At 42.8% G+C, this 122,297-nt stretch overlaps 8 protein-coding genes and 1 pseudogene across 17 annotated transcripts; 6 read left to right on the forward strand and 3 right to left on the reverse strand.

Annotated features, from left to right (window-relative positions):
• Window positions 1-3,776: 3,776 nt before the first annotated feature.
• Window positions 3,777-30,061, forward strand: LOC139409117 (tropomyosin alpha-4 chain). Of its 4 annotated transcripts, none has more exons than XM_071153844.1 (9): window positions 3,777-4,307; window positions 8,531-8,656; window positions 24,402-24,535; window positions 24,881-24,998; window positions 25,161-25,231; window positions 25,528-25,603; window positions 26,304-26,366; window positions 26,479-26,548; window positions 27,834-28,103. In XM_071153844.1, the coding sequence occupies exons 1-9, from the start codon at window positions 4,194-4,196 to the stop codon at window positions 27,914-27,916; spliced, it is 855 nt and encodes a 284-aa protein (XP_071009945.1). In that variant the 5' UTR covers window positions 3,777-4,193; the 3' UTR covers window positions 27,917-28,103. The 4 variants fall into 4 exon arrangements, with proteins under 4 accessions (XP_071009945.1, XP_071009946.1, XP_071009947.1 ...); XM_071153845.1 differs by lacking the exon at window positions 27,834-28,103 and adding an exon at window positions 28,719-30,061 and having other exon boundaries at window positions 3,854-4,307; XM_071153846.1 differs by lacking the exons at window positions 3,777-4,307; window positions 8,531-8,656; window positions 27,834-28,103 and adding exons at window positions 12,176-12,700; window positions 28,719-30,061.
• Window positions 29,911-33,621, reverse strand: LOC139409119 (small ribosomal subunit protein eS27-like). Of its 2 annotated transcripts, XM_071153849.1 has the most exons (4): window positions 33,450-33,621; window positions 32,662-32,770; window positions 30,563-30,673; window positions 29,911-30,438 (listed from the first exon to the last, which is right to left on the reverse strand). In XM_071153849.1, the coding sequence occupies exons 1-4, from the start codon at window positions 33,453-33,455 to the stop codon at window positions 30,410-30,412; spliced, it is 255 nt and encodes an 84-aa protein (XP_071009950.1). In that variant the 5' UTR covers window positions 33,456-33,621; the 3' UTR covers window positions 29,911-30,409. The 2 variants fall into 2 exon arrangements, with proteins under 2 accessions (XP_071009950.1, XP_071009949.1); XM_071153848.1 differs by lacking the exon at window positions 29,911-30,438 and having other exon boundaries at window positions 30,513-30,673.
• Window positions 33,622-33,808: 187 nt separating this feature from the next.
• Window positions 33,809-42,237, forward strand: LOC139409122 (ras-related protein Rab-8A). Its single transcript, XM_071153855.1, has 8 exons — window positions 33,809-33,971; window positions 35,973-36,033; window positions 36,185-36,245; window positions 36,617-36,694; window positions 36,812-36,901; window positions 37,164-37,229; window positions 38,913-38,963; window positions 39,053-42,237. Exons 1-8 carry the CDS (start codon window positions 33,848-33,850, stop codon window positions 39,140-39,142), a joined length of 621 nt encoding a protein of 206 aa, XP_071009956.1. The 5' UTR covers window positions 33,809-33,847; the 3' UTR covers window positions 39,143-42,237.
• A 381-nt stretch (window positions 42,238-42,618) lies between these two features.
• LOC139409121 (hematopoietic SH2 domain-containing protein homolog) lies at window positions 42,619-45,825 on the forward strand. 2 transcript variants are annotated; one of them, XM_071153853.1, is made up of 6 exons: window positions 42,619-42,661; window positions 43,398-43,536; window positions 43,698-43,787; window positions 44,022-44,187; window positions 44,414-44,707; window positions 44,956-45,825. In XM_071153853.1, the coding sequence occupies exons 2-6, from the start codon at window positions 43,415-43,417 to the stop codon at window positions 45,508-45,510; spliced, it is 1,227 nt and encodes a 408-aa protein (XP_071009954.1). In that variant the 5' UTR covers window positions 42,619-42,661; window positions 43,398-43,414; the 3' UTR covers window positions 45,511-45,825. The 2 variants fall into 2 exon arrangements, with proteins under 2 accessions (XP_071009954.1, XP_071009955.1); XM_071153854.1 differs by having other exon boundaries at window positions 42,661-42,711.
• A 15,875-nt stretch (window positions 45,826-61,700) lies between these two features.
• LOC139409126 (tax1-binding protein 3-like) lies at window positions 61,701-66,906 on the forward strand. The gene is made up of 4 exons (XM_071153861.1): window positions 61,701-61,933; window positions 63,952-64,071; window positions 64,394-64,471; window positions 65,030-66,906. Exons 1-4 carry the CDS (start codon window positions 61,895-61,897, stop codon window positions 65,162-65,164), a joined length of 372 nt encoding a protein of 123 aa, XP_071009962.1. The 5' UTR covers window positions 61,701-61,894; the 3' UTR covers window positions 65,165-66,906.
• Window positions 66,907-70,431: 3,525 nt separating this feature from the next.
• On the forward strand, window positions 70,432-88,254 carry LOC139409120 (excitatory amino acid transporter 1-like). 2 transcript variants are annotated; one of them, XM_071153851.1, is made up of 12 exons: window positions 70,432-70,525; window positions 70,750-70,855; window positions 74,206-74,469; window positions 74,733-74,870; window positions 75,121-75,328; window positions 75,450-75,492; window positions 75,652-75,780; window positions 75,885-76,069; window positions 76,241-76,474; window positions 76,655-76,849; window positions 83,390-83,524; window positions 84,080-87,732. In XM_071153851.1, the coding sequence occupies exons 3-12, from the start codon at window positions 74,250-74,252 to the stop codon at window positions 84,276-84,278; spliced, it is 1,686 nt and encodes a 561-aa protein (XP_071009952.1). In that variant the 5' UTR covers window positions 70,432-70,525; window positions 70,750-70,855; window positions 74,206-74,249; the 3' UTR covers window positions 84,279-87,732. The 2 variants fall into 2 exon arrangements, with proteins under 2 accessions (XP_071009952.1, XP_071009951.1); XM_071153850.1 differs by lacking the exons at window positions 70,432-70,525; window positions 70,750-70,855 and adding an exon at window positions 71,504-71,595 and having other exon boundaries at window positions 84,080-88,254.
• A 772-nt stretch (window positions 88,255-89,026) lies between these two features.
• Window positions 89,027-91,372, reverse strand: LOC139409124 (C-C motif chemokine 17-like). Of its 4 annotated transcripts, none has more exons than XM_071153858.1 (5): window positions 91,195-91,285; window positions 90,375-90,504; window positions 89,911-90,058; window positions 89,576-89,654; window positions 89,027-89,417 (listed from the first exon to the last, which is right to left on the reverse strand). In XM_071153858.1, the coding sequence occupies exons 1-4, from the start codon at window positions 91,256-91,258 to the stop codon at window positions 89,616-89,618; spliced, it is 381 nt and encodes a 126-aa protein (XP_071009959.1). In that variant the 5' UTR covers window positions 91,259-91,285; the 3' UTR covers window positions 89,027-89,417; window positions 89,576-89,615. The 4 variants fall into 4 exon arrangements, with proteins under 4 accessions (XP_071009959.1, XP_071009960.1, XP_071009961.1 ...); XM_071153859.1 differs by having other exon boundaries at window positions 89,030-89,417; window positions 89,609-89,654; window positions 91,195-91,372; XM_071153860.1 differs by having other exon boundaries at window positions 89,030-89,417; window positions 89,614-89,654; window positions 91,195-91,303.
• Window positions 91,373-99,875: 8,503 nt separating this feature from the next.
• On the reverse strand, window positions 99,876-104,936 carry LOC139409123 (DNA polymerase epsilon subunit 4-like). Its single transcript, XM_071153856.1, has 4 exons — window positions 104,631-104,936; window positions 100,707-100,791; window positions 100,364-100,405; window positions 99,876-100,165 (listed from the first exon to the last, which is right to left on the reverse strand). The coding sequence occupies exons 1-4, from the start codon at window positions 104,934-104,936 to the stop codon at window positions 100,149-100,151; spliced, it is 450 nt and encodes a 149-aa protein (XP_071009957.1). The 3' UTR covers window positions 99,876-100,148.
• Window positions 104,937-109,693: 4,757 nt separating this feature from the next.
• Window positions 109,694-115,003, forward strand: LOC139409730 (serine/threonine-protein kinase NIM1-like; annotated as a pseudogene).
• The last annotated feature ends 7,294 nt before the right edge of the window (window positions 115,004-122,297 follow it).

Here is a 122,297-nt window from a genome sequence, read left to right on the forward strand (position 1 = left end):
ACGGAAGTGTGCATTGTGAGGCAGTATAATGTGATGGTGATGTACTGATATGGGATCCCACAGGCGTCACATGGTGACATGCACAGGGACAGGCTTTGCCACCGAATAACTGAGAGGTGAGCAAAGGTTGAGTCACACAGGTGTGTGTGTCTGTATACGAGTGAGCGTCAGTGTTAATGTGTATGCGTGTACGCGTCCATGTACTGTCTCTGTTATTCTGCAAGCGTACCATGGTACAAAACGTGGTCCTCATGCCCTAGTGCTCAAGGGGAAGTTCATAGGTGAGCTCACGTCTGATTGGCTAAATGTGATCCAAACATCTGTGCATGGCCGGGGGGGTTGCATGACGTCATGCATTCAACAGGCACGAAGGCAGCAATGATAATCAGGGGAACATGTGCCCTTCTCACACAGGTGAGTGTTTGTGTGAGCGTGTTTGTGTGTGTTACAGAGGAGGAGGAGAACGTCATCATCACAGCTGGTAACAGAGACCAGGTGGTGCAGTGTCTAGGATGAGTCATAGTCAGAGAGTCTGAGATGGATTACAAGGTGATGAATGGAGCTGGAGGTGTACTTCAGGCCTGATTTAATTTCTTTGACTGGGAAAGAGTGAAAGTCATGACTACATGCTTTTGTATTCACCGTAGTGATAAGGAATCAAATTGAAAACGAATGACTGTTTGAACAATTGAGAGAAGTGTAACTACATTGTAATTCATGGTCGAAGCCATTAATAGTGGTGATTAACATGTTCATATAGATTTACCACTCATAAAATATAATAGGTATGGTAGGAATAGGATTCCTTTCCTCTTAAGAGAGAAGAAGATCAGCAGATAAAACATATTTTAAAAAGGACGTTTAAGAGTTGTTGAGTCTGTGCAGATTCCTAATCCATGCCAGAATTAATATCCATCAATTCCATTATAACTCTCCCCTTTCCTTACCCCTCTCATATGTTCCGCCTTACATACTTCAGACCAGTATAATTCATGGTTATAAATCAAAACTGTACACTTATACTAGCCATTCAAACTCCGTTAGCAGCATATTTAATATTGGTCAAACTTATTTTGAAGCATTTCTGTGGCTTCTTTTCTGAAATAGAATGTGGGCCTGGAAATGTGGGAGAGAATATTAAAAGCACTAAATTATGCTCCATAGTTTCTGTCTCAGAAGCTGAGAATGGGAACATGCGGAAATATTCAAAAGTATTTCTGATCTCTGGATCCAGAGTGTTGAGGCCCCATCAACCTATGTGGTGCCAACTCCATAGAGTCCACCAAGTTGCCTGTCTGAATTCAGGCCTATTCCTAAAGAGGAGACATTTAGCAGATGCTCTGATCCAGAGGAACTTGGGTTAAGTGCATTGCTCAAGGGCACATCGGCATATGTTTTATCTAGTTGGCTCGGGGATTTGAACCAGCAACCCGTTGGTTACTGGCCCAATGTTCTTAACCACTAGGCTACCTGCTGTCCCAAAGACAGACATTGAAGGGACAGAGGAAGCCAATTGTAACACATATTTAAATAAGTATCCTATGTGATCCTTCTGGTTCTCAACCCACATTCAGAAATGGGCTCCGTATTTGGGAAATTCCAGTGGGATCGTGTCTCATTCCTTAGTGGATGAGATTTGTTATAATAAGACCCTCTAACTATCTTAGGGGGATACCTTTAACCACACTGGCTTACAGTTCTTACATGCAATACAAATGTGTTGTTCTCCTTAAAGCCATATTATCATCATCTTAACCTATCATCAAATGATCTTTGCCATGTATCAAGTGCTTATGGACTTAGCAGGCTTATGGCCCTACGATAAAGCTGTTAGCCTGGGTTAACGGGTGGGCTGGATGGTACATTGTGTGACATTTTTCCTCTAGTGAGCTTTTTCTGGCCAACTCCCTTGGCACCGCTTAAGTGGGAAATATGTATGATGGGCAGGGTTGCAAAATGACGGGAACTTTCAATACATTCCCTGGTTTTCCCGAAATCCCCGTTGGAGGATGATAGGACCCTAAACGATAGGACTATGGCAGCTTTGCACTTCAGTGTCACCTAAGTCATAGCAGCTGATGTGTCTGTGAACAATGCTGTTCCATGAATCAGGTGAGTCGGGGCAGATGGGATGCCTTCGCCACTGACAACCAGAACATCTAACAGTGAAAGCACAGTGTTTACAAATCAGATCAGGATCCTCGCTGGATACTACGTGTAGGGCCAATCAATAAAGGTCGCAAAGAGGCCTCTTCCGACCCCTCTAAAAACATTTACTATTGTGTAACATCCAACCAGTTGGAATCTTTGTTTTTTTCTTCCTAATCTTTAGGAATTATTAATTTACAGCTATGCTGTCTATACACAAGTAGTGTGTATGGAAGAGACTGATCCCAGATATATTTTGTCTATGTGTTTTGCTTTGGATAAACATGCCAAGGAGAATTGACACAGTGTTAACACTGCTATTATCTTCAAAATAACATTGTAATTAGTTGCGTAGGCTGTTGTTGTAGTGGTTTACCACAGCTAGACAGTTGTAGTGCAGCTGCTATGCTACTAAGCTGTGAACAGACAAACAGGCTACAGGTCCAGGTTTAGGGGGGTTACACCCCTACCCCCTGCACATCTCTCCACATACACCCCTATGAGAGAGAAGCTCTCCACAGTTCTACCATTGTTCACAATGCCCTGGCTCTCTATGAATTTTCACCCCTCACTCATCAAACTCAAATATCAGGTTTACAGAAATCTGGGCAAAACTGTATCTATCAGAGGTTGGTGTTTGGTAGCAAAATGCAGAATTTTGCCTTCTATTTAATACTATAGTAGATGTATGTCAAACCTTAATTAGAATTGTGTTTATCTTCCTGTTTTGATGGCAGCCATTATTCTCCATCAGGGTTGGGGAGTAACTGATTACATGTACTTTTTGGATTACTTTTAAATTCAGAAAGAATGAAAAAATACAATATGACACCTTTCTGTTTTCTCAATGACATTTAATTCAGAATTGAAAAAAGGCACAGGATTAAGTTTGTTCCACCTGAGCGAGTCTGACCACAAGTCAGAGACCACATGATGACACACCAAATGTGTTTGATGGATCCTTTTTGTCTTCTAATGGAAAGTAATCTAACAGTAACTGAAAGTAATACGATTACATTACTGAGTTTTGGTCATCCAAATGTTACGTTACTGATTACATTTTTGGACAGGAAACTAGTAAATGTAATGGATTACATTTAGAAGGTAACCTATCCAACCCTGTACTCCATTCTCTCCCATCAACAGGACATCTGATCCCCTCATCCAAACCTCAAAACCCTGCCATTCCCACTAATATCAGCTTGGTGAGGGGAAACTACGTCAATGCAACCTCATTAGATCTGTCCTTTGATGTATCTGGAGCTGCTAAGCATCCTGTATTAGTGGCTTGGATGGCCCGTCCAACAATAGCCTACAGACATCTTCACTAAGCAATCACAACTTGATAACTCTCTCTTTTTCTTTCGTTCTCTTTCTCTCAATCTCTCTCGCTCTGGCTCACTCATAACAGAGCCTAAACCTATTCTTGAGCAGGACAAGAAGTGTGTTAACCCTTGTACTGTATGTCAACACTTCCATCCACAAGGTTAAATGTGGAAACAGGCCTTGTGTTTCTCTCTCCTGTCTGATCGGTCTTTTTTTTCAGTGAAAACATAGCAACCCAAATAAGGAGATTGGCTGAAGGCTGCTGTGTGAGTGAGTGTGTACAGCGGGCCAAGACATTCTTTAGAAAGGCCTTGTATGAGTGTTTTGATTGGGTGGAGTGGGGGGGGGGGGGTGTCTGGTGAGGTGAGGGGGACAGTGTGGTGAGTGCAGGGTGGGAGGGATGGAGGAGAGGAGAGGAGAGGGGGTCATCGGAGATTACACTCAGGTTTAGTTGGGCGTTTAAAGTATTGACGGCAGCCCTAGGCTTGAGTCTGCATCCCTCTGTGCTGCGCGTGCTCCCTCGCTCTCTCTCACTCCCTCGCTCTCCCTCGTTTCTACCTCTGTTTGTCTCTCTATCCCTCTGACTCTTGTGGATGCAGGTTCCAGTGGAGGTTGCTCCAGTACTGAACAGGACAGACTCTGTCTCAAACTACAGGGGTGACATCTCAACTTTCTCAGCTGCATTTCTCATCTCAGTGAGCACACTCTAACCAAGCACCATGGAGGCCATCAAGAAGAAGATGCAGATGCTGAAGCTGGACAAGGAGAACGCCATCGACCGCGCAGAGCAGGCCGAGACCGATAAGAAGGCAGCGGAGGACAAGTGCAAACAGGTGAGTTCAGAATGATGGAGAGAAGGATCTATGGACCATACACTAGACACAGTAAAATTGCACACTCTTAAAAAAAAAGGGTTCCGAAAGTTTCTGTGCCTGTCCTCATATGAGACCCCATTTTTAGTTCCAGGTAGAACTCTTTTGGGTTCCATGTCAAAAGGGTTTTACACGGAAGCCGAATCGGTTCTACCTGGAACCAAAGGGGTTCTGCAAAGGGTTCTCCTACGGGGACAGCCGAAAAACCCTTTTATGTTGTACGGAGTTGGATGATGATGATGCTCAAACTCAAGCCATGTACAGGCTCTGATGTTATGTCTCATACTGCCCAGACTCTGTAAGCCAACCTCAGCATTTATTCCATACCAGACATATTTCTGAGGAAATGAGGCGTAAACACATCACACAGTTTATTTAATTAATCCCAGGCATTATGTTTGATTAAAGTATGGACCTAAATCAAAGATTGACATTGTTAGCAATTTATTGTTAGCGAATTTTAAAAGAAGATGTAAGACCAAGTGAATCAAAGTTGATGAAAATGTATGAAATAATCACATTTTATTAAGCAAAATGAAAGCATATTGAAGATTATGCTTCATGGAGTGAGAGTGTACAGTATGCCTACAATGGTTTGAGCTGACAGAGCAAAGCCTGGTTTGAAAGTGTGAATGTCGGCATAAATCAACAAACGACTCATGGACGCTATGAAACCTGAGGACGCTGACCTCTGAGGCAAGTTTCCTTCCCAACAGCCCACAGCAGCCTTGGGAGGGAAAGAGGACAGGATGACATCTCCTTCAATGGACCACACACATTACCACTTGGACTTGACAAGAGGAATAAAACAGAGATACAGTTGAAGTCGGAAGTTTAAATACACTTAGGTTGGAGTCATTAAAACTTGTTTTTCAACCACTCCACAAATTACTTGTTAACAAACTATAGTTTTGGCAAGTCGGTTAGGACATCTACTTTGTGCGTGATACAAGTAATTTTTCCAACAATTGTTTACAGACAGATTATTTCACTTAAATTTCACTGTATCACAATTCCAGTGGGTCAGAAGTTTACATACACTAAGTTGACTGTGCCTTTAAACAGCTTGGAAAAGTCCAGAAAATTATGTCATGGCTTTAGAAGCTTCTGATAGTCTAATTGACATCATTTGAGTCAATTGGAGGTATACCTCTTGATGTATTTCAAGGCCTACCTTCAAACGCAGTGTCTCTTTGCTTGACATCGTTGGAAAATCAGAAGAAATCAGCCAAGACCTCAGAAAAAAATTGTAGACCTCCACAAGTCTGGTTCATCCTTGGGAGCAATTTCCAAACGCCTGAAGGTACCACGTTCATCTGTACAAACAATAGTACGCAAGTATAAACACCATTGGATCATGCAGCCGTCATACCGCTCAGGAAGGAGACGCGTTCTGTCTCCTAGAGATGAACGTACTTTGGTGCAAAAAGTGCAAATCAATCCAAGAAGAGCAGCAAATGACCTTGTGATGATGCTGAAGGAAACAGGTACAAAAGTATCTATGTCCACAGTAAAATGAGTCCTATATTGACAAAACCTGAAAGGCCGCTCAGCAAGGAAGAAGCCACTGCTCCAAAATCGCCATAAAAAATCCAGACTACAGTTTGCAACTGCACATGGGGACAAAGATCGTACTTTTTGGAGAAATATCCTCTGGTCTGATGAAACAAAAATATAACTGTTTGGCCATAGTGACCATCGTTATGTGTCGAGGAAAAAGGGGGACGCTTGCAAGCCAAAGAACACCATCCCAAACGTGAAGCACGGGGTGTCAGCATCATGTTGTGGGGGTGCTTTGCTGCAGGAGGGACTGGTGCACTTCACAAAATAGATGGCATCATGAGGATGGAAAATTATGTGGATATATTGAAGCAACATCTCAAGACATCAGTCAGGAAGTTAAAGCTTCGTCACAAATGGGTCTTCCAAATGGACAATGACCCCAAGCACACGTCCAAAGTTGTGGCAAAATGGCTTAAGGACAACAAAGTCAAGGCATTGGAGTGGCCATCACAAAGCACTGAACTCAATCCCAGAGAAAATGTATGGGCAGAACTGAAAAAGCGTGTGTGAGCAAGGAAGCTTACAAACATCAGTCAGTTACACCAGCTCTGTCAGCAGGAATGGGCCAAAATTCACCCAACTTATTGTGGGAAGCTTGTGGAAGGCTTCCCGAAACGTTTGACCGAGGGTTAAACAATTTTAAGGCAATGCTACCAAATACTAATTGAGTGTATGTAAACTTCTGACCGACTGGGAATGTGATGAAAGAAATAAAAGTTGAAGTAAATCATTCTCTCTACTATTATTTTGACGTTTCACATTCTTAAAATAAAGTGGTGATCCTAACTGACCTAAGACAGAGAATTTTTACTAGGATTAAATGTATTTGGCTAAGGTGTATGTAAACTTCCGAATTCAACTGTACATCAGCTGCTGCCTATATAACCCATCAGTTTAGCTTTAGTTTGCATCTAACAGAATTCAGCACATCATATAAAGATTTGTATTTCTATTATTATTTGTATTATATTCAGCGTTGTTGGGAAGGGCCGTAAGTAAGCATTTCACTGTTAGTCTACACCTGTTGTTTACGACGCATGTGACAATAACATTTGATTTGATTCATGGTGATCTGAGTACTACACCCCCCCCCCCCCCCCCCCCCCCCCCCACCCCCCCGCTTGGACTAAAGTGATGCCAACTGAAAAAAGGACAAATAGGGGCTGAATGCAGCGTTACTGGGATGTGTCTTGATTGACGGTCTGTTTTCAGCAAGGCTCGCCCCAAAATCAAGATATTTGGTCCAACAATCCCAACCTCTACAGCCACGGAGACCCAGGTGCCAGAGCCTATTCACACTGAGAATAGAGCTTTGTGATGGGGCTCTGGCTGGGGTCCACTGGTAGACCAAGGGCATCTGTATGGTCGTCCATCCAAATGCCTGACAGGTGTCTCCACCTGGATAGCAGCTGTATTTTTAGACAGAGGAGAGATAGGCTGTGTGGAATCCAGTGGGATTATCAGGAGGCTGTGCATGCCAACGCTCTTGTTATTACTGACTAAAAATAAACTCAGCTTTCAACACCCCGAAGGAAGTCATCATGCACTTTATAGACTTATCATCTCATCACTCTTACTTTGAGCAGATGATCAATCTATCAGCAGAATTGTTATAATTTTAAAGGCATTAATTTTCCTCTGTAACATTTTACCATACCATGATAGAGGGGTGTAATAATGGCACCCATGATAGGTTTCTGCTAAATAGGTCCCTGAATAACAAGATGGATTGGTCCTGTAAAGTTCACTGAACGCAAACATCTAACGAAGTCATTTATTAAATTGAACCTTTATTTATCTTGGCAAGTCAGTTAAGAACAAATTGTTATTCACAATGACGGCCTACGCTGGGCCAATAGGACTCCCAATCACAGCCGGTTGTGATACAGCCTGGATTCAAACCAGGGTGTCTGTAGTGACACCTCTAGCAGTGAGATGCAGTGCCTTAGATCGCCGTGCCACTCGGGAGCCCTGGTAAATGAAAACACACACCCTTTTATTTGCGGCTCTGGGGAATTTGACGTAGCTAGATGTGTAGCTGAGACACAATGCTGTGCAAAGCAGACACACTCCCGCCCATACCAAAATATTTTCTTATAGAAAGTGAAAAACCTTTCCAATTCAACCACTTAAATGGATTTTATTCATTCATAAAAGAGAATACACAAAAACGATAAGACACAAAGGAAACTTGATACTAAAAACCTTGAGTTGACCTCAAACCATAAAAGCCTGGAGGAATTTGAAGAATTCTTCAAGAGACTTTCTTGTTTAACTTTGATAGGGCTGTAATTTAAGAAGAGTAAAATATGTTATTATAATACTGAAAGAAGAAAGACACCAAAATAAAATGTGTGTGTTTTTGTGCCTGTGTGTGTGAGAGAGAGCTAACGTGTGTGTGTGTGTGTGTGTGTGTGTATGTGTGTGTGTGTGAGAGAGAGAGAGAGAGAGAGAGAGAGAGAGAGAGATAGAGAGAGATAGAGAGAGAGGGAGATAGAGAGAGAGAGAGAGGGGGGGGGGGAGCGAGAGAGGGAGGGAGAGGGAGGGAGAGAGAAAGAAAGAGGGGTGGGGGTGAGTTAACTGTGTGTACTTTTAACTAACAAACACCTGTCCTACTCTAGCTGGAAGACGAGCTGCTGAGCCTGCAGAAGAATTTGAAGGGGACTGAAGATGAGTTGGACAAATACTCTGAGGCCCTCAAAGATGCCCAGGAGAAACTGGAACAGTCTGAGAAGACCGCCGCAGACGTGAGTAGGCACCATAGCCTCTGGGTAGAGCCCCTATAACACGCCCACTGGGTAGTGATTGGAGGGAGGGGACTAGGAGGAGGTTGGAGGTATGGGTTAAGTATGTTTGGGGCACACCTGAGTCAATACCCTCATTAACCAAGCCACAGGCCCCCCAGTTCCTGTCATATGTTTAGGTTTGTTTAGAAAATGTAGAAACTAAGAATAATGGCTAAGAATAATGGGCTAATATTGCTTATTTGGGGAACGGTAATGTAATGTAATAGTCCATCTATAACACAGGTTCTCTGTTATGAACAGTCCCTATTACCAAGGCTTTATTATTTAGTTAGATCATTGTTACAGTATTGAGCATTAGTGGAATGGCTCCCACCTGTTGGGACTGAGCCTTCACCCAGTCCCTTCACTGTCACTAAGGGCTCGAATACACCAATAGCGTTTGCCTACCGAGAGTACTTGTGAATCGAGTGGAGACCAATGTCAACAGCATGGTGAGCGATCGGTAGGCGGAAGGGAGATCCACATTCCTGTGCAACTTGTGTGACCCTTAAGAGGCCTTAACACCAAAACCAAATATGGCCACTGTTGTACCAGCACAGATCATTATTTTGAATGGGAATATCCATTCTACATATTCTAGTTCTATAGCTGGCCAGTTGCCCCAGTGCCAGTGCCAGCTGTGAGTGTGCTTTGATCAGGCCTATCTGCTGGGGAGGAGATCAGAGAGTGTGTTCACATTCCTGTGCACCCAGTCCTGAAAGATGAGCTCACTAACATCCCATACACACTCACACTCAGTCCATCTGTTCCACCTAAACACAGTAGCACTGGTTAACAGACAGTAATGCTGATAATCCCTGCATAGTAATTATTGCATGGCTGGTCAGCTGCTGTAAAGGGGGTATCCCTACACCTTCTCTGACTGTACTGCACTGTCCAGCTGTATTTACAGGCTTAGGCTTCATTTCAAAGTTTCATATAGAATTAAGGGTGTATTTGTCATACTTAGCCACAATCTTATTTTAATCTATAGCCATTCAAATATACAAAATGTACAGATTTTCATCAGAAGATTTTGACACAAGCAGCTGTCAGAGAGGACGACACTGTCTGTTTTGCCTGTGGCTAAATGATGTTATCCTGCTTTCGTCCTCAGATATTATCACTCACACCAAACACAGCAGGCCTGGTGCCTGGGATCTGCAAGCAGACAGACAGAACGAATTACCATAAATATTTATACAATAAACAATATAAGCTAACCAACATAATGATTAACATCAGGATTTTGGGGAGGGGGAAGCTGATCCTAGATCAGTGCCTAGGGGGAACTCCAACCTGAAGCGTGTGGTATGTCCTACACTCTTAGAAAAATAGGTGCTATCTAGAGCCTAAAAGGGGTTCCTCGGCTGTCTCCATAGGAGAACCCTTTAAAGAACCCTTTTGGGTTCCAGGTAGAACCATTTTGGGTTCCATGTAGAACCCTTTCCACAGAGATTTCTATATGGAACCGAAAAAGGTTCTAACTGGATCCCAAAATGGTTCTACGTGGAACCAAAAAGGGTTCTCCTATGGGACAGCCGAAGAACCCTGTTGGAACACTTTTTCTAAGAGTGTAGGTCTGTGTCTTTGGGGCATGCTACATTATGAGGGAGTGGGCTGTAGTGAATAGGGGGCTGGTGGTAGTTCATTGCAGGCCTGTTACTGATAAGGGCTGTGGAGCAGCAGGGGAGAGCAGGCTCCAATAGCTGAGTAGCAGTCCCAGAATGTCAGGAATGCAGCTAAAGCAAACAGAAAGGCCCACACAGTCCTGTGTCTAATGAAATCAATGCTCCAAGCTTTTCTGGTGGGCAAATCACACTGGCATTTACAGAGCTGGAGCTGTATCGACCACATTTCCACAACAGACACTCACTCAAGACACCATAAATCAAAACCTGCTTATTCTATCTGCTGGTTGGAGTATATACAGACAACTGAATCATAAGTATTGCTTTGTGTATTGGCACCCACACACATATGAGATATTTAACAATAAAGTTACAGTAGCCAATACAAACAGGCATCTCCAGAACTGCACTAACACACCACAACATACAGTATAGCGTGTTGTCAGGAAAACAACCTCTCATGCAACGTCAACAAAACAAAGGAGATGATCGTGGACTTCAGGAAACAGCAGAGGGGACAGTAGTGGAGAAGGTGGAAACTTTTAAGTTCCTCGGCGTACACATCACTGACAAACTGAAATGGTCCACCCACACAGATAGTGTGGTGAAGAAGGCGCAACAGCGCCTCTTCAACCTCGGGAGGCTGAAGAAATGTGGCTTGTCACCTAATACCCTCACAAACCTTTACAGATGCACAATTGAAAGCATCCTGTCGGGCTGTATCACCGCCTGGTACAGCAACTGCTTCCTCCTCAACCGCAAGGCTCTCCAGAGGGTGGTGCAGTCTGCACAACGCATCACCGGGGGCGAACTACCTGCCCTCCAGGACACCTACAGCACCCGATGTCACAGGAAGGTCAAAAGATCATCAAGGACAACAACCACCCGAGCCACTGCCTGTTCACCCCGCTACCATCCAGAAGGCGAGGTCAGTGCAGGTGCATCAAAGCTGGGATCGAGAGACTAAAAAACAGCTTTTATCTCAAGGCCATCAGATTGTTAAACAGCCATCACTAGCACAGAGAGGCTGCTGCCTACATACAGACTCGATTAATTGGCCACTTTAATAAATGGATCACTGGTCGCTTTAAATAATTCCACTTGAATAATGTTTACATATCTTACATTACTCATCTCATACATATATACTGTATTTTATACCATCTATTGCATCTTGCCTATGCCGCTCGGTCATCGCTCATCCATATATTTATATGTACATATTCTTATTCCATCCCTTTAGATTTGTGTGTATTAGGTAGTTGTTGTGGAATGTTAGATTACTTGTTGGATATTACTACACTCTCGGAACTAGAAGCACAAGCATTTTGCTACACTCACATTAACATCTGCTAACCATGTATATGTGACCAATTCAATTGGATTTGATTATAGGCTAAAAATCTAACACTTTGGACTTTAATCTGGACAACTGTTGATAAAACCTGGATTTTTTGGTACACTGTAACATATACTATATAGCATCATAAGAATTAAGTGTTCAGTTTAATCTCTTTAAGGTCAAGGATCTTTTCCCTGTCAGAGAGGGGAGCTATTTTTTAGGCAGTTAAAAGTGTTACATTTAGCCTTATGTTTGCTGTACTGGATTTCCCCTGTAACGTTACTCCTTGTTCTTTTGTTACTGAACTGAAGCCCTGCATTTGAAGAACATTCGTTGAACAACTGTTGACTTACATACGGCTTTATAGGCTATGCACTGTGTTGATGTCTCATCATTTAAGCTGTTCATTGAATTTTCATTGAAAGTTCCCTTCGCCTACACCCCCCTCAAGCATCACGCAACCAGGACCGGCACGCCCTGCCACCCTGGAACCGTGACCTCATCTGAATCACACTTCTCTGGGTTGGAGGAGTGCACATTAACTTTCCTCATCACTCCTGCCATTTTATCTGGCTTTCAAAACTGGAACGCTGCGCTTCGCTAATGCGTTCATCCATATTACATTCCAAATTAGATATTTTAATACTTTTGTGAAGCCATTCTTAGGCTGAAGCTGAACTAAAGAAACATTTCGGGAAACACCTGGATAGCCTACTGCTTTGGTTTATACAACTTTAATTTTTCCACTTGAGATTTCTATTCGGCTCTTTCGGGTCCATTCCAAAGACTTTGAATACTATTTGTAGCCTATATCCTGTTTCGAATAGACTAAAGCAGCTTTTACCACAATATTTTATTTTTCTATACCAAAAGTTTTCTTTTTAACCAAATAGTACGACAATGGCAGGTTTGAATTCTTTGGAAGCTGTGAAGAGAAAGATCCAGTGTTTGCAACAGCAAGCCGACGACGCAGAAGACCGGACCCAGGTTTTACAGCGAGAACTGGATGGGGAACGAGAACTTCGGGAGAAAGTGAGACAATAGAATACTTCCCTTTTCCCTCTCTCTGTCTATTCCCTTTGGAAACGTCTTTTACCTGTCCTTCCCCCCCCTGACCAAGTCTGCCATGTTCACTACGACAGAACAGTGTTACGTTCAGTGATAGTGTGGTAAAGCCACGTTAATTAATTGATCTGCCGGTAGTGATGAAGACATACAATGCATGGCGTTGGTCCCCCCCCCCCCCCCCCCCCCCAAAAAAAAATAGCAGGATAATCATTCTCAGAGGTGTTATAAAAGTAGGAATCATCCATCTTTGTCTTAGAAAGTCCTCTTTTGACATATTTCATAGCATGAATATATGATCTTCTTCTCGTTTTGGACATCGTCACGTGTACTTTTCGTTATAAAGGGAGTAAGCTGTAAGTAGGCTACTTCATTAGTATTACATCTTAATAAGGCCTAATTTTGGTTTGTATAAGTGCAATGCTACTAAGTGTTAGTAGCCTATAGGTAAACCAGGGTACTTCTGGAGGGCCAGTTCAAACTTAGCTGGATGGTTTAAAAAGTATTTCACACACGGTTCCTTTTTAAATGTGCCTAGGGGATCTGAATCATCAAACATAATATGATGATATTTCCAATATAAGTATTAAATGGCTTGTTGCATTATGTGATATTAGATTTTGACTGAGAGTGAATGAGGGAGGGAGGGAGAGAGAGAGATTGGCGAAAGAATGAGAGCGAGAAAGGGAGAGAGAGTTGTGGAGTTACTGCTCAGTAGTATGGGAGGCAGTCTTGACATGTTGTGTATGGTAAAATACTTGATTATGTATGTAGAGAGCGTATGTAGGCTACCATTTGCATACTTGTAGGAGGCCCGGATGAGAGAATTAGAGAGAAAAAGCTCAGGTCTTTCCTGGAAAGGCAGCAGAGGTGAGGTAATGAGAGGATCTGGCTAAAGGAAGTGTGTCCCCTTCATTTCAGAGGAATCTATTGCATGGAGCAAAGAAAGAGAGATGTGAAATGGATGGAATTGTCCTCCATGAGAAGCCCAGGATGTCAATGTCCCAGACCACTGGCATCTTGGGAGTTGTTGTCAGCTATAGGCCTTGTGGGGAGGCAGCTTTCACTGATATATGGTGATAAACAAAGAAGAGAGAACCTCAAAGCTCACTGATGACAGAATACTGACTTATTATCATTGTACCATCTAAACGCTGTGACATATCTTTTCAATAACCAAAAAATATTGTATTTTCAGCTGTTTGAAGCTGGTGTACAAAACCGAAAGTAATACACGCACAAACGAAACATAAAAATGGGAATCCAAGAAAGAGCGCACCGCTTCCTAGACTTGCTTTCAATGAGAATGACAGATCTATAGCTCATAGTTCTATGTGAATTTGGTCAGGTCGCTCAAAAAGTTACATATTGCATCCCTTGAATTAACCCCAAGCCCCCAAACTGGTTGCGATTGAGATCTGCCATTCATTCACACTTTACTCAGACACAGACTGTCTTAACATCATTTCAGTCTTCTCAGCTTCAAAGCATATGAACACGTACCTCTTAAACTCAAGCTATTTGTCTGTGTTCAAGGATGAAAAGACTTGAAGTGGTTGACTGAGCACTTGTGTAGCAACCTTGTGGGAGTATGGGCCCATGTGTGAGTAATTGGCGCAGAGCAGGATGATTTCTTGGCACAACAAACCCTTTCATTGAAACATGGTGCACAAAAGAGGGAACATTGGTGTGTCTTTGAGGTAATGAATCGTCTTTTGAATAGTTAAAGCAGGGAGACTCTTTTGGCATCAAACAAATTCCTTGACGTTAATTTGGTGTGAAGTGGTATTCTTGTCTTTCAAGGCGTTACTTTACTTCACACAACACCCTCAGCTTTTGTTGAATCACCATTGAAAGATTCAATTAAGGAAAGTGTGAGGAGCAGGGTGTGCACCGTTTACATTCTTCTGGACATTCAGTTCAACAGTTCTCACGGTTTAGTTTAGAGATTATTTGAGGTAAGATCTATTTTCCATTCATGTCGATGAGAAGGATGGTTGCCACCCACTGGGCACAGACACCAATTCACATCTATTCCACATTGGTTAAACGTAATTTATTTGAAATAATGTGGAAACAACTTTGATTCAACCAGTGTGTGGCCAGTGAGTAGATATAGCCCAGGCTCTGCTAACTCCATTCCCAGCCGAGCCAAGCCTCTTCCTGGAGGGAATACCTCTGGCTCGATAGAGACCTTTTTGCGCCAAACCACAGATCTAGGATCAGATTACCCTACCCCCAGTCCTAGTCTTAACCATTAGAGGGATGAAACAGTATCTGACCCAATATCAGTGGTTAGAGACGCAGCTTCTCTACTCCCTGCCCCTGAGGAACATGCCCAGGATACTGCCTGTCTGCCAGCTCCACTCCGACACTTCCTGTGCTTCAGCCCAGATCAGCAGGAAGATAAGCAGATGCTGGACATTTCTCCCAGGCTTGGGCTCCATGATACAGACACATCCTGATGATGCGAAGGGTCAAGACAACCCAGTTGCTATTTGAAGATGGCCACTGTTGCTGAAAGTATTTCTCACCGATACTTTTTTTTTCTTTGAAATACCCCCAACTAATCCCTTCTTATACGAGTCTTGTTGTCTGTCCCTCTCACCAAGCTTTAAATTACATTTGTTTGCTTAGATCCGTATGCTTTTGACAGCCACGTAAACATACAGCAGCCTACAGTGAATGCCAAATAGGCCTAGATCTGTTGACTGGCCTGTCTGGTAATTGGCTAGTGGTTTCCTGCCCCTAATAGCACCAGGATGAATTGCATGCTATGGAAAGAATTACTTCCTTGTTCCACTGGATTCTTTTTTTTCTCTTTGGACTTTCTCTATGGGAATATCACGACTTTCCTAATTTAACTTCAACAGTCATGCATTTTGGCATTAATTGAAGTTCCACGGGGCACTCCCATGAGCCTTTCGAAGTACAGTATTTGAGGGAGTGGATCAGGGATGCAGTGGCGGGTAAACGCACGTAAACTTTTACGCCGTTTACGCACTTTTTGTTGTTGTTGTGAAATAGCGTTTACTCACCTTTTTATTTTGTTAATTATCGTTTGCCTACTTCTTATTGTGTTCCCAGCGTTGATCAATACTCAGAACACAAATATTCTATATGGGGTCCCCTGAAATGTACATGGAGTCCACTGAGAGAGTCTGTAACCTTATCAAACTTGTGTCTCTTCAAATGGGTATAGAGTACATTTTAGAGGCAAACTAAGGGCCTTTTACACTGGTGCACTTAAGCAGTTTACAATACAGAATTGCAGTGCTGCTCACATGAGATACTAATAACATGAACATGATTTTTTTAAAACACCACATTTCAATTTAAACATCTCCACATCCTATTTTTCTTTACTTTTCTAGCGTCCAAATTGACTATTTTGGGAGGGATTATCTTATGTGCATTATGTGGAATTTTTACCACTGAAAATGACATTAGGCTTCCCCTATAGACATGCATGAAAATTCAATCAAACAATACAGTTCTAAAAATGTAATATGTTTTGGTTTATATCGGTGGTTGTTCGTCTTATCTCGATCACCCACTGGAGTTTATATTTTACCACTACATCTCTGGAGTGGATGTTGTCTTATACTTACTTACAGTGTTGACCAGGGGTCCCACTGGCTGCCATGCGTAGTGACAGGCCTAAGCTTGTACACTGCTTTAGAGTTGTGGGAGGGGGGTCACCATGATATATAGACCAGTAATTAGTTTTACTAGCGGAATGTTTACTTGACCTGATGGCACTTAACTCTCTGGTCTCTGCTGTCAGCAAGGCTCAAAGATTTAAGACCCAATTAAACTCTTGCATCCTTATTTGCATGCATACCCACACTACTGTGGACCCTACTGAAGCTCAGGCCTTTGGTTTTACCCATGTTCTAAGACTCATATATGAATCAGTTAGCAGTGAGCAGTGAGCAGTCTCCACTATAAAGCTGGCTTAAGTCTGGATGAAGAATGGGGCAGGGTCTGAATGTGGCTGAAATAGGATGGAGTTGTCCACTCTATTGATTCAGCATCCTATTTGCATTGAAAAGACGTGAGGAGCTGCACTAGAAGCATGTGCCTGATGTTTAATAGCCTCTCTTTACATATCTCATTCTCCTCCTGACATGCCTGCTTATATGAGGCTGTCTTTGCATGTCAAGTCTCTGCTAACAGATGGGATCTCACCAGGACTGGATCAGCATATAACATAGCGCCTGCCTGGAACACTTCCATAGAAACCCAAGCCTTATGCTCTTCATTACCCCACCATCCTCAAATTAAGCAATTATTACATTCCTGATGTCTCACTTCCTTGTGCTGTAGCCCTCCTTCCCTCTCAATGCCTATGACTCAACAGGATGAGTGCAACAACAGGAATGTATTTCCTAATGAATGGCATGTCTCACCTCCTTGGTCCTTTGTGGCTCAGTTCAAGTACCCCTCGCTGCGGCAGATAGAACGGGGTGGGGTCGGCTGTGGGGCTGACCCCATCCACAACACATTGTTATTGGTGGAGGCGCATTCGCATTCCACCGCGTTCGAGACGTTTGTTCAGCAACACAATCTAGCCTGCGTGGTTATACGTCAGCACGTACATGCAGCTACTGATCAGCCAGCTTTCCACTCTAGCTCTAGCTAGCTGGATAGCATTATAACTAGGTTTACAGAGTCAGTCACAACTGTCAAATCACATGTTTACAGAGTCCATCACAATAAAAAAACATTTGTTTCTAAAACATTTTGGGTAATAATTTTGGTTGGCTGTAAACACTTTTTTATGCATGTTTATGGTGCTATAGCAATTCACTTTTCACACTTCGAAAATGTTTGTTTACCCCATTGCTATGGTCACCATTGGCTGTTGTCCTCTGTGTGTGTGCCCTAACCCTAACCTTAACGGTCATGTATAGTCAAAATCATTTTTTTTTCTTCATGAAATTGGATGATATTTGGATGAAACCAGTTCAAAGTATGATGACCAAAGTATAACAAAGTACTGGTGCTTCTACAATGGTAAGGTTTGATCAGAAGGATACTGGTCCCTTCCCCCATGTCAAACACTTGGATTCAGGATTCAGGATTATTACGGGGATGGGGGTTACTCTTATTTTAATACACCAATGGTAACATGATATTCTCTTACCTAATTGAAATAATTACAGCCTTGTGACCAACATTGGAGAAGGTGTGTTTTGCAGAGGGACCTCCACCCTACCTGACACCCTAGACCCACTCCAATTTGCTTACCGCCCAAATAGGTCCACAGACGATGCAATCTCAACCACACTGCACACTGCCCTAACCCATCTGGACAAGAGGAATACCTATGTGAGAATGCTGTTCATCGACTACAGCTCGGCATTCAACACCATAGTACCCTCCAAGCTCGTCATCAAGCTCGAGACCCTGGGTCTCGACCCCGCCCTGTGCAACTGGGTACTGGACTTCCTGACGGGCCGCCCCCAGGTGGTGAGGGTAGGCAACAACATCTCCTCCCCGCTGATCCTCAACACTGGGGCCCCACAAGGTTGCGTTCTGAGCCCTCTCCTGTACTCCCTGTTCACCCACGACTGCGTGGCCACGCACGCCTCCAACTCAATCATCAAGTTTGCGGACGACACAACAGTGGTAGGCTTGATTACCAACAACGATGAGACGGCCTACAGGGAGGAGGTGAGGGCCCTCGGAGTGTGGTGTCAGGAAAACAACTTCACACTCAACGTCAACAAAACTAAGGAGATGATTGTGGAAGGAGATCTACCATCTACTGTATCTTGCCTATGCTGCTCTGTACCATCACTCATTCATATATCCTTATGTACATATTCTTTATCCCCTTACACTGTGTACAAGACAGTAGTTTGGAATTGTTAGTTAGATTACTTGTTATTACTGCATTGTCGGAACTAGAAGCACAAGCATTTCGCTACACTCGCATTAACATCTGCTAACCATGTGTATGTGACAAATAAAATTTGATTTTGATTTGGTTAATATAGCTAGATAGCTACTCAACTGCTGCCAAAATTTGACTGTAGGCTGTCAGGAAATATAATTAGAAGTTTACACTATTCATCTATGGCAAAGATACTTATATGTTTCCCATTTCATGTGTCTGGTGTTAGCTACTTAATGGCTAGCTAGGTCTTCAGCCACCATGGAACAAAAGGGAGGAGGGTTGTTCAAAACTCTGATGCAGTTGTCATGCCAACACATCCATCAGTGCTGCTGTGAACCGCATCACAAGAAATACGCCAAATTTCAATGTTGTTTCAGTTCCTTTGTGTTTCACCAAATTTGCTTGAGATGATTTTAGTGCAACACTGTTCACTGCATCCAAGTTTCTTGACATAGGCGTTTCAAATAGCTGTCAGTCAAGGCGAGCTCATGATTATAACCCCCCCAAATCAGCCTCTTTTTAAAAAACTTCCTGGTCGTAAGCCATGAGAAAAATACATTTTTCTCAAAATTTGAGCATTTCAATCCCCCCCTAAAAAATATTCTAGGTGATATTTTAATCACCCAAAAGGGTATTTTACACGGAATCAGAATGACTGATCGGGACCTTTGACCCTTACCAGAACCATTTTACATTTCATCTTCAATAGGTCAGAGTCGGGAAGTCCAAAGGATTCTGGATAGCACGGACCAAGGCACTAGCCGCTTTGACAAGAGGGACAAGCGCGTACCAGAGCCATGTATTTAGATTAATAAATGCATGCCTCTGGTGGGTACCAGGCATACCCAACTCCACTCATCGCTTGTATGTATGGAAAGAACTCTTAAGCAAAGATGGTTTAGTTTGAAAACTCTGGCATAAGTATGAATATGGTAGTAGTAGTCTTGGTCCTGGTTGAATAGCACAGAGCGTCTGCTCTTTTCATAAAGTATGGTCATTTGCCTCCACAAATAAAAATGTGTGGTGTGCTGGTTCGGGCCCGCCCGGTTCCATGAGCCACAGTGGGTGGTAAGAGCGTGACGCTAGAGACGCCAGGGTTTGGGTTCGATTTCCGCTGGGGCCATCAATGCGAAAATGTATTTAGGCACTGTATAAGTCGCTTTGGCAAAAAGAAAGTGCGAAATTATATAGCCAATCCCTGTCTATTGCTCGGAATTGACTTAATTGTGGCCATTGAAAAGGCTCTGGTGTTGATATAAAGTATCTTGAAGTTATATTGGCAGCATAAAGAAAGCCAGTCGCGTGGCCAAAAAGAGGGAGATACCACTGTGTGCAGAGCGGGGGACAAAGGGAGTGATTCAGCGATTCAGCACTCCAGATGCTGGGCTAACAACATCAAGCTTATTCTAGTGAGCTGCGGGCGCTCATTGAGGATGCTGTGTCAGTGTGTAATTAGTGTCAGTAGGGTGTCGTTGTGTCATCAGCTGCCAAGCTTCAAACAGCCTCCATATAACATAACACATTCAGCTGGTACTGCAGATATATTGTTGCTACCGACCTGCAAGGAGTCTTTCCTGACCAATATAACTTGGGTTTTCAGTTGTTCCTGATCTGGCCATGGGATCAGAAAAAAAACTCCCGTTCCTAGTTATAGACTGTAACGTTAACTGAGGTTGCACGTTTTTCCTGACCAGGAGACACTCCTGGCCCTAGCCATAGCTACTGAGAGACTTTTCATTCTGAACACATTATTGTTGATAGCTATATTAAGTGTCATCATGACGTAATATTAGACATGTCATTAATGTAGTCTGTTTAGTTTCTCACCAGACATTTCCTATCGTCATTCGTAATAGGGGGCGGCAGGTAGCCTAGTGGTTAGAGCGTTGGACTAGTAACCGGGAAAGTTGCTAGATCAAATCCCCGAGCTGGCAAGATACCAATATGTTGTTCTACCCCCTGAATATGGCGGTTAACCCAATGTTCCTAGGCCGTCATTGTAAATACGAATTTGTTTTTGACTGACTTTCCTGGTTAAAATTATTATAATAATTGAATCGGCTTAGTTTATATGAGGAAGAACAGACAGAGCACGTCCTTGTAGCTTGGTATCTTTCCTTTTCCTGAATCCCAGATGGTTTCATTTAAGCATTGTTTTCTGTGTGTGTCCTTGTGTGATTGTGTGCGCGCAAGTGTGCATGTAAGCAAGTGTGTGTGTGTCTGTGTGTGTGTGTGTGTGTGCGCGCGCGTGCAGTTCTGTGTGTGTGTGTGTGTGATTGCTCTCAAACATCTTCCTGGCCCTGCTCCACAAACATTCTTGTGAGTATGTTTTACCATATAAGGCGTGCAGGCAGCTGGAGAATGCTGGGTGACTAAGGAAGGGGCATGGCTAGGGAAAGAGAGAAAGAGGGAGAGCGAACTCTCCTCTGACCCTGAACTGACAGAGAAAGAAAGAGGGGAAGGAGGAAGGAGAGGGTTGGCTTCCTGTTCCTTTTCTACCTTTTACCCCCTTGAAACTTATTCCACTTCCTTTCCCTCAAAAAGGGTCATTACATTTAGTCTAAAACGTTTAATTGTAACAGGAATGTGCTCATGTACTGTATATGGTGAACCTGTAAGCTGTTATGTCAGCTTATTGGAAATGTGTTGCATACTTTTCTTTGTGGTACTTTTCAAGTCTCCACAGAGTATTCATTAGCGACAATCCATAATGACATGGGCCTGGGCCATAGATAAGTGACTGTGTAGCTGAACTAACAACAACAAAATGCCTCTCCCATCCAACCCTGAGAGACTTCAGTTGTTGAATGCCAGTATCTACCATCCTCATGCATCTCACAGAAGAATGCCTGGTTCCCTCCACATGGCTGAATGAATTACCTTCGGCAGCATGAAGGGACATACTGTATAGATGGATAAGCATGTTTTAAAACACACAGAGTTCTGTCTGAGGGAGATTTCCCTAATCTTAATCGAAGACATTTCACTGTACTTGTGCACGTGACATTAAAAACGTAAAAACGTGAAAGTCTGATGTTAGATCGCCATTACAAACTAGTACCTCAACACTATTGCGCTTTTTTTAATGTGGTAAATCCCCTGGTAATCATGTTTCTATGCTGCTGATATTTTGACTACAGCCGTTAAACTGTTCTGGAAGCTAGCTCTGTTGCTAACTGCCTGCCTGTCTGTATCTGGACCTGTTTTACAGCCGCATACCGACGGCATACCTAACTGACCTGCACTCATGAATAGAATGTTTGTTTAGGGAGGAATTCTCCAGATAGACATTACTTCACCCAGGAAATAACAATCCGTTTTTCCGGCCTGGTTTGTATTTTCTTTCAAACTGTCTGACAGTTGATCTGATATCCATAAAATCCCATAAAGAAGTCAGGGAAGAATATATTATCCACAATGATTCATTTTGTGGTCAATTTATGCAACAGCATTCACTTTCTGGAAAATCGGTCATCGTCGCGTTGGATTCAATTGGCTTTTAGCTGGCTGGCTGTTGTTCCATCAACCTTCATTTAACAGACATTTCCTGCCCTCCTCCACTGTCTCTTTACAGGCTTCTGTCGTAACTAGGGAAAGACAGAGAGAGAGAGAGAGAGGGAGGATGGGTGGGGTGTCAGTCAGGCCTGAAAGAGAGGGAGAGATCAAGAGAAAGCAAAAGAGAGGCATAGAATGGAGAGTGCTGACTAACCACCAGTCCCTGAGCAGAGCAGGAAGCCATGTCTCTCTCCCACAGTCAGCCATGAGCAGAGCAGGAAGCCATGTCTCTCTCCCACAGTCAGCCCTGAGCAGAGCAGGAAGCCATGTCTCTCTCCCACAGTCAGCCCTGAGCAGAGCAGGAAGCCATGTCTCTCTCCCACAGTCAGCCCTGAGCAGAGCAGGAAGCAATGTCTCTCCCACAGTCAGCTCAGAGCAGAGCAGGAAGCCATGTCTCTCTCCCACAGTCAGCTCAGAGCAGAGCAGGAAGCCATATCTCTCTCCCACAGTCAGCTCAGAGCAGAACAGGAAGCCATGTCTCTCTTCCACAGTTAGCCCAGAGCAGAGCAGGAAGTCATGTCTCTCTCCCACAGTCAGCCCTGAGCAGAGCAGGAAGCCATGTCTCTCTCCCACAGTCAGCCCTGAGCAGAGCAGGAAGCCATGTCTCTCTCCCACAGTCAGCTCAGAGCAGAGCAGGAAGCCATGTCTCTCTCCCACAGTCAGCTCAGAGCAGAGCAGGAAGCCATATCTCTCTCCCACAGTCAGCTCAGAGCAGAACAGGAAGCCATGTCTCTCTTCTACAGTTAGCCCAGAGCAGAGCAGGAAGTCATGTCTCTCTCCCACAGTCAGCCCTGAGCAGAGCAGGAAGCCATGTCTTTCTCCCACAGTCAGCCCTGAGCAGAGCAGGAAGCCATGTCTCTCTCCCACAGTCAGCTCAGAGCAGAACAGGAAGCCATGTCTCTCTCCCACAGTCAGCCCAGAGCAGAGCAGGAAGCCATGTCTCTCTCCCACAGTCAGCCCTGAGCAGAGCAGGAAGCTATGTCTTTCTCCCACAGTCAGCCCTGAACAGAGCAGGAAGCCATGTCTCTCTCCCACAGTCAGCCCTGAGCAGAGCAGGAAGCCATGTCTCTCTCCCACAGTCAGCCCTGAGAAGAGCAGGAAGCCATGTCTCTCTCCCACAGTCAGCTCAGAGCAGAGCAGGAAGCCATGTCTCTCTCCCACAGTCAGCTCAGAGCAGGAAGCCATGTCTCTCTCCAACAGTCAGCCCAGAGCAGAGCAGGAAGCCATGTCTCTCTCCCACAGTCAGCCCTGAGCAGAGCAGGAAGCCGTGTCTCTCTCCCACAGTCAGCCCTGAGCAGAGCAGGAAGCTATGTCTTTATACCACAGTCAGCCCTGAGCAGAGGAGGAAGCCATGTCTCTCTCCCACAGTCAGCCCAGAGCAGAGCAGGAAGCCATGTCTCTCTCCCACAGTCAGCCCAGAGCAGAGCAGGAAGCCACGTCTCTCTCCCACAGTCAGCCCAGAGCAGAGCAGGAAGCCACGTCTCTCTCCCACAGTCAGCCCAGAGCAGAGTAGGAAGCCATGTCTCTCTCCCACAGTCAGCCCAGAGTAGAGTTGGAATATCTAGCCCATGAGAAAATGGAATGGAATGGCACTCACTCTGCACAAATAGCTCCTAATTACCCTTTTCCCCTGTGCTCTGTTAGCTCCCTCTCCAACTGGAAACCTCCCTCTCTGTGGCCCTTTTATTCCAGTCCCTAGCCCTAACGTGTGTTTTACTGGCCTCTGAGACAGCATCTCTAGCAGGCAGGCCTCATGTTCAGTCCTCACACCCATGGTAACTACCTGACTGAAAGACTGACTGGCTGGAGATAGGACCAAGTGATAGAGGGCAGTGGAGGGCAGCTCCCTTTGTCAACACGCCTTGTAATTAGGAGGAGAGTAACTGCAGGTTATGTAAAAATGGGTCTGGTCATGGTCAGCCAGAGGCAGGCCTGCGGGTGCTGTACTGAACTGTGGGATAAGTAGTAGTAGGGCCTGAGTGAGTCGGAGTTTGCTGGAGAACTTCCATTGCACTGGTCTGGAGTCAGTTCGCTGGGAGGTGGATATGCTTATGGACTAAATAAATGTTAGCTTTTCTGTTTGCTTTCTACAACATGGATTGTTTATCGAGTGAAGAGCATCCAATTTAGTACAACCAGCGTTACGATGCGAGTGTGACCCTGATATCTGTCTAACCTTTGACCCCTCTTCCCCCTCTCTTCTCCCAGGCGGAGGGTGACGTGGCGGGTCTGAACCGCAGGATCCAGCTAGTGGAGGAGGAGTTGGACCGGGCCCAGGAGAGGCTGTCTACCGCGCTGCAGAAACTGGAGGAGGCAGAGAAGGCCGCAGATGAGAGCGAGAGGTCAGTACCAGCCAGCCACATAACCTGATGGATTTCTAATCTTTCATTTGACAGCATATTTATATGCCATATTTTCCTGCTAATTTGAGGCCTGTTGGATAGTACCAGGCACACCAGGCTTCCTTTGAAGGTTCTTTATCGTTATAAGGTTTGTTGCTATGTGCTTTGCTAGCAAATGACAAGCCCCTCCAATAGCATAGTGAAAGCGCGCTATTTCCCAGACAGCCTTCTTGATTGTGTAAAACGATTCAATGTGCCTCCGTGTTGGAAGGGCTATCTAAATGACAGTAGAAATTGAGTGTGTCTTGGGTGTTGCTGACATCGCTGTGTGTCCTGTCCAATCAGAGGAATGAAGGTGATAGAGAACAGAGCCTCTAAGGACGAGGAGAAGATGGAGATCCAGGAGATGCAGCTGAAGGAGGCCAAGCACATCGCTGAGGAGGCCGACCGCAAATACGAGGAGGTGAGATGTCATATAGTCCCATAGAGATTGTCCTGTCTGCAGTTCTACACCAACCGTCTGTTCACCCATCCATAGTGTTTTCATACTCTTCTCCCATTCACTCCTCTTCATATTCCTTTTACTCTTACTGTTCACTCATACAGTTGGCTCTGTCTACCTTAGGTGGCCCGTAAGCTGGTGATCTTGGAGGGAGAGCTGGAGAGAGCTGAGGAGAGGGCAGAGGTCTCAGAACTGTAAGTGCAGCACAGTCCGCCTATTACGCTGGAATGACAAAGGGGAATTGGGGGTTAGGACCTCTGTGATGGGGTCTCTTCTCCTCCTATTTAGAAATAGATGAGTCAAAGACTAAGGTTTGTAAGGAGTTTCATAACACTTTTTTTAATTAACATTTAAAAAACAGTGTCTAGTTAAAAACAGGGATTTTCTGCCATAAGCTAAAATGGACATCAGTAACTTGAAGGTTTTTCCAGGCTTGTGTAGCTATTACGATGTCAAAGCAAAGTACTTTTCTTCCTTTCTCCCCCTGTAGTAAATGCAGTGACCTGGAGGAGGAGTTGAAAAATGTGACCAACAACCTCAAGTCCCTAGAAGCCTCGTCTGAGAAGGTCAGTGTGCACACTATTACATCATACAAGTAAATGCAGTCAACTGCTGATAAGTGAACGTTGGATAAGTGCGAAGTGCGGTGTAGCTCACCATTCACAATTCAAAGTACATGATTTGAACTTATCCTGGATATCTGCATGTTCAGGGTTAGTTCACCCACTTAAGGGCTGTCCTTAAGTGGGTGTATCTATCAGGAGTTGACTCGACAAGGCTGATGTGAAAGCAGAGTAGTTTAGAGTATAATCACTGCCTGCCGCACTTTCACCTTCACAGACGTCAGAGCAAAGACCCTGTTATCAACCGGACAAACTGGACGTTGATTTCTTTATGATAATGTTGATGACGCATGACGGCGAAATAGTCCTAAACCAGCACAGATTTGTCTCTGCGTTCCGACCCAGCCGCTCTAGTGCCAGTCACGCCGCATGATTCCACCTTAGCCACTTAAGCAGTTGCCCTGTGCTGATTAAATCAATGTCCTTCACTTTGGCATCGCAGCACAATGTGTTCCTTATACCAACACATGGCCAGTTTGATCACACCTGAAGAGTTGTGTTACAACTAAGCATGGTTGACACACAGTCCTGCAAGACCATCATTCTCTGTGCACTTTCATGCTAATATGTCTGCATCTGTCTTGGGAGTTCAGGCATGTTCAAGAGTTCAGAGCTTGTCTGTAACAGACTTGTATTTTGACAGTACTCAGAAAAAGAGGACAAGTATGAGGAGGAGATCAAGGTTCTTAGTGACAAGCTGAAGGAGGTAAGGAACTGCTGGCATCTGATTCTTAATTCATACAGTAGTAAACCAATTTGCTCCATGTCAAAGATGGCGTCTTGTTCTGACGCCCTCCCACTCCCTCTGTGTCCCCCAGGCTGAGACTCGTGCAGAGTTTGCAGAGAGGACTGTGGCCAAACTCGAAAAGTCCATCGACGACCTGGAAGGTATGAGTGCTTTGTTTAAGAAACTGTTGCAAACTGCTCTATGGCAATATAGAAGAGAAAGTCAACTTATCTTATTGTAGAGCAACTTACTGTAAGTTAGACATATTTCATGGCAGGATATTAAACTATATTTGGAAAGAACTGTTTTATCATTGTCTTTAGTAGCAACCCAGACCTGTAAACCTGGGTATCTCTAACAAGAATAACATACAGGGATTATAATTATTCTTTGGATAACCTTTTTTACTATTATGGATAGATTTGTACCTTTAATTTGTTCACTCTTTATGCAATACACACTGCAGAGAACCCCGGAAGAAGAATTATCACTGAATTACCACAGTGAATTATTGTAATGTTTGTTTATGTGTCAATTGATCACATAAGGGATGGGTTGCCAATTGGCGATTTGACACAAAAGTAAAATGTCATTAATTTCATCCATACAGTAGTATATCAGGCAAGTGAGGCCACAGTTTACCATATACATTTCTCCCAGGGCGACGTTCCAATTTATTACATTACTAAAGATGTCAAAGCTTGTTCAGGAATCCTCGGTGGATGTAGTTTCCTAGGTCAAGAGGTGTGGTTATTTAATCCTCTCCGTGAGCAAAGAAACATCTTAATATACACAGTTCCATTTTGTGATAACGGTTCACGTTGACACCGTCCCAGCAAGGGTTTTGTGTTTCAACTAGCTGGAAATATTTCTCTGGAAGAAATGGTACCTTGCCAGACGTATGGAAACTTCTCCGACAAGCTAATAAAACACACTGCTGTGGTCTCAAGTGTAAAGAAATATGTAGGCCACTTCTCTACTAACCGGCAAAACGCCGGCTTCCAAAGAGAACCACTTTTTGTGTCTGCTGTCTGCACAAAGGACAAAGTATGCTCAAATTCCTTTTAGATCAGCATATTTGGTCCTAAAGCCACATGGAATGGGTTTACCGGTATGAAGTACTTTGATGAAAACCTTTAAATGGGCTTAATTGCATAAGGTAGTCAGTCACCTCCTGCCCATAAAAAAAGATTTGCAACCACATTTTTATTTTTAAATGCTCACAGGTAGACAAACATCTCTTATCTTTCTGGCATCTTCTGTTCTTAAATGTTTATACTGTATGAATTTTCTCTTCTGCAACCAGTGACCTGTCCTCTATTTCTCTTCCCTCTCTTTTTGCTGCTATTTCTTTTCTCATTCCCTGTCCTCCACCTCTCTCTCTCTGCTACTGCTGCTTCCCTTGGGCCTTACCTGCACTACTTCCTGCTGCGCTTTGACCTCCAGATGAACTGTACGCTCAGAAGCTGAAGTACAAGGCAATCAGCGAGGAGCTGGACCATGCCCTCAATGACATGACCTCCTTGTAGATGTCTCTTCCTGTCTGTCTCATGCTGCCTCTAGGGTGTCTGTCCTCTCACCCTTTCCCACTGTAGGCCTACTGTGTCCCAGGGTTCGCTTCCAGAAACACAGGCCGTTCTCCAGTTCTCTGTGCCTTCTGTCCATCTCACTGTGCAAATGAAACTCATTAAAAGCCTAATCTTTCCTACGTCTAAACCAGCCTTTCTTCTTGAATTCAATGTTTCAATGTTTCAAAACAACTGTTTTAAGAAGGTGAGAATTTATGGAGTGACGTGTGCATTCACGTTGAGTGTCCCTCACCTCTTTTGCATAAATGTCACACAACTGTGTATCTCTTGACTAACACACTCCTGGTTGTGGTTGCAGTTTAAGTATTTGAGGTGTGTTCACAGCAACGTGTTTTAAAACGTGTGCATTTTGCTTACAGCTCATAAGATCGGAAATGTCCGGTGGCTTTGTCTTTTAAGTTCAGTTCAACAAATTGCTTTCAATAGACTGTCACTGTACATAGTTGCTGAATAGAGGCAGACTTCGCCATCATCCATTTTATGCACGCAAATCTGCCTTTTGTTTTGGGGTAGGGTTCTTTAGTGTGGTTGGGGTTTGCATATGGAACAACTTAACATGACCACAGCACTTATGTTAAACAGCTGTTGGACATACGGTATAAGAACCGCTTTGGCGTCAGTGTAAACTATTGTTTACCAAACCTAAGGAGAATGAATGAATATGAATCAACTTTATGATGCTCCTGTCCTGTGTGGTTTCATTCAATTATTCTTCAATATGTCGTTCTTTTTTATTTTCCAGAAAAATTAGCAGGTGCTAAAGAAGAGAACTTGGGGATGCATCAAGTCCTGGACCAAACACTGCAAGAGCTCAACAGCTTATAAACATGATGAAGAAGATGGAAAGGATAAAAGTCTTGCAACATTCCATAAATATTCAATTTCGTTCCACATTTCCAGCTGTAAAGTCTTATTCCCAGGGAAAGGGGATTAACTTAAATACTTGTACCCTTAATTTTCTCTTCTCTTTTTAAGTCACAACTTTCTCTCTCTCTCTTTAAGAGAAATGCATTCCAAATCACCAGCTTCCTCGAATCCCATTTCTTATGTTTACAGCATTTTGTTTCATGGAACTTTGAGATTATAGACCAGCAATAAAATAAAATGGATTATGACCATATTTACAAACAGTCTTATATTCAGGCCAATTAGTAAAGAATAGAAAAAACAACAATTCATATCTGAAGTGTGCACTCCAAGAGCATGTTTTTGAAATGGGTCTTGTGACATGGTTTTCATTTTACGTATGATTCATGAGCTCCACCTCGAGGTCTTATGTGAACAGTTTACAGGAATCAGCTTTACTGTCCATGCACCCATCGACATGGTCATATTTTATGCATTCACAATGTGTGTGACCATATTCACAGGTTGGACTGTGCCTTTTCAGAATGAGCCAATATTCTACCTTTGGTGTGCTTGCGTGTGTTAACATGGTCGTTGAGACGAAAGGATGGTGAACAGGTCTGTGGTGCTACTTGTGGTGGTAAAATACTATGACCGACAGTCAGGTGGAGGGTTTGCCAAAGCCAAACTCAAAATGTTTTTTGATGTGAAAAGAGCCTCATGCAAATCCTTTAAAGAACTGCATCCCATCCTCTGACTTAACCTATAATCTGTATGGTTTTAAAATGCCACCATATGCTGACATGCAGCTTTATAGCACCTCCTTTCCACTATCCCAGCTCTACATTTGACTGCCTGAGCCTTGGATGTAAAATCACATTCCTGGTATTAAATGTGGTGGTAGCATATGCAGTAAACGTTATGCCAAATAAGCACCACTGGAGCCTCAATCAAGGTAATAAAACATGGATACTTATTGTATATAGTAGAATAATGTTAGTTATTGAGAAGATGTATTGCTCCAGTTTTTCACCACTTTCCGGCAGGGGAACTCTCGAAACCAAAGAATACACATACCAGAGAAGATGAACCCTCAAATGTTTTTATTGTTGTCTGTGAAGGTGATCATGGCTTCTCATCCTTGGCCCGTGAAAAAAGCTTCTCATTTGACTTGAGTCTGTGTTGAAATGTTTCATTCACCTTTCCCTCTTTCAATCTAATACATTTTTACAAAACAAAGTAACCTGGTTTAAGCGATTATTTATTTGTTGATTTACTAAGAAAAATATACATTTCATACACATACAGAGGGAGACTATTTCAACTTATATTATATCATATTAGTCCTATTCAATATGAAAAGAAGACATAATATTGTAGCTGAACATTGATCTGCTTGTATTTTGCATGAAAGACATCACAATAAGATCAAAACACTGTAAGATCAAAACACTGTCAATCAGCTCAGCTAAATATATCCATTCCAATCAACATAATGTAAGCTAAAATTAAGACTGAACAGTCAGAATCATTCATGGTCCACCTTCCACGACTATCAGAGTTGAAAGCTCACAACTGTAACCTCCCTCAGTGTTGCTTTCTTCTGAACGAGCAGCCTGGACAGAGGCGAGAAAGAGGAGTTTAAGTTCATAATCAGTAGAGCTCTAAACTGATATAGTGTGCGTCTATGCTACTGTATAAGTTCAGGCTCTTGAGCAATGTGATTGTACAACGTCTTACCCTCAGTGAGGCGACATTTGCCCCCTCTGGGCTGGCACAGGACGAAGGAGCAGCCGCCACAGGGCACCACTCTCTGGGCATGACTGAACACTGTGGTGATCCTGTAGCAGCCTGGAATAAACGGGGAAACAAAGATGTTTTTCTGTTCCCTTATATATGTTTTATTTATCTGTTATTTTACCAGGTAAGTTGACTTAGAACACATTCTCATTTACAGCAACAACCTGGAGAATAGTTACAGGGGAGAGGAGGGGGATGAATGAGCCAATTGTAAACTGGGGATTATTAGGTGACCGTGAATGGTTTGAGGGCCAGATTGGAACTTTTAGCCAGGACACCGGTGTTAACACCCCTACTCTTACAATAAGTGCCATGGGATCTTTAATGACCTCAGAGAGTCAGGACACCTGTTTAACATCCCATCCGAAAGACAGCACCCTACACAGGGCAGTGTCCCCAATCACTTCCCTGGGATATTGGGATTTTTTTTATAGACCAGAGTAAAGAGTGCCTCCTACTGGCCCTCCAACACCACTTCCAGCAGCATCTGGTCTCCCATCCAGGGACTGACCAAGACCAACCCTGCTTAACTTCAGAAGCAAGCCAGCAGTGGTATGCAGGGTGGTATGCTGCTGAAAATGAAAACATTCATATGTTTTCATTAAAGTGATAGTTTGGGATTTTGGCAATGACACCCTTTATCCACCCCAGAGTCAGATGAGCTCACGGATACCATTTTTATGTACCTGCGTAGTTTGAAGGAAGCTGCTAACTAGTGTTAGTGCAATTGCTAACAAGCGTTAGCGCAATGACTGGCATGCTAGTTGTTCCTGTAGATTTTGTCATTGCGCAACGCAAAAAGATACATAAAAATGGTATCCACAAGTTCATCTGACTCTGGGGAAGTAGCTAAAGGGCCTCATTGCCAAAATCCCAATAAATCCCTTTAATAAGCCTTTGTAAATGCTTTATTTTCATGCTTCATTTATTTGTTGTAAATTATAATTATTTTAGATAATGTTATTAGAATAATAATGTGAACACCATTTTTATTTATTTTATTTTTATTTAACCAGGCAAGTCAGTTAAGAACGAATTCTTATTTACAATGACGGCCTAGGAACAGTGGGTCAACTGCCTTGTACAGGGGCAGAACGACAGATTTTTATCATATCAGCTCGGGGATTTTATCTAGAAATCTTTCGGTTACTGGCCCAACGCTCTAACCACTAGGCCGCCCGCCGCCCTGTACATACATACGTACATACATACATACATACACATAGTTTATCAATGGAGTATGGTAAATAGTGATGGTGGGGAAATAGTTACATTTCATTATATTATTTTGCAAGACATACAGTATCCATACTTTGACTCCAAGTAGAGGGCTGCATGTCCTGACAGAGATCATTGTGGTGCATTGTAATTTTCCATGCTGTGGGCAGGAGCGGCCAGTCAGACAATTTTGGGATGAAAATTGTTTTTTTTGGTTGCGCATATTATTTGGAAACGATTGTCTTTTTGCTTTGTATGCATTAGCCTGTGCCTACCTACTGTATTAAAAGCAACCTTTTGTCACATTATTCACACACAGAATTCACTGCTTCCAAGTTCAATGGCCTACCTCTCCTCTCCTAGTTGGGCATGCAAGATCAAGTGTGCCTACAGTGTGTGTGGTCTCAATTAAATAGAGTAGGCTGCCTACACATGGGCGGAAGAGAATCACTTGACAGTAATCTTTCCAAGGAAATTAACTTACATATAGTTTACTACAGTGTCTGTGAATAAATATTGGTAATGGAAAGAAGTGTCAGGCCCTCAACCAATGAGAGTCAAGGTACAATCAAACAATTAGATCCTCATTGAAAAGGTAAAGGCTCAAGGCGCACACAGGCTATGGTGAGCAAGCATTGTACTTTTTCATTTTCTGTGCCAAAAAACTTCAGTATTGTTCATCCAATAGCTCGTTCCCAGTCTTCTTGCATATCGTATCGGCACATATGTATTGTGATAATATCATATTGTGAGGTCCCGGGCAATTCCCAGCCCTTAATGGTAAATCGCAAACTTGGGAAGTTGTACATCCTTAAACTCACCTGGGCATTTTACATCCATGAAGTAGGAGTTGGGACTCTGAACCAACCTCTTCTTCTTGTGTCTTTGCCTCTCAGCCAGCAAAGTAGGGTGCATTAGGTCCTTAGCGAGCTGCAATACGGATGAATGTGTAAATATATGACTGTACAGTTTATACATTAAAATCCATAGAAAGATATAAACCCAGATTAGAAGGGAAATCGTTGGTTATAATAACATTTGATATAACTGTATGGTTTTTATGTAAATAAGTCAAGGGCGCCCTCTCATGTCTGATACAAAAACTTCAGCAGAGCAATTTTTGAGGCATGCCCAGACATGTATCCCATTCCCGGGACAAGCCCCACTATTTAATTTGTTTATGACATGTGGTGAAAAAGTAATCAATCGTCATACTTGAATAAAAGTCAAATGAAAATTCTATACATCAAATTCCTTATATTAAGCAAACAGCACGATATTTTACTTACGGACAGACAGTAACACTCCAACACTCAGACAAAATTTAAACAGTATGTGTTTAGTGAGTCCACCAGATAAGAGGCAGAAGGGATGCCAAAACGTTATATTGATAGGTGCGTGAATTGGACCATATTGCTGTCCTGTCTGAGCATTCGAAATGTAACGAGTACTTTTGGGTATATATTTTTACTAAAGTACTTTACACCAATGAAAGCAAGGCCTACAATAAAGAATTAGGCCGACAGTATTTGACTGGCTATTCCAATGGTGTAAACACGATAACGGTATATGTGGCTACTTCTCACATGAGCAAAGAAAAAACACTTACCGACATTGCTTCTCTTGGTTATTGTTATTTCACTGGCACTGTACTTTGATAACAAGATTATCGCACGGCTTTCAGACTGTACACTGATATTGTTGTCGTGAATGTGAAGCTGAGAAGTTGTTAAACTGTATAAAGGGTGAGATCATATAATGGGTGGGATCACATCTTAATGGGTGGGACATTGACTGCAAACGCACAATCAGCTGCCCTTTCTATTTTGATTGACAGTGGGGAAGTCGCGCTTCCGGAGCCACGACTGCTGTCAAGAGTGACATGTTGTTTGTCCAATCACTGGTCCAGTAGAAATCGAAAAAGAAGTAACATATCCAAATATTTTTTTCAACTAACCATATCTCTTTACACAGCTGCCGGGCGGGATTTCCGCAATAGCTAATAACATGGCGAAGACTTACGATTACTTGTTCAAATTACTGTTAATCGGCGATTCTGGCGTCGGAAAGACTTGTGTGTTGTTCAGATTTTCAGAAGATGCGTTTAACTCAACGTTTATCTCGACAATAGGTATGTACATTTCGTAAGTTTTGTGGTTCGAAAAGTTATGCAGGAGGAGGGGTAGCTAGCTCTCGACCCCAACTAGCAATATTGGTGGTGAGCGCCCATCCTGTCATGCTAACGCTAGCTAACTAGAGCTTGTTTGGTTAGCATTTAGTTCTCCAGCCAGGAAACAACCGGCTTGTTTACAGTGCTCGCTTGACAATAAAACCAGCACTTCAGCATCCCCGGCATACCTCAAATTGAAATGTTCATGATATTTATTTTAGCTGGCGACGTCACCAGCTGACTCCTTAGCTATCTAGCTAACGTTAGCTGTCAGGAGCAAGTAAACTACCCTGACTAAGTAACTACACAATATATATATATATATACAAAAGTATGTGGACACAAGTTCAAATGAGTGGATTCCGTTATTTCAGCCACACCCGTTGCTGACAGGTGTATACAATCGAGCTCACAGCCTTGCAATCTCCATAGACAAACATTGGCAGTAGAATGACCTTACTGAAAACCTCGGTGACTTTCAACGTGGCACCGTCATAGGATGCCACCTTAACAACAAGTCAGTTTGTCAAATGTCTGCCCTGCTAGAGCTACCCCGTTCAACTATGTGCTGTTATTGTGGGGCAACATCTAGGAGCAACAACGGCTCAGCTATGAAGTAGTAGGCCACAAGCTCAGTGCTTAAAAATCGTCTGTCCTTGGTTGCAACGCTCACTATTGCTACTGAGTTCCAAACTGCCAACACAATAACTGTTCTTTGGGAGCTTCATTATTTATTTTTTTATCATGGCCGAACTGCCATACACAAGCCTAAGATCACCATGCACAATGCCAAGATTCGGCTGGAGTGGTGTAAAGCTCGCCCCAATTGAACTATGGAGCAGTGGAAAAGTGTTCTCTGGAGTGGTCAATCACACCATCTGGGTTTAGCGGATGCCAGGAGAACACTACTTGCCCCAATGCATAGTGTCAATTGTAAAGTTAGGTGGAGAAGGAATAAAAAACATTATGATTTGGGCTAGGCCCCTTATTTACAGAGAAGGGAAATCGTAACGCTACAGCATACAAGGACATTGTAGACCATTATGTGCTTCCAACTTTGTGGCAACAGTTTGAGGTAGGCCCTTTACTGTTTTAGCATGACAATGCCCCTGTGCACAAACAGATGTTTTGTGGATCGGTGTGGAAGAACTTGACTGGCCTGCACAGAGCCCTGACCTTAACCCCATCAAACACCTTTGGGATGAATTCAAACTTCGACTGCGAGCCAGGCCTAATCGCCCCAACATCAGTCCCCGGCCTCACTAATGCCCTTGTGGCTGAATGGAAGCAAGTCCACGCAGCAATGTTCCCACATCTAGTGGAAAGCCTTCCCAGAAGAGTGGAGGCTGTTATAGCAGCAATGGGGGAACCAACTCCATATTAATGCCCATGATTTTAGAATGAGATGTTTGACGAGCAGGTGTCTATAAAAACAGAGTCGCACACTACATGTATAAACTCCCAGTAATTTATTGGGTAAACCTGATGAGCATGTGTCCACATACTTTTGGTCATATTGTGTATTCTAGCTAGCTAATCTAGCAGTGATGTTCATACACAGCAAGCAGTCCAATTTTAGCTGAGAGTTGCATTACAGAAAGGTTAGCTCGGAGGTGAGGTCTCCCCTTAAGTTTTGCAGCAATTTACATTGAAATCGTTGACTTCCTGTGTGTGGCTTGCAACATCATCTAAAAAAATGGGCCTCCCTAGCCAGAACCCAGTCACTCTGGACTTGGTGTCATGCAAATAAGTACTTGCTAGCTTCCGAGCAAATGTTGAATGCAGTCTGCTTTTGCCACCTGTGCATAAACAGTGCTGTACATCAACGTCAAATGGTTGTTTCAAAAATCCTTTGTCATTTGTCATTTGCAACTCCGAGATGACAGTGAAATGTACATCTATTTTAGGTGGGTAGAAATGCAAGAATTGTCTCACTCTTGCTAATCCTCTTTGCCTTTTTAGGTATTGATTTCAAAATTAGAACAATAGAACTAGACGGGAAGAAGATCAAGCTACAGATATGGTAAGACAGCCCTTTGACTTCTTCACACAGTGTCTTAAATTATGTATTAGAAAGAGCACCTTGGGAATGCTCACAATTGGCCTATAATTCAACAAGTGGGTTGATTCAGGGATAGGAATGAAAGGCTCTCATTGTGTTGTTCTCTTACCAGGGACACAGCTGGCCAGGAGCGGTTTCGAACAATCACAACGGCATATTACAGAGGAGCCATGGTCAGTTGCCTTGCTTCACTATGTCACTCTCACAATGTCAGAAATGTACTAAGCATATGCCTAGCTAGCTAAGAACTTAGTTTGAATTTAATTATTAAAAAACAAATCATATTCAGAGACGTTCATGGCGATCAGTGCATCAACTAATAGATTCCAAACTAGTTTGAGCCGCTCCCTTTTTAGAGTTGTAAATGAAGCAGTACATACCTGAGATCATCCATGGTAGGTGGGTACAATCACCCTGGAATCCTGTTTAGGCCCTTTATAACAATTCACTATCCTCCCAAGTGTACAGGTTTCTCAAGTTTAACAGGATGCTAATATCTGACATGCTCTGTTAAATTGGTTGTTTGTTTTTTCTTCCTCCCCAGGGCATCATGTTAGTCTTCGACATCACCAACGAGAAGTCATTTGAAAACATCAAGAACTGGATAAGGAATATAGAGGAGGTAGTCGTCAGAAATTGTAACATTTACATCTCTGCAGGAGAACAGAAGTTAGTGAAATTGAAGGTGTTGCATTGCTCTATAAATGCTATGGATGACTTATCCTCTCTTCCTGTCTAGCATGCCTCTGCAGATGTGGAGAAGATGGTGCTGGGCAACAAGTGTGACGTCAATGACAAGCGACAGGTGTCCAAAGACAGAGGGGAGAAGGTGGGTGATCACTGACCAGTAAATGAAAAGTATATCATAAACTAAATAACTCATAGTGTCTATAGAGTAGATGTCGATTTCTGATTGTGATACTGTCCATGTAGCCACTCAAGGGCACCTGATCCACACAAACTTACATTAAAACGCTGCATGTAAGCTCACGGGATCAGGTGGCTTTGCGAGGCAACATGGACAGTACAATAAGAAATCTACATGTTGACTGAGGTTTTTTGTGTGTGTCCCTCTTATCTCCTGTTGGCAGTTAGCGTTGGAGTACGGTATTAAGTTTATGGAGACCAGTGCAAAGGCCAACATCAACGTGGAGAATGTGAGTTGCAGTGGGGTAAAATTTGATAAGACTATGCAATTAATATGATCAAAGTCTATTAAACCAAATGCCTGACTCGATTTAACATTATAGTAAAACCATGTGCAATTATGTGTTTAGCTGACTAAGATCAAGGAATGGTCATGAGAAGAGAATATCAAAGCAAGTATTATTTAATAACTCTGTTAAATGAATGGATTCACATTAGAGGTCTTCACGGGTCCAAGTCCGAAATGGATCTGGGCTTTCCCACCCAGACCCGATATGAATAAATATATATTTTTAAATATTGTGACCCATTCCAAACGAACCCGAGGACAACTAGACCCATTCCGTATCGACCTGGTTGGCTCCAGACCCGGTCCGATCCGAGTGAGGGAAACAGCAGAATTATTTTTACAAGCTACTCTATTAACCGGAGCTAAAGCGTAAGAGGGAGAGAGAGGTGCTGCTTTAGCAGGTGGGGGAGGGGCCGAACTGTGATCGAGTAACACGGGAAGGAAGAGATGGCAACCAACCAAGACGACTCGCACCATAGTAGACTAATGGCTGCCGTAGCTAACTTATTTATCGTCACATATCATTATGTAGTACCTGTCTTGACTGCATCAAACCTGGAGAAGCTAATTAAGCTCGCTAGCTAGGCTAATTGCAGTTTCTCATCCTACAGTTAGAAATAACAACTCCATTCAGAATATTAAGTAGCAGCCTAGCTGTTTGCTCTTGGTCATTGTAGCCTATCCTCCTTTAACATTTAATTACATAATTTTAATTACATCTTCCATTGAGTAGATGTCTCCTAACTTTAGACATACACAGAGGCTCTATGACTGTAGCTTATTGCTGCTTTGATGGCTTATGATAGGCCAAAAACAAGCTACACGTGCCATGCTCCACTCTCGTGAAAAGCAAGAGTAGCAGCATAAATTATTAAAATGTTGCTCTCTCTCTACTGCAGCAGTTGCGTTCGGATCTGTACCAGCCCTTACACATACCTGTGACGATCAGACCCGTGACTTTATTTAGAATTCTGGATCCAGACCCGCTCGAGTCCCGGTTTGGGTCTTGGGTATTCGGGTACAAGTGGATCCGTGAAGACCTCTAATTCACACACAAGTCATAATATTAAGGTTAACTTACAAGACCAAGCATGAACGAAGAGGTGCCTACTAGGCCAGTGTCTGAGGAAATATCATACAACCATTATCCAATGGACTGCATGCAGGATAAGAGGGAGAACAGAACTTCATTTCAAACATCTGAAGGTGTAAAACCAACCACCATTGACCAATCATATGATACAAAGTTTACAGTAACCTGATCACCCATAGGGTGTCACAGCATCTAAAGGCTTGTGTGAGGGGTGAGACCAATGCAAATAAGACAGAATTCCTGAAGACAAACTCAGATTCATCTATAGTCATTTAAAGTTCACCCTGTACAAATACAAGTTACCACAGAGATACATACATCCATATAGACAGCTTAATTTGCCGTGCAGCCCCAGGTGACAGCGAGCACACCGTTTAGGGCCGAGCCTACAGAGTTGACTCATTCCAAGCAGTTCTAAAAACAATGGGAGTACAGTAAAGTTGTGACATTAGTGAAAGACAATGCACATTGTTTTGTCTCTTTTGATTTGATCTCTATTTGCCCTGTTTTTTTCCCCCCTGACATTTTCAGGCATTTATGACCCTTGCCAGAGACATCAAGGCGAAAATGGACAAGAAACTGGTAAGTGTGTGTGTAGTATGTGCACATCTATTTCAATGGGCTATAATGTGTGTTCCCTCTGACTTACACTGAGTGTATGTGTGTTCCAGGAGGGCAACAGTCCTCAGGGCAGCAGTCAGGGGGTGAAGATCACAGAGCAGCCCAAGAAGAGCAGTTTCTTCCGCTGCACCCTCCTGTGAGGACCACGGCCTTCTCATTGTCCACAGCTGGACAGAACTGGACTGAGCTTGCTCAGAGCTCTCCTCTCTTTCGCCCTGTTCTCATCCCTTTCTCATTACCCATATCCCAGGCCTCTTTGGGTTTTGAGCTTTTTTTCTGATTCACCATGTGTCCCCCAGTTTAAAAACGGATGTATTCATTGGTCAGGTGGATCAATCAGTTGCTCAATCAGGGTTGTTAGATGGAGATCTCTATACCGGGCACTCCTCATGCTCTTATATCGTTTCTCATAATTACACTTAGGCTTCTGCTCCCCCTCTCCTCTCTTTGTCTTATGCAACTGGTATTGTTACATATACTTCATGTTGCTATGTGGTTGCACTGCTGCCAAAGTTGATCCTTAGTGAGTTTTTTTTTTCCTTCTCAACATGAATTAACCTTATCCTTAAAAGCAGTGGCGTATTTCCATGTTAAGACTAGTTAACCATCATATATACATCTGACGTCTTCTGTCAGAGAGTTGCCTTCTGTGTCATCTAGCTACTACTATGGAGATCTATGCGTCCCTGTTTTTTCCTTTCTCAAATGATAGTGATTCTCTCTATTCTACCTTGACATTACTCATTTACCATCTAAGAAAGACACTTATTTTCTTAAGATAATACCTAGAAAAATTCTGAAGTCTTACCATGTTAATAGTGAAGACGTGTGAGGTGAGGACAGTGGGAAGGTAGGCCCCTAAATGGCAGGCAATCCAAGAAATAAGATGAGTAGGTGGCCAGTACGTTGTAATAAACTTTAGTGAACTGTTAACAGAAAATATACATATTGGAGCAGATCGGCATTGTACTTGAGGACGCACAACTGCAATGCATTTTGACGCTGACTGTAGAGAAGTCAAAACGCGTTGCAGTTGTGCGTCCTCATGTACATTGCCGATCTGCTCCAATATGTATATATTCTGTTAACAGTTCACTAAAATGTATTGCAACGTACTGGCTGCCTAATCATGATTTTTTTTTTTTCTTCAATAGTGGACATTCCATCTTAGACATACCTAAAAAATAAAATAAAAAGACCTGTGTTCATCATTTTACATGTACTCTATCGTTATGCAGTTCCAATTTGTTTCCTGCGCAAGGTTTATCAACCATATTTGAGTGGTAAAACAATTCTGTGCCGATATCTGCACATTTTGATTGCACTTTAGTAATGAAATTGGCTTCACTGCTTAACATTTGCAAAAGCATGTCTTATTCTGTTAGTTCTAAAGAATACTGCCATATTCCTATACAAGCTATCACATTCCGGAACTTCCAGTGGCTGTCAGTTGAAATCTGTTCCACAGTAACATCAGTCTAGTTGGAGCACAATTCATTTCCTAACAATTGAGTTGCATAAATTGCCCACAACTTTGGTTTTGGCATTCGAAATGTGTTTTAATATTAAACCACTCCACAAAATGCTTTCTTTGCCCCAATTATGAATATTGTGTGTGATGTGGAGACCACTGAAACGGAGAGAATATTTTGGGTGGTAATAATCACTTTGTCATGGATTATAATTATTTTTTAAAGTCATGTCTTAGGCAACCTTTTCAAATGCCAACCTCAACCTATTCCTTATTTGTTTACTAGTTGTTAAATTGTGATACTGTAATACCATTCGGGTTTAGTTTTGTGTGGCCTTTGTGACTTTCTAAGCCTGTTTTAATGCTGCTGTTGTCAGTATTTGTGGCAGAAAATTAGTGACAATGGTCTGCCTTGTAGTTGTTTTGTAGGCCTATAGTCCATTCCAACTAAAGTACATGTTATGGTTATAAGAACTCAATTGAGTAACGTCAACCTACTGTATTGAGAATATTTGAAATACAATATGCAATGACAGTCCATTTCACTAGAGAACCACTCCTGCAGCTTTTTTTTAGTCGAGGATAGTAGCTATATGTTTTCCTAATACTTGCTGCTTTGAAACTGAAGAGACCCACATTTTGGTGTTGATAATTACTATTCATGTGCCAGTATTAAGACAATCTAATTCTGGGTGTTTTGGGTTTGATTTAATGTTGCAGTTTTACATTGAATGCATTGGCATCAGTACTTGATCTAAGCACTGGGGGGCAATTTAGTGACATGGCAATGGACTAAAATGTCACAAGCAACGAGTCAAGAGGACATGTAGTCAGTATTTTCAGTGAAACAACATCCAAATATGAAAGTGCCCTTGTAGAAACCCTTGCCAGATTTGAAATATTATTCCAGTCCCTATCCTCAAGACTTAATCATAGTCTCAGTGATTTGTAGTCCGTTTATAGGGTGACAATGTTAAATGGATGCCTGGAGGACAGTAGCTTTGCTTATTGGAGTTTGCGTTTCGGTTTCGTTCTCCTTCCTTGCTTGCCCTTCCCTCTGAATTTGCCACTCTCCATGACAGCGTGTCTTATTTTCACCTAATACTTGATATCATGGTCTTTGCAACTATGCATCATGAGGCTGTAGGTCCTCTTGAGGGTTTGCACATTTGACTTGAAGAGCTTTTCTTTGATATTAGACATGTGCAAAGGATCATTATTGCATTGCTTTCTGTTCTCTTTATACTTTGTCACTCCCATCATTCCCATTCAATCCGTCTTAATGTGGAACTTGCATTCCATTTGTCAACACAAACATTTCTAGGAAATTGAGAGCACATATTAAATCACAGCAAAAGGAAACGACTTCCCCCTGATTTTGCAGATGAGCTTTTTATGTCCTCTCTTGTGTAGAACATCACGAGTGGCACAGTCAGTTTGCTGAACCGCTGTGTATGTTCAGGACCTTGTATAGGTCTGGCAAATGTTTATTCATAATAGCGATTATGACGGTTTCGTTTCCTTTTGGTGGAACTATTTGTACATCTTTTTCAGTTCATAAATCAGTCCAGCATTCCATGTTCAAGACAATTTGGATTTCATAGATAACTATGGAAAATGGGGGGGAAATGGCATTTAGAAAACAATTGTAAATAAGAAAGATCTAAAAATTATTGTACTGTACTTTCATAAATATTACTGAATTGATCTACACCTTTTGTAGATGTGTACTTTTGATGATTTATTAAAATGATTATTTTAAAACTTGCTGCAGTTTCTCAATTTACTTACAACTTATTAGGCTACCATCAATTGTTGTCCCAATTAATTCCTTTCTATAATATTAAGGGAAACGTTAGCCATGCAGAAATGTCAGATATTTATATCCCAAGATCGACCACAACGAAACTGTCGTTTTTATTTTTCTTACTTTCGATTGCACCTGTGCTGTATATCTTATCAATCGTATATATTGAAGAGGACTACTCCTATATAATTAAAATGAAATGTTTAAATTAGCTTGATAAAGCTGTAATTGGTATTGAGGCTAGGCAAGGCTATTTTACGACGATAGACCTACCAGATTCACGCTTGGGAAAAAATATCTCCACCCTTTTCCCGCACAGGAGCTAACTTGTAAAGGTGTGTGAACAGAGCAAAGCTTCAGTTTCGAGTTGCTCCTCATGAGGTAAATTGCTTTTTTGAAAATGTGACTAAAATTGTAACTGGCCACAACAGGTGCGTAGACAAAATGTAATGTTCGTTTTATTTGTGGGATTGGACAACTTTTCTTATTATGTACATTTTCAAAGCAGAGTATTTGTTTTGTTAGACAATGTGGTATGCAGATGTATAGTTAGTAGGCCTAATTACTCGGGTATTACTATAGTTTTAGTATTGTACTCATTTGGATGCATTCTTTGTATCTGGTTTTACCCACTTGTCTAAATAATATTTGAATATTAAGAGCAGAGTAAAAAAAAGATTTCCATTGAGGCCAACAATGTATCATGTATATGAAGCTATTTCACTTTGTGTCTCAGTTTAAATGTAGTTGAAGATATACGTAATACTAATCGAAGGTGTATTAGTGCTACTAAATATTTGGCAGCATAAATGTCTTTGTTGCCCTAATGTAAATAAGTGTATCAACCAGCCAGCTGAATGGTCTTCCTCTTTGAATTCAGAAACTGCAAATTATAGAGGAACAATCAGAGCAATAGCGAAGTGCTCTTTGAAATTAGGGTGATTACATCTTTTACCTTCTTACAGTTTATAACTGGACATTAAATCTGTCATTTATACCAAATGTGTTTACTGTCCTTTAAAAAAAAAAAAAATTGTTGACATGTCAAACTGGCAATGGAATAACATTAGAGAATGAGGGGTGCTTACTGACATCATTCTTTACTGTATGTTACCAGGACACAACTGGGGGGGTATGGATGGAACACAGACTCAGGGAAGACATGACGCCCTTTCCTGGTTCACTGAGTTCCAACTGGACTGTGTCATCAGGAATGGGGTAGTTCCAGAATGGTTCCATGGCATTATTTCCAGGAAGTAAGTTCTCAAATTGTGTGTCTGTTTCTTTTCCCTGATAAACAACATAGATGAGACCAATGTGTGGCTTGTGGTGAAGGATATACTGTATGCTTTGACTGTTATTGTCTTACAGTAGGGCACTAAGTTTGTTCTAACGTCGTAGTGTTTATTCACCGCAGGGTTGCTGAGGAAATGCTCCTGTCCAATCCCACAGGCTACTTCCTGATCCGTGTCAGTGAAAGCAGGATAGGATACACACTCTCCTATCGGTAAGCCTCTGTGCTTTGTACATGAGATAGACAACTCCAGGTGAGGCATCATTAGATTGGTTGTTTGTTCAGCTGATGACAATAAGCATATTGGTGTGTTCTGTTTCCATAGCTTTTATCCTATTCTACGTCAATGCCACATACTACCCACTCTGAAACGTCATGTTCTATTCAACGGTGTAGTTCAAAGTCCATCTGCATTTCCTTATCAAAATAAATTCCCTGTACATCTAGTGCCACTGATCGGTGCAGGCACTTCATGATCGATGTGCTGAAGGACAATCGCTACATTATTGTAGGAGAGGACATGCATCACAGCTCACTGCAAGACCTGGTGAACTTTCACCGCAGGGTGCCTATCATGCCTTTCAATGAGCTGCTGACTGTAGCTTGTGGACAGGTGAGGTACTATACTTGATTCAGTAAACTACAAACGACCGTATTGTTTATTTTGTATACACACCAGTACGCTATAGGCTTGAATTGAGTTGGTTTGATATAGCATAAACACACAGTGGTCCGGGTACGGTACACTGTGCTGTATTCTGTACACTGTTGTGGATATATTAGTGAATTGACGTGTGTTTGACTCAACATTCTTCCCCTTCATCTACTTCTTGTTGTAGGTATCAAAGGACAAGACTGATTATGCAGAACTGTTATTCCCCAAAAGACCAGCCATGAACCCTAATCATGGTGTGTTGCCAAATAACCCCCCACACATGCACAGTAGTACTCATCTGAAAGTAGCTGAGGACATTCCACCTGCCCTCCCACATCGTCCCAGCACATTGAGTGACCCTGCCGGCCCACCTCCAAACACTAGCAAACCACCTGTATCTCCAAACACCCCTTCTCCCAGACTCTACCCCTGCCTGGAGACTGAGTTAAACACACTGAGCTTCCAAACCCCAAGCATGGTAAAGACGCTGGACTATCATAGTGTTTACAGTATGTGTTTGTTGGGGGATAGGGCTAAATCTTTATTTTCATACTTTGAATGGTGAGATAATGCTATTGCAAATGTGTTGTAGGCCTACATTGCCATAATATTGAGGTTTCCTAACTCTGGGTCTAAAAAAAACTAAATACCTACATATTTCATTGTAGGTTAAGCCAACTAAGGTTAGACTGTACTCTTATACGGAATTTATTATTTTCATTCCAGGTAGATCATACTGCTAAACCAGTGCCATTGCCCAGGAAAATGCATGTAGTCACCACGGCCCAGGCGGACCAACCTCCTGAGTTACCTGCCAGAGGCCCTGCTCTACCACAGAGAAAGGACACGGACCAGAGCAGCACAACATCTAAAGGTCCCACAGAACCCAGGACTGTGGGTACAGGCAGACCACAGACCCGACCAAACACACACCACCAGGACCCAAACTCCAACCAACAGAAGAATCAAGATGTAAAGTCCGTGGTCAGCAACCTGAGCTACTTCAGGAGGAAGTTCCATAAGAAGAGAAGTGCCTCTCAGGAGCACATGTATGCAGAGATTAGTGTGGAGGATGAGCAGGGGCAAGACCAGGGGAAACTCACAGCCGTGGAGGCTAGAGATAGGGACATTGATACAGCTGCTGATAACGAGTATCAGATGCTACCAGGAGAGATTGACAATGGCCTTCCACCCATCACTGCTGCCACCGCTGTTAGACCCACGGACTGTGGGTTACTGCCAGAGTATCTGAACCCTCCTCCTTTTGCCCCAGGATACTAATGTCCACTTCTCTACCCTCAGGATGGCTGGGTGGCCAAACGGACACATGCATTTTGAGAAGGCACTGATGAGTTAAAGTTAGTCTGAAGATTTTCTAGTTTAACTGGATATGTCTAGAATCTCTTTTACAATGTAACATTGAGAACTATTTATGTCTGCAACCAGCTCTGGTTAGTGATTAGACAATATCCAATGTTTTTTTACAGTGCTATGTATGTGAAAATGTGAAAATACTTTTGTTTTATTTAATTTGATGTGAGGAATTATGTTAGACATCTATGTATTATTTTCATTAAAATACAACCATGGCAAATACCTGTTTCAATTGTCCATCCAGTTATGTGATACAACTTTGTTTCTGCAAGAGATGGCAGTCAAATGCTGATCTGTTATTAACAATGTAATAGGGAAGTGTGCTCTCAGAGATAGGTGCTGGTCTAACTGGTTTGACCAGATGAATGTGAGTGAGTCAATCGGGAGAATCAAGTGACAACGTGGGCATTCGGGTGCATTCGGAAAGTATTCAGATGCCTTCACTTCTTCCACATTTTGTTACATTTCAGCCTTATTCTAAAATTGATTAAATTGTTTTTCCTCAATATACACACAATATTCCATAATGACAAAGCAAAAACAGGTTTTTAGACATTTTTGCAAATGTATTAAAAATGAAAAACTATCACATTTACATACTGTAATTATTTAGACCCTTTACTCAGTACTTTGTTCATGCACCTTTTGGTAGCGTTTGCAGCCTCGAGTCTAATTGGGTATGACGCTACAAGCTTGGCTCACCTGCATTTAGGGAGTTTCTCCCATTCTTCTCTGCAGATCCTCTCATGCTCTGTCAGGTTGGATGGGGAGTGTCGCTGCACAGCTATTTTCAGGTCTCTCCAGAGATGTTCAATCAGGTTCAAGTCCGGATTCTGGCTGGGCTACTCAAGGACATTGAGACTTGTCCTGAAGCCACTCCTGTGTTGTCTTTGCTGTGTGCTTAGGGTCATTGTCCTGTTGGAAGGGATCCTTTGCCCCAGTCTGATGTCCTGAGTGCTCCGGAGCAGGTTTTCATCAAGGATCTCTCTGTATTTTGCTCCGTTCATCAGTCCCTGCAGCTGAAAAACATCCCCACAGCATGATGTTGCCACTACCATGCTTCACCGTAGGGATGGTATTGGCGAGGTGATGAGCGGTGCCTGGGTTCCTTCAGATGTGATGCTTGGCACTCTTCCTAGTGCTGGCCAACTGGCCAAACTGAGCAATCGTGAAAGAACGGCCTTTGTCAGGGAGGTGACCAAGAACCTAATTGTCATTCTGACAGAACTCCAGAGTTCCTCTGTGGAGATGGGAGAACCTTCCAGAAAGACAACCATCTCTGCAGCACTCCACCTTTATGATAGAGTGGCCAGACCGAAGCCACTCCTCAGGAAAAGGCACATGACAGCCTGCTTGGAATTTGCCAAAAGGCACCAGATACAAGATTCTCTGGTCTGATGAAACCAAGATTGAACTTTTTGACCTGAATGCCAAGCGTCAGGTCTCGAGGAAACCAGGCACCATCCCTACGGTGAAGTCTGATGGTGGCAGCATCATGCTGTGGGGATGTTTTTCAGCGGCAGAGAATGGGAGACTTGTCAGGATTAAGGGAAAGATGAACGGAGAAAAGTACAGAGCGACCCTTGAATACTGGGGTGAAGGTTCACCTTTCAACAAGACAACGACCCTAAGCACACAGCCAGCCAGAGCAGAGAACCCGATCTAACATCTCTGGAGAGACCTGAAAATAGCTGTGCAGTGACGCTCCCCATTCAACTTCACAGAGCTTGAGAGGATCTGCAGAGAATAATGGGAGAAACTCTGCAAATACTGGCGTGCTAAGCTTGTAGTGTCATACCCAAGAAGAGTAAAGGCTGTAATCGCTGCCAAAGGTGCTTCAACAAAGTACTGAGTAAAGGGTCTGAATACTTATGTAAATGTGATATTTAAAAAACAATGTATTAGTTGCAAAAATGTATAAAAACCTGTTTTTGCTTTGTCATTATGGGGTATTGTGTGTAGATTGATGAGGGGGGAAAACAATTTAATCAATTTTAGAATAAGGCTGTAATGTAAAAAATTGTGGAAGGAGTCAAGGGGCCTGAAAACTTATCCGAATACCCTGTATGTCGTCTGCACATGCAGGTGATAGAAAGCTGAAAGCACTACCATCGTTTTAAAAAAGTATGTTTAATAATTATTTCCTGTGTACATTTTGTCACAAATTCCATCTGCATAATGACTAATCACCTAGACAACAGGTTGAGTAAATGAAAATGTAATTGTATTTAAGAATCTGGCTTGCAGTGGTCCTGAAAGCACCCCTTCCAAATTATTGTACAGACAAACGGGGTTAGGGGAGGTGGGGTTCCGTGTATATCGTGGCCAATGGTTTTCCGATGTAAAACAGCAACGTGAAAACTGTTGGTTTTTTTCAAAACGAGAAACGCCTTGATTTTTGTCATCTCGTTTTCAGAACATGAACAAAACAATTGGCTTTTTGTGCATTTTTTTCTCTCTTTTTTTTTTAATGGTTAGTTTTTTGTTATCTCGATTTATGCATATAAAAAACAACTTGATATTTCGAATTGCAATGGGTGGGGTTACATGTGGAATGTCTGTCATTGGCCAAATGCACAGCCAACACTTCCTGTCCCTTCAAAATAAGAGTTAACTCTTTCTAACGTTTTTCTATTAATCTACTATGAATTAATGTATTATTAATTCATTATTAATCTGTTATTAATGCATCTACTGTAACATACATCGTAGGCTTTTTCTACATGCTATCAAAGTTAGTAAGGGGTTTGTGTGTCTCTGTGCTAAGCATCATGCACAGTACAAATCTTCTGTCCTCGGCTGAAACACTCACTTCCGAGTTCCAAACTGCCTCGAAGTAATTCAGCACAATAACTGTTTCATGAGTTTCATGAAATGGGTTTCCATGGCCGAGCAGCCGACACAAGCCTAAGATCACCATGTGCAATGCTAAGCATCGGCTGGAGTGGTGTAAAGCTCGCTGCCATTGGACTCTGGAGCAGTGGAAACGCATTCTTTGGAGTAATATTTCACGCTTCACCATATTGCAGTCCGATGGATGAATCTGGGTTTGGCAGATGCCAGGAGAACGCTATCTGCCCCAATGCATAGTGCCAAGTGTAAAGTTTGGGGCTGTTTTTCATGGTTTGGGCTAGGAAATCTTAACGCTACAGCATACAATGACATTCTAGATGATTCTGTGCTTCCAACATTGTGGCAACAGTTTGGGGAAGGCCCTTACCTGTTTCAGCCTGACAATGCCCCTGTGCACAAAGCGAGGTCCATACAGAAATGGTTTGTCGAGATCGGTGTGGAAGAACTTGACTGGCCTGCACAGAGCCCTGACCTCAACCCCATCGAACACATTTGGGACGAATTGGAATGTAAACTGCGAGCCAGGACTAATCACCCAACATCAGTGCCTGACCTCACTATGGCTCTTGTGGGTGGAGTGCAAAAGAGCTTTGTGCGCATCTCTGTGTGTGGAGTAAAGGTGGTCTAGAGTTTTTTGACATACTGGTAGAAATGAGGTAAAACGGATTTTAGTTATCCTGCATTAAAGTGCCCGGCCACTAAGAGGAGGATTTTCTTGTTTACTTATGACCTTATACAGCTCGCTGAGTGCAGCCTTAGAACCAGCATCAGTATGTGGTGGTAAATAGACAGCCATGAAGAAGATACATGAAAACTCTCTTGGTAAATAGTGTGGTTTACAGTTTATCATGAAGTACTAACAGGCGAGCAAAACCTTGAGACTTCCTTAATATTAGAGCACACCAGCTGTTGTTGATAAAGAAAAATAAATCACCCCCCAATCTTACAGGAGGCTGCTGCTCTGTCTTGTTGATGCACGAAAAACCCAGCTAACTGTATATTATCCATGTCCTTGTTCAGCCAGGACTCAGAGAAATATAGGACATTACAGTTTTTAATATCCCGTTGATAGGAGAGTCTCGAACGAAGTACATCCAGTTTATTCTCCAGTGATTGCACGTTCACCAGTGGAGCGGGGGGTAGAGGCGGATTATCCATTTGCCGATGCAGTCTCGCCAGGCATCCGGCTTGTCGACCCCTGGAGCGGCACCTCCTCTTCTTACGAATGACAGGGTTTTGGGCCTGGTCCGGGAAGAACATTATATCCTTTCCGTACGACTCATTAAAGAAAACATCCTTGTCCAGATCGAGGTGAGAAATCGCTGTTTTGATGTCCAAAAGCTGTTTTCGGTCATAGGAAACGATGGCAAAAAAAGTTAAAAACACACAAAATATCAAAATTTGTCAGGAGCCGTAAGAACCGCGGCAATCCCCTCCCGCCACCATTCTAATAAAGCAGCATTCTACAGCAGCATTCTAGAATTCTATTGGGGTCTAAAGGGTTAATTACTGTTTCCCCTTCCCATGTGAAGCCCACTGGTGTTGATAGGGTTAATTGTTTTCTGTATTTTATTTTTATTTTTTGCACTATTGTGTTGTATTAACTATTTGTGAGCCCAGTGTAAGTAGGAAGGGGAAACAGTAATTAAAGGGATAGTCATACTCAAATGACAAACACTTCAACAGGAGGTCAAAACCTGAGAATTCTACCTGAATTTGATAAGGTTGGTATATATTTTCCGAGCTGCTGGAAGGAGAGACAAGGAAGATGTGTCTATCCTCAGCTTCGGATGAACACATCCTCCACATCTCTCTTCCCCAGCTGGTACTGAAGCATGAGTGAGTGAGGTATGGCTGCCCCACAGGAGAAGGGGACAGGGAAGGTGTCGCTTTTCGGTGTCAGATGGACACATCCTCCCAATCTCTCCAGCTAGGACATACCATCCCTCACTCCATACAATTCTCCACCCTCAAATACACCCCTCTACCCAAGTCCATCATGGCACAGGTGCCTCCACACCCCTTGCTCGTCTCCTCCTTCCTCCTTCCCGGTCTGCTGCCAGCTGCAACCACCTCTTCATGACTGACTCCACTGTACTTTAGATGTTTTGGGATTATTCCGGACAGCAGCAGAACAAGAGCACAACTGGTTGGAAATATGTGAAATGTAGTTGTAACAGGTAAATGGAATGCTGTAAAATTGAATCTCTCAAAAAGAGCATGACATGCAAAGTGGAATGAAACTCACCAGTTTCAGTTTGAAGTCGGCCCCCTGAAGTTTAGTTTCCAGGCTCTGGAGACCTTGTTGATCCTTAGACGGCAAAAGGCCTTCTTTGATCACATATTCTGCAGCATTCCACTATGAGGTGTATGATGATTATTTTCTGTTCCATGCTTGATGAGCATTTCCTGAATTAACGCTGAGGGGCATTTCACTATAACACAATGAGGTGGACTAGAGTGAAGTATATTGCTGCCCACCAGGAGGAGAGATTGGGAAGATGTATCTTTCCTATGCAACGGATGGACACATCCTCCCCATCTCTCCCTCCACCAGCTGACACTGAAACATGAGCGAGTGAGGTATCGTTGCCCACCTAGATAAGAAGGAGAGACAGGGGATATGTGTCTATCCTCGGCGTAGGATGGACCCATCTCTCCCTTGTGCGTCTGATGAATCCTTGGGTTTTCTTGTGGTGGTGTCTGCTGGGGTCTGGGTCTTGCAAGGTCTTGAGGAATCTGGTGGGATGGACAAGAGCAAAGAGACTGTTAGATTAAGAAAAGTGCGGACTGTCATATTTTTTTATGGGAGATAGGAAAGGAAATAAGGAAAGGATGTTTCTGAACACGTCGACGTTAATGTGGATGATACCATTATTATGGATAATCATGAATAAATTGTGAAAGATAAAAAGTGAGAAAGTTACACAAAGATCATACCCCCCACAAAAATGCTAATCTCCCCTGTTATTGGTAATGGTGATGGAGGTTAGCATGTTTTGTTGTAGCCTCTGTAACCTTCTCACTCATCATTATTTCTGATTTTTCTGAATCGTGGCATTATAATATACTGCCCTAACAAGCAAAAAGGCAGTAACTGCTCATTTGGTCGGAAATTAGTTAATGTAATTTTTGCTACATTAAATACATGCTTAATCATATGGACAAGTATCCTGTCACATCCTGACCTTAGTTCCTTTTTTATGTCTCTATTTTAGTTTGGTCAGGGCGTGAGTTGGGGTGGGCTTTCTATGTTTTGTTCTGTGTGTTATATTTCTAGGTGTTTGGCCTGGTATGGTTCCCAATCAGAGGCAGCTGTCAATCGTTGTCTCTGATTGAGAACCATACTTAGGCAGCCCGTTTTCCCACTATGGGTTGTGGATAGTTGTTTTCTGTTTTGTACCTTGCAGAACTGTTCGTTTGTCGTTTTAGTTTTTTTTGGTTCTAGTATTCGTATTGATTAAAAGGTATTATGAATACTTAGCACGCTGCACCTTTGATCTTCTCCTTCTCCCGACAACAGACGTTTCATATCCTGACTCTATTGTATTGTGTTTTGGAGAAAATGGGGGTCATGTTAGCAGTAACTGCATAAAGTTACTGTGAAACCAAGGTAAATAAAAGTCATTTTGCTCAGTTTCACACTGAGCAGTTACTGCCTTTTTGCTTGGTAGGCAGTATAGTTCAGAAACATTTTACTGTAGACAGAAAATGATTCCAGTCATCATTCAGTTTCTATTGGGAAAAACAGCCCAAAACAAACTGCAAATGCATCCAAAGAGTGTGTAGAGTCACAGGCTTGATATAGTCATTGCAAGCTAGGAATATGGGACCAAATACTAATCTTTTGACTACTTTATACACTTTGGGTGAATTGGTCCAAATACATGTGGCTTCTTCAAATTGGGGCACTAGACAGAAAGTGCTTCAATTTCTAAACGGTAAAAACAGATATGTATGAAAATACCCATAGGAAACATGCTGTGAGTATAGAGCCAAATATTATTATTACATTTGTGTTAGCGTCACTGTACAAATACATACGAGGGGAGTGACTGTGGTAGGGAGATTAACCACAGTCAATAGTATTAATATTAGTTTTAGTGCGAGGCCAGTGTATTTAGTGACAGGCCATGCTGTCCTTCAACTACACTGATATGAAAAACCTGCACAGAAAAGGAGACAATGATGGGGTCCCCTCGGGGGTGCGTGCTTAGTTCCCTCCTGTGCTCCCTGTTCACCCACGACTGCGTGGCCGTGCATGACACCAACACCATTATTAACTTTTCCGACAACAGGGCGGTGGTAGGCCTGATCACCGATGATGATGATTCAGTCTTTAAGGAAGTTAGACCTGGCAGTGTTGTGTCAGGACAGCAACCTCCCCCTCAACGTGGGCAAGACAAAGGAGCTGATCGTAGACCACAGGAAAAATCAACAGGGCTGTAGTGGAGCAGGTCGAGAGCTTCAAGTTCTGTTGTGTCCACATCACTAAGGACCTATCATGGTCCAAACACACCAACACAGTCGTGAAGAGGGCACGACAACGCCTCTTCCCCCTCAGGAGGCTGAAAAGATTTGGCATGGCCCTCAGATCCTCAAAAGGTTCTACAGCTGCACCATTGAGAGTATATTGACTGGCTGCATCAATGCTTGGTATGGAAACTGCACTGCATCCGACCGCAAGGCGCTACAGAGGGTAGTGCGTACGGCCCAGTACATCACTGGGGCCAAGCTCCCTGCCATCCAGTAACTCTATACCAGGCGGTGTCAGAGGAAAGCCCTCAAAATTGTCAAAGACTTCAGCCACCCAAGTCACAGACTGTCGTCTCTGCTACCACACAGCAAGCGGTACTGGAGCACCAAGTCTGGAACCAAAAAGCTCCTGAACAGCTTCTACCCCCCAGCCATAAGACTGCTAAATAGTTAGCCAATATATACTGGGTGAGTGTATGTGGTAGGGAGATTTAGCCACAGTCAATAGTATTCATGTTAGTTTTAGTGAGAGGCCAATGTTTTAGTGACTGTCCTTCAACTACAGTGATATGAAAAACCTAGACAGGTTAAGGCAAAATTACCTGAGAAAAATATTAAAAGGATACGATGATGATGTTGAGATGCAGCCAAGGTAGCAGTGCAAGTAAGTGCATCAGGAGAAGTTGGTCTAATGGAAAAGGTCAGTCTGTGATTGAAGTGTTTGTCTCTTGATTCAGTGGCAGACATTCAAACAATGAGACTATTGTTCTGTAGAGCAGACATAACATTGTGTGATTTCTCTATGCTACAGACCTTGGGGACCCATACAGATAGTTACAATCTGTAAATAAGCAGCTATCCAGGTAGCCTGTTACATCATCTGATAGCTAGCTAACGCTATCGCTGTACCAAAGATACCAAAGATGAAATGTACAGAATTGGTACCTGGAGGAAAATGGGGGAGTGTCATGCTTTTTCAATTTCAGTCAAGGGGAGAGTTTTGTTTTTTATCATGTCATTGTGTTTTAGAATGAGCTGCTTGTTAGGCTATACAGTATATCGATGTGTGCCCTATGCCGACCCTCATCTCTGATTCTCAGCTGGGTGCACAATATCAAGTTCACCTATATGCTATTTAGTGTGGTCTTAATCTATAGGCTACGAACTGCATGCTCGAAGAAACACAAAGTTACAGTATATTTCTCAGATAGCTGCTGGGATGGTGTAAATAAAACAAAGATATATTATACACGGCAATGGATATTCCAACCCTGAGCCCCGGCCTGCTCTACTCTTGCTGATCAAAACCTTTCTTCTGTGCTGCCTAACCAATGCTGTGCTGTGTAGGCCTTCATGGGCAGTTCAGGAAGAGAATCAAAGGTTTCTTCCGAATTTTTGTGTTGTTTGGGCCTAGTCCAGAAAATGCAATATCTTGTAGGCGGATTAGCCTATAGCATATGTTCTGTTCAGTTTGAGAAGGAAAGCGCAAAGACGAGGAGGACCAGAGGTCAACTTTGATAGTTTGATATAACTATAATTGATTCGAATAAAAACTGTTTCTTACCCATGACGTATTTATCAGAGATATTGTCCTCAAAATAAGCCAGATTCAAGTAACTTACATTGTGTTGCTGAAACATGAAACAGCAGCTGAGGCACAATCGGAAATGGACATGGAAATGGACATGGCTCACGGTGCTGAATGTAGGCAAATTCAAGTAGGCATAATTCATTTCAACGTCTTCATTTGAATGCGACTCACAACTAGACGGCTTTGTGTTGGAGTCTATTCCTTACTATTTAAGAAATAAGAGGTAGGCCTACCTGTTTAACAGAAAAATGTTTGCCCATGCAACAGATGGCTGTTTTGGTTCGCTAATATAGGACTAATACAGGTTCAATGTACTACTTTTGGGGGAAAAGTAATATTAAAAAAAATATTATAGAGTTTCTCAGGGGGTGCTTTATGCCCGCCCACCCTAAAAAGCCTACCTCTGTGTCAGTGACTGTTAAGTTAAAAACAGGACGAATTGATGAGAGAGTGTGCCATAGGCCTACCTTTTATTAAAGAAAATGGAAAAAAGCACAGGCCTATCCCTTGTTAGATTTGGAGGAAAATAAAACGGATCCGATTTATATAAATTGATCTATGACAGCGCTTTGGTCCGCGGTGGTTTATGCTACAAACAAGCTGTAAAATACCCGGAAAGACGTAACTCTGATGCACATGGGGATATCATTGTTTAGTTTCTTTGAGATTTAGAGGCTGGGCTACAACATTCTATAGCCGAGGAGACCAAAAAATGACTTTGCATGGGAAGTAATCTAATTCTGTCACTATTAATTGATTTCTGTGCAATAGAAGATGTTTAAACCCAGACAGCTGTTAGGGAAACACTTGTGACCTTCTCTAGTTGGATTAAGCCAAAGAAGAAGGGTAGCCAGCAGTTAAAGCTTACATTTTTCAGCATCGGTAGTCCTACTCTGTCTGGGGAGGAAAGGTAGGCCTAGCTTTTGAAAGTACCATGCTAATGGCGTCTCAGATTTCATTGCAAACAAGACACACTGATTTGACATTGGAGAAATATGATAAGATGAACACACAGGCATATATCTCTCTATCAGAACTCGGAATAAGACCCAGATGCAGACAGCTAGAGTCACAGATGTTTATTGACCCAAACAGGGGGCAGGGAAAATACAGGTCAAAGGCAGGCAGAGGTCCATATTCCATGGCAGAGTCAGGCTGGTACAGAACGGCAGGCAGGCTCAGGGTCAGGGCAGGCAGAATGGTCAGAACCGGGAAAACTAGGGAACAGAACTTGAGAAAGCAGGGAGATGGGAAAACACACTGGGAAGACCTGACAAGACAAACTGGCAACAGACAAACAGAGAACACAGCTATAAATACACTGGGGATAAGGAGGAAGATGGGCGATACCTGGAGGTGGGTGGAGACAAAGCAAAGACAGGTGAAACAGATCAGGGTGTGACACTGTCCATTTTTAGCCTGTAGTTTCAGTAGTTTGTGTGGTATTAAAAAAGACACTGCTACTATGTCAAATTATGTAGAATTGTTTATAGAAGTGTTTTTTAAAATACAATTTTTTTCTCGGACCTGCAAATAGATAGATAGATTCCACCCCTACTTTTGTCCACGGTGGTCTGTGAACCCACAACCTTCTGGCTGACAGCCCTCTGTGCTATCAAAATTCCTTGTAATGTCTTGTAATGCTTACAGGATCCAAAACAGTTGTTTAAAGCTCTGGTCTGTCCAAGTAGATAGAATAAATGGTAGTCATGTTCTCTGCTATCCACTTTGTTTTAATTATTATTTTGGGTATAGGGGAGGGTCACTTGTTTGTTTTTTCAAGCGTTCAGGGAGGGTTTAGTTAAAATATATTTTACTGAAGGGAGGGCCATCCATTTTCATTTTAGAGAGGCCCGATTTTCTCCATGTAGCCCTTATTATAAATAACGTTCACTTCCAGTGTATATCGGTGTATATCATGGCCAATGGTTTTCCGATGTAAAACGGCAACGTGAAAACTGACCATTTTTTGTTTTTTTACATGTGAAAAATTCCTTGATTTTTGTTGTCTCATCTTTGGCAGATGAACAAAACAAATTGTATTTTTGTTGATATTTAGTTGTTTGTTTTTCCTTTTTGTAATAAAATGAAACAATTGAGAAATGGTTTGTTTTTGTCATCTTGCTTTTGCATATAAAATTTGATATTTAGATTTTCACAAGTGGGTGGGGTTAAATGTGGAATGTCTGTTATTGCTCAAATGCACAGCCAACACTTCCTGTCCCTTCAAAATAACAGTTCAGCCTTCTAATTGATTTAATCTACTATCTATAAATGAATCTATGATTAATTCATTATTAATCTGTTATTAATTAATATACTGTAATGTTAATAGTAGGCTTGCTACATGCTATCAGTTTTAGTAAGGGTTGGTGTGTCTGTGCTAACCATCATACACAGCCTATAGGCTATTATGTGATGATGCGTTAGCTTGATTGCTACTTCAATTGAGTTTTGTGTGTCTGGGTTTGTGTGTGTGTGTGTGTGTGTGTGTGTAGGGGCTGCCGAGATGCAGCTGTGTATGAAGTCTCTCTGGTGACAGTGTTCTAGGTGTTGGTCGAGAGCTGGGAGAGTTCAACGTGACTGTGGAAAGGGCCAGAGCGGGGAGCACCCCTTATACTGCATGCACACAGCCATGGAGCTATCAACAACACTCCTTGTGGTACAGCCATTACTCATAAGACGGGGAGAAATAAGGGAGGAGGGAGGAGACGTGTGTTTGTGTGTGTAGGAGGTGGGGAGGCAGACCGTGTCGTACCCTCTGTCCTCTCTGAAGGGGCTAGTGTGTGAGGGCTCTAACCTGCTACTCTCCCTCTGCTCCCTCTGAGGAAGTAGGTCACGGAAGACATGACCTTCCTCTCCTTTTGTGTGTCACTCTGTTGGTGGACATCCCAACAAAGTGGCAGTGTTGGCACAGCTACCTCCTACATGATGAATAGGAGGTCATCACTTGTACTTAATGTACCATCTATCAATCAAGTATATATTTTTTATTTCATCAGTTGTCACAAAGTGCTTTTACAGTAACCCGGCCTACACCAGAGAAACCCGGGACATACAAGGCACTACTGCTCCTGCCATATCTATCTTGTTTGATGTCGTATCCTGTTCCTGTTTAAGCCAGCCGAGTGCAGGTGGGCTCTCCTGTCACCCCAAATACACACACAGTATCATAATGATGCTATACAGCACTTTCAATTAATCAATATTATTTTATGAAGCCCTATTTTAGTGGCCAGATTGTTTTTCAGTTCATGGTGTGCATATGTATGTCAGACTGATGAATAATCAGACAGGATAGAGTACACAAAAATACATTAATGAATATGTTCATAGATGGGTCATATTATAAATAAATAGGATACACACACCTCAAAACCGATGGTCAGATTACTTTACCTAGATGATCAATTAAAGTATGTGGCACAACTGTTTACAGATTCAACACATCAGCTATTGTTTATTTATTTTGGATGTTGAAAGTAAAAGATTACAAAGAAGACACTACATGAAATTTAGCCAAACAGGTTTAGAATAATTCTTCATGTATTTCGATGGGTATAGTTGGCTGGTTGTTTTTGTGGGGAAGGAGTGACGATCAAGTGACAGCGTCGCGAGTGAGCGAAGCACAATGTTGCCTTCAATCAACTCTTGTTTTCTTGCCTGACAGACTAACTACAGAGTTTGCCAATGTTAGCTGATTAGTTACGAAGCTAGGACAGTTTCCACATGAATAGCATCGGTAGAAACAGGACAAAACAAGTAACTTTAACTTGTTAGCTGGCTATGTAAACAAATATCACTGCGCGGGCATCTACCCTAACACGACAGCTAAACTGTCAAATAATAGGAAAACGAGGCAATGTAAAGACTATGAATATCTGTACCTAGCAAACATGACAAACCATAATATAACAGATAAACAATAATTACTCTAATCTACATTTCGGTGGCTAGTTAGCTGGTAAAAGTGACAGCTGAGTTTGACGCGTCGCAAACGCAGTTTACTGCCACACAACCTTTCTTTCCTGACAGACTAGCTAGCTAGATATACCAGGCAGTTTGGGACGTTTCCATATTAATTACATCATAGAAACATTACAAAACAACCAACTAGTTAGCTGACTATATACAGCTAAACACTGCAACTCTTTCCATGAGACAGAGAGCAATCCTTGGAGCTCCACCGTTGATGTGCTCTCGCCTGTACCAACCAAGAGACCGTGAAAGGATTTGCTAATCTGAGAGCTACTCCCCAAATTTCAATGCATCAAACATCGACAACTTCAAACATACAGTGCATTCGGAAAATATTCAGACCCCTTGACTTTTTCCATATTTTGTTTCGTTAAATACTCATTATAAAATGGTTACCGATACCCCATAAGGATCCATTTAAAACAGCCTTTTTAGAAAAAGTGTTAAAAAGAAAAAACAGAAATAACTGATTTACATAAGTATTCAGACCCTTTGTTATGAGACTCGAAATTGAGCTCAGGTGGATCCTGTTTCCATTGATCATCCTTGAGATGTTTCTACAACTTGGTTGGAGTTCTGTATTATGTCATGTTTCATGCTTTTGCATCAGCTAATGGGATCCTAATAAAATAACAAATACCACCTGTGGTAAGTTCAATTGATTGGACATGATTTGACAGTGCATGTCTGAGTAAAAACCAAGCCGTGTCGAGGCACAGATCTGGGTAAGGGTACCAAAGCATTTCTGTAGTATGAGAGGTCCCCAACAACACAGTGGCCTCCATCTTTCTTAAATGGAAGAAGTTTGGAACCACCAACACTCTTCCTAGAGCTGGCCACCCGGCCAAACTTTGCAACCGGGGAAGAAGGGCCTTTGTCAGGGAGGTGACCAAGAACTCGATGATCACTCTGAAAGAGCTCCAGAGTTTCTCTATGGAGACGGAAGAACCTTCCAGAAGGACAACCATCTCTGCAGCCTTTATGGTAGAGTGGCCAGATGGAAGCCACTCCTCAGTAAAAGGCACATGACGGCCCACTTGGAGTTTGCCAAAAGACACCTAAAGGGCTCTCAGACCATGAGAAACAAGATTCTCTGGTCTGATGAAACCAAGATTGAACTATATGGCCTGAATGCCAAGAGTCACGTCTGGAGGAAACCTGGCACCATCCCTACGGGAAGCATGGTAGCAGCATCATGCTGTGGGGATGTTTTTCAGCGGCAGGGACTGGGAGACTAGTCAGGATCGAGGGAAAGATGATTGGAGGGGGAAAAAACAATTTAATCAATTTTAGAATAAGGCTGTAACGTAACAAAATGTGGAAAAAGGGGTCTGAACATTTTCCCAATTTACATCTGCTGTTAACTCATCTCAATTACCTCGATTTCATAATTTGCGGCAGGAAATCTAGCGGTTAAGAGTGTTGGGCTCACTGGTTCGAATCCTTGAGCTGGCAAGGTGGGAAAAAAATCAGACGTTCTCTCCTTGAGCAAGGCAGTTAAACCCCAACAACAAATGCTCCCCAGGCGCTGAAGACGTGGACGTCAGTTAAGGCAATCCCCGAACCTCTCTGATTCAAAGGGGTTGGGTTAAATGCTGAAGACACATTTAGGTTGAATGCATTCAGTTGTGCAACTGACTAGATGGCCGTAGATGGCCGCTATGGGTTCTAAAGAATAAGGAAATCTCACCCACATGTCATTAGAATGTAAGCAGTCTATGGACAAGGTATGACAACAGTCCATGCTTTGGTTTTGTTTACCTGGCCACTGTTTCAAATGCTAACTTTTTATGCATTTGTGGCAACAATCCACTGCAAGTCAATAGTACCTATGTACAATGAGTACAAAACATTATGAACACCTTCATAATGTTGAGTTGCATCTCCTTTTTCAGAACAACCTCAATTCATTGGGTCATGGACTCTACAAGTTGTTGAAAGCATTCCACATGGATGCTGGTCCATGTTGACTCTAATGCTTTCCAAGGTTGTGTCAAGTTGGCTGGAAGTCTTGGGTGGTGGACCATTCTTGACATACAGGGGAAACAGTTGAGTGTGAAAAACCCAGCAGCATTGCAGTTCTTGATATACTCAAACTGGTGCGCCTGGCACCTACTACCATACCCCGTTCAAAGGAACTTAAATCTTTTGTCTTGCCCATTTACCCTCTGAATGGCACACATACACAATCCATGTCTCAACAGTATCAAGGCTTAAAAAGCCTTCTTTAACCTGTCTCCTCCCCTTCATCTACACTGATTGAAGTTGATTTAACAAGTGGCATCAATAAAGAATCATAGCTTTCACCTGGGTTCACCTGGTCAGTCTGTCATGGAAAGAGCAGGTGTTTCTAATGTTTTGTATACTCAGTGTATTAGCATTTTGTGCACTACATGTCAGAAGCTGTCTCTTTTTCCTATGCTCCATGTTACCTGTTGCAACTTTTTATGAACCAGATAGATTTTTGATTGACTACATCTGCTCTTCTCTTTAATTTCAATACATAATTTGATAGCAGAGTACTTAACTGTGATTTGGGGAGTAGCAGGTTTAATATATCCCCATATAAGGCCCGTGTGGTAGCGTGCATCTAGCCACCCTCTGGTCCGGGAATCCAGGTGGGAACTCAACCTTTGTGCAGTACGTGAACCAGACCTTTTTATTTTACAACCGTTTTACACCAGATATACACCTTTTACAATGAACAATTTTACAGAGGGCCACACATTTCAATTTGATCAGTCTGCACTCTGTGGGCCAGGTCCTTTTTAATCTGATGGTGATGCCGTATTTGACCCAGGCATATGGTCCAGAAAAACACAAAGTATGTGCCCCACAGCTGCACCAGAGTCATTTTGCTAACTGGGGAACAGGAGAAAAGGCCAAGAGGCCATTGATTTTAGGCAGTTAACTTGAGATGCATGCCCTGTCAAACTCAAACACAAAGCAGAATTCTGTGAGAAAGACCATTTATTTTAGTGGTAATGAATCCTCCATGACATGAGTTTTCCAGTTGCCAATTAAATTAAGTCCTTAAAAAGTAGTGGGCATTCAGTAAAGCTCTTGACAGAATAACTATTTTCTTAATTGGCAGGTAGTATGCCCATCATACAAAGAGAAATACTGTAACGGGCCTGCCTAACCCTTTTCTGGGCTACACCCCAACCTTGTCCCAGGACATTACAGGATCCATGATGATGACTAACCACGGAAGGCAGTATGACATCACCAACCCTGCCTTTACATGCCAGGAATCATTTGCTAGTTGTTACTCACGCTTAGCAAGTTGCTTCGAGTATTGTATGATTTAATGAAAGGAGAAAAAACGACTTTAGACCGTTGAGTTATTTGCAACCGGGGAGAAACACAAAAGTGTCTGAACATTCTGAAACAATGTCTTTCATCCCAGGACAACCAGTTACTGCTGTTGTGGTAAGTTTTGGAATGATAACGTTCCTCTTCATTCAATAGCTACGGCATCCATTGTCCAGGCCTACAATCTTTCCAGCAGTGCCTCGATGCAAACTATAAATACCTACCTGAAGTATTTCGTTTAAAAAAAAATCGGTTTCACATTGTAGTATTACTGTTTACAATAGTGAATGTAACATTGTGGTCATGCTTGCTTGTTTCTACTCTTGACAATGTAACCTGGTTATTCGAATTTACCCTTGTAAAAGTGTTACATTCTAGCAGTAAAACTCGTTCGAAACATTGCTGTTCGATAATCCAACTACCTATCTACGTTTTACTCCTTTCTCTGTTTGTTGTCAGTCTTGTTTCTTTTAGATTGAATGAAACTGCTGTAGCTAGCTTGCTAACAGTTTTAGGAGAATTTCATTTCACTTAATGGGCTATGCATTTCATTTTCATATGCGCAATCTAGTATTAACCTAAAGTAAATTAATCTAGCCAGCTAATGTTACACTGTTCTGTCTTGGCAACATTTTATTTATTTAGTAGCCTGTTATCTCTGCACTATGGATAGCAGCTAGCATTAGCCAAATTGTTCGCTAAGCTACTTGCATAAAAGTGAAGTGTTTCAGAGGAAGGCGTCACCTAGCTATCTGAGACAACTTGGGTACAAGCGCCCCCCTCCCCCTGGTCAAATAGCCCTTACACAGCCTGGAGGTGTGTTGGGTCATTGTCCTGTTGAAAAACAAGTGATAGATTCCCACCTATGCCAAGAATGTGCAAAGCTGAGTTACAGGAGTAATAGTGACCAGCAACAGAACACAATAGATAGATACTAATGGTAATGGCAATCAATGATCATTTTTGCAGCAGTAGTAGTTTTATGGCCAGGGGATAGAAGCTGTTTAGCAGTCTGTTGGTCTGAGCCTTGATGCACCAGTACCGTCTGCTGGACGGGAGCATGGAGAACAGCCCATGTCTCGGGTAGGTGTCTCTGGCAATATTTCGGGCCTTTTTTAGACACTGCCTGGCATGTAAGTCCTCAATGGCTGGGAGCTCACCCCCAGTGATGCGCTTGGCTGTCCACACCATCCTTTGTAGGGCCTTCTGGTCGAGAGCGGTGCAGTTGATACAATCAGCCAGGAGGCTTTCGATGGGATTCCTCGCAACACACTGTTTATTCCTAACATCAGCAAGAAACATGAGTCACGGAGTAATTGCCTAGTGACACAATTATGTGATTTAGGCTACAGGCTACACACACCAATCTTATTTAGTTGTATGATTTAGTATGTGTTGCCCACTCTTATGCAACAGCTATCTTCCATACACTCTATAAGTTGAATGCCGTAGTATGCTGCTGTTTTCTGGTTGATCTTTTTTGACAAATCTGGTGTCAGTCATGTGAACAATGGGTTACACAGATACTTTGGGTTGATCTTTCCGTTAATATGGTCAGCCTGCGTTGTACATTTCCATGAGTATTTCCATGTTCTCATCACCAAGAACTTCAGATCCACTGAATGATTGTTGACCATGTTGACCACTGAGTGCAGTGGTTGGAAGAACTTTGAACCACTGACACTATGAACCACACTGCTGAGGCTCCTCTTATTCACCATCACACAGACTGGCTTTGTGCTGTAAAGAGCAGCGAGCTGGATGTGCCAGAACTCTCCATCTGCTCTAATGAGAGGGCAGCTGTCTGAGGACCATGGGGATAGCTAGACTGAGAAAAAATCTGTGTCTCCAGTCTGTTGGTGGCAGAGGGCTTCCATTTCAGCCGGTCACTCGACTTCACACGACAGTGGGATTCTCTTTGTTCCTTCGGGGGAACTACAGCCTATTCATAACCATAGTGTTCTACATTCTTTAAAGGGAACACAGTGCTCAGCAATCAATTTTACATTCTATTCATTTACCACATTTTTATTATTGCAATGGTGGAATGAGAATATAACAACTACTTGATGGTTGTTAAAGTTCTGAATGATTTCCTCTCCAAGCTCGACTCCCAATGTTCATGTGTTTTACAGCAACGGATAGAAATCCGCAAACTCCGCCAGGGTGAACATTTGATCCTGGGTTTCAGCATTGGAGGAGGAATAGACCAAGACCCGGGCCAGAACCCCTTCTCTGAAGACAAGTCAGACAAGGTACGAGTTAAACAGGGAAAACACTCTCCCTGTCAGTTCTCAGGGAGCTCAGCTCTGGCCAAACTCCATTAACATCAGTCGTAAGGTATCAAAGAAGCAGGTCTGAACACATCAACTGTAGCCTCAGGTAGCAACACCGCAGACCCAGGTAGCTCATCTTATACAATAGCATACAGTGTTACTCAAATAGTGGCATTTTATAGTTCTATAATCAAACCAGTTTATTGAAGCTAGTTAGTTAATACATTTTATATGTAGATGCACTTTCATATATTTCTCTATTGTTGTTTTTGTCTTTTTGTGTGTGGCTGTGGGATCACAGGGCATCTATGTGACACGGGTGACACCAGAGGGACCAGCAGAAGTTGCAGGCTTGATGATGGGAGACAAAGTAATGCAGGTAAACTTCAAAATATTTGTAGAAATGCATGTTTCAAACTTTTGCCCTCGAGACCTGTTCCCTAATCCCTCTTGGACAAATTACGTAAACATACATTTGACCAAATTACGCATCATTTTAGTTCTGGGTTAAAGGTAGACTCGGCACCACCACAGATATTGAAATGAGCGAGATGCAAGACACAGTCACACAGTATCTGCGCCTGCGCATGGGTTCGCTTCACGCTGTTACAGCGTGCTAGCCAGGGCACCAAAACAGCAGAGAAGTTAAGCCCCACGCTTCAACGCTCTGAGTTGTGGAAATTGACCCACTATGCTGTTTACTTTCTGCATCTACGTCATATCACTGAGTCTACCTTTAACCAAGATTACTTTTTACTTTATTGATACATTTCCACAAGATGGCACCATTTACTCAGTTTCAGTTGTGATTGGACTTTGCCGAGTGACTGTAAAAGACCAGTACACTATTCAATCCAGATATTATACTTACCTCACATCAGGAATAATAACTACTGTAAAGAAGAATATTATAATTATTGATGTCTGTTGCCACTAGGTAAATGGATGGGATATGACCATGGTGACACACGATCAGGCACGCAAACGGCTGACGAAGAAGAATGAAGATGTCGTGCGGCTACTGGTGACCAGGAAATCCCTGGAGCAGGCTGTCAAACATTCTATGATGTAATGACTCCAAACAGTAGCAGCAGCTTGGTGACCTCATTGTCTTTCGACAGGTGGCGTCCCTTCTATGCAACGCTAGTCCTTTCGTGCAGACTGAGTTCGCTATCTGACGTCAGACAATGCCAGTGACCGAGAGCACAGTATTCCAAAGCTTTTCTTGCAAGCTGTAAGGTTGGGGTGAATTCCATATCAATTTTGTCAATTTAGGAGGTGGAAAGAAAATGCTATTCAAGAATTGAAAATGGGCATTTATTTTCCTTCAGATTTTTCACTTCCTGAATTGATGGAGTTGAAATTAAATTGATTACAGTCCTACTCACATTTTCCCAATTCAAACATGGTACAACCCTTTTATAACATCGCTATAGAACCAATATGGTGCAAGTTATTGGGATCATTAATGCCTTTACTAGCTGACATGAGCATGACTTATTAAGTAATTAGTACACTTCATTACAGTTAATGATCTGTCATTTTTAATTTAGCCAACTAATCATTTGATGTTTTCAAGTCGATGTCTTTACAAGCCAAAGGAAAACAATGCCAAGAAACTGTAGATTGATAGAGGATGCTTTGCAAACACATGTGTACAACGCACATAGCATTTATCTGCTACGGTAATTTGTATGTATTCCATAGAGGCTTCCTGTTTATATGAGTTGTTATGTTTGATGTATGGCATTAATAAGAATGGAACGCTTAGTGCTTAACACTGCTCTGTGTTGGTCGAAATGAATGAATATTCATCGGGCTTGGACAATAAATCTTTATTTTGGTATCTTTATCCATGCAGTGCATCTACCAAAGTAACAAGCACAGCCAAACTGCATACTTTATATTTCATTATACTCTAATTGTACTTGTCTACCAAATACTGTAATACTCATTTGAGGATTGGATTTTTGTAGGTAGTGTAGCAGGAACACAGTTACTTCTCATTCTCAACCCTCTGGGTATAATTCATTTGGTGTTGCCATCGTTGCCTGGAAATCAAGGCTAGGGTATAGTCAACTTTAAGTGCCTTCTTTCTCAGGATTATATAGAGAAAGTGGCATGTTGGATTGTTAATTAGGTTGCTTGCTGGTTGATGTCAGGCAGCTAATACACTTTAGTTGAATGCTGAACCAACGTTGAAGGATCAAATGAAATTAGACGTTTGAATACACTTGAATACAAATTACACTCTAGTGAGTACCACTAAAACGTGATGGCGCCAATAGGGTTTTAGTATTCATGCTCCTTTCCATTCCTATATAGTTCAGTAATATATCCTTTTTCACTGCCTCAGCCATGTTTTACACAGTGATGCCTCACTTTTGTAATCCAATCTTAACAATTCCAATTAAAATGAATCAAAGGTAAAATAATATTGTAATGTGGATTACAATAGTACCTAGTATGTTCTACTAATTCAATATTTTGTATGTCTTTGTTTTTGCTAGAATTCTTTGAATTGGGAGATTATCATTATACTGTATATCGTTGGCAGAGTGATGTAACTAAGTCTACACACACTTTTGTAAAGAATTAACACTTCAAAAGACTGCCCAAACTTTTGATAAATGTAGCCTTGCATGAATTTTCTATAAAGTTGATTTCTATCAATATGTCGTTTGTGTTTAAAATATCTTTTTTTATAATTACTCCAAGTATATGAGGAAAAACTTTGAATGATCATTTTGGCATATGATTGTATATTGGACACTTTCCGAATGTTCTTTAACATAAATCAAAAATGAACTGAAAGATTGCTTTCTTTTTTGCGGTATTATGTGTTTGTCAGGCACTTTACAACATTTGTGGTTGTTGTCACCCATAGACAGTCACCCATACTGTAGGTCCCAGAGGGATGGATAGAGAAAAAGATCATATTTGGTTATAAGATATGAGCAGGGATATTACCTTCCCAGTGTGCACTGGATGTTGGAAGAAATATCCCAAAACAAGTTGGGTTCTTTTTTTCACAAAAACAGCATCAGCTAAAACCATGAAGAGCAGCTGTTCTTCACAGATTCACAGCGGCTGATTAAACGGTGTTAATGAGCATACGAGTGGTGGAGAAAAAAGTGTGAATGTTAGATTTGAAGCAATTGGATCATCCTGGTGTGTGCATAGATTCATGGTGTGTGTGGGCAGTTCCACAGCTTACCATCACCCCGTCATCCACCATTGTATGTAGCATATTAATCAATAGAAAAACAGATGTGTGTTTGTGATGCAGTATTTTCATAGGTCGATTCTTATTGTCATATTGAAAGATGTGATCTTCAATATTGTTTGTTCATTGTACTTTATTTTGTCAAATTGTCTTGATCTGCATGGCCTTTATCACCACTATTGACTGTAGATATATTCATTTCACCAACTCGAAAGTAATCGGATGACATTTCAAAGCAGCGAATCTATTACCTGACCTTTCCCTGTGTGCTCAGGCATTTTATATGGGGGTGCAATAGAAACACATTTAATAGATGGCAAAAGAGGCATTCAACAAATGTATCAAAAGGAATAAGGTTTTGAAGTGTCTGTCCTATATCTAGGAGATATAAGAAAGCTCAGGAAATATTTTTTTAAAATTGGACACATTTAACCCCTTTTGTTGGCACAAAAGTACCTCCATACTTCCATTTATTTTTTACCTTCAGATGAGTCCGTGACACTTGTGGTACCATCGAGTCCTGTGACACAATCATGATCGTGTGGTCATATTTGTTTCTAGGCCAAACCTTTCTGACACTACATTAGTTTTCGTGAGAAGACCGATTTTTGGGATGTCTGACAAACAGTGCTGGGGGGTCGATTCAGTGAGATGCTAGCTAAAATCTTTTGAGAAATAATTGATGAGGAAACTGTGTGCGTGCGACGCACACATTGTATGGGTGTGTTTCTCCCTATGAGAGAGAGAGTGAGTCTGTTGACATGAAGACATCAGTAAGAGTTTTGTTTGTCTCATTGGGACTGACTTTTTGGGGGGTCTACTGCAGAGGGAAGCATGCTCCATTCCACTTGCCTTAACACTGTAGGGAGATTTTACGTGGGGCTACAGTGGATGTGGTTGACCACAGATTTCTTGTTTGCTTGTTGCTAGGTAACTGGATATTATGAGATAATCACCTTCTAATAAATAATACTGTAGTAGAGTAGTTGTTCATGTAGAGGAAATCATTTCATTGAAGTAAACTCAAACCAAAACTATGCCAAAACAATAAGCTTATTGAGAAACTATTCATACTGATATTCTACTAATAAACTGGACACTTTTTGAAAGCCAGAGACTTTCTTATTTTTTATTCCTTATCTGTACTGATTTACATTGGATCAAGCAACCATTTCACACTTGAGAAAATCACATTGATTTAATTAACAATTCAGATTTCATGCAAGACAATAGAGCCATCACCCATCACACATACTATCCAGCAAATGACATGCCTTACTTTCTACAGAGAAGTGCATAATTATCTGGCTAAATGTGGATCATACATGGTCCAAACCTCCCACGCTGTGACAGGGCAATTGTGTTTCCATAGTGATGCAATCTGCTCCCATCACTTTGGAGACACCAGATTGGAATCATGTGATCATGGAACCATAGCTTCCAATCTCTGCTGGTTCTGAGGGAAAATGATTTTCAAGCCATTGGTTATGATGATGGTTCACCACTTAAGACAGTGAAATAATGCAGCATACAATTAACAGTATTCAGTTGTTGGACAATTCCATCCCACTGGGCGCAGATGTCATTTTAACGTCTAGTTTTGATATACATTTGGTTGAGATGTCAACTAACATGAATTCCACATAAAATCAACAAAACATTTCACTCTGTCATTGGATTTAGGTTAAAAGTTGGGTTCAAAAAAGATGAAATGCCCTTCTGTTGATTACTTTTTGCAAATCCAATCAGTTTTCCAAGTAGCTTCAACGTCATCACATTGTATTTTTTGGTTGAAATGACGTGGAAACAACGTTGATTCAACCAGTTTTTGCCCAGTGGGAGCCTTCACAATGTGAATGGAAAAAAAACCTAGAGAAAGAGCCTTGCTCATAGTTGGTCAGAACTAGGAGACACACATTTAATTCTAATTAAACACTAAATTGAGGATAGACCATAGCCTACTTGTTTTAAAAAAAGTATCAGAGAAAGATGGCCTATTGAGCCGTTAAGAAGTCTTTTGGCTTGAACTTTATCTAAGGCTTAACATTGCATACTATTTTGAGATGGATGGTATTCACGTCTCCATCTGACTTATTTAAAGGCCCCCTGGGACAGTTTTTCTAGAAATGTCAAATTCTCATGGTACAACAAATATGTCCAATGCGCTTCCTATTTGTGCGGGGGAAAAACACAGTTGATCACCTTTGTTGTTTTTGTCATACAATAAAAATCAGTCTAATTCACATCTATAAGAGGACAATATCTGAGTTTGAAGAAACAATGGTAAGGCTCACATGATTGAATGTCTCAAGGGTATACACCTTTTTCTATTAATAAACAGATACCAGCGCATGACCTCACCCACACTACAGCTCCAATATTTACCATTATTTTACTACTTTGTAGAATTTAATGGTGGTATTTCAGTGAAAATACTATAATGTCAATAACATGATGACGAGGAGCCAATGGATTCTGAACAAGGAGTTATCTGAAGCCCTCTGGAAAAGTTTTAGAACATCCGCATTGAGGCAATGCTTGTGTATGAAGAGGGCCTAAAACAATGTGTGGGTGGGAGTGTGGGTTGTCAGGAGTTGAATGTTACACATATCGTTTCCTTGAGCTGCTAAAATCAGACCCTGAGCAATTGCAGGAAGGCAGGTTGTCATGGAAATAAGAGCAGGGTTTATATACCTTTTCACCCATCTCTCTCCCAAGTTCACAACATCCAATGAGATGTAAAAATAAAAATAGAAAAACGATTAAAATGTGTCAACTATTAAAAATATCGTCAACCTCACAGTCATCCTTATAATGACAGCAAATAGATTACACTTTTAATTGGTTGACCAATTACTGTGGCCATTAGAGAGCAAATTATCTCTGTTATCATTATTGCAATAACCACTCTACCACCCGCATTGGGAATCTGCTCCTGTATTTGAGCTCTGCCGATTCGGATGGGCAGCAGGTGTCTTTTCTTCGCGCCAGAAAAACTCTTAACCTCTTTCCTCCCACACAGACCTCTGCTCGATGTCAAGGCGTTTTTCTATCGCGCCGGAGGGCTGGAGAAAAAGCGCTTAAGCTCATGTAGTAAATTAAAATGAACTGACGATGTGTGTGAGTGTGTGCTACTGTACTTCATGTGAGTGGAAAGCAGGCAAGGAAAGAATGAACCATACCGTGTGAGGACCGTCATAAGATAAGGTATGAAGATATGACAAGGCCTACTTTTTGGGGGTGTTGTATTCATTTTAAATTAATGGTTAATTATCACATGCAAAACATGTATTTCACCGGTTTCAATTAATTCATTCTCTGTTCATAACTACATGATTTCATGACTCCTATAAGTGGTACCAACTTTGAAAACGGATTATCAAGTACTAATATTGCAATTTAAACGTTACATTTTTACGATTATGACCTAGAGTGAAGAACCATCAGTTGAAGGCGTTCCACCTGGACCAGAGAAGCTCTCCATGACTGTGGACTATCTCAATCCGTGAAGACAAGAAAGGAAGCATCAGAAACAGGGTATTTTTCTCTTTGCCTATTTTATTAACAGTGATTCAATAGGAAATACATTTAAGTTATAACTTATTCATTGTCCAGATTTGTTGTCAGTGTTTGGAGAAAAAAAGACAACGACAACAGCTAATTTCCTCCAGCATTGAAAAGGGAAAAAAATAGCTCCCACAGCTGACACTGACAACTCACTTGCTGATGCTCAGTGAGTATGTCTGTTAACCATTTATTAGGATTAGGGCTAGTTGTAAGGATTCTGCTCTGCTGGGTTATCACCACGCCCTTGGTAGAGTAGTGTCAGTAGTGTTGATGCAATGTGCACCAACAATAAGAGTATTTATATGAATGAACAAATATGTGTAGGACCACATTTTTGAAAATGAGTTTGCTTTGTTATGTATTATGTATTGATATTTCCAGCCCTGAGACTGATACTAATGTTGGCTAGGGCAGTGGGAAAGGGGTAGGGTAGGTTGCAGTTAAACTGTACCTGCTGTTGTCCCAGGGCTTTGTAGTGGTGTTCTGCTGTGTGTGTGTGCGTGTGTGCGTGCGTGCTAGAAAGGGAGGGGAGAGCAGGCATGTGAAGGTCAGATCAGACAAGATGACAGACCTTTTCATGTCTGCCTACTTCAGATTAGTGAAGTGTCACCTCCAGTCACTCTGGCCCTGAGTCTCTGGACAGTACATGCTATCTGTTTTATCTAGGCTTTGGACTGTTCGAAGAGAATCCCTAAACTCAACCATGAGTGGTGAGTATGCTGTAACGCTTAAAGAGTATGCTAAAGGTAAGGCAAATAGAGTCTGCTTGGAAAAAGGGTCCACAAGTGGGAGATTAAGTTGTGTAGCTAAAAGGAACCAGATTTTATTTTCTGCAAAAACTTTGTGTCTCTGAGAAACGGAGCTGTTTGATCTCCCACAGTGATTTTGCTTCTTTGTTTCCAAAACTTGCTTAGAAAAGCTTTGATTTGTTTCTGTCGGTAAGATGTTAGAATTATACTGTCAAATGACTTTTAGTACTCTGTGCTCCTGCATATTTTAGCAGGATAGTTGGAAGAGGCTCAAGGCTTTCTTGTTAGGTGTGAAATACCATCTCCTCTAACAAAATGGGGCCATGTCAATGCTAGCCTAGTCCCAGATCTGAATGTGTTTTTTACCCAACTTCTCCATACATGGCATGGCAATTCTACCCAGAGGAGTTGGCTATATCTCAGACAGATCTGGGACCAGGCCAATGTAGGTTACCTGTACCCTGGGAGGTGACGCCCAGGGACTCATCTAGTCAGAAATGTTTGCAACTTTAATACCATACTGCTGAGTGTCTGAACCAGGACTGGCAATGCTTGCCAGCCTGCCAGCTTGCCAGGGAGGACACGAAGGGCGTGTTCATTAGGGTGAAACATAAAGAACTTTGCCAATAGAAATATAATGTTGACTACAGAGCTACCAATGTGGTTGGATCTTCATTGAGTGTACAGTAATGCCTGTATGCTGTCTGAATTCACCCCTTTGGGAGTAAAGGTCGATTATTAAGGCACGTAATAGGTCAATTTCCTGGGATCAGTTACGTATACGATATGATTTGGACCTGGCCCATCTCATTCTTCTGCAGGGCATTCATTGACATAGCTTGCACACTGTATATGCAGCACAATAATGCTTTTCTGTTTCTAATGAATAGATTTGTGAAAGGATTCCCAAGTGGCCAGCCATTTGAATAATAACTGCATGGAGAATTCCGTCATTTTATCCACTTATTGAAGCACACAACGCCCACATCAATTAAGACTACTGTGTGAGACTGAATCGAACCCCATTGACTGTTATATGTGGCTTTATGATTCATTGTGAAAGAGTGTTAGTACGTTTCAATCAAGGTAAGTATCACAATGGATTTTTTGATTTGACCTTTATTTAACCAGGCAAGTCAGTTAAGAACAAATTCTTATTTTCAATGACGGCCGAGGAATAGTGGGTCAACAGCCTGTTCAGGGGCAGAACGACAGAGTTTGACCTCTTTTTTTTTTACCAGCTCGGGGATTTCGATCTTGCAACCTTTCTGGTTACTTGTCCAACACTCTAACCACTAGGCTACCTGCCGCCCGGCTGACTTGATCCGCTGATCCGTTAAAACAGAGACACTGTTTTCTGCAGTGCGGGAAGTATTATGCTACTGACACCAAGCTAAATGATAGATATGGACCACGGGTCTTTCAACAGTCCTCTCCACGATGGATGGATGGATTGCATTAGGAACATTTATAGACAGAGCAGAGCAAAACAATGAACGAAGAGGATCAATGGGCAGTAAGACAGAATCGGAGGACATTCCCTGTGGACCATGTTGCCACTGGTCACCTCTAGTTAGTGTTCATCCTTGGGGGAAGCTGTAGAGATATAAAGGTGGTTCAGAGAAAGATCTGGAAGGGCATCAGCTACAGACACACTGTTTGCCTTTTAGGATTGCCTTGGACCAGGTAGGAAGATCATCATTCAGAAAATAAGTATTTCACTGCAGAGCTGTGATCCTGCACTGTATGTATTTGTCGTGCATGTCACCAAAGTTCATCCATCACTGTTTAAATATTAGCAATGACCATCAGGTTCTTGAGTGCTGAATTGATCAATATTTCTAACTGACTTCTCTATCAAGAGCTCTTGTGCACTTCATACACACGGTTTATTCACTGAATTATAACATAATGCTTATAGTCTCCATCTTCTCTTTTACATTTTTTTACATTTATTTCACCTTTATTTAACGAGCTAGGCCATTTGAGAACAAGTTCTCATTTACAACTGCGACCTGGCCAAGAGAAAGCAAAGCAGTGTGACAAAAATAACACAGAGTTACACATAAACAAATGTACAGTCAATAACACAAATTGAAAAATCAATGTACAGTGTGTGCAAATGTAGAAGAGTAGCGAGGTAGGCAATAAATAGGCCCAAGAGGCGAAAATAATTACAATTTAGCATTAATACTGGAGTGATAGATGTGCAGATGATGATGTGCAAGTGGAGATACTGGGGTGCAAAAGAGCAAGAGGGTAAGTCATAATATGGGGATGAGGTAGTCGGTGTGCTATTTACAGATTGGCTGTGTACAGGTACAGTGATCGGTAAGCTGCTCAGACAGCTGATTCTTAAAGTTAGAGAGGGAGATATAAGACTCCAGCTTCAGAGATTTTTGCAATTCATTCCAGTCATTGGCAGCAGAGAACTAGAAGGAAAGGCAGCCAAAGGAAGTGTTGGCTTTGGGGATGACCAGTGCAATGTACATGCTGGAGTGCGTGCTACGGCTGGGTGTTGCTATGGTGACCAATCAGCTGAGATAAGGCGGGGCTTTTTCTCTCCTCCAGTTTCCCACGAAACCTGCCTCCTGGACCAGGTGCTGGAGCTGATTATGATTGAGAAGCCCCCCAACACTGCTAGCCTTTTCCTGAACGAGGACGCCGACAAGCCCCCCCTCCCCAATCGAGGCCTCTGGCGGCGGCTACGTAGAGCCATGCAGAAGAGAGCGGCCAGCACCCAGGACAGGATGAGCACCATCACTAAGGAGAGCATCAAGGGATTCCTGAGACGCAACCTCTTTGTCCTCCTCACCATCGCAGCAGTGGCTCTGGGCAAGTGGACGAGATACTCGCTTACTGTCTTTCTAGGTTTAGGGCAAAGCTTAAGGTGGGGTTAAGGCTAAGGTTATGGGTAGTTTGTTGATTGTTAATACAATTTTAATTAAAAAAACAATAATAACTGCAGTATTATTATAATTACACAGGTATATGAGCTGTAGCCCAAGGTAAAGAAGTCTTTGTCGAGATGACTTGAAATACAGTATTCTTCATCAGCGCACCAGCCTTGAAATCATGTCCCCTGTGTGTGTGTCCAGGTGTCATGCTGGGTTTCGCCCTGCGGCCCCACAACCTGACCCTCAGGGAGATCAAGTACTTTGCCTTCCCTGGAGAGCTGCTGATGAGGATGCTGCAGATGCTGGTTCTGCCTCTCATCGTCTCCAGCCTGGTCACAGGTAGCTGGTCACAGGAGTTCTGCTTTATTAGCGTCATTATTTACATTTATGTATTGCTTTTCTCAAACTCAAAATGATTGTCATATTATGGTGATCGCTCACCCCTCCTGCAAGCTACTATTTTTTATACTAAGCTACTGTTCTTCACCCTAATACTACTTCTTGCAATGTTGAGTTTCAAAGTGAGTTGGTACAGTGGAAGTACCTAGAGTGTTCATGAGAAAGGAATGAACTTTGTCTTGTCTTGCAGGTATTTCCTCTCTGGACAGCAAAGCGTCTGGGAAGATGGGAATGCGGGCTGTGGGTTATTACATGGTGACCACCCTCATCGCGGTCTTCATTGGCATCGTCATTGTGATTGTCATCAAACCAGGGAAAGGTCATAGGGACAGCCCAGTGGCCTCTAGCGGTACCATAGAGCCGGTACACGCAGCTGACGCCTTCCTGGATCTCATCAGGCGAGTAACTACTGTAGGATCTAAATTACGGTGTCAATATGCGGTATGAATCATTTATTGGCCTTTATTCACTGTGATAGATGCTGAAGGAAAAAAAACGTAACCATTGTTTATCTTTCAGGAACATGTTCCCTCCTAATTTGGTGGAAGCCTGTTTCAAGCAGGTAAGGGAATTCACTTCAACGTGATTGATCATGTTGCCAATTCCCAATACACTGTGTTAAAATGCTCACTCACCATTACAGTATATTTTTGAGGACTGATACTTTACACTGCTACGGTAGATTTTTTTTTTTTACAACAATATATGTGTTATATATCAGTACAAAACGGTCTACAAGAAGACCATCCACACGAAGAACGTGACTGTTGCCCTCAGTCTGACTGACTCCCTCAACGCTACAGAGGCTGCCTTGGCTGTTAACATGAGCAGAGTGCTGCAGACCATCCAGGTGGGTGATACATATTTGTGGTGAAAGTCCTTTGGGGGAAAAAAGAGCTACAGTTACTTTGGATAAAAGTAAATATTATGTGGATGGTTGTTCTCCTGCTCCAGGAGACAGTGGTGGAGATGATCCCCGTGTCTGGTTCCTCTAACGGGGTGAACGCCCTGGGTCTGGTGGTGTTCTCCATGTGCTTCGGCCTGGTCATTGGCAGCATGAAGCAGCAGGGACAGGCCCTCAGGGACTTCTTCGACTGCCTCAACGAAGCCATCATGCGCCTGGTGGCCATCGTCATCTGGTCAGTAGTCAGATTAGTGTTCACAAGTAACATGCTAATGAACTCTAACGTGCCCCTACCATTACTTCTCACATATATCTCTCGAAATAGTTGCTTTTGGTGGAATTGTTGTAATAGGTGAGAGTGTAAACTATCTCTGTCTTTCTCTCTCCTCCTCCCTCTCTCTGTCAGGTATGCTCCAGTGGGCATCCTGTTCCTCATAGCAGCTAAGATCGTGGAGATGAAGAATCTGGCCGAGGTGGGAGGTCAGCTGGGGATGTACACGGTGTCTGTCATCGTGGGTCTGCTCATCCACGGCTTGTTTGTCCTGCCCCTGCTCTACTTCCTGGTCACCAGGAAGAACCCCTACACTTTCATGGCTGGCCTTCTGCAGGCCCTCATCACAGCACTGGGAACATCCTCTAGGTGGGTGTATGAACTGATTCAGGGTGGGTACATAAACTGATTTTGCAATTCCTCTAGGTGAATGAACTCATGAACTGATTCAGGGTCAGGCTAATTAATTTCCCTGGGGACACCCTCTAGTTGTTGTTCGGACTATTATGATCTCACAAGGACTTCCATTATCTACCCCTCCTGCCATAGCTCTGCCACCCTGCCCATCACCTTCCGCTGTCTGGAGGAGAACAACCGTGTGGACAAGAGAGTGACACGCTTTATCCTTCCCGTGGGTGCCACCATCAACATGGATGGCACTGCCCTCTACGAAGCCGTGGCAGCCATCTTCATCGCCCAAGTCAACGACATGGAACTCAACTTTGGCCAGATCCTCACCATCAGGTCAGTCTAAAGACACGATCTGATAAGGCACAATTCTATCAATGTGCTATAGAATAGAATAAAACTGTATTGTCCATCCAGATGGACATTTTTCTTTGGCATCACTTTACATTAAAAGGATCACACACACACATACAGTTGAAGTCGGAAGTTTACATACACTTTGGTTAGAGTCATTAAAACTTGTTTTTCAACCACTCCACAAATTTCTTGTTTAACAAACTATAGTTTTGGCAAGTCGTTTAGGACATCTACTTTGTGCATGACACAAGTAATTTTTCCAGCAATTGTTTACAGACAGATTATTTAACTTATATTTCACTGTATCATAATTCCAGTGGGTCAGAAGTTTACATACACTAAGTTGACTGCCTTTAAACAGCTTGGAAAAGTCCAGAAAATAATGTCATGGCTTTAGAAGCTTCTGATAGGCTAATTGACATAATTTGAGTCAATTGGAGGTCTACCTGTGGATGTATTTCAAGGCCTACCTTCAAACTCTGCCTCTTTGCTTGACATCATTGGAAAATCAAAAGATATCAGCCAAAACCTCAGAAAATAAATTGTAGACCTCCACATGTCTGGTTCATCCTTGGGAGCAATATCCAAACGCCTGAAGGAACCACGTTTATCGATACAAACAATAGTATGCAAGTATAAACACCATGGGATCACACCGCCGTCATACCGCTCAGGAAGGAGACGCGTTCTGTCTCCTAGAGATTAATGTACTTTGATGCGAAAAGTGCAAATCAATCCAAGAACAAAATTTGTGGGCAGAACTGAAAAAGTGTGTGCGAGCAAGGAAGCCTACAGAACTGACTCAGTTACACCAGCTCTGTCAGGAGGAATGGGCCAAAATTCACCTCTACTTATTGTGTGGAAGCTTATTGTCATCCTACAATCTAAGCTTGATGCCCTCAATGCCCTCAATCTCACACAAATGATCAATGAACCTACCAGGTACCACCCCAAAGCCGTAAACACAAGCACCCTCATAGATATCATCCTAGCCAACTTGCCCTCTAAATACACCTCTGCTGTTTTCAACCAAGATCTCAGCGATCACTGCCTCATTGCCTGCATCCGTAATGGGTCAGCGGTCAAACAACCTCCACTCATCACTGTCAAACGCTCCCTGAAACACTTCAGCGAGCAGGCCTTTCTAATCGACCTGGCCGGGGTTTATCCTGAAATGATATTGATCTCATCCCATCAGTAGAGGATTTTAGTAGAGTTTTTCCTCACCATCTTAAATAAGCATGCCCCATTCAAGACATTTAGAACCAGGAACAGATATAGCCCTTGGTTCTTTCCAGACCTGACTGACCTTAACCAACACAAAAACATCCTATGGCGTTCTGCATTAGCATCGAACAGCCCCTGTGATATGCAACTTTTCAGGGAAGCTAGAAACCAATATACACAGGCAGTTAGAAAAGCCAAGGCTAGGTTTTTCAAGCAGAAATTTGCTTCCTGCAACACAAACTGAAAAAAGTTCTGGGACACTGTAAAGTCCATGGAGAATAAGAACACCTCCTCTCAGCTGCCCACTGCACTGAAGATAGGAAACACTGTCACCACCGATAAATCCACTATAATTGAGAATTTCAATAAGCATTTTTCTACGGATGGCCATGCTTTCCACCTGGCTACCCCTACCCCAAAATCTGGACCCCTACAAATCAACCGGGCAAGACCATCTGGACCCTTTCTTTCTAAAATTATCTGCCGAAATTGTTGCCACCCCTATTAATAGCCTGTTCAACCTCTCTTTCGTGTCGTCTGAGATTCCCAAAGATTGGAAAGCAGCTGCGGTCATCCCCCTCTTCAAAGGGGGGGACACTCTTGACCCAAACTGCTACAGACCTATATCTATTCTACCCTGCCTTTCTAAGGTCTTCGAAAGCCAAGTCAACAAACAGATTACCGACCATTTCGAATCCCACCATACCTTCTCCGCTATGCAATCTGGTTTCAGAGCTGGTCATGGGTGCACTTCAGCCACGCTCAAGGTCCTAAACGATATCTTAACCGCCATCGATAAGACACAGTACTGTGCAGCCGTATTCATTGACCTGGCCAAGGCTTTCGACTCTGTCAATCACCACATCCTCATTGGCAGACTCGACAGCCTTGGTTTCTCAAATGATTGCCTCGCCATGTTCACCAACTACTTCTCTGATAGAGTTCAGTGTGTCAAATCGGAGTGTCTGTTGTCCGGGCCTATGGCAGTCTCTATGGGGGTGCCACAAGGTTCAATTCTTGGACCGACTCTCTTCTCTGTATACATAAATAATGTCGCTCTTGCTGATGGTGAGTCTCTGATCCACCTCTACACAGACGATACTATTCTGTACACTTCTGGCCCTTCTTTGGACACTGTGTTAACAACCCTCCAGGCGAGCTTCAATGCCATACAACTCTCCTTCCGTGGCCTCCAATTGCTCTTAAATACAAGTAAAACTAAATGCATGCTCTTCAACCGATCGCTGGCTGCACCTGCCCGCCTGTCCAACATCACTACTCTGGACGGCTCTGACTTAGAATATGTGGACAACTACAAATACCTAGGTGTCTGGTTAGACTGTAAACTCTCCTTCCAGACTCACATCAAACATCTCCAATCCAAAGTTAAATCTAGAATTGGCTTCCTATTTCGCAACAAATCATCCTTTACTCATGCTGCCAAACATACCCTTGTAAAACTGGCCATCCTACCAATCCTCAACTTTGGCGATGTCATTTACAAAATAGCCTCCAATACCCTACTCAATAAATTGGATGCAGTCTATCACAGTGCCATCCGTTTTGTCACCAAAGCCCCATATACTACCCACCACTGCGACATGTACGCTCTCATTGGCTGGCCCACGCTTCATACTCGTCGCCAAACCCACTGGCTCCAGGTCATCTACAAGACCCTGCTCTGTAAAGTCCCCCCTTATCTCAGCTCGCTGGTCACCATAGCAGCACCCACCTGTAGCACACGCTCCAGCAGGTATATCTCTCTGGACACCCCCAAAACCAATTCTTCCTTTGGCCGCCTCTCCTTCCAGTTCTCTGCTGCCAATGACTGGAACGAACTACAAACATCTCTGAAACTGGAAACACATCTCCCTCACTAGCTTTAAGCACCAGCTGTCAGAGCAGCTCACAGATTACTGCACCTGTACATAGCCCATCTATAATTTAGCCCAAACAACTACCTCTTTCTCTACTGTATTTATTTATTTATTTATTTTGCTCCTTTGCACCCCATTATTTCTATCTCTACTTTGCACATTCTTCCACTGCAAATCAACCATTCCAGTGTTTTACTTGCTATATTGTATTTACTTTGCCACCATGGCCTTTTTTTGCCTTTACCTCCCTTATCTCACCTCACTTGCTCACATCGTATATAGACTTGTTTTTCTATTGTATTATTGACTGTAAGTTTATTTTACTCCATGTGTAACTCTGTGTTGTTGTATGTGTCGAACTGCTTTGCTTTATCTTGGCCAGGTCCCAATTGTAATTGAGAACTTGTTCTCAACTTGCCTACCTGATTAAATAAAGGTGAAATAAAATAAAATAAAATTGTGTGGAACGTTTGACCCATAGTTAAACAATTTTAAGGCAATGCTAATAAATGCTAATTGAGTGTATGTAAACTTCTGACCCACTGGGAATGTGATGAAAGAAATACAATCTGAAATAAATAATTCTCTCTACTATTATTTCACATTCTTAAAATAAAGTGGTGATCCTAACTGACCTAAGACAGGGAATTTTTACTAGGATTAAATGTCAGGAATTGTGAAAAACTGAGTTTAAATGTATTTTGCTAAAGTGTATGTAAACTTCCGACTTCAACTGTACACACACATTTAAACCAGTCAGTCCATCAAATCAAATCAAATTGTATTTGTCACATACACATGGTTAGCAGATGTTAATGCGAGTGTAGCAAAATGTTTGTGCTTCTAGTTCCGACAATGCAGTAATAACCAACGAGCAATCTAACCTAACAATTTCACAACAACTACCTTCTACACACAAGTGTAAAGGGATGAAGAATATGTACATAAAGATATATGAATGATTGATGGTACAGAACGCTATAGGCAAGATGCAGTAGATGGTATCGACATATGAGATGAGTAATGTAGGGTATGAAAACATATAAAAGTGGCATTGTTTAATTAAAGTGTGGCTAGTGATACATGTATTACATAAAGATGGCAAGATGCAGTAGATGGTATAGAGTACAGTATATACATATGAGATGAGTAATGTAGGGTATGTAAACATTATATTAAGTGGCATTGTTTAAAGTGGCTAGTGATAAAAAAAATTACATCAATGTTTCCATTATTAAAGTGGCTGGAGTTGAGTCAGTATGTTGGCAGTAGCCACTCAATGTTGGTGGTGGCTATTTAACAGTCTGATGGCCTTGAGATAGAAGCTGTTTCAGTCTCTCGGTCCCTGCTTTGATGCACCTGTGCTGACCTCGCCTTCTGGATGATAGCATGGGGTGAACAGGCAGTGGCTCGGGTGGTTGTTGTCCTTGATGATCTTTATGGCCTTCCTGTGACAAACGGGGGGTGTAGGTGTCCTGGAGGGCAGGTAGTTTGCCCCCGGTGATGCGTTGTGCAGACCTCACTACCCTCTGGAGAGCCTTACGGTTGAGGGCGGAGCAGTTGCCGTACCAGGCGGTGATACAGCCCAACAGGATGCTCTCGATTGTGCATCTGTAAAAGTTTGAGAGTGCTTTTGGTGACAAGCCAAATTTCTTTAGCCTCCTGAGGTTGAGGAGGGTGGACCAATTCAGTTTGTCCGTGATGTGTACGCCGAGAAACTTACTACCCTCTCCGCTACTGTTCCGTCGATGTGGATAGGGGGGTGCTCACTCTGCTGTTTCCTGAAGTCTACGATCATCTCATGTTTTGTTGACGTTGAGTGTGAGGTTATTTTCCTGATACCACACTCCGAGGGCCCTCACCTCCTCCCTGTAGGCCGTCTCGTCGTTGTTGGTAATCAAGCCTACCACTGTAGTGTCGTCTGCAAACTTGATGATTGTGTTGGAGGAGAGGGCTCAGAACGCACCCTTGTGGGGCCCCAGTGTTGAGGATCAGCGGGGTGGAGATGTTGTTACCTACCCTCACCACCTGGGGGCGGCCCATCAGAAAGTCCAGAACCCAGTTGCCCAGGGTCTCGACCCCATACTGCATACACTGGAAACATAGAGGACATTGATAGATTCACTCACAACTGACCACTGCCCCAAATGCACTGTTAAATAGATAAATAGATAAGTGTATATACCGATACAATTTATGTTGCATTTGGTAGTCCAACAGCACAATCAACTAATTCATGTTTAAACACATTTTTCTTGGCCATGGGCATTCTGAAGTGCCGGCCAGAGGGAAGCCTCTCAAACTGAGGGTGTAGAGGGTGGGAGGGATTGCCAACGACAGCCAGTGGCTTCCTTTTGTTTGCCTTGTGGACAGACTGCTCAAATGTGCCTGTGGTCGACCAGTTACTTTGCTGGCTGTGTTTACTATTCTGGTCAGTTTGCTTTTGCCCGTCACGTTCAGATTACCATACCAGACTGAACGTATTGCCATACCAGACTGAACGTCATATTGAACATGAAGAAGCTCTCCACCAGATTGCTGTACACCTTCTCCACAACCTGGCTGACCCCAAACCTCTTTCAATTTCCCGATTAAAAACAGGTGTTGGCTTGCTTTAAAAAATTACGTTGCATTCTCTGTAAAGCTCAGCTTGTCATCAATTTGTGTCCCTAAGTATTTGAAACACTTAACCACTTCCACTGGTTGGTCATTCAGAGAGAGTGTTTGGGACATTGGCAGGTTGTTGTCATTGATGATCAGCTCCTTTGTCTTGTCCACACTGATGTGGAGGGCACTTGACCAGCACCTTTATTGAAAGTTGTTGGCCAGTTTAAAATTGCTGTCCCCATCTGACTTAGCATCTTTGAAAAATAGTCTCACCAGAGTCATGTCATCCGCATATTTGAAAAGGCTCACATTGTTTCCTTGGATTTTCATCTCACTAGTGTAGATAGAGAACAACAATGGTGAAAGGACACACCCCTGGGGTGCCCCTGCGTTCAGTGCCAGTTCATCAGAGAGGGCCCTATTCATGAGAACCCTTTGTGGGTGGTCAGTTAAAAAGTCCTTGATTCAACCTGCAAGGCCTCTGTTGCCCTTCAACTATCAGACCTATTAAGTCATGTTAATGTGAACTAATCTTACAGTAAAATACTTGTAAAGGCTATATCAGGAAATTTTATGTCCACATTAGTGGAAGGAGAGAAAATAACAAAGGCTTTTCTTGGTCTTGATAAGATTGATTTTGTGGTCTTTGCCGAACTCCTCCATGTTATTGACTTTCTTCTATTGACTTCACCACCAAGAGGGTTAACCTCTACCGTGGAGTGTTGATTTATACTTCTCTATATCCACTCCCCAATGTGTGTGTGTTTGTCTCTGTTATTAAATGGCGCTGTCGCCACCTCCTCCACAGTATCACAGCAACAGCTGCCAGCATCGGCGCAGCAGGCATCCCACAGGCTGGTCTGGTTACCATGGTAATCGTATTGACATCGGTGGGACTACCCACAGAGGACATAACGCTGATCATCGCTGTGGATTGGTTCCTGTAAGTCTGCCTAAATGTCACTATTAGGCCGCCACCCCACTAGAACAGGTTATTGATGCATTATGCACATCAGATTATTGTAATTAATGAAGTGTTTACAACTAGCCCTATCTAATTTTGTGCTGTGGTGTTGTATTGTGGCTGGAAACCATTTGAACACATTTTGGGTTGATTACTGGTGGGTGGATTACCCCAAAGACTGCCTTGTGTCTTTGTGTGGCTGAGCAGGGGTTGAGACCCTGACGAAGCGTGTGTGTGTGTGTGTGTGTGTGTGTATGTATGTATGTGTGCGTGTGCAAATCAAATCAATTTGCATTTTTCACATGCACTGAATACAACAGGATATACAATATGGATATACAACAACCTTACAGTGAAATGCTTACTTACAAGACCTTAACCAACAATACCGTTTTAAGAAAACACCTAAGAAAAAAAATAAATAAGTAAGAGCAGCAGTAATTAACAGTAGCGGGGCTATATACAGGGCGTACCAGTTCAGAGTCAATGTGTGTGTTTGTGCGTGCACTATATAATGTGGGTGTACCTGTGCAGGGATCGCTTAAGGACTACCACCAACGTGCTGGGGGACTCTATCGGGGCAGGCATCGTGGAGCACCTGTCTCGCCAGGAGTTGCAGAGCCAGGATGTTGAGGTGGGCAACTCAGTGATTGAAGAGAATGAGAAGCCCTACCAGCTCATCTGCCAGAAAAACGACTCAGTGAAGCATCGCAACAGTGAGACCCCCATGTAGGGGTTACGACAGTCTGAAAGCATCCACTAGCTGCTACCGTACTTCTTCAGTGTTTGTGGATATGGAGGAACTGGATAGGTGTAAACAATATGGGGAAAGCAATTGGATGCCGAGGTGGAGCCATCACCATATTGCTAACACTTATCTGGGTAACTTCAGATCTGCAAACACTGTAGGGATAGTGGCTGGAGATCGTTTTGACACTGTTAACCATATCAACTGTTTTGGTCCTTTCAGTCCAAATCTGAGATGCATCTCAATTGTCTAGAGCAGTGGTTCCCAAACTTTTTATAGTCCCGTGCCCCTTCAAACATTCAACCTCCAGCTGTACCCCCTCTAGCACCTGAGTCAGCGCACTCTCAAATGTTGTTTTTTGCCATCATTGTAAGCCTGCCACACACACATTATATGATACATTTATTAAACATAAAAATTAGTGTGAGTTTTTGTCACAACCCTGCTAGTGGGAAGTGACAAACAGGAGGACCAGGGCACAAATAATAATACATTCATAATAAATCATTTTGCTCTTTTAATTAGCCATCTTACATATGAACTTTATTTGTTCATCTAAAATTGTGAATTACTCACCACAGGTTAATGAGAAGGGTGTGCTTGAAAGGATGCACATAACTCTGCAATGGTGGGTTGTATTGGAGAGAGTCTCAGTCTTAAATCATTTTCCACACACATTCTGTGCCTGTATTTAGTTTTCATGCTAGTGAGGGCCGAGAATCCACTTTCACATAGGTATGTTGTTGCAAAGGGCATCAGTGTCTTAACAGCGCGATTTGCGGATACTCTGAGCGCAGCCCAATAAAGAAATCTGGCAGTGGCTTCTGATTAAATAACATTTTCACAGAACAGCTTGTGGCAATTTCGATGAGGCTCTCTTGTTCAGATATCAGTAAGTGGACTGGAGGCCGGGCATGAAAGGGATAACGAATCCAGTTGTTTGTGTCATTCGTTTCGGGAAAGTACCTGCGTAATTGCGCACCCAACTCACTCATGTGTTTCGCTATGTCACATTTTACATTGTCCGTAATCTTGAGTTTAATTGCACACAAAAAATCATACAATGATGGAAAGACCTGTGTGTTGTCCTTGTTAATGCAGACAGAGAAGAGCTCCAACTTCTTAATCATAGACTCAATTTTGTCCCACACATTGAATATAGTTGCGGAGAGTCCCTGTAATCCTAGATTCCGATCATTCAGGCGAGAAAAAACATCCCCCAGATAGGCCAGTCGTGTGAGAAACTCGTCATCATGCAAGTGGTCAGACATGTGAATATTATGGTCAGTAAAGAACTTTAAGCTCGTCTCTCAATTTTAAAAAATGTGTCAATACTTTTCCCCTTGATAACCAGCGCACTTCTGTATGTTGTAAAAGCATTACATGATCGCTGCCCGTATCGTTGCATAGTGCAGAAAATACACAAGAGTTCAGGGGCCTTGCTTTAACAAAGTTAACAATTTTCACTGTAGTGTCCAAAACGTCTTTCAAGCTGTCAGGCATTCCCTTGGCAGCAAGAGCCTCTCAGTGGATGCTGCAGTTTACCCATGTGGCGTCGGGAGCAACTGCTTGCACATGCGTTACCACTCCACTGTGTCTCCCTGTCATGGCTTTTGCGCCATTAGTACAGATACCAACATATCTTGACCACCAAAGTCCATTTGATGTCACAAAGCTGTCCAGTACCTTAAAAATATCCTTGCCTGTTGTCCTGGTTTCCAGAAGAGTATGTCTTCCTTAATTGACCCCCCGTAAACGTAACGGACATATACCAGGAGCTGTGCCAGCTGTAACACATAGAATTCACTGGCTTGTAAGCGAAGCAGTTATTGTTTCAAAACATCTCCTGCCATGTCACTGGTGCGTTGTGAAACAGTGTTTGAAGAAGTCATTGTCTGTATAGTTTTTTGGGCCTTTACCCCAGCATTGTCCCAGCCATATCCGCGGCAGCAGGAAGAATTAAGTCCTCCACAATAGTATGGGGCTTGCCTGTCCTAGCCACTCGGTAGCTCACCATAAAAGATCCTTCTAGCCCCTTCTTATTAATGGTATCTGTTGCTTTTTGCACATATAACACACCGTGGCTGAGGAAAGGCACTACTCCCAATATAAGTGAACCCCATTTAGTTCTCATCATATTTGCTCCTCTTCGATGGTCCAATATCCGTCTGTTGTTTGGGGCAGAAGCTCTTCGGCTGCAACAGATTCACAAATGTAGAATTACTGATGCTAGCATTGGATGTGCTTGTGGAAGCAGAACAACTTGTGTCGTTGACAGGTGCAGGTGTAGTACTGCTGGTGTGTCTCTATGGACGAGGGCCTTACAAGCGGAATGAGCAGCAGCTACGTTTGGCTACATACAGACCGTTAGTGGAATTCCCGTGAGAGAGTAACGGTTAATGTGATTGGATGTTAATTATTTGACTAGGCTACCTGTATTTGACATTGTGTTGTTATTTTGCTGAACACTAGATGGTTTCATTAGATTTTTGGCAGTGAAACGAGGCTACTCAGGCGAGAAATAAACCTTACCCAAATGTATAGCCCTATTGGAAAATATAAATGGACCATTTGAAAATGTGAATATTTTTTTTGATTTGTTAAAAATGTATCACATACCTGGTCTAGAGGAAACTGATGTGAAATAACTGGACAGGTGAAATCAAATTTCTCATAGATATCTAGCTACTATATTGTTTTCACTTATTTTATGTGTTCATAACAGTAGAGACCACTTTTGACTGTTGTTATGTACTCTGTATAGGATTGATTTTCGTGAACAAGAAAATAAATGCCATTCAATGGCCTTTTTAGAATTTGTGAATAAATGGGATATCCATTTGTATACTCACAATCAAATAGCTGGTTCTGTTGCATGGCTTGATTTTTTGTTTATTGTTCTATATTTTGCCACTTTAAGTTGGTGGTTATTCTTTTTAATGTGAATCTACCTCTAACATTCAAGTGTACATTATGCTTTCTCTTGAGTCATTTTATTTTCTGCCCCAAACATTACCAAGAGGTCATTTTTATTCCGTATTATCCGTGCTACCAACTTTGATAAGCATTTTTTCTACGGTTTCAAAAACAAGTATTGAATTTATGATGTAATGTACTGTAGTTTACTTGATCTGTCAATTGAATCAACGTGAATGTATACAGTAAACATTTGTACCGATATCTGTTTTATACTTGGGTGATTTCTATGTTACTTATTGAGCTAAATTGGGGTTAGACTTTGTTTTTCAAAACAATATTTGTAACAAAGATGTATTTTCAGTGTTAACTAGTGTTACTTAACTGAACATATTTTGGTACTAGTCACTTAGGTCTGAAGTATGTGAAAGTATTACCGTATGCTTGCTTTGAATAGGAATGTTGATCTCATTGGGGCTGTTGTATGTTTCTGTGTGTAGTAAAGATGGACAAAAGAATGTTACATAGCCTACTGAATTACTTGATATGTTTCTCCCCCAATGTTGCTACGGTTTATATTTTAGGGCTTGAATCCATCCCTCTTTGTTTGTGTGTTGTGAGTCTTTTCAGACAACGTGAGGGTTGAATATCCATTTGTAGAATATAAGGGAGATCTTCATGTATTTCTTGAATCACAACTAAAAAGGTTCACCAGATATTCCCTTTCCTTGATGCTGTAATCTTACCTGGCCATTTCAGGTCAACGTCTGGTGCTTTATCCATGAAAGCACTATAGCCAGATGTGGTACATTTGATTATGGCTTTTCTCTTTGATTTGACTGTTGACAAAAGTGGAAAAATGTTATGCCTAAAATATCATTTGAAAGCAATTAAGTTGAATGTTAAGTGGGAAAGGTTTTAAAAGTAAGTAGGCCTACTGTGTATGTAGTTACGTAAAAACTCAACTTGACCGTGGTTGAGAGAATATTGTTGTAATGTGTGACTCTTGTTTAATGTATTAAATAGTTGATTTATGTTTTTGCGAGATGGCTCAAATTTGGATCGCTTTTGGGAAGTGTCATTTTCAGTATTTTGTTGGAAGAATAGGAGTTGCAACAAATAAATGTCTCAGGAATTGACAATTGTGTTTATCTCTGGAGTGTAATAGATGTGGTCAAGAGATTCCCCGGGGGGTGGTGGTATCCTCCTGTTTTCTGGCTACCCCTGGTGGAGAATCTCCTGTTTTTGGCCCTGAGTCGCCATGGATTCTTCCTCACGACCAGTCTAAACTGCAGGACTGAACACCTGCATTGGCTTCACACTTACAGTTCTGCCTCTCATTGAATAAAGTCTCCCCATTGTTGGTCTAAACCTCTAGGTAGCGATATGGTGTCAAGCTGCCTTCACCAAAATGAACGAACTGTCAAATGGAGTGCCAGAGCCGTTTTGGGCGTCTCAAACAGTGTTGAGCCAGAAGCTCAACGCTAAGGGAAGCATCAATTACCTTTTGTCTTTGAGTGAAGGTGCTGGGTACCTCGACATCAAACAGAGTGCACCCACCCAGGGCCAGTAAACAGAAGCAGCGTGGGGCCTCAGCCAGAGAGGAACCAACACCACCTTTGTGTGTACATATACACGCTGCTTCTATGGGCTATTAATACAGCCGTGTTTTATAGCAGTTACTGTTACAACTGCACCTATAAGAAATCATTGAGTAGCTACTTGAACCAATTAAATATAACCACACTAATACTTTGAGTAATCCACTGACCTATATTATAGATTGAGCCTAGGCTACAATAAGGAAGAAAATCTCATTCTTTCAGGTCCATTTATTTAGAAAAGATCCACTTCAGATGTCGTGTTTAAACAGACAGTGCATTTTTCTACATTACATTGTGTTTCATTGTGTTTCAGGAGAGAACAAGCCCTCTAGGAAATTGAACAGGTATACATTGAACAGGTATACATAGACGGTGAAAACTGGTTTCTTGGGCTAGAGTAATCAGAAATACTTAGCATAATACTTTGGCATAGTTAGCGACAGTCAGTGTAAAATACATTTAGCTATATATCAAAACCTCTCATGGACTGTATGGCAATGACAGCTCAGCCACCACACTCCCAGGGAGATATTGACACGAGACGACTGGAGAGTCAGAAAGCTTGGCTGAGTTAGGATGACAAGCCGCTGGAAGTTTACTTGGCCTGCAATGACAGGAGAGATAGTTCGGGTTCAGTTCAATAAATCTTTATTGTCCCCAAAGGGCAATTTAAGGGTAATTTAAGTGCACCATGAACGTTACACGCTTTAGATCATAGAGACAATACAATATTGCTGGAGTAAAAGGAAGAACACATGTCACCTATGACAATAATTCTCCTGTGGTAACAACAACCTCACACTCATTCCACATGGAAGGCATCCCACCCATCCTTCTTGTCCTGATAGAGAAAATAAAACTGTTCAGCAGTGTACTCAAATGTGGAAAACCATTGTCTATGGAGACATAATCAGGGGGAAAGTCTACAGCACACTTTTGAATAAAGCTAATATTTCCACTCTTTCTAATAATGCCTTTTGGATGTTCAATCACTCCCACCATAGGAATGTTTATGTAGTATCTTAATGTAGTATAACTGCAGTGTGGGTTAGATTGAATTGAGCCCTATGTGTATAAACACAGTGCATATTTCCCACCTCCGACATGACTGGCAGGTTGCCATGAGGGTAGAGCCACATGATCCTATGTGCTTTGGTCCTTTGCCTCTGGAGCAGCTTCCTCAGTAACCTCTTGACCTTTCGGTCTCTGGGGTCAGCACACTTCACCGCCTTCTTGGTGTACAGTCTGCAGCCACAACAACACAGACAAAGAACATTCACCACGACAACCTTCCAACTGAAACATACAGTACAAACTGTAGATATGCAGCATGGTTTTAATAAAGCCTTCTCTGAACCAAAGCCTCAACAAAGTTGGCTAGTGTGGATAATTTTTTTGGGGATGGCTTATTATTCCCACATATTTCCTTCCTCACTTCCCTGGCAATTACAGTAGAACATGAGCCATAACAACAGGACCTGGATAGATGACAATGCCTCTTAGCTCTGAGAGGCATATTTTCCATGTCTGCGAGTTGCTTCGGGATAGTTGAAATACTTGCATGATGGCTTTTATACTGCAGTCTGGCCCCTCCGTCTGTACCTCAAACCTCAGCACGTCTTTGGTGCGCACTTTCCCCTGGGAGTACTGCATACAGCACTGAACATCTCTCTGCATCTGTACCCCGTTACCTGCGAGAGAGGTGGGAGAGAGAGAGATGGAGAGGCAAACGCTTAAGTCAAAGCACACTTACGGTATTTGAAGGCTATATGGTTGCTATTGGCTCATAAGGAGGGTTGTTATGATACTGTAGATTAGAAACACACATATATTAGTAGGAATGTAAGGCATTTCATTGCACTGTTCTATACAGTATAGTTAGACTATCTCAAGGTTCATATGTAACGGTTGTTCTTTTTGACAGGATATGTCATCTAGAGTGCAGACAGCCAGAAGGCGTTAGAACATCCCATGATCCCCCATAATGTGCTGTTATGCCAGTGGCACTGTGACTACATGACAAGGCTTTTCATCCAACCAGAGTGAGTAAGCACAATAATATTAGCTGAGATAAACAAGTTACCATATGCGTGTCATTTGAAAGCTGCTCTGAACCTTGTCATATTTTATCATTGATATAATTTTTCCCCCCAATTAAAGTCTGAGGTTTTCAGTTAGCTTGTTATTAGCGTTCAATGTTTTGATGTGAAATCAGTCTTCATTCTAGCCCTCTATTTACATCCATGGCTCTCCCTGCTGCTGCTCCAGTATTCCCTCTTCCCCTCTCCTCTAGCTTGCTCTCCTTCGCTTCCCTGCTAAACTGGCTCCCAGCAGGGTGCATGCTGCTAACGGTATACACTGTAGGTGTTATTGTGTCTTACCTTCCACCGAGCCCAGGAGAATGACAGTCAGAGAAATAACAGTCACAGTCTGCAACAGAAACATGGTGAGCCTGGCAGGGAAGTAATCTGCTGTGTTACCTTCCCCTCTATTTCTGTCTCTTATATTTCTCCCTCCCTCCTTTTCACTCTCTCCCTCGCTCTCCCTCAAACACACACATGCACTCCCTAACCCTCCCCCCTCCAGCTCCCCCTCTCCTCTGAGTGCCCCACTCACTGTGTTCATTTCCATGTCTTTCCCACTCTTCAAAAAGGTGCTTTCCCCCCAAAAAAGCTCTTAAAATAATCTAGATTTATGGCATTCTCTAATGCAGTCATGGAAACTGCTCTACCTTGTTGTAGGTGTGTCCCATTAGTCTTACAGCTATGTTATGACTGGTCACTGCTCAAGCACAATACAGGGAACACCAAAGCTTGTGCAACACATGACACTAATACATTCATGTTGTTTTCATTCATGTAAAATGACAAAAGGCATCTCTAGTAGCAACATGGTTCAAAGCACAAGCAAGTTACATGCAGTCTGTTTTTCCCAAAATAAACCACCACTAATACTATAAAACGGCAACCAGCTCTCTACCATTAGATAGATCACAAGAAATGATAACATGTTGAGAACAGAAGCCGATTTGCCAACTAATGTACAGCTGTACATGTTCAATAGAGTCTGGACTGTGACTGACTTTAAATAGCAGCTAAATTCTAACAATCATTCTCCATACAACACCTAACAACCTTTTCAAGAGGCTTGGACCTTTCTTGGTTTAATGGCAAAGGTCTTGGACTCACAAATGCAAGTCCCAGACGGCTACCCCATAAATTTGCAACATTTGGTGTCAGAAGTGTAACGCATGTGGCTAAGCACGATGGCATCCAAAGTGTAGGAGTAGTTTGTAAGTGTGTTTCTTACTTGACTTTCTGAACAGAGTGTCTGACAAGTCCCCAAATTCAGTACTATAACTAAATACAAAATGTCAAATATAAAATGGCCTACGTTATTGGAGGAAATGGATGCAAAGTCAACACTGGTTGGCAGTTGAGGATTGACTGACCCAGAGTGTGGTTTTGGGTAATGACTGTTTGCTGTGGCAGGTTGAGTGTCATTAGAACCCAGCTGATTCTCCACCAGTCAAAAACCACCCTTCTAACCAAGCAATGAAACTACTGCAGAATTACAGCACATTCTCTAATGCCTTTGGTATTCAACGAAATTAACATGGTTGAAAAAAAGTGGAAGTAATGCTATGAAAATATTTTTTTTACACAGAAAAAAAGCTAAGTTACAACGACACAAATGAAATAACCCTTGTCTGAAAACCAATGGACAGGAAAACACAAATAACCTTTGTATTTAATGACGAGACTGATTACACGCTGTTTAATGTACCTTAGAAGAAATGCTTCCAGTGACCACAAGGAAGTGTTTAGCTATTAACTACTATTGAGAAGAGTCACTTCACCATATCTCGTTTGTATTTTACAGCAGTAGCTACTACTTATGTTATAGTACAATGGAATAACACCTGGAGAGTTGCAACATCCATGAACAGACAATGTGGTAAAACACATGGTAAATGAATACAGGGTAAATCTCTGCTGAATGCTAGGCTTTAGGTAGTGGTGTTTATTAGACGACATGGCCAGTGTAATCCATACTATCTGACTGTGCATACCTGAGACCTGGAATTAAAAATATGCAGTCTGTGAGGTAGGGAGGGGAGAGGGGGGCAGCGTGCAAGAATTCAACCCTTAAGAAATCAAGCTGGAATCTTTCAGCTGCAAAAACATACCTTCCCCTTGACTTCAGTCTGCTCCTGAGCCAAACACATTTCCGGCATATCTTTGGGGCGATTAAGAGATCACTGTAAAAGTATACTAGGCACAAACTTTCAAACAAAAGGTCAAAAAAAAACTTGTGACTGTAAATCATCGACTAAATCGGTGTTCCTCTTTGAGGAGGTAGAGAGCCAGAGGAGGGATGGGTATGTCATGGGGATGTTGTAGGGCAAAGCTAACTATACCTGTGGTACAGGCCGGGGCAGCTTAGCCCAAAGTGTTAGGTTAGGTTTCAGGGAGCAAATGTGTCAAATTTTGAGATGTATCATTTATCAAGCACATAACATTTGGTATGTACTATCTGGAATGTTCTGAGTGGATGGGTGATTATAGCCATCATGGGCCATTGTCTACTCTACAACTTCATGAAGATTGAAAAGTGAATACTTCTCAGCTTTATACACTAAATTACAGGTGGTCCCCAGTTCATGTTCTGTTCTTGTAAAAAGCATGAGTTGACACACACCCCTCAAAAAAATGTTGGCGGTGCCGACTAATGGAATAGTAAACTTATAAAAATGAAGTCGTGCATATACAGTAATTTAATGGGTATAAACAAAGTTTCTTCAGGGGTACATAATGATTGCTTGAATGTTCTGATCTTGACAAAAGTCTTGGTGGAACTATACTTACTTTACATGAGAGCGATTCCTAATAGAATGTCTTCATTTACTGTCAAAATAAAATGAAGTCCATCCATGCAACATGTAGTGATTATATTTTATTATAGCCAGGGCACTGCATGCAAGGTTTTCTTCTGCATTGAAAAGACTTGGGCCGCACCCAAGTGTTTTATCGGACTGCCCATGTCCAAACAGTAAAAAAAAAATGAAAAAATGCAATCAGGGTGGGAAAACGTTTAGTGTAAACTTAATTATGTAGCTTTTTTGGCCGGGCAACCAATTTCACATAGAATGGTGAGTTATAAATCTGTAATTCTTCTTGGAAGCAAGTCTAAGAAGCGGTAGATATGTTCTATGTGCACTATTTCTATGCTTCCCGTTCTTAAGTTTTGTTTTTGCGTCTTTTACTTTCGGTTTAGTACACCAGCCTCAAACAGCTGAAACAGTATTTTTGGTTATGTTTTTGGTTTTGGTTAGCAGTTTAGATGGTCCAATAATTTTCTACACTATACTAGCTTATTTTGTCACAAACTGAAATCAGGCAAATTAGAGTTTTAGCAACCAGGAAATTGCAGAGCGATTTCTGCATAGTGCAAATTTAAAATGACTTAAACCAGATATAAAAGTAGAAAAAAATCTCAAATTTAAAAGAATTATGCAATTATGAGTATTTTTGTCATGGCATGTGGCCCCCCCCCCCCCCCCAGTGATTTTGCTATGATGTTTGAGTCACTCATAATATCAGCCATAGCAAAATGTCTATAATTGCAGGATTTATCTTTAAAACTGCATATTTTCTCTCAGACTCATGGCAAGGTGTAGAGTTGCAGGAAATGTAGCTTTCAAACTGCAACATTATCTCAAACACGTCACATTTTGTAGAATTGCAGGAAATTCGCTTTAAAACAGATAAAGTTTGACACTGCAGCCAACAGGGGGGCCTCAAATGTTCCGTCGATGACCATATCATTGGCCATGCCCACCACCTAAGCCCCATTTTGATCCAGAAAAAACTCTGGCATGTTCTATGCTGCCTAGCATTCTTCTGCTGGGAGTAGACAAACTAACATATGTGGTTCACACAGCTTTGTTTATTTATATACACTGTAAAACTAAACCAGAACATGTTTGGTTAAACACACAAAAGGAATTATTTCAAATCATTGCAAAACATGGTCTTAACTGTGCTTAGAGTTAGGGAACTGAACACTTTTCCAAAATGGGTGTTTTATTTTTAATTTAGGGGAAATGGATGTGTATAACAAAAGCTGCAAAAGAAAAACTAAATTGCCATTTGAGAAGGTACAGGGGTGGAATCTTAATTTGACCTATAGTCAAAGCAAAAATAATCCTGCAGCAACAGGATTTGAACATTTAGTCCATGATTTTGCTTGGTCAGTCGTTAGGCTATTAGCTGGCCAAAAGTAAGATAATAGCAGCCTCTGGTAAGACACGGGGCAGGGGCCTATGCATATATGTAAACAGCTTGTGTACGATATCTAAGGAAGTCTCAAGGTTTTGCTCGCCTGAGGTAGAGTATCTCATGATAAACTGTAGACCACACTATCTACCTACAGAGTTTCTGTATTTTTCGTAGCTGTCTACATACCGTACCACAGACCGATGCTGTCACTAAAACCACACTCAATGAGCTGTATACCACCATAAGCAAACAGGAAAATGCTCATCCAGAGGTGGTGTTCCTAGTGGCCGGGGACTTTAATGCAGGGAAACTTAAATCAGTTTTACCTAATTTCTATTAGCATGTTATAATATGCAATCAGAAAAAAACATTCTAGACCACCTTTACTCCACACACAGAGACTGATACAAAGCTCTCCTTCGCCCTCCATTTGGTAAATCTGACCTGATTCCTGCTTACAAGCTAAAATTAAAGCAGGAAGCACCAGTGACTCGGTCTATTAAAAAAAAGTGGTCAGATGAAGCAGATGCTAAACTATAGGACTGTTTTGCTAGCATAGACTGGAATATGTTCCGGGATTCTTCCAATGGCATTGAAGAGTACACAACATCAGTCACTGGCTTTAACAATAAGTGCATCAAGGACGTCATCCCCACAGTGACTGTACGTACATACCCCAATCAGAAGCCATGGATTACAGGCAACATTCGCACTGAGCCGCTTTCAACGAGCGGGACTCTAACCCGGAAGCTTATAAGAAATCCCGCTATGCCCTCCGACAAGCCATCAAACAGGCAAAGTGTCAATACAGGACTAAGATCGAATCGTATTACACCGGCTCCGACGCTCATCGGATGTGGCAGGGCTTGCAAACTATTACAGACTACAAAGAGAAGCACAGCCGAGAGCTGCCCAGTGACACGAGCCTACCAGGCGAGCTAAATAACTTCTATGCTTGCTTCGAGGCAGGTAACACTGAAACATGCATGAGAGCATCAGCTATTCTGGACGACTGTGAATACGCTCTCCACAGCCGATGTAAGACATTTAAACAGGTCAACATTCACAAAGCCGCAGGGCCAGACAAAGCTCATCACTAAGCTAAGGACCCTGGGACTAAACACCTCACTCTGCAAATGGATCCTGGACATCCTGACGGGCCTGCCCCAGGTGGTAAGGGTAGGTAACAACATCCACCACACTGAATCTCAACACGGGGGCCCCTCAGGGGTGCGTGCTCAGTCCCCTCCTGTATTCCCTGTTCACTCATGACTGCAAGGCCAGACACGACTCCAACACCATCATTAAGTTTGCTGATAACAACAGTAGTAGGCCTGCTCACCGACAACGATAAGACCACCTATAGGGAGGTTAGAGACCTGACCGTGTGGTGCAAGGACAACATCTCCCTCAACATGATCAAGACAAAGGAGATGATTGTCGACTACAGGAAAAGGAGGACCGAGCACGCCCCCATTCTCATCGACAGGGCTGTAGTGGAGAGCATGTTGAGAGCTTCAAGTTCCTTGGTGTCCACATCACCAACAAACTAACATGGTCCAAGCACACCAAGACAGTTGTGAAGTGGGCACAACAAAACCTATTCCCCCTCAGGAGACTGAAAAGATTTGGCATGGGTCCTCAGATCCTCAAAAGGTTTTACAGCTGCAACATCGAGAGCATCCTGACAGATTGCATCATTGCCTGGTACAGCAACTGCTCAGCCTCCGACCGCAAGGCACTACAGAGGGTAGTGCGTACGGCCCAGTATATCACCGGGGCCAAGCTTCCTGCCATCCAGGATCTCTATACCAGGCAGTGTCAGAGGAAGGCCCTAAAAATGTTCAAAGACTCCAGCCACCCTAGTCATAGACTGTTCTCTTTGCTACCGCACGGCAACCAGTACCGGAGCACCAAGTCTTGGTCTATGAGGCTTCTAAACAGCTTCTACCCCCAAGCCATAAGACTCCTGAACAGCTATTCAAATGGCTACCCAGACTATTTGCATTGCCCCCCCCCTCTTCTACGCTGCTGCTACTCTAAGGTTATTATCGATGCATAGTCACTTTAATAACTCTACCTACATGTACATATTAACTCAATTACCTCGACACCAGTGCCCCAGCACATTGACTCTGTACCGGTAGCCCCGCTATTGTTATTTACTGCTGCTCTTTAATTATTTGTTATTCTTATCTCTTACTTTTTTTTAAACTGTTGGTTAAGGGCTAGTAAGTAAGCATTTCACTGTTCACCTGTTGTATTTGGCGCATGTGACAAATAAAATTTGTCTTCCGGGTTGGATGTGCATTGTGTCAAAAAGCAGTGCGGCTTGGTTGGGTTGTGTTTCGGAGGACGCATGGCCCTCAACCTTCGCCTCTCCCGAGTCCGTACGGGAGTTGCAGCAATGAGTAACTAATACCAATTGGGGAGAAAAAGGGGATTAAAAAAAACATGCAATGTTAATATAATTGTGATTTAGTATGAGTATGAGTTTTCAGTGAATTTATGTAAATCATGAAAATTCTCAGCAACAACAGAGTTAAGATCCTACATCAAATTAAGATCCTACAGCTGTAGATGATAATAAGTGATCCCCCCCAAATTGACTGGTGCCAAAAGGTGGTAGGAAATAAATAAATGTCAATGACTGAATTTCTCAGAAATACTGAAAAGTTACCAAGTTAGATTTGATATATGGTTAATGAAAAGTTAGAAATAAATTCATCCCAAAAAAAGTGGGAATTAATTATATAATGTTCTGCAGTAATATCATGGGAAGTGGGTTAAAAATGCACAAAAATCATTATTCTGTTGATACACTAAACCTGAATCTATTCAGGAAGGAATGCACAAGGAGTACATACACAATTGTATTTTTAGTCCAGCCTTGATTTCCTCCAGATACATTTTATTCGCCATAGCAGCAGACCACCAGCACAGCCACTTTCCCAGGCATGTGCGTCTGTCCTGGTGTAAGCCATTCTAATATTAACATAAGCTCATATTATGCTTTCTTATTATCAAGTCCCTCTCTCTGGGCTGATGTTTTATTGAAACAGCAAAACAAACAGGATATAATGGTATATCCAAATATAGTCTCTACGCTACGTGCTTACAGACAGAAAAATAGACGTTTGGAAATAATATGCCAGAAGTCTTTACCCTTAAATCTGCAAAAGATAGATCTGGTCATTTGCTAGACCCCCTGTAAAGCATTGTGTCTGCTAGAGGTTTTATACTACTTTGGGTGGATAGATTCTCATGTCTTGTACTTTCCTTCTTATTAAAATGTAGTCTATACAGTTGAAGTCAGAAGTTGACATACACTTAGGTAGGAGTCATTAAAACTCGTTTTTCAACCACTCCACAAATTTATGGATAATAAATTCAGTGCCTTCTTGCTTGACATCATGGGAAAATCAAAAGAAATCAGCAAAGACCTCATTAAAAAATATTGTAGACCTCCACAAGTCTGGTTCATCCTTGGGTGCAATTTCTAAACGCCTGAAGGTACCACATTCATCTGTACAAACAATATTGCGCAAGTATAAACACCATGGGACCATGCAGCTGTCATACAGCTCAGGAAGGAGACGCATTCTGTCTCCTAGAGATGAACGTTCTTTGGTGCGAAAAGTGCAAATCAATCCCAGAACAGCAAAGGACCTTGTGAAGATGCTGGAGGAAACAGGTACAAAAGTATCTATATCCACAGTAAAACGAGTCCTATATCGACATAACCTGAAAGTCCGCTCAGCAAGGAAGAAGCCACGGCTCCAAAACCGCCATAAAAAAGCCAGACTACGGTATGCAACTGCACATGGGGACAAAGATCGTACTGTTTTGGAGAAATGTCCTCTGGTCTGATGAAACAAATATAGAACTGGTTTGGCCATAATGACCATGTTTATGTTTGGAGGATAAATGGGGAGGCTTGCAAGCCAGAGAACACCATCCCAACCATGAAGCACATGGGTAGCAGCATCATGTTGTGGGGTGCATTGCTGCAGGACGGACTGGTGCACTTCACAAAATAGATTGCATCATGAGGATGGAAAATTATGTGGATATATTGAAACAACATCAAGACATCAGTCAGGAAGTTAAAGCTTGTTCGCAAATGGGTCTTCCAAATGGACAATGGCCCCAAGCATTCTTCCAAAGTTGTGGCAAAATGGCTTAAGGACAACAAAGTCAAGGTATTGGAGTGGTCATCACAAAGCCCTGACCTCAATCCCATAGAAAAGTTGTGGGCAGAACTGAAAAAGCATGCGAGAGCAAGGAGGCCTACAAACCTGACTTACACCAGCTCTGTCAAGAGGAATGGGCCAAAATTCACCCAACTTATTATGGGAAGCTTGTGGAAGTTAACCCAAAACATTTGACCCAAGTTTAAATTGTTTAAGGCAATGCTACAAAATACTACTTGAGTGTAGGTAAACTTCTGACCCACTGGGAATGTGATGAAACAAATAAAACCTGAAATAACTCATTCTCTCTATCATTATTGTGACATTTCACATTCTTAAAATAAAGTGGTGATCCTAACCGTCCTAAGACAGGGAATTTTTACTCGGATTCAATGTCAGGAATTGTATAACACTGCGTTTAAATGTATTTGGCTAAGGTGTATGTAAACTGCCAACCTCAACTGTATTTTCCTCACAATGGAAAATGTGTAGTTGTTGCCTAAACAGTTGACACTATGGTATACTAATGAGGATGGATTTATTTCTGACGCAACTTTTGGAGAAAACAAATGAGAACTATAAATGATCAGGTTTATACACTATGATTTATTTCAACATAATCTCACATTATTTACAAATAGAAAATGGCAGACTCCTTGCATACAAGACGAACTGAGGGAGGATCATCACTGATGTCTTTACAGTTTATATATGTCCAGGAAGGAAAGTCCTTGTGACCAATACCAACTCAGCGATATCACTTCAAAAGTAAGACAGGTCAGTCTGTTTTCCAAATGCCTCTTGTCCTTATGATGAAGAATGCCTCTGATTCTTGGACTGCCTGCTGTCTCCTGAGTGTGTCTAGGCATCTAGAGTGCCTTTAAAGAGAACATAGACCAAGAAAACCTTGTCAAACCAGTTACACAAACATATATTCACTGATTCACTACAGCCAATGACTCAGGATAATGCAACACAGCGTGAATATTCAATTACAAAAAAATCTATAATCAATCTGACAAAGAATTAAATATGGTAGAGGTTTAGTGAAGATGGATGCTTGGAAGGGAACTTACCTTCCAAAAAGGCAAACTCATCTACGGTCTCTATTGCATTGTCTGTTAGTAGAAACAACAAATAACACAATAGCTGGAAGAACTAAAGTCAAAGGCTGGCCTAAATGACCCCCGATCCTGGCCCTGTAAAGCTACATGGTGTGCAGGCTTTTATTCTAGCACCGCACGAAGACCTTGATCGGTTAAATCAGTTAGGCCTAACACGTGTTTAGTACAGGGATGGAACTAAAGCCTGGCATGCCATGTAGCTCTCCAAAACCAGGGGTGGTGACCATTACACGTAGCAATAATCATATGGTATGATTGGTGTACTATATGATCATGTCTGCTTGACATTACTAACCTAAATCTTTCCTCTGCAAAGTTTTCCTCTTTCCTTGCTGGGCATACACCAGGGCATCTTTGGCAATCATCTCAACAAAGAGTTCCTGGAACACATGAAGTTCAGTAAACAGTCAGTAACGTCGCTGTAACATATAACACAACTACATTGTGACTACAGTAACGTGAATGTGCGGCAGGTAGCCTAGTGGTTAGCGCATTGGGCCAGTAACTGAAAGGTTGCTAGATCGAATCCCCGAGCTGACAATGTAAAAATCTGTCGTTCTACCCCTGAACAAGGCAGTTAACCCACTGTTCCTAGGCCGTCACTGTAAATAAGAATTTGTTCTTAACTGACTTTCCTGGTTAAATAAAAGGTTTTTAAAAAAGTACAAATATGTCATCTTAGGTAGCTAAGCTAGATATTGCTTTTACAGCAATGATGTGTTGGTGCTGGGTTGAAACAAAAGCCTGCACACCAAGTAGCTCAACAGTTGATGACCAGTGAACTACAAGGAACATAAAGTAGGTCCTTCCTAAAATCCTCCCCAACTTCACTCTGTATCTGGAATAGAGTACCACAATATCAGTCATAATACCCATAAAACCTAGCGGTCAAACAGGGAAATTGTTCCAATAGTTTTTCCACCATTCATTTTTCCCATAGGGCATTTTAGAAAAACTTCAAATAAGGGCTGTGTTTTGTGTAGGCTTACTGTGACGTTTTGATAACCGGTGTCAACTGTTGGTGTCTGTCGCCCCTGTGGCACCTACTGGGTCGGCCCCAGAGCGGTGGTCAGGCGAGGAAGAGTTACGGGGGAACGAGGCTGAAGAAGAGAACAACCAACAAACTGGGCCCGTCGCGGCAGCCTCCTTATTTTAAGCGGTGGAATAACGACTGGAACCATTTGCCTGTTTGACCGCTAGGCTCCATGGGTATTATGACTCATTAAGTGATCATGCCCGAGAGGCCAGTGTTTGGAGGATATATTGGCACAGGTGTTAGGCAGGCAAACCGTGAAAATATATCATCCAAACACCAGCTTCTTGGGTGGTCTGCCCAACGCATCATCGGTGGCACATTGCCTGCCCTCCAGGACACCTACAGCACCCGATGTCACAGGAAGGTCAAAAAGATCATCAAGGACATCAACCACCTGAGCCACAGCCTGTTCACCCCCGAAGGCGAGGTCAGTACAGGTGCATCAAAGCTGGGACCGAGAGACTGAAAAACAGCTTATATCTCAAGGCCATCTGACTGTTAAATAGCCAACACTAGTCGGCTACCACCCGGTTGCTCAACCCTGCTGCCCTATATACATAGAATCACTGGTCACTTTAATAATGTTTACACACTGCTTTACTCATTTCGTATGCAAACTCATCAAAAAAAAAGAAAGGTCCCTTTTTCAGGACCCGGTCTTTCAAAAATAATTCGTAAAAATCCAAATAACTTTTAACACTGTTTAACACTGTTTCCCATGCTTGTTCAATGAATCATAAACAATTAATGAACATGTACCTGTGGAAAGAACATTAAGGTAGGCAATTAAGGTTACAGTTATGAAAACTTAGGACACTAAAAGAGGCCTTTCTACTGACTCTGAAAAACACCAAAATAAAGATGCCCAGGGTCCCTGCTCATCTGCGTGACCGTGTCTTAGGCATACTGCAAGGAGGCATGAGGACTGCAGATGTGGCCAGGACAATAGATTGCAATGTCCGTACTGTGAGACACCTAAGACAGCGCTACAGGGAGACAGGACGGACAGCTGATCGTCCTCGCAGTGGCAGACCACGTGTAACAACACCTGCACAGGATCGGTACATCTGAACATCACACAGGTACAGGATGGCAACAACAACTGCCCGGGTTACACCAGGAATGCACAATCCCTCCATCAGTGCTCAGACTGTCTGCAATAGGCTGAGAGAGGCTGGACTGAGGGCTTGTAGGCCTGTTGTAAGGCAGATCCTCACCAGACATCACAGGCAACGTCGCCTATGGGCACAAACCCACCATCACTGGACCAGACAGTACTGGCAAAAAGTGATCTTCACTGACGAGTCGTGGTTTTGTCTCACCATGGGCTATGGTCAGATTCCTGTCTTTCGTCGAAGGAACAAGCGTTACACCGAGGCCTGTACTCTGGAGCAGGATTGATTTGGAGGTGGAGGGTCCGTCATGGTCTGGGATGGTGTGTCACAGCATCATCGGACTGAGCTTGTTGTCATTGCAGGCAATCTCAATGCTGAGCTTTACAGGGAAGACATCCTCCTCCCTCATGTGGTACGCTTCCTGCAGGCTCATCCTGACATGACCCTCCAGCATGACAATGTCACCAGCCATACTGCTCGTTCTGTGCGTGATCTCCTGCAAGACAGGAATGTCAGTGTTCTGCCATTGCCAGCGAAGAGCCCAGATCTCAATCCCATTGAGCACGTCTGGGACCTGTTGGATCGGAGGGTGAGGGCTAGGGCCAGGGCCATTCCCCCCAGAAATGTCCAGGAACTTGCAGGTGCCTTGGTGGAAGAGTGGGGCAAGAACAGCAAGAACTGGCAAATCTGGTGCAGTCCATGAGGAGGAGATGCACTGCAGTACTTAATGCAGCTGGTGGCCCCCCCTTTGTTCAGGGTCACATTATTCCATTTCTGTTAGCCACATGTCTGTGGAACTTGTTCAGTTTATGTCTCAGTTGTTAAATCTTGTTATGCTCATACAAATATTTACACATGTTAAGTTTGCTGAAAATAAACAGTAAGAGGACGTTTCTTTTTTTCTGAGTTTATATACTGTATTCTATTCTACTGTATTTTAGTCAATATCACTCCGACATTGCTCGTCCTAATATTTATTTCTTATAATTCATTTATTTTTAGATGTGTGTTTTATTGATAATTGTTAAATATTACAGAATTAATGGAGCTAGGATGCAATAACATCTGCTAAATGTGTACGTGACCAATACAATTTGATTTGCACTACAGCTAACTTCGAGTCATGTCAAACAGTGCAGCCAGAATTACAGCAAAGTAGCTGCATTTGTTTAAGCTGTTTTCTCGTGACATTTATTTGGATACATCCATAACAATGAGCTAATGAAGCATTCAGGATGAGACCCACCCGTTGTATAAACTGTGATACTTTATACAAGAACACTTTATACAAGAACACTGTCCAGATTTTGCATATCGTTTATGAGTCAGTCCCACATATTTATGAACGGCTGAGCCTGATGTCCTTTGCAGTAAGCCATCTCATGAATTCATATAATGTAACCAAGTGAGCAGACACCTAAGTCAATTGATTCATGAATTGCCCTTCGTGCCTGCATCCTTACCCTATAATTCTGTATTTATTTGGGACTAACTTGAATACAGGTAGACCAGGAAAGCCACATCCCTGATTGGCAGATGAGTGACAACCCTGATTAGAAGCACCTGCTCCTCATCAGTTGTTCAAATGCTGTTTTGAATTAAAAGAGAATTGCACCTACACACTGAAGGCGGCTGCAAAACCAAAACGTCTGTGTAGGCTATTCAAGATGCAGTGAAAATGTATATATATATTTTTTTTAAATCTACAAAATGTAAGTAAGCTTTATGTGACATTTTTTTGAAAAATGAATGGTGGAAAAACGATTGGAACCATTTCCCTGTTTGACCGCTAGGTTTTATGACACTTCACTGTGGGGCTCTATACTCTAACCGTTTAGAGCGTTGCTGAATCCCAAAGCCGAGTAGGTGAAAAATCAGTCAATGTGCCTTTGAGCAAGGCACTTAACCCTAATTGTTCCTGTATATTGCTCTGGATAATCCCATCTCCTAAATTAAAATGTAAATAAACTGGCTAGCAACATGACTTAACCCACCTTGAATGTAGGCTACAAAATATGAAAACAAAATAATACTGCTAGGGGTAGCTAATGTAATACTTTAAACTTACTGTGGCTTTAGCAATGATAAACACAGACTCTTGACTAGCGAGGGACACGTCTGGGTCCGCTTTCATCAGTGCCTTGATACGGGACAGCGGTAACTTCGCTAGACGGTTCTGGGAGGGTGCTGCAACGGGCCCAGTATGTTGGTTACTCTCTTCTTCAGCCTCGAGCCCCCGTAACTCTTCCTCGCCTTCACACCGCTCTGGGTCCGACACTGTAGGGGCGACAGGCACTGCAACAGTTGACGCCATTATCTTGTACACAAACGAGTTGTCAAAAACGTGCCTAGTTCTGATTAGTGAATAATACATTCGAATGTTCCTCCCCTTCCACTCCCGCCAACTATTCATTGTGTGTGATTGGTGGAATGGCCGACTTCATGAGGTGAGGATTGGCTTGAACCATGGCCAAACAAATATTTGGTTTAAGCCATTGGTGAATGTTCACAACTTCTTAGCGCTCCTAAACGTTGTGAAACATTGACTACAGAACCGCGAGGCTGCTAAAAAGAAAAGATGACAGATCACGATCCTAATGAACAACCTCATCATATTTGTTACATAACATGTACATCTTCATCTCTCTATTACTGCTCATCCAATACATTAGAAATGTGTTCAATTACTCATTGTTTGAATTGTTTGTAGATAGACCTGTGATACATATTGAATTTGATAGGCCCACCTTTCAATATTGCTCAATGTTTAAGTGATAATAAGCCTAGATTAGATTAATGTGAAATAGTGCTGCTTTATCTATGTCGGTATCTAATTAAGCCATAAGGGACACTGCCTTCAGAAAATATTCAGACCCCTTGACATTTTCCACGTTTTGTTACATTACAGCCTTATTCTAAAATTGATTCAATAAATAAGGAATCCAAAGCAATCTGCATACAATACCTCATTATTTTTGCAAACACATAAAAAATAAAATAAATAAATACCGGTTTTCCCTAAGTATTCAGATGCTTGCAATGAGACTCGAAATTGAGCTCAGGTGCATCCTGTTTCCATTGATCATCAATTATGTTTCTACAACTTGATTGGAGTCCACCTGTTGCAAATTCAAATGATTGGACATGATCTGGAAAGGCACACACCTGTCAATATAAAGTCCCACAGTTCACAGTGCATGTCAGAGCAAAAACCAAGCCATAAAGTCAAAATAACTGTCCGTAGAGTGCAGAGACAGGATTGTGTCAAGGCACAGACCTGGGGAAGGGTACCAAAGCATTTCTGCAGCTTTGAAGGTCCCCATTAACACAGTGGCCTCCATCATTCGCCCAGCCAAAATGAGCAGTCAGGGAGGTGACCAAGAACCCGATGGTCACTTTGACAGCGATCTAGAGTTCCTCTGTGGAGATGGGAGAACCTTCCAGAAGGACAACCATCTCTGCAGCACTCCACCTATCAGGCCTTTATGATAGCGTGTCCAAACGGAAGCCACTCATCGGCAATAGGCACATGACAGCCCGCTTGGAGTTGCCCAAAAGGCACCTAAAGACTCTCAGAGAATGAGTAACAAGATACTCTGATGAATCCAAGATTGAACTCTTTGGCCTGAATGGCAAGCATCACGTCTGGAGGAAACCGGGCACCATCCGTACGGTGAAACATGGTGGTGGCAGCATCATGCTGTGGGGATGTTTTTCAGCGGCATGGACTGGGAGACCAGTCAGGATCGAGGGAAAGATGAACGGAGAAAAGTACAGAGAGATCCTTGAAGAAAACCTGCTCAGGACCTCAGGCTGGGGCGAAGGTTCACCTTCCAACAGGACAATGATCCTAAGCACACAGCCAAGACAACACAGGAGTGGCTTTGGGACAAGTATCTGAATGTCCTTGAGGGGCCCAGCCAGAACCTGCACTTGAACCAAATCGATTATCTCTGGAGAGACCTGAAATAGCTGTGCTGCAACATTCCCCATCAAGCCTGTGTCATTATGGGGTAGGCTGTGGAAAAAACAGCAACAATTTCATCAATTTTAGAATAAGGCAGTAACATAACAAAATGTGGAAAAAGTCAAGGGGTCTCAATACTTCCTGAATGCACTGTATATACAAAAGTATGTAGACAACTCTTCAAATGAGTGGATTACAGGTGTATAAAATTGAACAATCTCCATAGACAAACATTGGCAGTAGAATGGCCTTACTGAAGAGCTCAGTGACTTTCAACGTGACACCGTCATAGGATGCCACCATTCCAAAAAGTCAGTTGGTCAAATTTCTGCCCTGCTAGAGCTGCCCTGAACAACTGTAAGTGTTGTTATTGTGAAGTGGAAACATCTAGGAGTGACAAAGGCTCAGCCTTGAAGTGGTAGGCAAAACCTGCTCACAGAACGGGAGTGCTGAAGCACGTATCACATAAAAATTGTCTGTCCTCGGTTGCAATACTCACTACCAAGTTCCAAACTGCCTCCGGGAAGCAACGTCAGCACAAGAACTGTTAGTCGGGAGCTTAATGAAATGGGTTTCCATGGCCGAGCAGCCGTGGTGTAAAGCTTGGACTCTGGACTAGTGGAAACACTTTCTCTGGAGTGATGAATCACGCTTCACCATCTAGCAGTCCGATGGACAAATTAGCCTATGACTTGGCAGACTGGAGGTTCTACAGCTGCAACATCGAGAGCATCCTTACTGGTTGCCTCACTGCCTGGTACGGCAACTGCTCGGCCTCTGACCGCAAGGCACTACATCACTGGGGCTAAATTGCCTGCCATCCAGGACCTTTCCACCAGGCGGTGTCAGAGGAAGGCCCTAAAAATTGTCAAAGACCCCAGCCACCCTAGTCATAGTCTGTTCTCTCTACTACCGCATGGCAAGCGGTACCGGAGTGCCAAGTCTAGGACAAAAAGGCTTCTCAACAAAAAAGGCTTCTCTTAGGCCCTCATGACATAATAGTCTTCTCAAGTGTATTGTCTGAAGGCTACATTGGTTATACATTACAGAACAATGGGATGCACTTCCATCATATTTTAACATTTCATTTCTGTATTCTTGCTCTTACCAGAGCAATGTACTAGGATGGCATGGATATCAAATTAGCATGAAATACTTAAATGGTCAAACAGGCCATTCATTTATTTTGATTCAGTTTGATTCATGTTTTATTTAATTGAGGGATAGGCCAGAAATAAGATGCTCTGCTCTGACCTCATCGGACTAAGGCCTCATTAACTAGTCCTGCACATGATAGCAAAGGTGCTGCCAGCCTAATATAAACTGAGTGTACAAAACATTAAGAACACCTTCCTAATATTTAGTTGCATTCCCCCACTTGAGTTGCAGCCTCTGAACAGCCTCAATTCGTTGGGGCATGGTCTCCAAGATGTCGAAAGGGTTCCACAGGGATGCTGGCTCATGTTGACTCCAATGCTTCCCACAGTTGTGTCAAGTTGGCTGGATGTCCTTTGGGTGGTGGACCATTCTTGATACAAAGGGGAAACTGCTGAGCTTGAAAAACCCAGCACCGTTGCAGTTCTTGACACAAACCAGTGCGCCTGGCACCTACTACCATTTCTCGTTCAGAGGCACTTAAATATTTTGTCTTGCCCATTCACCATCTGAATGGCACACATACACAATCTATGTCTCAACTGTCTAAAGGCTTAAAAATCGTCTTTTAAACTGTTTCCTCCTCTTTATCTACACTCATTAGGCGCTAATATATGGATTTCACAAGTCTGGGAATACAGATATTATGCATCTGTTGGTTACAGATCTTTTTTTTTAAAGGTAGGGGCGTGGATCAGAAAACCAGTCAGTAACTGGTATGACCACCATTTGTCTCATGCAATGCGACACATCTCCTTTGCATAGAGTTGATCAGGCATTTGATTGTGGCCTGTGGAATGTTCTCCCACTCCTCTTCAATGGCTGTGCGAAGTTGTTGGATATTGCTGGGAACTAGAATACGCTGTCGTACACGTCGATCCAGAGCATTCCAAACATTCTCAATGGGTGACGTCTGGTGAGTATGCAGGCCATGGAATAATAGAGACATTTTCAGCTTTCAGGAATTATGTACAGATTCTTGTGACATGGGACCGTGCACAAGGATCTGTACATAGGGGTGCGTCACTTGAGTGGTTTGAGTCACTGATGTGATCTTCCTGTCCAGGTTGGCGCCCCCCCCTTGAGTTGTGCTGTGGCGGAGATCTTTGTGGGCCATACTCAGCCTTGTCTGAGGATGGTAAGTTGGTGGTTGAAGATATCCTTCTAGTGGTATGGGGCTGTGCTTTGGCTATATCCTGCCTGTTTTGCACTGTCCAGGGGTATCGTCGGATGGGGCCACAGTGTCTCCCGACCCCTCCGGGACCTCATGTTATCTCTGTGCATTCAATTTGCCATCAATAAAATTCAATTTTGTTAATTGTCCGTAGCTTATGCCTGCCCATACCATAACCTGCCCTCCACCATGGGGCAATCTGTTTCCAACATTGACGTCAGAAAACCGCTTGCCCACACGTCGCCATACACGTGGTCTGCAGTTGTGAGGTCGATTGGACGTATTGCCAAATTCTCTAAAACGACATTGGAGGCGGCTTATGGTAGAGAAATTAACATTCAATTCTCTGGCAACAGCTCTGGTGGACATTCCTGCAGTCAGCATGCCAATTGCACGCTCCCTCAAAACTTGAGACATCTGTGGCATTGTGTTTTGTGACAAAATCGCACATTTTAGAGTGGCCTTTTATTGTCCCCAGCACAAGGTATAATGATCATGCTGTTTAATCAGCTAATTGATATGCCACACCTATCAAGTGGATGGATTATCATGTTGCGTTTATATTTTTGTTCGGTATATGTGAATAATACAGCCAACTGGAGATTCCATGGAAGATGGCAACCAGGTTGAAATTGATTAACAATGTAGTTCTATTACCCTAGTTCCAAATCGGAGTCCCTGCTATCGAACACTGTGAATCTCATCCAAATTAAAATCTCACCTCTTGGGCCTCCAGAGTGGCATAGTGGTCTAAGGCACTCCATCGCTCCATCGCAGTGCTTGAGGTGTCAATACAGACCCAAGTTCGATCCCAGGTTGTGTCAGTGACCGGGACATGGAGACCCATGAGGTGGAGTACAATTGGCCCAGCGTCAGCCAGGTTAGGGGAGGGTTTGGCCAGCCGGGATTTCCTTGTCCCATCGTACTCTAGCGACTTCTTGTGGCAGATCGGGCGCCTGCAACCTGACTTTGGGCGCCTGCCACCTGACTTTGGGCGCCTGCCACCTGACTTTGGGCGCCTGCCACCTGACTTTGGGCGCCTGCCACCTGACTTTGGGTCTCCTGCAAGCTGACTTTGGGTCTCCTGCAAGCTGACTTTGGGTCTCCTGCAAGCTGTATAAAATCTCACCTATAATTTTGATTATATATATATTTTTTTGCGCCTTTAGAACTCAAATCCAGACTAGCCTGAAATGCGAGGACAAGTGAGACGAGTGAGAATCGGTGAACAATTCACCCAAAGTCCTTCCAGCCCTTCCTATTATATCAGAACTGACCCTAGACCGAAGGGTGGTTAACGACCTTATACTGGGCCGAAGGATCTCCTTCTACGAACTCAGGGGGGAAATAGGATGCGACAATGTTAGATTGGGGGTTTCATACCTTGAATAAAGGTAAGGAGGGCTACCGTTTATTAGTTCATCATCCTTTCAATAGTTAGTTAAATAGTTATTTGGTTCATTCATTCGTCAAGTCTGACTGATAGAGTAACAAGAATGAGAGTTGAGCAGTCTACAACTGATTGAGTCTATGAGTGCCACAGAACTCATGCTACAGGCGAAACCAAGATGAAACTTCAAACAGGAAATTAGCAGAATTTCTGAAGCTCTGTTTTCCATTGTATCCTTATATGGCTGTGAATGCACCACGAACGAGCCTGGCCTTTCTGTCGTTTCTTCAAGATGTCTGCAGCATTGTGACGTATTTGTAGGCATATCATTGGAAGATTGGCCATAAGAGACTACATTTTCCAGGGGTCCGCCCGGTGTCCTTTGTCTAAATTGGTGCGTAATCTTCAGGTGCGGGCATTTTCTCCTGGGATTCAGGAGAGAAAGCACACTTCCACGAACGATATATCATCGAAGAGATATGTGAAAAACACCTTGAGGATTGGTTCTAAACAACGTTTGCCATGTTTCAGTCGATATTATGGAGTTAATTTGGAAAAAAGTTCGGCGTTTTGATGACTGGATTTTCGGGTTTTTTTGGTAGCCAAACGTGACGCACCAAACGGAGCGATTTCTCCTAAACAAATTATCTTTCAGGAAAAACTGAACATTTGCTATCTAACAGAGTCTCCTCATTGAAAACATCTGAAGTTCTTCAAAGGTAAATGATTTTATTTGAATGCTTTTCTGGTTTTTGTGAAAATGTTGCCTGCTGAATGCTAACGCTAACGCTAAATGCTACGCTAGCTAGCTACTGTTACACAAATGGTTTTCCTATGGTTGAGAAGCATATTTTGAAGATGACAGTGTTGTTAACAAAAGGCTAAGCTTGAGAGCTAGCATATTTATTTCATTTCATTTGCGATTTTCATGAATAGTTAACGTTGCGTTATGGTAATGAGCTTGAGGCTGTATTCACGATCCCGGATCCGGGATGGCTAAGTGCAAGAGGTTAAATAGTTATTTGGTTCATTCATTCGTCAAGTCTGACTGATAGAGTAGCAAGAATGAGAGTTGAGCAGTCTACAACTGATACCACTTCGGAAAATGTAGCAAAATGGGCATTACGAGGTGATAGAGACCACCAAGTTCCTGCACCTGGTGATGGAGTATGGTGGTGGAGGGGATCTCTACTCACGTATCGCCAACTGGTGGCCATTTGTCTGACCTGGAGATCAAGCTCATCTTTGCCCAGATCCCCTCAGCCATCAAACACATGTTGAGCTATGCCCATTGAAAGCTTTGAACAGTAGACACGCACAGATGTCAATTCCACTCCATGATTAGGGCTGCTTGAGGATTGGGTGAGTAACTTTCTCATCAATGCATCATTTATGTGTACAGTCATGATTTACCAGTGTGTATCCAATGATTGTAATCTTGCTTGCTTGATTTAGAGAGGCAAAGAGAAAGGGGGATACCTAGTCAGTTGCACAACTGAATGCATTCAACTGAAATGTCTCTTCCGCATTTAACCCAACCCCTCTGAATCATCTTAATTTTGTAGCAACATCCAACCAACACACCCCCACCCCACCCCTTTTTGTTATCATTCCAGCACGACGACAACATTGTCCACCGAGACATGAAAGCAGAGAATGTCTTCTATACCACCAGCTACTGCATCAAGGTGGGAGACCTTGGCTTCAGCATAGTGACTGGTCCAACCGAGGTCCTCACCACATTCTGTGGTTCCACATCCTACGCCGCTCCAGAGCTCTTCAAAGAGAAAGGCTACATGGGTCGTTACGTGGACATCTGGGCATTGGGCATCCTCCTCTACTTCATGGTCACCCAGGTCCTGTGCTTGGAGGAGCAGGAGGTGAAGTTGGCCTTTTCTGGCCTGGGCTTCATGGCGGTCCATCTGCAGAGCAACACCTGTACAGACAATTGCAACCCCCTGACGGGGACCTACCGTATCCTCCTCCACCACATCCAGAAGAGGAGGTCCGTGGAGGATGTGGGATATGCAGGCCTCTACCCTAAGGACTTTGTCACTACCAAGAGATGGACGCCACTGCTGTTATGGTCAAGCACAACCCAACTAATGTCTGTGTTATGCTATAGACCATGGTTTCGTAACAGTTTTTGTACCCGGGACTGGCAAGTTATGGATCTTCTCTTAGGATTAAAACAAACACTTTTGGAGGACCACTTACATTGAAATCAAACATTTGAGAACTGAAGTTCTCAGACAACTATCTGAGGGATCAGTTAGCAATATCTCAGAGACCAGTGGTGCTCCATGGACAAGACGCAAACACACCCGTGCAGACATGTGCATACTCTCACTCACTCACACACACACACACACACACACACACCACTCTCTCAGGGATCTGCTGTTGCTTATTCATCGTAGTACAGAGGATAGGTAGATAAATACCACCATCTTGTGCTCACATTATTCATTACATTTCAGTATGCCTCAGAAATCTGTGATGAAAAGAAACCGTGGTTAAGATTACAGGATCTGGTTTGTAATGTACAGTCCATTAATTCTATTGAGGCTTATGGACTAACAAGTCTACAGTAATTGACTTCAGCTTGTTGTGACCGTCACTTTACTCAATAGGCCTATGTTCTGTTCAATAGGCTTACAGCAAGAGGCAGACTGAGTGCTATTAATCCTTTGCCTATCTTCCAAGCCTACTTAGTCCAGTGCTTCATCAAAATATAACCGGGGTTGTGCAAGGGCATGGCTAATCTTTCTTTGTTGTGATACAGGAAAAGTGCTTTGTCCAGATATGAATTGTAAGGGAGTCAGGCACCAAGTGTGGGCCCATGTCCTGATATTTTCATTGCTCTACTTAGGTCTACAATACTTTTTTATCCTTAAACACTTAAAAGTTCATGTAAATATAACAAATATAATCTTCAGTTTATATACTTGTAAATTATATAAAGTGCTCAACATTCTCACAACATTCTAAAATGTGTAAAACAGATTTCTTGTACATAGTAGAGCACGTGCACAGATCTTAATTTTGGCTATTCAATGGCTTGGAAGGGCAATGTTTTGTCTAAAAATTAATGTCTTTACTTTGATATCATGCAATTAAACTGCAGTAACACATTGCTTATGAAGCTAAATATATACAATCATTTTATAAATGCTTTACTGATATACTTCGTTCACATATTTGCAATTGGGGGTGCACATTAATGCTCAAGAGAAATGTCACGGCTGTTCAAAGGAGAGGACCAAGGTGCAGCGTGGTGAGTGCACATGTTCTTTAATAAAGAAAGAAGACGGCGAACAAAACAATACACACTACAAACCAAAACCGTGAAGCTTAAGGCTAAGTGCCATAAAGAAAGTCAACCTCCCACAAACACCTTTGGGAAAAAGGGTACCTAAGTATGGTTCCCAATCAGAGGCAACGATGGACAGCTGTGTGGACTCCGGCCGCAAAACCTGACTCTCAAGGGGAGGGTCCGGGTGGGCCCTCTTTACGGCGGCGGCTCTGGTGCGGGCGTCCCGCATTTGCCGGGTGGAAGCTGGCATCCAGCCAGAACGGGTGGGGCCAGCTCTGGCCTCGAGACCAACTTATACTCTCATAAAAATCAAGACCATTAGTTTGTATAAACATTAGCAGTTTCTCGAACTCTCCTCTTCTCTTACTCAACACTATTTTCCCATGAGAGTATTCCTAATCTCTGTGCTCTAAGCAGTGATAGAAGCTGTCAACACTTTCACTTTTCTCAAATTCTTGTGCGTAGGTTCTACAAGTTTGCACCTGCACCTGTCATGTTTCTCCATTAATTGGCAGTCTGACAATGCAGTACATTTTGCAATAATGAGACGAACCCCAATCTTGCCTTTATCCTGTTAAGGCAAGCATGTGAACAAATGATGGAGAGACAAACTATCAAATTACCTCCAAGCTAGTGCCAAAGTGGAGTCCTGACTTGACTTGAACCCTTAGAATTTATCATTTTTTATGCTATGCTCAATAGGTCTAAAAATGGCTTTGACTATGTCCTTTTGTCTTCAAGAGTGCAAGCTAATAAATCAAATTGAAAGAACACCAATAGATATTTTCTGACTGGAGCATTATGATAAGGAATAACTAATCATATCCATCATCCCATGTAATCTTTGGGAATGGTTTGTTTGACATGCTAAGGTTCTGGGTTGCTTTGTGTCTTAGCTGAGTCAATGTGGTTGCTACTTGAATTCATTGTCCCTCAATGAAAAACAAATGATTCTTTCTACAGTTCAAAAGTTCCCTCTCCTGAATATTATAATGAAGTGTTGAAAGCACCTGTGCAGAAGATATGTCAAAATGAATAGACAGAGATAATAGCAAAGGGGAACTTGGTACACACTTAATTACACAATTACTAAATTAATTTCAGTTTTAACTCAACATTTCTGATTGGAATGACAGTTCGGTCCGTGCAAAAACTTGTTGAGTGGATGAGCAAGAATGTAATAAAAAGCTAATTCACACCGTGCTTACACAGAGATACTTTAGTCGGTACTTCATATCCCCGTGCTCCTTTTAAATAAACACATCTAACTTGTATGCACTGAGCACTGAGTCACTAGCAGTGAATATCTGCTCTAACTCAAATGTTTACCCCTTGGACATTTACCCCTTGGACATGTTTCCTTTGGACATTACAGCAATAGCTTTCAGATGAACTGTATCTATCTATCTCGTCCCTTATTATTCTCTCCACTCAGGTGAGACTGTTGAGAAACATGAAGTACATGCCAAAAACAACTTTGTCTTTGTTTGTCTTGGCAAATACAAAAAAGTCAGAGTTCTGGAACATTGATCACAGGACATGTTCTGTATTTTGAAAACCATATCTTGATCAGTGTACGTTGGGTCTGAGGTTTATACTGAGTGTACAAAACATTAGGAACATCTGCTCTTTCCATGGCATAGATTGACCAGATGAGTCCAGGTGAAAGCTATGATCGCTTATTGATGTCACTTGTTAAATCCACTTCAATCAGTGTAGGGGAAGGGGAAGAGACAGGTTAAAGAAGGATTTCTAAGCATTGTAACAATTGAGACATGGACTGTGTATGTGTGCCATTCAGAGGGTGAATGGGGAAGACAAAAGATTGAAGTATCCACCCGAGCCACAGCCTGTTCACACAGTTACCATCTAGAAGGCAGAGACAGTACAGGTGCATCAAAGCTGGGCTCGAAAAACTGATGAACAGCTTCTATCTCCAGGCCATCAGACTGTTAAACAGTCACCACAAGTCAGCCTCTGTCCTGTACCCTGCCCTGAACCTTAATTACTGTTACTAGCCGGCTACCATCCGGTACGCTACCCTGCACGTTAGAGACTGCTGCCCTATGTACATGGAGTCATTGAACACTAGTCACTTTAATAATGTTTACTATCACGTTTTAGGGAAGACCCAGATGCAGACAGTGTCGAAGTAACAAAAACGTATTACTGGAACAGAGGGCAGGCAAAACGACAGGTCAAGGGCAGGCAGAGGTCAGTAACAGGAAACAGGAGACAAAGGGCTGTGAGACATGGGTTTGATTTTAGACACATGAAAAGCGGGATGTATACGGATGGTACAGGGCAACAGAAGACAAACAGCAGAGGGGCTAAAGACCTCGGAGACGGGGAAAGGGACGATAAACTGGGGGGAAAGTTTGTGGGACTCCACCTGGAGGGGCAGATCCCGGGTGGACAGCCTTCTGCCCGAGACGATACCGGGGTGCCGGTGTCCGTCTTGAGAAGGGCTGACTGGGCTCTCTTCCAGGTACGACGACAGCGGCGGACAAACATCTGGGCTGAAGGCATGCCGACCTCTTCCTCTTGCTCAGGAACGTAAGGAAGAAGTCCCGGCAATATGTACAGAGAAATGTCAATTGAAAAAGGTCAAATGAAACGAAGCGCAGCTACTTTGCAGTCTTTCCACCTTCAGTTTGAAGTGATTGTTTTAGCTGTGTTGTTGGCTTGCTCCTCTGAACAACTGTGTCCTGACTAGTGAGCACATTTTCTATGCCAGGCAAAATCGCGCCTCATTGGCTCATTGTTATGGATGTATCCAAATAAATGTCACTAGAAAACAGCTAAAACAAATGCAAATGCAGCTACTTTGCTGTTATTCTGGCTATACTTTTTGACGTGACTGTAAGTTAGCAGTAGTTGGCAAGCAAGCAAGCAAGCAAGAGATAAGAACATTGCCAGCCAGTATGGCAATGGAGCATTTAGAACGAATGACTGGGTTGCATCCATAGATACAGATCAGTGTCGGGACTATATCTTGTGGAAGGATGAAATAGTGTGATTAAATTAATCAAAACAACGTTTTTAATGAAAATATGTCAATTATTTGAATATGTTGGTAACCCGTTGTATAAAAGTGTTAATGCCCTTGAAGTCAGTGTTTGGAGGATATAGTGGCAAGAAAAAGTATGTGAACCCTTTGCAATTACCTGGATTTCTGTATAAAATTTGATCTAATCTTTCATCTAAGTCACAACAATAGACAAACACAGTCTGATTAAACTAATAACGCACAAAAAAGTATGTGTTTTCATGTCTTTATTGAACACAACGTGTAAACATTCACAGTGCAGGGTGGAGGAAGTGTACCCACTGTGACAATTAAAAGCTTCCCTAATCAGAAACCACGGATTGATGGCAGCATTCATGCAAAACTGAAAGCACGTACCACCGCATTTAATCATGGCAAGGCAACTGGGAATATGGCCAAATACAAACAGTGTAGTTATTCCCTCCGCAAGGCAATCAAACAAGCAAAATGTCAGCATAGAGACAAAGTGGAGTCCCAATTCAATGGCTCAAACACGAGATGTATATGGCAGGGTCTACAGTCATTTACCGAATACAAAAAGAAAACCAGGCCCGTCGCCGACATCGACATCTTGCTTCCAGACAAATTAAACAACTTCTTTGCATGCTTTGAGGACAACTGACACAAACCGCTACCAAAGATTGTGGGCTCTCCTTCTCCATGGCCGACGTGAGTAAAACATTTAAGTGTATTAACTCTTGCAAGGCTGCCGGCCCAGACGGCATCCCTAGCCGCGTCCTCAGAGCATGCTCAGACCAGCTGGCTGGTGTGTTTACAGACATATTGTAATGGCGTCTGTGTGTAGCTGGTGAGATGAGTCAGGCGCAGGACAGCAGATTTGAGTAATAAAATACTTTACTCAAAAATTCAAACACAACACATAATATACACGGCCACACAAATACGGACCATAATACAACATGTAGAACAGGGGGTTAAATAATAATGAAGTAATTGATTAAGTGAAGCCAGGTGTGATAAGACAAAGACAGAACAAATGGAAAATGAAAAGTGGATCGGCTGTGGCTAGAAAGCCGGTGACGCGGAACACTGCCCGAACAAGGAGAGGGACCGACTTCGGCGGAAGTCGTGACAGTACCCCCCTTGACGCGGCGCTCCAGCAGTGCGCCGACATCGACCTTGGGGGCGGTGCGGAGGACGAGGCGCAGGGCGATCCGGATGGAGACGGTGGAAATCCCATAGCAACGAAGTGTCCTGAACGTCCTCCACCGGCACCCAGCATCTCTCCTCCGGACCGTACCCCTCCCAATCCACAAGGTACCGAAGGCCCCTCGCCCGGCGCCTCGAGTCCAGGATGGCTCGAACAGCATACGCCGGGGCCCCCTCGGTGTCCAGAGGGGGTGCAGGAACCTCCCGCACCTCAGCTTCTTGGAGTGGACCAGCCAGCACCGGCCTGAGGAGAGACACATGGAACGAGGGATTAATGTGATAATCTGAGGGAAGCTTAACCCCACTAACCGCTGACCCAGCTTCCGGCAGGGCAGGAGGAGGGGCAGGTTCCGGGTCGAAAGCCAGATCTGGTCCCCCAATACGAACACTGAGCGTTTAAACCATTCGTCCACCGCAGGAGCTTCGATCTGGCTCTGATGCCACGGTTCCCGAACCGGCTGATACCCCAGTACACACTGGAAAGGAGAGAGGTTAGTGGAGGAGTGGCGGGATGAGTTTTGGGCCATCTCTGCCCAGGGGATGAACGTTGCCCACTCCCCCCGGCCAATCCTGGCAATATGACCGCAGAAACCTACCCACATCCAGATTTACTCTCTCCACCTGCCCGTTACTCTCGGGGTGAAGGCTGACCGAGACCCACAGACGCTCCATGAACGCTCTCCAGACCCTGGACGTAAAGTGGGGACCCCGATCAGAGACTATGTCCTCAGGCACCCCGTAGTGCCGGAAGACGTGAGTGAACAGGGCCTCCGCAGTCTGTAGGGCCGTAGGGAGACCGGGCAAAGGGAGGTGACGGCAGGACTTAGAAAACCGATCCACAACGACCAGGATCATGGTGTTGCCCTGTGAGGGAGGAAGATCAGTCATGAAGTCCACCGACAGGTGCGACCACGGGCGTTGTGGAACGGGTAGAGGTTGTAATTACCCTCTGGGCAGGTGCCTGGGAGCCTTGCACTCGGCGCACACCGAGCAGGAGGAAACATAAACCCTGACGTCCTTGGCCAAGGTGGGCCACCAGTACCTCCCACTAAGGCAACGCACCGTCGGACCGATGCCAGGATGACCAGAGGAGGGTGACGTATGGCCCCAATAGATCAAACAGTCGCGGACAGTGGATGGAACGTACAGGAGCCCAGCTGGACACTGGGACCGAGTGGGCTCTGTGTGTAACGCCCGCTCGATGTCTGCGTCCAGCTCCCACACCACCGGTGCCACCAGGCAAGAGGCCAGAAGTATGGGAGTGGACCGCTCCCCTGTGTCGTACATCTGGGACAGTGCGTCTGCCTTAGCATTCTGGGAACCTGGTCTGTAGGATAGAGTGAAAACAAAACGAGTAAAGAACATAGCCCACCTTGCCTGGCGAGGGTTCAGTCTCCTAGCAACCCGGATGTACTCTGGAAGAACAGACATTTCTCAGCCTTGACGTACAGGTCATGCTCCAACAGTCGACCAAGCACCCTGCGCACCAGGGACACATGCTCAGCGCGTGTAGCTCTGGCTGTGCCCAGACGTTGCAACATGGTCGTGTGCTGCTGAAGGAGGGAGGGCTTCTGCTCCTGCTGTGCCCAGACTTTGCAACATGGTCGTGTGCTGCTGAAGGAGGGAGGGCTTCTGCTCCTGCTGACTCCATTCTTCGGGTGAGTGATTCTATAAAGGCGCCTGTGTGTAGCTGGTGAGATGAGTCAGGCGTAGGACAGCAGATATGAGTAATAAAATAGTTTACTCAAAAATTCAAACATAACACTTAATTTACACGGCCACACAAATAAGGACCACAATACAACAAACAATCACTCACAAATACAACATGTAGAACAGGGGGTTAAATAGTAAACAAGTAATTGATTAAGTGAAGTCAGGTGTGATAAGACAAAGACAGAACAAATGGAAAATGAAAAAAAAAAGTGGATCGGCGGTGGCTAGAATGCCGGTGACGTCGACCGCCGAACGCCGCCCGAACAAGGAGAGGGACCGACTTAGGCGGAAGTCATGACACATATTCAATCCATCCCTATCCCAGTCTGCTGTTCCCACATACTTCAAGATGGCCACCATTGTTCCTATTCCCAAGAAAGCCAAGGTAACTGTACTAAATGACTATCGCCCCATAGCACTCACTTCTGTCATCATGATGTGCTTTGAGAGACTAGTCAAGGATCATATCACCTCCACCCCACCTGTCTCCGTAGACCCACTTCAATTTGCTTACCGCCCCAATAGGTCCACAGACGATTCCATCGCCATCATACTGCACAGTGCCCTATTCCATCTTAACAAGAGGAATACCTATGTAAGAATGCTGTTCATTGACTACAGCTCAGCATTCAACACCATAGTACCGTCCAAACTCATAATTAAGCTTGAGTCCCTGGGTCTTGGCCCTTGTCCTGTGCAACTGGTTCCTAGACTTCCTGAAGGGCTGTTCCCAGGTGGTAGGAAACAACATCTACATTCCGCTGATCCTCAACACTGGGGTCCCACAAGGGTGCGTTCTCAGCCCCCTCCTGTACTCCCTGTTCACCCACAACTGCGTGGCCATGCACAACTCAATCATCAAGTTTGCAGACGACACAACAGTGGTAGATCTTGATTACCAACAACGACGAGACAGCCTACAGGGAAGAGGTGAGGGCCCTCGGAGTGTGGTGTCAGGAAAATAACCTCACACTCAACGTCAGCAAAACAAAAGAGATTATCTTGGACTTCAGGAAACAGCAGAGGGAGCACCCCCCCTATCCACATCGATGGGACAGCAGTGGAAAAGGTGGAAAGTTTTAAGTTCCTCGCACACAGACAGTGTGGTGAAGAAGGTGCAACCTCAGAAGGCTGAAAAAATGTGTCTTGTCACCGAAAACCCTCACTAACTTTTACAGGTTCAAAATCGAGAGCATCCTGTCAGGCTGTATCACCGCCTGGTAAGGCACCTTCACCGCCCACAAAGGCAGGGCTCACCTTAGGGTGGTGCGGTCTGAACAACACATTACCGGGGGCAAACTACCTGCCCTCCAGGACATCTACAACACCCGATGTCACAGGAAGGCAAAAAAGATCATCAAGGACAATAACCACCCGAGCCACTGCTTGTTCACCCTGCTCCCATCCAGAAGGCGAGGTCAGTACAGATGCATCAAAGCTGGGACAGAGAGATTGAAAACAGCTTCTATCTCAAGGCCATCAGATTGTTAATTAAACAGCCACCACTAGCACAGGAAGCAGCTGCCTACCTACAGAGTTGATATCATTGGCCATTTTAATAAATGGAACACTAGACACTTTAATAATGCCACTATGAGAATGTTTACATATCTCACAATACTTATCTCACTGCATCGCAGTGCTAGCTGTGTACTGTATACTGTATACTACACTATCTATTATTTACTATCTATTGCATCTTAGTTGCTCTGTCACTGCTCATCCATATATTTTATATTTATATATTCTTTTCCCATTATTTTACTACATTGTGTTTATTTATTTTGTTGTGGAATTTGTTAGATATTAGGTTTGTTGTGGAATTGTTAGATATTACCTGTTAGGTACTACTGTACTGAGGAATCTAGAAGCATAAGCATTTCGCTATACTCGCAATAACATCTGCTTCTTGTGAATAGCAAACTCACATTTTGTGAGTATTTTTTATAGGACAGGGCAGCTCTAACCAACATCTTCAATCTGGTCTCATTGATTGGACTCCAGGTTAGCTGACTCCTGACTGCAATTAGATTTTGGAGAAGTCATTAGCCTATGGGTTCACATACTTTATCCAACCTGCACTGTGAATGTTAAAATGATGCATTCAATATAGGCAAGATAAATAAACTCAACAAAAAAAGAAACGTCATCTCACTGTCAACTGCGTTTATTTTTAGCAAACTTAATTAACATGCACTGCATCGCAGTGCTAGCTGTGCCACCAGAGACTCTGGGTTCGCGCACAGGCTCTGTCACAGCCGGCCGTGACCGGGAGGTCCGTGGGGCGACGCACAATTGGCCTAGCATCGTCCGGATTAGGGAGGGTTTGGCTGGTAGGGATATCCTTGTCTCATCGGGCACCAGCGACTCCTGTGGCGGGCCTTGCGCAGTGCGCGCTAACCAAGGTAGCCAGGTGCATGGTGTTTCCTCCGACACATTGGTGCGGCTGGCTTCCAGGTTGGAGGCGAGCTGTGTTAAGAAGCAGTGCGGCTTGGTTGGGTTGTGTTTCGGAGGACGCATGGCTTTCGACCTTTGTCTCTCCCGAGACGAAAAATGTAAAAAACTTAATTAACATGTGTAAATATTTGTATGAACATAACAAGATTCAACAACTGAGACATAAACTGAACAAGTTCCACAGACATGTGACTAACAGAAATGGAATAATGTGTCCCTGAACAAAGGGGGGTCAAAATCAAAAGTAACAGTCAGTATCTGGTGTGGCCACCAGCTGCATTAAGTACTGCAGTGCATCTCTTCCTCATGGACTGCACCTGATTTGCCAGTTCTTGCTGTGA

Source organism: Oncorhynchus clarkii, chromosome 5, assembly GCF_045791955.1.
Source record: "Oncorhynchus clarkii lewisi isolate Uvic-CL-2024 chromosome 5, UVic_Ocla_1.0, whole genome shotgun sequence".
Lineage (NCBI taxonomy): Eukaryota > Metazoa > Chordata > Actinopteri > Salmoniformes > Salmonidae > Oncorhynchus > Oncorhynchus clarkii.

Coding starts and splice junctions, on each gene's coding strand:
- LOC139409117 (XM_071153844.1), top strand. CDS start 4,194: ATGGAGGCCATCAAGAAGAAGATGCAGATGCTGAAGCTGGACAAGGAG. Junction 25,604..26,303: donor TAGAAGCCTCGTCTGAGAAG/GTCAGTGTGCAC, acceptor GTATTTTGACAG/TACTCAGAAAAAGAGGACAA. Junction 26,549..27,833: donor GTCCATCGACGACCTGGAAG/GTATGAGTGCTT, acceptor TTTGACCTCCAG/ATGAACTGTACGCTCAGAAG.
- LOC139409119 (XM_071153848.1), bottom strand. Junction 30,674..32,661: donor CATGGATGTAAAATGCCCAG/GTGAGTTTAAGG, acceptor CGTTTATTCCAG/GCTGCTACAGGATCACCACA.
- LOC139409122 (XM_071153855.1), top strand. CDS start 33,848: ATGGCGAAGACTTACGATTACTTGTTCAAATTACTGTTAATCGGCGAT. Junction 33,972..35,972: donor AACGTTTATCTCGACAATAG/GTATGTACATTT, acceptor TTGCCTTTTTAG/GTATTGATTTCAAAATTAGA. Junction 36,902..37,163: donor CCAAAGACAGAGGGGAGAAG/GTGGGTGATCAC, acceptor TCCTGTTGGCAG/TTAGCGTTGGAGTACGGTAT.
- LOC139409121 (XM_071153853.1), top strand. CDS start 43,415: ATGGATGGAACACAGACTCAGGGAAGACATGACGCCCTTTCCTGGTTC. Junction 43,537..43,697: donor CATGGCATTATTTCCAGGAA/GTAAGTTCTCAA, acceptor TATTCACCGCAG/GGTTGCTGAGGAAATGCTCC. Junction 43,788..44,021: donor GGATACACACTCTCCTATCG/GTAAGCCTCTGT, acceptor CTGTACATCTAG/TGCCACTGATCGGTGCAGGC.
- LOC139409126 (XM_071153861.1), top strand. CDS start 61,895: ATGTCTTTCATCCCAGGACAACCAGTTACTGCTGTTGTG. Junction 61,934..63,951: donor AACCAGTTACTGCTGTTGTG/GTAAGTTTTGGA, acceptor TGTGTTTTACAG/CAACGGATAGAAATCCGCAA. Junction 64,472..65,029: donor TGGGAGACAAAGTAATGCAG/GTAAACTTCAAA, acceptor TGTTGCCACTAG/GTAAATGGATGGGATATGAC.
- LOC139409120 (XM_071153850.1), top strand. CDS start 71,532: ATGCTATCTGTTTTATCTAGGCTTTGGACTGTTCGAAGAGAATCCCTA. Junction 74,871..75,120: donor CGTCTCCAGCCTGGTCACAG/GTAGCTGGTCAC, acceptor CTTGTCTTGCAG/GTATTTCCTCTCTGGACAGC. Junction 76,475..76,654: donor GCACTGGGAACATCCTCTAG/GTGGGTGTATGA, acceptor CTCCTGCCATAG/CTCTGCCACCCTGCCCATCA.
- LOC139409124 (XM_071153857.1), bottom strand. CDS start 91,258: ATGTTTCTGTTGCAGACTGTGACTGTTATTTCTCTGACTGTCATTCTC. Junction 90,505..91,194: donor TCTCCTGGGCTCGGTGGAAG/GTAAGACACAAT, acceptor CCTCTCTCGCAG/GTAACGGGGTACAGATGCAG. Junction 90,059..90,374: donor TGCAGTATAAAAGCCATCAT/GCAAGTATTTCA, acceptor TTGTGGCTGCAG/ACTGTACACCAAGAAGGCGG.
- LOC139409123 (XM_071153856.1), bottom strand. CDS start 104,936: ATGTATTATTCACTAATCAGAACTAGGCACGTTTTTGACAACTCGTTT. Junction 100,792..104,630: donor TTATCATTGCTAAAGCCACA/GTAAGTTTAAAG, acceptor CATGTGTTCCAG/GAACTCTTTGTTGAGATGAT. Junction 100,406..100,706: donor TTTGCAGAGGAAAGATTTAG/GTTAGTAATGTC, acceptor TTCTACTAACAG/ACAATGCAATAGAGACCGTA.